This window comes from Apis laboriosa, unplaced genomic scaffold, assembly GCF_014066325.1.
Source record: "Apis laboriosa isolate Shangri-la unplaced genomic scaffold, ASM1406632v1 scaffold41_cov147, whole genome shotgun sequence".
Classification (NCBI taxonomy): Eukaryota; Metazoa; Arthropoda; class Insecta; order Hymenoptera; family Apidae; genus Apis; species Apis laboriosa.
In genome coordinates, this window is record NW_025223220.1 from 1,282,692 (window position 1) to 1,426,870 (window position 144,179).

Below are 144,179 nucleotides of genomic sequence, written 5' to 3' on the forward strand. Positions count from 1 at the left end.
GTACAAAAAAATATCATTGAATAAATAAAAAACAATAATATACAAGAAAAATGATAAATATCTAATATAAGATAGATAGAATCTAATAAAAATTTATGATCTGATATATAATAATAAGAAAATTAAGATTATATAATTGCATCTATGAAACAAAATAGGATACTTGATATTTATACTTATATATACTTATATATACTTATATATACTTTGATATTTAAAAAATATTATTTGTATTTATATACTAAAAATATTTCTTTTTATTTTTTTTTAAAGAAATTTTATTTTCTAATAGTTATATAAACAGAAAGATTTATTCAAGACATTCAATGAATTTTTTTTTTTTAGTAGAATAAATATTCTTATTGTTAATATTCTATTTCACTTTACTTTTCTTTATTTATATTTTGATTCATTTTAAATGAAATTATATAACTTTAAACATATAAAAAATTGATAATTAATTTTTAGATAATTTTCTAAGGAGACTCATAATTGGAATTATGGAATGTCATAATGGAACTATTATTTTCAATTAAAAAAATTTAAACATAATTAAAATTTTATTGAAATCAATGCTTGTCGTTGTAACATTTCACGAAATGCAAAAGATCATATCATCAAGATCAGAGATTGCATTTGCAGGTAGATTGTGTAAGTATTCCACTAAATCCGCTAATTATCCGTTATTATTGTCTATCAACAATGAAAGCACGTTCTTAATTAAATTCCTCGTGGTAATACAAGGTCTTATTCCGTCGTCATATCGGGAAGGTTTTCAATTAATGATCTTGCTCGAAACGAAAGCTGTAATGATATCGACATCAGCATACTTTGACAAAACAGCGTAACGGAGAAAATATCGGAGAGTCATAGTGAAAGAGAAAGAAGTTTCAATACCCCACCAAGTCTGGTGGCGTGAGCGATCCGCGCATGCGCACTTGGCATGCCTTCAAAGCTTTATGCCGCCAAAATGCATTTCCATGAGTTAGTCGTGCACAGCCGGTTGCGAAGTACGGATCGTATGTATTGTATGATAATCTTCGTGAGTTAAGAATAACGTTTACGTGTTAGAGAAATTAAACGTGCATGTGGCGCGTTCTTTTCAAAAAAATAAAGTTCCAAAGCGACGTATGTTAAAGCTTTGATAAGATTTGTCGGTGTGCGAAAGAGTCTTTTAAATTTTTCTATACATCACAAATTTCACTAGTGAATCTAAAAGATTAAATTTGTGAAACCATTGTCATCAAGATAGTTTAGAAATGAGAAAAGTTATGGAGAAACAACTATCCTGGTTAGCCCTGATTGTTACTACATTTTATTCATGTGAGTAATTATTATATGTGTATATCTTTTATTTATTTTTCATCTCGTGAATTTTTCGAGTGGTCTCGAAGATGTCAAGGTTATTTGATTTTCAGTCAACAAAGTTTGAATCAGACAATCAAACTCGATTTGTTGAATGTGATATTTCAAGGAAAGGTGTATGTATTTGTATTTGAAAAATTTTGTTTTCTAACGGCTAACGTAGTGTAGCACGTTAAAAGTGATGTTGATGCAATTTTCGTTGTATCAAAGAGAATATCGTGGAAGTTACAATTTAATTTTCAAATATGTTAATTTGAAGAAATGAAATACTAGAAGAATGCATTAAAGGTCGCGTGAATGTTCTATCTTTAGATATTTTCATTCTACTCGATGTGTTTCGTAATTGTAATTTTAATAGTTGCCTATGATATATCATGAAAATTCTTATTTTTTTATGAATTCTTACATAAATTCTAAATTTGTTTACATGTTTCACAGCGTCTCGATATCTAAATGATTAACTGACCTACGCAATATTCGCTGTATCCATTTCATTCATCAGTCAAATTTATCTGACGTACAATTTATTAACCGCATAAATAGTTCAATTTACAGTTTTAATTTTAAATTTTTATTATATCAATTATAGCAATATATTTCATTCATCAATGTTTTCGTCATATTAATATCGAATTTCTTAAAAATCATTAAAAATATCATAATTAATGAAAAATATAAACAGAGAAAAATATTGTTGGAAGTAAGATATAATTTTGTTTTTTTAAATAATGTTTAATTGATCAATTAAATGAAATGCTAGATTCAATTGCAACATGTTAAAAACTAACCTCGCCATACATTGCGCAGTTGTAATAGCTTTGTTATTCATTAGCATTAATTTTGAATGAAATATTATTAAAATTGATGTGGAAAAAAAAATGTCATTTCTAATAAGGTGAAAAAATCATCACGATTGTGTCACGATTGTAAAAAGATTAGTCATGAGATTCTAGAATGATCGTTTGAGAACAAGAACGTAATCGGTAGATTTTCTCGCGATGCGATACTAAAATAACACGATGCTTACCACGTGGGTGAGTCTCTCCGTTACATCGTACGAGATGACGTCGCGGTTAGTGATTGGACGTTTAGATGGGCGTGCGCCTGGCCTTACCTTAACAGTGTAGCGATGGGACTAATCCGATACTTGAAATTCTTGAACAAACTAATTTTATTTTTTTTTCTCATGTAATTTAATCAAGAAAATTTGCCATTTTTTAATATTTTTTTTTTAAAACACATCATCAAAAATAATTTCATAAACAGATGTTTGACAATTTGTTTTTTTCTTGAAATAGTAATTTAAAAATCAATTAAAAATTATTTTTCTCCGTCATTAAATATTTTATTCATTCCTTTAAATAATAAATATAATTTTAAATCTACAATTAAAAATTAAAAATTTCATTGAGCAATGAAAATTAAATTTTAGTAAAAAAAAAAAGCAGAATATTTTATTCTTATTATTTTTTATTGAATAAATTTCATAATTAGAGTTATAATACGAATTAATTAATTGATTTTTATAATCATAATTACAAACATTCATAAATCATTTAAAAATTTAAACTATTTATATTGTATAAAATAGAAATATATGGATAAGAAATATTAAATTATATTATTATATATATATATTTTTTAATTAATATTAAAATTATTATTATAACTATAATATTAAAATTATAATTATATTCATAATAATAGATTGCAAATATTTATATTTTTATAAAAAATAATTTAAAAAATGAAAAATGAAATAAAAATTGTTTTTTCATTTGAGGATTCTAAAGAAATATATTTAATTTTGTATATTTTTTGCATGCTGCATATTATTTACGTTGTACATATCTCGTATATATTTTCTGCATATGTTAGATATAATATATTAAATATAATGAATATATTATTATATTTAGAATTAGATTATAAAATTTTTATATAACGAATATTTATTAGTAATATTTTTTAATATATTTCAATTCATAATATTCATTCATTATATATAGATATGCTATAGATACTACTATATAGAATGTAAAACGTAAAAAATTCTCATTTAAGCATAATTTTTTTTAACTAATATATATCAAATGATTAAAATCATCTCATATGGACATTTTTACTTTATAATTTTTAATGATTTAAGATTCTATAGTTTTATTTGCTAGCAATAAAATTCATTTTATATAAAAAATATATAAAATAAAAAAAAATAGACATTTTTTATTAATTTCTCATTCTTTATTATTTATATACAAATTAATTTTATTTATTTATAATTTAATTTAATATTAAAATCATATTATATCATAAAATCTTGTTTTTTAATTTATTTATATCTAATTTATAATATATAATAAAGAAATAGATAAATAGAATCTTAAAAAATTAATTTAATACTATGACTAATATATGTCAATAATTTCAATGATCTTAAAGGCCTATTTTCTATCTTAATGTAAGAGGTCAACTTAATGTAAGAAGGCAATTGTTTCGATCGATTCTATCGCTATCCTGGAGTACATACTGAAGAACGCGTCAAGGTTTTTTTCAAATTCACACACAGAACTATTATTTAAGTTTTAAAATTATCCTCGATTTATTTTTATCTCCGCTATTTTTTCTCGCAAGATCTGGTTTTTCAATGTGCATAAGTATTTATACACATTCCATATATTTCTCTTTTCGAAACCAACCATATGGTTATGTTTTTAGGCAAGATAAGCGAATGTCCGATCATCTTAGTATTATTTTTTGTTCTGTCAATGTTGAAATGAATTCTCATTCAGTGTTTTCATTCACTATTAATCAAATATTATTATTTATATTATATGCTTATAAATAATTATATAATATTTATTTCTGTATTATAATAATTATATAACTTGTGAAAATGTTTTCAAAATTTTAATTGATTTTATTTTATTTTATTTATTTATTTTTTTTTATTTTTTTTTCGAAATAATTTTAGATGTATTACTCGTAGAATAAATTTTTTAAAAAAATGTTTTTGAGTTTTATAGCTTTTGAGATATAAATTCCATAGTATATACGAATGTAAAATCCATGGAAATGTTAAATCGATTTTATATAATAAAATAAAATAAAAATATAATAAAATAAAATACAAAAAGAAAAATTTAAACTTTTATTTATTATGAAAAGAAATAGTAAAAAAATAAAATAATAATTGGAATTCTAAAAAAAAAAAATCGTTACTGAATTCGTTATGAATTCATAAAAGAATAAACATTATTTTTTTAAATATCTAATTAAGTATCGAATCGTAGAAAATATAGGTCAATATAGCATATACACATACAAAAAAATAAGGATTCGGTAAACATTATATTGATCACAATGGGAAATTAAAAATTATGTTAACTATATTAATATTATATTAATATATTAATATATATAATTATATATATATTATATAATATATAATAATATATAATAATAATATATAATAATAATAATATATAATATATAATAATATATAATATATAATAATATATAATATATATTAATATATAATATATATTAATATATATTGATATATGTTAGTATATATATATTAACTATATTAATATATATATATATACTTTTCATTCTCAGCTTTAGTATAAAAATTTTAAGAAATTTTAGAAACATAATTTACATTCGCCGTAAATTACATTTTTGTGAATAAAATCATATTATAAATATATTTATAAATATATTCTTGTAAATGAATGCTATTCGCAATTATGCTGTTCGCAATTAACAAAAAGTTTCACAGTAGAGAGACAGGAAGAGCATTTCTCTTCTTTTGTTCAATGATATGGTGTCATGATTTTATTTGTACTGTATGTGTTTTTGGTCAATATGTCTATTTTCAAACCTGTATTTTTTTCAAAGGATTTTTAGGATTTTATTAATTGCAAATAATAAATATATATACTTTGAATATAATAGAAAGTATTAATAGAAGATTGAAATATTTATCGTTTTTAAGGTAACAATATGCAAAATATGCAAAATATGTAATGGTTTAATTCTTAAAATTATTTTAATAATATATAATAATTATTTTAATTCTTAAAATTTTGTTCAGTAGATCAAGTAATATCATAGATAGTCCTAGAAATGATTCTAATATTGACAATGACATTCTAAATATTTCAGATTAATTGCAGATATCTTTTGAATTGTTAATGAATATCTTCTAGATTTTCATGCGTTTGGCAATTCTAATAGTTTTTTTTGAAAAAAAAAATATTCATACAGTAAAAAATATTAAATTTATCTATTAAATTTAAAAAATATTATATATTTTAAAAATCATAATTCATATCGATATATGTAGTATCTATTAATATGGTGAAATAAATTTATATTGTAACAAAATTAAAAATCTAAAAATCAAGAAAAGTAATTTTATCCATTAGGAAGGTAATACAAATTATGTTCTTTTTTCTAATAAAAAAGATAAAAAAAATTAATAAAAAAATTAGGGATAGATCTGAATTATTTTCATCACTAAATATTTATATTGATAATTTATGTTTATTAATTCTATAATTTATTAGCTTTTTATAATTTATTAGTTTCATAAGCTAATAAAATATAGATAGACATTCTTGAATCTAATTTGCCTCGTTTGTACTTTCTATTACCATGTATCTTACGTTCAAATATTTGAAATAATATATTGAATTAAATTTAAATGTCATTAAAAACCAAATATGAAATTAAAAATAGAAATATTTATTTGATAAGATTAACATCAATAATTTATATTAATGTTAATTTCAAGTACTAATTTATCTTGTTTAAAAATCGATCATTATAAGTTTATATTCGAAAACATTCATATATACATAAGTTACACAAAAATAAAAGCTTTTATTTAAGATACGGTAAATAACTTAATGCTTATTATTAACAATATTAATTAATCACATTATTAATAGATTCTTGATTTTCAGAATATAATGATGTTATATTCTCATTTGGGAATAGTAGAAGGAGAAAAAGTTAATAGGAAAGGGAATTAAATGTCATGAGTTTCGTATGATATATTGTATGACAGTACATGACAGCGTGATATCTTATTAATACCAAAGTCAATGCCATGACAATTCGACGACGATAAAATTCATGATATTTAATATGACCATAAAAACCACAATTTACTATTGAAATCGTTCTTAATACGTACAATAAATAGTAGCAATCGTGTTAATTTCTTTCCAGTTAACTTTCTCTCTCTTTAATACGTAAATGAAAATATGATGTTAAATTTTGATAATGTAGATTCTTGTCTGACAATCATGAATGATAGTATTATACAAAATCAAACAATGCATTTTTTTTTTTTACAAATAAAAACAATTTATTAGCAACTGACTGAAATTATCCGACTTTCCCTAATAAATATATTTTTAATGTATCTTTAAAAAATTTAAAAGAATCTTTATAAATAATATGTGATATTTTGAAGTATTTCATGTCATTGTATCTATTGTTATTGGTTTCAAAAGATTCTTAATATTCTTAATATATGGTGAGAAAATTATTTATTATTGAAAACAGAAATATTATTATTGAAGACTTCATTTTTGTTGTATGCTTTTTTTTTTACTCATTTTTTAAAGATGCATTATCATTTTTTTATTCATTAGTAGAAAATCTTGCATAATATACTTGTTTTTTGACCTCTAATATACAAATAACCCATCTTTGAATTAGAAATCCATTCTTTTGAATGAAGTAAAGTAGCCATTGTATATTCAAAGAATTCTTTCAAGAATATTGCATAATTATTCTTTAAGGGTCACAGGAAGTAAAAAGCGTTTCAAAAGCATGGTCACAAATGAATATGAACAATGGCCATTCAACTTATTCATTCTTGTTTAAATCGTCAACTGAAGTTCACACACCGTGCTTCGTAACAGACTTATCTTCCGCAAATTTTCATCTTCTTAAAAAAATTTTCATCCTTATGTTTCAATTCCTATCTGTTTGTTTCGAGAAACAAACCATTTCAGTTACAATCAATTATCGAATACCTCTCATTCTTCCAATTAGATTCATCAATAAATAGATTTCGCACGAAAAATGATAGATGCGTGTTTACGAAATTTAAAAGAATATTATAAAAAATTTATATATTTCTTTAGATCAAAATTACGATAAGAATAGGGATTAACATACAGAATACATGGAATTTAATTAAGATAGTTCTTTCTTTAGATAGAAGAGAGTAGAAGATCAACATCCTCCCGAGTCAATTACAATTTAACTACTGTTGGCCGACTTTGTACAATCAGAGTCTAAAAGTTACCCTCGAGATATCAAAACTTGGCCCCTTTAATTATAGCCACAAATAACGACGCAACAACCTAACCTCTATATACTGGGTCAGACGTCACCTCTATGCTTTTGACATTTCGTGTTTCGATTACTTTCGTTTCTTCTCCATTATTCTATCGTTCCACTTGTCAATCACTTTTACTTTTTGTACATATATATTTTACGATGCAATCAACGTGTGAAAATTTAAACATGTAGAGCGAATCTGCGCATGGAAAAAATTCGATCTGTTGATTTTAAGATTTTCTGTAAGCATCAGATGTTTGTCATCACAATATTGTTTCAAACCAAATAATAGTTCAAACAATAGTGGTTTATTGCGGATAATATTATTCGGCTTGCTCGAAGGAAGAACGAGGACAAGTCGTAGAGAGAATAAATCGAGTTTTATTCTTTGGAAAAGAATAGAATAGTGTCTCATTCTGTCTCATACTGTTGATTTTGAACGGATGTAAAGATCTACGGTTTCTCGTTTTTATGGATTTTTCACTTGTTTTCGGATTTCTCAGTTTCTGACTGATTTCGAATAATATAGCGATAGCGATTTGTTTATTTTGAGATAAAAGACTGTTGCTTATTTTGGAACAATGTAATATCGTATTATATCACTTTCATTTCTTCTCCATTCTACCATTCCGTTTGTCCAACGATTTTTATTTTTTGCACATATACTTTTTATAGTGCAATCAACGTGTGAAAATTCTTCGATGAATATGGGAAACAATGTAGAACGAATCTGCGCGTGGAAAAAATTCGATCTGTTGATTTTAAGATTTCCTATAAATATCAGACATTATATAATATTATTTCAAAATAAGTAATAATAAAATAAATAATTGTTTATCACGGATTATATTATTCTAATGTGCATAATATTTCAAATGCGAGAATATATATATGCATTTAAAATGAATATATTATATATTATATAATGAATATATATTATATATTATATATTATATATAATATATTATTTTATTTAATATATTATTTAATATATTATTTATAATATATATAATATATATTATAAATGAATATATTATTATATATATTATATATATTATAATAATATGAATGAAATGAAATCAAATGAAATATTTTAATATATACGTAATCTTTTAAGAATTATACGTAAAAAATCTTGCCTTTAAATGATTGTATCATTAATTTCGATCATATTTCTTCTTAATATTTTAATTGATAATTGACCGAAAATTTGAGTTATGGTATTATTGCAATCCAGTTTTTACTTATCGAATGTTACTCGAATTTAGAATTTCTTTTTTTTTTTTCTTTTAATTTGCATGTTTCAACGTGTATGTTTGGTCAATATTAAAATTATAATTCAATCAATCAATATTAATTTTTGATTTTTTATTCTTGAAATTACTAAAAATCTGTAGATGGAAAAATTATTATTAAGTATTTATTATGTATGTATACTTAATAATTAATTTTTATAATTGTTAATATTTTTTAATTGTATAATACTTTATATCTATTATATATTTAAATATATATTATAAATTATTAATTTTAATTTTTAAAATTTCAAAACTAATTTATTAATATTTTATAAATAGTTACATAAGTAATATATATATATATATATTTGATAAAATTTATTTGTGAATAAATATATTTAACTTTTGTTATAATTTATTATAAGAATTTTTTAATTTAATTTGATGAAATACTTAATGAATACAAATTTCATATAATTTAGGTTAGAAGTTTATTTGCTATTTAAATCCTGTTTAGTAGAATTCACTATATTATATCTGTATATAAATATATATGTATATCTGTATATAAATATTTTCATTATTAATTTTGATGGAAGTGATAATTGATTGAATAATTAAATTCGCTGAAGTAAAACAAAATATTCTTTCGATTGCAAATTCAAAATTCAATTACAGTACCATGAAATTGTTTTAAATTTGTATCTTTATTAATTTTAATTGATATTTGTTGGTAGAAATAATGACAATTTAAAGTAATTTATGAATATAATTAAAGTTTTGCCATATTCAATGATACTTCATTTTTACATATGTTATTCAAATGACAATTAATTCGATTTATATATTAAAATTTTCAAAATTAAAACACAAGTTATAAATTGAAGAATAATATATTTGTAATAAAATATTTTTCTAATTAATATATTCATATTTTTTTTACAATAACGATGATCAATATGGATCATTCATAAATCGTTTTCTGTACTCTTATATGCATTGTTTTTACGAACTAATATATTTAATTATTATTATTATGATTCAATGAAAAATACATATAATTCTCAATGTAATTTTTCTTCGAAACAAATAAAATTTTAAAATTGTAAATATAGTTTATTCATAAATTATATTTCAATTAATATTTGAATTAATTTTATTTGAGTTTGTAATTATTTATAATTATCGTGAACTTGTGTGAAATTGCATATCGTGAACGCATACAATATCGGTATATCCAAGAAAAAAGTCTCGTGACCAAGAAATTTTTTGGCACGTGAAAAGCAGGGTTGTTTTGGCAGGGTCATTCATCTGTCGCCATATTAAACAGAGCCAAGACTCATTTAGACATCGGTCATTTTGCTTTAGTATAGCAAACAATGAAATTGATTTTTGTGAATTATGTTATGCAATAATTTTTTTAATAATTTTATAAATTTGCGATAAAACGTATTTATGCATTTGTAGGAAATTTGAAGATATAAAGATATAATATTGAAAAATATTAAAAATGTATAAAATAAAACACTTTTTGCTATGATATTTTGATGAAAGAAATTTCTGTTTAGATTTCATTTTTTTATTTATGTTAAAAAAATATAAATTTGCATAAACTTTTCGACTTGACAAGATACTTAAAATTAAAGGAGATAAGAGATTCTCTCTTTTTTTCTTTTTAATCAATAATATATAAGGTAGAAAAAAGATAAGGAAAAAATTTATATTTCTAAAAATAGTCAGAATATTAAATTTCCATATTTTATGATTCATGATAATATTTTTGTAATGAATTTTTCAGAAAATTCATTAGAATGTTTTTTTAGAAAATTTTTTAGAATTTTTCAAATAAAAAATAATTGATTTAATTATATAATCAAATGAACTTCGAGTATTGTAAAAATATTAATATTTTTTTATAAGTTTTAAAATCAATGAATAAAATGATCATTTTGTTCATTTGTATATTCATTTAACAATTTATTTTATTCATATATTCTATACATATTCTATTATACGAAAAATTATTATATCTTTATGTTTTATTAATATCTTTTATTTTAATGAAATATTAATGAAATATTATAAATATGTTAATATTGTATCTATATTTGATTTTTGAATTTATGATTGTTTGAAAAAAATATGCTTTATTATAAAATATAGTTTTTTTTTAAAGCTTTGTGTATATAATATTTTTTTAGTTATTGAAATTTAAAATTGAAATTCAACAATCTGATAATCATAATACAAATACGCTATAATATTAGATATATAATAACTAATTCTTCTAATTAATCTTATAATATTTTTCCAGAAAGCTGTTAAATGTAACAAATGCTCTTGATTTTAATCAAAAGTAGTTAGCAGAGAATTTGTCCATTTCAGAATCGTATTTTGAAAGCTTAATTTAATGTCAGTGATATGCGTATCCGGCGTGAAATCTGTTTTTTTCGCCTCTATTTTTGCTTTAATTCGTATATGTAGACCATTATCTTTCATAGATTACTTGTATGTAATTCGTGTGAGCAAAGATTATCATATTGGATTTGTCTAAACGTATACATATTATCTTACTATTATCTGCTGTTATTGCTGCCATTAAATTCAAGTAATGCAGAATCATAGTATCGAGTTCTCACTGAGTAATGACGGCAATATGATGGCAATATTATTGTCGTCGTGTTGTCTACCATAGTGAAGATAATAAACATTAAGTCAAACATTATCACATTCAGATTATTAAAATATATTACAGTATTTAATTTATCGGTCAACAAATTTAATTATCATATGATTTTATTTTGAGTATAAATTCATTTTTTTAGATGATTATTGAAATTTAAAGTTAACATTTAGATTTAATAATGAAAAGTAAATTTTTGAAAATTATTTTGTTACAAATTTTGTTACAGTATTAGTTCATGATTTTATTAAAAAAAAAAAATTATCGATAATTTTGTTTATTTGATTATTAATTTTTTTCTTTAAAATTTAATTTATTTAAAAATAAGTTCTCATGCGTAACATAAGAAATAATTTTTGGATTAAATATTTTTATATATATATTACATGTACATAATAATACATAATAGTACATATATATCTATATATATGTACTATTATAACAAAATAAAAATAGCATATCCATTGCATCTTTTTTTCCGAGTAAAAAATACATCAAACTTAATTATATAAATTGAATTTGTTAAATGATTTTTCATTTTTTTTCTATCAATTTTTCTCAAGTATATAGCTTAAAACGATATAAATTTAAACAAACTTTCATTCTATTATTTTATTCTAATATTCAAAATTTTACTTTTCATTGTAAATAAGAAACTTTAGATTTATTATAAATTCAATCAAAAAAATTTTTAATGTTTCTATTACTGATTGAATTTTTCAGAAATTTTTGAGAAGAAATTTTTTTTATTTTTTTTATTTTTTATATGATATACCATTTTGATAGAACCATTTTTGAAAAAAAAGAATTCATTGTAAAAATAGAGATTTCACGTTTTAAAATATTTTTATAAAATTATTATTTATAATTAATTATATTTTTATAAAATAATTTATTATATCAATAATTTTTTATCGAATATTCACTTGTGCTATTTATTATATTATATACTTAATGTTATAATAAACATATTCATTGCTTCTTTTTTTCTGATACATATATATATATATATATATATTGGTTCGAAAATGTATGAATGTTATAACATTTTGGAACCGAATGAAAACGATTGAACAAATTCACGGATCAGCCCATTCTGATTTCTACTTTAAAATTGTATCTGTTGAACCAATTTTCTCGAGCGAATGTCAACAGTTTTGTTTGCAATTCGTTACGAATCTTCTACAAATAAATTACTTTCTATCATTGATCGTTCAATAAAAATAATTATGTAAAGAGGACATTAAAATTATTCATGGTGTATCAATGGAGCGCATTTTCATGAAAAACAATTTCATAATCGAGTAATAACATTTGCACGTTTGCATTTTTATTCTATATTCTAATTTATTATTTTAAATTGATAATCATATTTATTATTCTCTGATCGAATAGAATATTTTGGTAAATATTTTGATTGATCAAATAGAATATATTGAAAAAATATTTCGGCATAAATACTCAAGTTGTCAATTATATAAAAAGAATGTCATATTTCTTTTCAATAATTTTTAAATATATATATAAATTAACATTTTGAATATTTTTTTTCATATCTTTTTTTATACACGTAATCACCATTTAATATTAGTTTTCGAGATATTTGCAAAAAAAACATTACTATTATTTATGTAGAATTTTATCTGTACATATGTATTCATGATGTTTTTGTAAGCATGAAACCGTCATTTATCTTTGTTAATATAAACATATTACATATTAATATAAACACATTTGTTAATACAAAGATACAACAAGATTAATATAAAAATGCAACAGGCAATGTATACAAGAAGTAAAAATTATTATAAAAATCGGTCAAAAAATTATTTTCTTACGAATTGTAATAGTATGAATTACGAATTATAATACTTGAGATATCTCAATTCCAATCGAGTATAATCGAGCAGAAATCATTATATCGTTATTATCTATCCGTGAAATGTGAAAATAAAATATAAAATAATGTGCGAGCAATTGAAATTATAATAAGTAAAGTTATGATGATATCATACTTTGTATCTATATTATTGTAATATGGATCATTGTTATTTCTGTCATTCAAGTTGTTTTATATTTTATTCTTACATTTCATGGATTAAACTGTCTACAACAAGAAGATAATTTTTGCGAAATATCCAAGTTCGATATGGACTCAGATTAAATATATTTCAGCCTGTCACAATTTTGCGATTAAGTGAGGAAAATTAACCGATTCAATCTTTATTGTATTAATTATGTATCATTGTATGTATATGTATAAAAAAAAAGTTATTCGAAATATTGATTTCGACAACATTCAAAAATCATTGAAAGCGGTGATTTTTTCTATATAATTAATTCTATATAATAATATATAAGATTATTTTTAATTTACAATTACATATTAAATTATATTTTTAAATCGAATATTATATATTTGTTTATTTAATATGAAAGTATGCGTCAATGACTTTATTTACGTTCATAATAACCTTCAAGATCTATAAAATGACAAAGTCCTATAATGACATACGTCTTGATTAATATTTACAAACATTTCTTATTGATACTACTTAGCTTAAACAATATATTTTTTGCTGTTGTTTATTATCAAAAGTGTTTTACGTACTATAAGATAATTTCTTAACAAAAGATAAAGCAAATGTATACTATCAAAAATATTTATTATTTATATCCAATCTAAATCAATTAGGTATATTTATAGATATTAATTTTGAATATTAGAAATAAAAATTTAAACATATTGTTAGCAAAAGAATATTAATATTAATTAATGAATATTGTTTGAATGCCAGAAAAACATTATTGCAAAAAAATTATTGCAAAAATTTTAATAAGATAATATGATTATATAATATAATATTGTTATTTAAACAGTTTTAAATATTTTTTACGAAATAAAGAAAATATTATCTACATTTGAAAACTACGTCATTCTTATGACGTCATGTCTGTTTCATTAATTATAATATTATATTCATTAATTATAATTATAATTATCTTGTTGATAAATAATAATTCATATTTGTGAAAATAAATGAATGTTTTATTTAGAATTTGTTTTATCTTCAACCGATTTTTTTCTATTAAATTATATATAATTTTTATTTTTCTAAATTATAAAATTTTTGTAATTATAAAATATTATCAAAAAGTATAGAAATCGATTAAAAATTTTTATTATCTTAAAACAAACTTTAGTATTTTTTCAATCATTTTTTTCAATAAAAATATTCCTTTTTTTCTAAAATATCCAAGATTCAGATTTCTAATTTCAAAGAAATCATTGTGATTTTTTTCTCGTTGAAAATCATATTTATGGAAAATTTAATTTCGTTTCAATACGAATATAATATAATATTAAGAAATACTATTGTGTAATCAATTATTTCATAAAAAATTCATTCATTTTCGTTCGATGCAGTCTCATTGATTATGTACCAATTTTTATCTAATGTAAAAAAAGTTTAAAGAGAATATATTCGAGATACAGTGACAAGAATATAGATAACGCCTTATACGTAACGGATTACGTATCTCTGGTCGTCTGTGTTTAGTCTGCAGAAACGAGGTTCAAGTGATAAAGCATTCATTGTCACGTAAATGATTTCATTGCTCTGATGCGTTTTTACATAGTGATATTATTCGATGTTTGTTGTTTGCGAATTAACCGGATATTTTATTTTATTATCATTATTCCATTCTTTACCCTATTCTCTATTGAATATTTATTATCCAATAAATAATTTAAAATTTTTTATAATATAACTGTACAATATGTTATTGATGATATAATCGAGTAAAGGACGATTCTTTCTTGAAAAAATAAAAAAAAAAATAAAATTTGTTTATTTCATTTAACTTCTTCGTTTTCGAAGAATTTTAGAAATTAATTCTTTTTTTTTTTTTTTTTTTTTTAATACGTAAAAATATAATATATTAATTCATATAATGTTATATTCATTTTATTAAAAAGGAAAGTATTATAATGAAAGATGAAAACCAGTATTGATCGATACGATTCTTCCCTATTCACATAAGAAAATAAGTAAAAAATATAAGTAAAATTATAATGTAAAATTATAATAAATGTAAACGTATAAAATTTTATTGCTTAAATCTTTTTGAGAAAATTATCGTAAAATTGAAAATGTACAATCAAGAAATTTTTAAATTCAATTTCTCGAAAACTAATTTTTAAATAAAAACATTTTTTTGCTTATTTTTATTTCTAGAATTGTCTCCTATTAATAGTTTATTCCTATCCAATCGAAAATTAGTTAGTTTTAATTGTATTTGAAAAAATTTCAAATTTGATTTAATCGACAAGTTTTTGATTTTCGATTTATATTTTTATGAAAAATTATTCTGTGCTCAATTGTATGAATAATGAGACACTGTATAAAATATATTAGATATATACTAAATAGATTTAATATAATAAATAGATATGTATTGCGTCTAAATATCCTATTTGTAAAAGTACTGTTTCAAAACAGTAGATTAGACAAAAAAAGATTTATTTATTGACTTTTATCATATAATGTATTCAATTGAAGATAATTGTTATAAGATAATTGTTATAAGATAACAGTTCAATTAAAGATAATTGGAATAAAATTATAAATAATAACTTTTAAATTTTAAATATTCTTCAATTATCTTATCAAAAATTAATTTAAAAAATTTGTTAATATTGATAATGAATATTTGAATGATAATACATTATATAGATTACAAATAATCGCTTTTATGAAAAAGAATTATAAATCAATAAATTATTATTGAAATAAATTATAAAATAATAAATCTTTGAGTATACATATTTGCTTTTAATGTAATATGTAATAAATGTAATAAAATATATGTATATGATAATATATTTAAAGTATGTTTAAAACAAATGTCATGTTTATATCAAAGAAAGATATAAGAAAATTTATTGTCAATGCATTTTTTCAATTGAATTTTATACTATAGTTTTTCTCGATACATTAAAGTTCTTTTTGTTTTTGAATAAAAATCGAGATTGATAAAAATTTGAAACAAGACCAAGTTAATCAAACTTTTTGATTGCAAAAAATGCAAAAATATTGAGCTGTTGTTAATTTGTTTAAAATTTTATATTGATATAAAATTTTTATCATCGAATATATAAAATTATAATCAATATAATTGATATAAATCAATATAATCAATATAAAATTTATATTGATATAAAATTTTATATTGATTATATATAATTATTTATAAATTATGTATAAATATAATTTATATATAAAATTTTATATATTTTATATAAATAGGATAATAAAAACTGAATAAAATAAAAATTTATAAATTTTTAATAATAATAATAAATTTATAAATTTTAATAATGTTCAAATCATTTATTTTAAATCAGAATTATATTTTTTATATTTTAAATTAGAATTATATTTTTAAAAAAATATATAGAATATTCATATTTATTTTATAATTATAAAAAATATTTACATTTATTTTCAATAATATTTTAAGAGATACATATTTCACAAATATTGAAATTTTATTAATTAATATTTTCTTACTTATAAATAAATACATCATATTCATTAATAAATTTTTTTTTCAATAATACTGTTGCAATTAAAAAACATAAAAATACAATATATAGAATAAAATAATACATATAGAATGAAACAATACAAGTTTAGATTAACTAAATGTAAGCAAGCTTTTATTATAAAATTTTATATTATTATTAAAATTTTTATATTAAAATTTTAATCATTGATTTTTAAAAAAATTAAATCACAATATTAATTACAAAATGTAAGTTTTTATAATTAAATTCATTAGAATATTATACTTTTAGTGTAATAATATAAATTCAAATATAAATTTAATACTTAATGATAAAAATAATATTTAAATTTTTTTTTATTTTTTATAAAAATTAAATTTTGTAGAAAATTTTTCAACTTTTAGTTTAAATTATTTAATTATTATTTTTCTATATTTATATTATTTTGATATTTATCACATAATTATTATATAATTTTTTGATATTTCTGGGAATAAAATAAAATATACATTAAAAAAAGAAAATAAAATATATATTAGAATGTCAATGAAAATACAGAAGATACCTATATATCAGATATTAAATGTCATATGTACAAAATTTAAATTTTATTGATTCATCATAGAATAAATTTTATGAATTTCATAATTATCATGATATTTTGCATTCTATATTAATAAATTACTATCATTATTTTATCAAATCTCAAATCGTAATCTGTGTAAAATGTATTCTCATAGAAAGTTACAATTAGGAAAGTTTAACAAACATTACATTACAGAACAACTCACGATTCCAAGTATAATAGCTTCTCACTAACTTAAAACAACTAAGTTGTTTTAATTACATACATACATATCAAATTATTGCAAGCATTGTATTTTGCATAATATATTATAACCAAAAAAATATGACAAATATCATTTTATGAAAAAAAAAATTAGAATTAACTTTAAAAAATTAAAATAACTTAAGATAATTTAAATTTTGTTTAATTTATATTTCATTTATTTTCTATAATTATTTATTATTTTGATAATACAATCTTTTGAATTATCCAATCATGTTTTTCTATCGTTAAAACATTCTTTAATTTTGAAAAAAAAAAAGATATTCGCTAATATATATTAATAATTTTTATCGAAACAAAAATAATTCAGGATATAAAAAATTAAAATGAAATAAAAATCATATTTTTTATACTAAATCATAATTATAGTAAAAAAAAAAAATCTTAGATCTAATCATTACTCGAAATATTCTATAGCATATTATCTCGCATTTTTATTAATATTTCTTCATGGCATCGTCGATAATACATTGCTTCTTTTCGCTTCACGTCGATATACATCGATATGTTTAATCACTCACGTAAGCGGAAATCGTTATTAAAGAATCCGCCGCGGCGGAGGGCTATCGCGCCGGCTAGAAAGTTTCATTAACCCGATACACTTTCCTGTTGTGTTACCGTCTGAGCTGTATCTTGGTAGCGCGCTTGTGGCGTACGCATGTCTCACTTCGTTGTTCACCTCGTCTTTCCATTTCTGTGTAGAGAGGGTCGACTCATGTGTGCACACGATATTGTCAACGTGCATGTGTATCTAGTTAAACGTATATATGTGCTGACGTAGCGATACCGGGCCACCTCGGGTGATTGTTGTGGGGAGTGAGGGAACGGATCTTATTTATAACGAGACGGGACCATCGTACGATGCCGGTACGACCAATCAAGAGGCTTCTCGTGGTCTGGCCTTGCGGGCTGCTTCGCGTGCACACGCATACGCGTCTAACCGCAATTCAGCGACACCACGAAAGTGTTCCTCGTCCCTCTATTACCGATTCACATGTATATAAATGTATGTGTATATGTACGCTGTTGTATGTGATTATTGTCTATGCTTTTTCTTCGATCCTTTTTTTTTTGGATTTCAAATTTTCGAATTAAACGTTTTAGCAGGATCTCTTATTGGTTAAATAGGAAACGATGCTTGTTATATTTAGATATTAGATTTGAGTTTAGAATTAAATAGTTATGATTTGAGAAAGTAATATGAATGATGGAATATACGGAGGATTTGAAATAAGATAATTGTTGGATAAATCATTGGCAATCAAAATGTATTCATAAGAAAAAATATCTTATAATTTTTTTACATGCATTCTTGTTTTATGCATTCTGAATATGTATGTATGATAAATTGTCTAATTGATTTCCTTACTATATCCTGAAAATAACATGACGTGCTATTTTGATATTAAATATCTAACGTGAAAAATGCAACGTCACATTCCCATTTTATTGCATTTTTCTACGTATTTATCGCTGTGCAATAATTCTATAGATATAGATTTTTCCTCGTTAACTCATCAGATTCGATTTTGACCAATGAACAATAAGCATTTCTGTTCCTATATCACGCCATTTAATAGAATCATTTTTTAAAAAGAATTATTTTTTTGAACGTAATTCATATAATTTATTGCAAGAATGCAATACAATATATATTTTAAGAAATAAAGAATATTAAAAATTTTTCTGTTTCTATAAATATTTCGTTTTATTAGTTTCGAAAAAATTTATGATTTAGTTGCGAAATAGTAATGAAATTCACAAATATATCTATATAATATAAAAATTATCGAAATTGCTTAAAAAAATATTTTTTCTTCGATATATTTTTTAAATCAAGGCCAATGATGAAATTCTTGATTATCTTTTACTGACCATTCACAAAGAATTTGTGCATTCACAATGCGTTAGTGAGTGACTAAATGTAGAAGTTCCACTATTACGTGACCAAATCAAGATCTCTTCTGTCACCCACGTTGCATGACTAACCCATATTTGTATGGTTAGAAAGTTCTTGATTGATATTGTATTATAACTTTCATTTAACAAATTATATTTGTTTATTGTATATGATACATAAAAAACTTTTTTTTTATTCTATTATTAATATCCATTATAATTTTATAAATAAAAATATAATATTTTAAAAGTAAAAACTATTTGCTATTAATTCTCATCATTCAATATTTCTGAACACTCATAATATGATAGATTTAAAAGTTATATCTATATCTATAGAGTAATCTATTTAAAATAAAATATTGTTTGACACAAAACAAGCAATAGGATAGATATTAATGATTTTTAAATGAAATATTATTTGTTTTTTTTATTTTTTTTACTTTTTTTATTCACTATATAATAATGCTTATAAGATGTATCACATGATAACATTCTTTACAGTAAAGAATCTTTTTTACAGTATAGAATGCTATATGATCGTGCTATCTACAATGTGTCAATATGTTTCGATTCGTTAATTATTGGATAAGAATGATAGTGATCCAATTCTTGTAAACATTTTAATTACAAAATATTTTTTTTTAAATTTTATATATCTACAATTACATATATTTTGAATATATATATATATTTGAGTATATATATTAAGTTGTACTGCAGTTTTATTTGCGAAAATCGCGATTCTTATTGCAATCATTCTGTATATATATTGTTAAACAATTTTTGAGTTTTTATCGGTATGTCGATATGTACGTTGATTAATTGTTGTCAACAATAATTTTTACTTACAACATTTTGTATATAGTTTAGTATATATTCCTTGATATAAGAAAATATCTGAATTATATTTGGTTTTTCCGAAAGATCAAGACAATTCCTTCAAATAAATATTCAGTATTATTCATACATATTTTAATATATGTTCTTCATTCATCAAAAATACTTTATAGCATATCTTCGATTATTGAGTATAGAAAAGCTAAAAATTAATTATATAAGTTATCACTAACAATTTGAAATTTCAATAATTTTAAAAAAAACATTACAGACGTCATCTATGTATTGCTACGCGTTCTAGATAAAACAATGTTAATGAGATTCATAGGAGTTAGATTAATGCTAATCATTAACTAAATTCTACATTGTTGTTTCGGTTTATCGTATCAAATGACGTTAATTTATGTGCATTATGCTAAAATTATATTTTTTGGAATGATATATGATATGATAGATTATTTTATTTATCTTGAAAAAATGCTATTATATTATAAGTAAAAAATAGATTTTCATTAAAAAAAATTAACTCGATGTCTTTCTATCACTGCACTTGCAAAAAAATTATTTACTATCTCAATATCACCCTTTATATCGAACAATTTATATAAGAAAATTGTTTTGATAAAATAATTTTTTATATTATTTTCAATTATTTCCTATGTATGTATATGAATACAAAAATGTATACCTATATATACATAAAATCTATTCATTACAAAGAAATAGAAGAGAGATTTTTCGTTAAATTTTAAAAATTCAAGTTCTGAAAATCTACATAAAGAATTAAATAAAAGATCAATATTGAATATCTATAATAATATTTAAATGGTTCAATATAAAAAGGAGATTTTACAATAAATAGTTAATATTATATATTGAAATATATAATTATGTGAAACTGAAATTATATTAATAATAATATATAAATTTATATTATATTAGAAATAAGTTTCAAGCTCTAAGAATTAAATATAAAATTAAAAATTATAATTAATATTAGGAATATTTAACAATTTTTTCTCTCAAATGATCAAAATTTAAATTAAAAAAGGATAAAATATTATTTTTATTGTGCAATTATATATTTTATTATATATTTATTCATCTGTTTTTTTAAACTATTTTAGTTCTCCACTTTCCATATTTATATCCTTAACCTTCAATTAATATAGAAACGACATTGCTTGAAACTTCGTTTCTCATCTCCGCACGTTAACTTCTCAATCAAATGTATTTCATTTAAACTCATTCCGTATTATATATTGTGTCGTTAATAGTTTGAATGCATATGATATTCTACACATAGTAATGTTATACATATATCTAATATCATCAACGATTACGTACGCGTCAATACCGCATCTGTCTTGATTAATCATCTCGAAGCACATCTTTCGCTGTGTTTGTGTTTTCATTGACACAAGCTGTTACATAAGTGTATAAAAATTTAAAATTCTGCAGTGAATTTTAAATTGTGGAATAATTTTCACGCGGACACAGGTGCAAACTTTAAAATATGCTCTGAAGGATGTGGAAGTTTCGAGATACATAAATCTTCTATGGAACATAACGCATCTGCACGTGTAATGTGTTACCTGAAATATTGCTTGTATATTATGCACATGTTTATTTTATTTCTTTATTTTTGGATCAATCTCAACTTCGAAACGATTTAAAGAACATGGAGATTCGAATTACTACAATTCCAAAACTCTTAGAAGTTTTGATTACTCTTGCAAAACTTACAAGTCTTGTTAACTTTAGAAGTTTCAATAGTATTTCTCGTAAATTCTCAGTAACATTTCTCACATAATAGAATCAAATCTAACTACAAATCTAGAATTTAAAATTGATAAAAGAAATGGATTGATGATTAATATGTGCATGCCTGTTTTTTTTTTATTGTTTTAACTTCATTATTTACTTATTAAAATTTTCTTATGTTTAACTTGATTCTGTCATATGAAAAATATCTAAAATCGAATTAAAACTTTTGAGAGAATTATATTCAACATGATTCGAATTTTTTATCATCTATGTATACGTAAAAGAATATATATTGTTTTATGAAAATTTTATTAGTAGAAATTGAATATCGAATATATTGAAATATATATTGAAATTTAACTTAATTTAATTTCATTTAATTGTAATTTTAATGACATTGTATATATTATATATATACATTATATATATAATAGCATTTTTTGTAAAGGATTAATTATCTCCAATAAGAGATAATTTTCTATTTTGTCATAACATCATCATCGCAACGATTTTAAAATCGCAAAAAAACACATATAAAATTACACTCGTATTTCAAGGAATTGTTATACTCAGAAAAAGTGAGTCAAGTTTTCGTTTTGAATAACTGAGTGAAGTAATTGAGTGAAGTATTTTAAAAAAAAAAAAAGAGTAATGTTTTAATCAAGTAATCGAATTATTTCAAATGATTTTTATTTAAAAGAATTTCTGTCTATTTTTATTATTCATATTCGTATTTATTATGTTTAAATATTTAAATATTTTTTAAGAAACTTTCTTATGTATTTTTTATCACTTTGCTTAAATTTTAATTTATTTAAATATAAATAAAAATTACAGTTAAATTTGTATTATAATATAGATTTAATGTTAAAATAAATTTTCGTCATGATAATTGGGACAAATGAAAATTAATTAAATTTATAATTATTGATAATTTTAATAATTACGAAATAGTTAAAATATAAAATATTCAAACTGATACATTTATTAACAAATATAATCGTACATATTCGTTGGAATAATAGAATAATAATTGGTCGATGTTTGTTGAATAATTTTATGATTCAACTTTTTAGAGAACGATATTGTTTCGTAGAAATAATTGAATTAATCGTATTTCTCATTATTCTTTATTCTTTCATGGCAATTTATGCTTGTTTGTTTATTTATATATTTCATTTATTTTGTTATTAATATTTCTGTTTTTTTCTTTATATTTAATTTTGTGCTTAATTCATATGAAGTTATTGATCGAGCTGATTTAAAACTGCTTTAAATAATTAAGATGTTTTGATTATATTCACTTAAATAGATTTAAATTCTAATTAAGATATATAAATTATAGAAATTTCGTTATAAAGATAATTTTTGGAATTTAAAAATTAATAATTGCAGTGGAACATAATTATTAGTTTAGTCATTTAAATGATCGATTATCCGAACATAATATGTAACAATAATATAACAATATTTAATAATATTTATTAAAATACTTATGTAACAATGGTACTTAATAATGATTAATTTTTACGTAATAAATATTTATATTTGAAAAAAATTGTTTAATTTTTAGTTGTTTCATAAGTTTTCTGATGTAAATCTTCATTTAAAGAATAATATTCAATATTTTTTAAATTTAATTTTTTCTTAGTTTAATATAAACATTTAAATATTAAGTTCTTTAATTTGCACAAGTTAATTTCAAGTTGCATATTACTTTCAATCTTGTTCTTGTTCTTAAACGATAGGTAAGATTTAATCAAGTTTTCAAACTTTCTTCGTTCAAACAATCTATTATTTCTTAATAAATCAGTTTTCTCAAAGTTAATCCAATGTTTTGTTGGCTTTCCAAACTTTCATTACCATTTTATATTTTTCTTTTTTTTTGACATTTATTGTATATATACACGAAATCTATGTATATTGTATATATTATAAAAGTAAATATTTTTTTAATTTTTAAAAAATGTCCAGAATTTAGTATTCTATTACTATAAAAAAATTCCTAGATGAATTTATATCAAAAATGTTGATAATTTAAAAAATTGATTTCATCATCTGAAAAAAATTCCTCATCGATAAAAAGATTGTAGATTTATTTGTAATCTATTATATTCTAAAAAGTTTTATTAAAATTAGAATTTTCGACTTAAGTGAATTTTCTTGTTAAATAACTTTCGAAAATATTTTCATTAGCAATTGTATACTATTCTGTTCTGCGATGTATCATGCGTTTAACTATAAATATCAAAACAATTTGTGTTATACATAATATATATCGATTGATTTTTTTCAGAGTTTTAAAAGTAGAAAATTTTTTTTATTAATAAAATTTACATTATTACGTACATATAGTGACTGATAAAATTTATTCATACATTCTTTAAAACTTTGAAATAATTTTTTTAAATTTAAATCAAACGATTTGAATCTTTGAAGAATATATTAGAAGAATTAATTTATTAGAAATATGTAAAAAAAATTTTTTTTAAATTATTATTGATCAGAATTATTCAGAGAAAGTGAAATTGAATCCTTCTAATATTTTAAAAAAAATTCAAATCGTTTGATCCTATTTTGAAAAAGTCCTTCATTGTAAATAAGTCTAACATCGAAATCGTAATATTTCGGATAAAAATTACTTAATGCAATGAAAACTAATTTCTAAAATCAATTAATTCATTTTGATATCATTGAAAAATATTTTTATATAAACAGTTTTGACTATTAACTGCACAAAAAATTACGAAACAAGTTACAAGTTTAACAATTAGCATTGAATGTTTGCTTATAATTAGTCTTGACCTTCTCTTTCCTCTTTTTCGTGGAAAATTTTGTCAATTAACGACACTTTAAACTTATACAGAAATATTAATCGATATTGTTTAAACGTAGGACCAATTAGAGAAATTTTCACGTAAAGAAATCTCGATGGAATTCTGCTGGTGGAATCTCGAACAGGGAAGAAAGTTAGGCTCGTTAAGCTCGTCCTGTCTCGAATTTGTAGACTCGATGAGTCCAGAACGTCGGAGAGAAGGAATCATCATCTCTCCATTGACACCAATTCGCGAATCCCCTGGCGAAGAACACCGACTAATTATATTCCACTGTGCGAAGAAAATTTTCGAAGAGTCAGTCTTGTTTGAGGTTTTCGTTGGTTGACTTAATACTTGAAAAGCTGACGCTGCCATTTTCCCAGATTCCAAACGAACAGAAAAATTTGCATTTGAAGCTTGTATTCATCAATTATTCCACTTATTTTATTCGATGGAAGGATGTAATTGGGGTGGAAGATTCGCTTCGTAGTTATTGTGCGATTGCATTTATGGAAAAATGGAATTTGGAAAATCGGGATGAATTAAAGTATTTGTAGCAGTAAGTTTTATTTTTTATTATATATTATTTGTTATATATTCTATTTTATTAAGAAAAGGAAATGATTAATATTAATAAAGTGAATTTAAGTAAAAAATTAAGTTAATTCTTCTACAATGATTAATTCGTTTCGTGTTGTTTCGTTGGTTTGTTTGAAACCAATTGAGAGGAATGTTACAAAAATAGTGTGATAGAATCATTTGCATTATGTAACTTGTCTAAGTTTATTAAGCTATGTTATATGGAAGGAGTGATGCAATTTTTGTACTGTGTTCTATAAGAATTGTATTTTCAAAATATATTGTAAAAAGATTAGCTTATACTAATAAAAATTGTAACTGATTAATCTTCAATTAGTTTATCAGTTATTAATCACATGGTCATAAATTGCAAAATTTAAAAACATATTAGATTTTGAAGAGAAAGATACATAAATATTTATAATAAATTCAAATCAGATATGATACGAGATAATTTACGAATATATGAATGTGATTTCAATTTATAATATATTCTATTGTTATTGTTATTATATATTATATAATTATTAGAATATTATTTGTATTATTTAAAATTTTATTAATTATTATATTTTTCTCTGTTTTAACACAAAGAAATGATAATTCTAACTATATATGTGTGTATATATATATATATATATATATATATATAGTGTAGAAATTTTTTATAATAAATATGAATATGAATTTAATTATTTAATATACTTTAATATAATTTAATATACTTCAAACAATTCTTGATTTCTTTTTAGTTTAAATTATTTAATTAAAAATTTATTTTAATAATTTTTTTTCATTTATCTTTCTATTATAGTTATGCAACGACCATTTCTGAGAATCGTTATGTGAAGATATAGTTTATAACCAATATGACGTAATTTTTTTGATGGCATATGGAATTTAAATGCACGTGGGATGTTGCAAAGGTGAAGAATAAAGTTATAATATTTCTACTAACACAAAGTTTAAAATTGGAACTTCAAAAAGATAGATCAAAGGCATGCAGTGTGATTTTATAATTCGATTTTATAACTAATGTTGCAATAATGTGTGCACCCCATAATCTCCAAAGTTATTTTATTATTTGTAACAATTTTTTTAGTAAATTTTTTATATTTAAAATTTTTATAGCATATACCAAGTTTTGTATAATGTTTTCATTTTAAAAGAAAATTCACTCGTCTTAACTATATTATTTCGTCATAAATAATGATAAATATATGCAGTTTTATTTAAAAAAAAATTCAATCACTTTAACATCTTGAAAAATATTTTCCAAGAAATTTTTTCCTTATTATAATATTTATTCCATTCAATCAAATATCTAATATTTTTTAATAATTATATAAGATAATTGATGATGCAAATAGACAGAGAATGATTTTAAAAAATAATATAATATATAAAAATATAAAAATGTAGAATATAATTTTTTTGAGATTTCGTTTTCGAATAAAACAAAGTTGAAAAATTTTCAAATATAAAATTAATTATTGTTTGATCAGATTCGAATAAATATCGATTAGTTATTTTATATTTATTTTATTTTATAATTTTTTTATTTAAAAATTAATTTTTAAGGAAATTTAAGAAAATTAGGTGAAATTTAATTGTATATACAGATTTTCTAAAAAAAAATTTTATTCTATATTTTTTGCTTTTCATACATAGAATAACTATCGATATTTATCCGTATCTGATCGAAAAATAACTAATTTTACTTATACTTGAAAATTTTTCAAATTTGTTTTACTTAAAAATTAAAAATCTCAAAAAAATTTTATTTTGTATTTTCGACTTATTTTTTTACATAAAATTATCCTTTCGTAGAATACTTCTAATCCAATTATATTACCAATTACAAAACATTTTGTGTTTTTTGTAAAAAAAAAAGCACATCATTTTTTGATTTTAAAATATGTTACAGAGGATAATTTTTAAAATTTTTCTTATATTTATAACCATACTTTAGTTTTTTAAGCGAAAGATAGTTGTTACTATTATATGAATTTCATCTATATGTATATAATTATGTGCATCATTATCAACTATTAATTTTTTTTATATAATTACAATGTTTTTCTTTTGACATTCCTTTCTGTTTTTCACTATTTCCATTATTTTTTTTTTCATCTTTTCATTTAATGCGAATAGCTTAATATTCTTATTATTTTTCATCATGTTTGTTCTATTGTTAAATTTTATTGTTTAATTTCATTGTTTAATTTTACATTTAATCTGAATAAAAATCTATTTGAAATTTATGTACAACAATACAATTATAAATTTTTATTTTTTTTTGCAAATTGAGATTAATATAATTTAGCTTTAATTTAAATATAAATCAAATAAATTGAATTTAAAATTGAAATTAGTAGAAAATTAAAATTCTTTTAAGTAATTGTTCAATTATTTCAATTTTTGTTTAATGTAAATTTTCTAATTCTATTTTATTTTATTCTACTAAATGATAATATGATCTATTCCGCAATTTTAAGTAACGTAAAGTTACACCACGATGTATGTGGTATACATACTTACAATACATGTTACTTTTGAATAATAATTCAAATATTTTTCTCGTAAGCGATATTAATAGAAAAATATACTTATCATATATCAAATTCAATCGATATATGATAGATTTAACAAAGAGAATAGATCGAGCACAAATATTTTTGGTTAAATTGAAAGATTTCTAATTTTTATCTATTTTTATAGATGATTTTATAGAGATTTATAGATGAACGTATATTACTTATACATTCATAGATACATATGGGATTACAATAAAGCATTGCGTTAACTTAAAGAACAATTGTAATAAGGAAAATTACGAGTTTGTAAAATATAATATAAATTTGTAAAATAGAGAAATAAATAATTTATTATGCTAATTATAAATATATCTAAATTGTTCAAATAAGCGATGATTTGAATCTTTTATTAATTCAATTTTCTAACAAATGCAAAACGTTTATAAATATTTTTATTTTCTCTGATTTTAAACATATTAAAATTATATTCAGTTGATTGTAATTGTATCGATTAATTAATATAACGGATGATTTTTTTATTTATAAATATTTATAAATAAATTTTCAAGTATAATTGATATCAATGTTAATGATCGATTTTAATAATCTAAATAAACAGACATTTATACAAAAATAAGAATTTATGGCAAAACAATATTAATAAAATAAAATAAAATAAAAATAATTAATATAAATTTAATAATATAATAAATAATAGATAAATTAAATAAATTTAAAAATGTACAATAAAGAAAACTAGTTCGCAAGAATAACGTTTCTAATTCGGATTCAGGATTTTTACGTACCAATAGTCGTTGCTTTTTGCAAATGTTTATTTTTTTTCGCAGTAATACTGAAAAGAACAAAAAGATATTTTACATTCTACCGGATAAAATAAAAATGTCCCAATTCTTTGCATTTTTATGTTTTCCGAATTGTAAAATTCAGTATGTATATATTCACTGTGCATTTCGGATTAAACGGCAACTCTAGCCTTAATTTAATTCTGTAAGTTGCATCTAAAGAATTAAATGAGGTTGCATATATTAATACAGCATGATCAATAATATTAATTAATCATTATCTGATTGATATAATTATTTTAATTATTTTGATTATTATATTATCGTTATTATATATTACATTAATATATAATTATTTTAATATTAAATAGAATTAAAAAGAAAATCGATTAAAAAAATATATATAGAGTTTTAATTCCGATTTGTTGAAACAAATTTGAACGAATTTATGAATTTTACCAGAATTATGGAAAATTGAAATTCGATTAAATTATATGATATGTATTACTAATAACTGTAAAGTGAATGTGACTCCTATACGAAAAATATGAAAAGTAGTATCAGAGTATCATAATATCATAATATCAAGAATACTCATAACTAATAAAAATTTAAATATAATAACGCGTTTTATATCATCAGATTTTCCCCAAATATATATCTTTTTTTTTAATTTAAATTCTTCTAAAATGAGATTTTTTCTCCATTTTATGTGAAAACATATCGATATGCGTGTATTTTTGGGACAGCAATGTTTAATTTGCCTTCGAGCAAATAAAACATTCGATCATTTCGAAACGCTTCGGTTCCCTGCCTATTTTTGGAACAGACATTTGAAACAAGCTTTTTAAAACACAAAAAGTGTTTAACAATATCCGCGACCAATGAACAAACTATGGACGAAGAAATAACAATGATAATATCGACTTTATCGTGGTGAGTTTCGCACTGTGGAAAATGGAAATTGAACGAGGAGATAATAGAAAACAGACAACTGTTTTGATGCCTAGAACGAATTTCACAGAATTTCACAGACGAAGAGTTAATGGAAATTCAACAAATAGAATTGTTGTTAAAACTTGATTAAAGACGAAATTGAAATAAAAAAAACGTAATAGAGAACGAAGACTTGTTTGTTTCACTACAATATGCATAGAAATTGAGTTAATATGTGGAATTTATACCTGATCACATGGATTTTAAAAGTTCGATTAAATATATATCTTTCAGTATCGAAGTGATTTTTAAATTCAAAAATTATATAAAATTGTTCGTAATAATCATAGATATATTATACATAAGAAGACCGATTGATACAGAGAAATTATCTTGACAGTGTATTTTAATATTTTTTTATTAATAATTAAATCGAAAAAAAATGAAAATCACATTAACATATCTTTGTATTAATTCATCTTGATAAATTTAGATATTCATATCGTACAAATAGAGCTTAATCTCATTATAAAATTCTATTAGAATAAATCATCAAATCAAAATTGGTAGCTCGGTATTTCTAAACTAACCATTTTAAAAAATAATATATTCAATATACATTTTTTTTTTATCATCTTCACATTTACAAGTTTACGATGCAATCGTAAATTTTCTATTTTCCATTTGCTATTTGCTTTATTTCTTAATATTTTTACTTAATAGTCAATAGGAACATAGAAATCCTTCAATACCAACAAACGTAACCTTGTCGTAATCTTATCTTTAGAATTAAGGATTTTATGGAGTGGAGACAATAACAGTAAAACAAAATATAAAAAGTGTCTTAACTGACCCACGAAGAGAAGAGAATTTTCACTTATCTTAGCAAGTTATCTTAATAACTGAGTATAGATAACTGGGGAAAATAGATATATTCCCAGACTCTTCTATTGAACTTTCCCTAGAAGAAGAATTTAACTGGATGGAAATGTGGTACCTAGAGATATAAAATAACCAGAGTTTCTCATAGTTTTACACAGTTTGACATAGTTCATTACAAAGCGAAGTACAGGACGAACGGGATAAACGGACACTCGAACTCAGAATATCGAACATCACGAACTCTCGATACGAATTTTGAACTTTATGCGACTTCATATGGATATTTGAACTTCGTACAACTTCACTGTAGGCAACGTTATTTCGAATTATTTAAGTAAATATCATTTTGCGTTGGTAAATAATTGTTTCTCTATTGTTTGAATAATCGAACTCTATGGAAGCTTGACAATGTATGTTTGCGAAAAATGATTATTAAGATATCATTTACATATTTTTTTTTAATCTAATTATGTTTAATTTAAAATTTCTTTGTATTATTAATTGTATTGTAAATATTATATTCATATAATATTTATGTTAATTAATATTTTATATACAGAAGTACAGTTAGAATATTCTATATTCTTGAACAATAAATTGTAATATCATTTTCACAAATCATTTTATCAAAGACATTTTTTCGCGAAATTTAAAATTATAATTTCAAGAAAGAATGATAATTTGTTAAATAAATATACATTTTGTATTTGAAATTAGATAAGATACATTAATCGTATATAAATCATTAATGTTCTGATTATGTTCAAATCATTAATGAACTGTTCAAAGTTCAGAATTATTAATTATTATTTTATTTATTATTTTACAATGAAAATAACAAATTTATTTTAAAATAATAAAAATGACTTTTAAAATTTGTAAAAATATTCAAATTATTCAGCAACTTTTTTTTTTATTTTAAATTAGAATCTTTATTATTCGAATTAATAGAGAGATAAGATCGTTTCAAAAAAAAAAAATAATAATTTTCGATATTGAAATATAAAATTTTTTTAGTTAAAATATTCTATTTTTTGAGAAAAATAATTCTACGTTTAAGTATTTACAATTTTCAAAATTGAAATAATAAAAAGCAGATTTTATAAAATTGGGAAATCCATACTTTTTTAATTGCTAAATTATATGAATTTTTTAATATAGAAAACTATATATATAGAATTACATTTCTGAATTTCGAAATTTTTTTTTTTATTCTCAAAAAAGTCTGAAGAAAAAAGACATTTTTTTCATTGTTATTTTTAATATATTCCTTTAATCATTTTTTTTTAACACTTTTTTCTTATATTTTTTATCATATTGAAGTAATTCTGAGAGTTAATATAAATAATTATTAAATAAACATTAATTTATAATAATTAAATATTAAAATATTAATTTTTCACACTTATTCTATGCAGTAACATAACAGATTCTTCTAATCTTAAGAAATATTTTATTTATTAATTTATTTAATTTTATGGAATAAAAATTTTAATCCTCTTTTCAACGTCACTTTTACAATATTAGATTAACAACTTTACACTAATATATAGCATAACATGTTTCGCAATTCAATCATTATATTTCTCTTCAATTTGTTAAAATCTTTTCTAAAGGTTTTCTGTCAAATATTACATATTACAATTCATTTAATTCCCAAATACGCATGATTTAAATTTTATCCAATTTTATCAATATTTTATCAATATTTACTTTAAAATTTGAATCGTTTTAATTGTAAATTTAATAAATATTTTTTTTTTTTGCAAAACAACAGTTGTTTTGGAAATTGTTGAATATCGGTATTGCTTTATTTCTTGCATGAACTGTATTGATACGTAGCAATATCTACATTTTTATTTTTTAACATTTTTAAAGTTTTTCTACTAAGAAATACATATCTTGCAAATAATTTTGAATATCATTTTTCATTTTTTAATATAATTATGAATTATGATGATAGATATGATTATGAATTTCTTATATATTTCTTATATATTAATTCATCGTTAACAGTTTCATCGTTTTCAAATTCTAAAATATTTCAGATTTCGTTTCAATTTAATTTGTATTACGTGTTTATATTTCACTATTATTATATACAGATGAATATTATTATATTCGTATTTATTTATATTCAACTTTGGGAAATCTAATTTTAAAAGTCAAAATACGAATACAAAATTAGTTGAGATTTACCTATTAAATTAAAAGCAATTTAAGTTTGCAAAAGAGAGAGAGAAAGTAAGTTGTTTTGTTTCCATTACACATTTTTGCATTTTATTTCTATCTTATTCGTCTAAAACGAATTTAAATTGCTAAAGTTAATAAATAAAGCATTAACAAACCATATTTTTATGTTTGTTTTGAGAATCTCTAGAAACAATCCTCCAAAGATCTTCCATATATGAACATATTAATCACTATGTGAACAATATTCAAATTTCAAATTAAATTTTATTTTTAAGAAAACAGATCTTTAAATCGTTGTGAGTGAAAATAATGTATATAATAATAAAATGTTCAATAATTATGAAATTATATTTACAGTACTCGAATATTGTACTGTTTTAATAACAATTCAAAAGTAAAATTTAAAATTTTTTATATTTTTATTTCGTCGAATATAATTTTTATCAACCATATCTTGTTCGAGATTTTAATATTAGAAATTCAATACTTCAATGCAATACTTTAATCGAATAAAACGGTTCATTCATTTTATTTAGTTCAGCAAGTACGAGTCCATTTACAATCATCTCTAAAGGACAAGATATTGCATTGTCGCTGGTAAATCGTGCCAATTCAAAGTTCTGCATGCGTATGCATGCAACCACGTGTATAGTGGGCGTGCGTGTACAGTTAGTAATGTGCATTGCACGAGATTACTCTCGCCGATTTATCCATTTTGTCTTTGACAAGTAATACATATTAAGTAATACGTACTAATATATACAAACTTGAGAAATACAGATTAGACGATTCCGTGTGATCGATGCCAACATGTTTAGAACAACAATATGAATATTATATGCGAGTCCAAATTATTTCTCTTTAAGGTAGTAATTATCTTTTGCACGGAAATTAATCAGAGAACTGATAGGAATAATGATGGAATTTCGTTTGGAATTTATAATAAGCATCTCATAGATTCTAGGTTTTCATTAATGAACATTTTCTCGAGGAAGCGATTCGCACGCGTTCTTGAGAATCTGTAATATTTTGTAATTTTTATTTAGAAATAGTTGAGACGATATCTATGAATAGTTATGGAGATTTTAATGGAAAAAAGAAAATTTATTATGTATTTTAGGAATCTGTTGGAAGAAAGATTATATATTTTTTTGACAATCTTTTTTTATTTTTTTGACAATCTTTTTTTAAACGAATTACTTTTCATATAATTGTCATACATTATAATATACATTATAATTTTTATGATTATCGTTATATTATTTATCTTATTTTTCATTACTTTGTATTTTTGTGAATTTATTTTTACAAATTATATAAAAATTAGCAAGATATACAAATATTTCAAATATTCATAACTTGAGTTAGATGTTACTTCTGGAATATTTATTTAATAAATTATAAATTTATATATTAAAATGATGCATTAACATATAACATAATAAATTTTTTTTTTACGAATGGCATTCAGTATGAGGTAATTTTTCCAATATTACGTTTAATGAGCTCAAGATATTTCATTTCACAGTCGACACATTTAATTAACTTAATGCTCTAATTATTAAATAGTATAATTCCGTACGTATACATCGCATATGTATCTCACTATGTCTCTGTTGATTTATTATAAGTATAAACATATAATTTATAATTAAAATATTTTATTTTATCACATCTTACATAATTACATATCTGTTTTTAAATATCAATAATTTTTAATTTTAATTTATATTAGAATAAATTTTATTTTAAATGGAGATAAGAAATAAGAGTTCAAGAATTTGAAACAATGATTTATTTAATTAATTTATTGTTTATATTTTATAAGTAAAATAGATAAAATAGACTAATAAATAATTTTTTTATCTGAATTAATTTGATCAAAGAACTAAAAATACGATTTTATTGCAAGTTTTCGCAATTGCTATATAAGAAATTTTTTATTATATATTTTGCTAAAATTTCATGATTTTTTTCATAATATATTTTAAAAAGACAATTCGGGCAAGCTAACGATAATTCTATAAATTTTATATCAAAAATTCTGAAAATATTCTCTCCTCGAATTCTTTCACGTAATCTTATTACATCGATCATAATAATAAAATAATAAAATAATTAAAAAAAAAGTACTATATCAAATAGTTATTTGAAAGTATATTTGAAAGTATATTGACATCTAATCCAAATAAGACGATCCATTATTCAAACACTTTAAATACATCATTAAAAATAAATGCTTAAATCTATCTTCATCCATTCTTATAAATAACACAGAAATTTTAACATCCCTTCCACATCGAAATAATCAACACTTTGTTCGCATAATGTTATATAGCGCAGAAGGGTTGAAATGCTAGCCAGAGGGATGAGAGCCGTCCTGTGTCACGTAATTAACTAATGCCCGGTTGCATAATGCGCTCGTAATTTTAGCTTCTCTGCAAACGTTATAACGGGTTGCTCGGTTTAAAACGGGGCTTGCCACTTTATGGGGGGGTTGTCGGCCGATATGCATATACATGTAGAGGGCATGAGAAAAGCAATAAGAATGGTTTGCGACGAAACCAGGGAGCGTGGAAATATATCTCAGTCGATCGAATGAACGATGACGTGTCTCGATTCTCCACGCTTTCCTCTATTTCGTTTTTATCATCCCCTCTTCTGTTTTCGCTCTTTTTCACGAGAGGAGATTTTACTCCATCATGTAAAATATTTTTGATCGGAATAAACGGCTCTTAGTATAGTATGTTTATATAATGTGCTCGCATATTAAGTCGTATTTATTGTGTAGTTGCCTCTTCGATTGAGAGTTTGTTTTAAGAACAGATAAAAAAAGTTGTAGCTTTGTAAAAATCTTGATCGAGGCTTATTCATTACGTTATAAATATAATTTAAGTTTGCGTTGGAAGCGAGGGGGTAAAAGAGGTGACAGTGACGGTGTCTACTCTGTTTCCTCGTTTTGTTTAATGCAAATTTTACAATTGTTTATAATTTAATAAATAAATCTTAATCGATAAACATTTTTGTATATCGATTTTTGTTTTTATTTTGAACTATATAGAATCGATTCTCCAAAGATGTTCTTGAATATTATTAAATTTTATAAAATTATGATAAATATACATAAATTTGATCGAAAGATTTTTTATTTTGTAAATAGTTTTATAGTTTGTTTTTTTTAAGGAAATAAAAGTAGGAACTTTATTTTTTTATAATGTATAGTTGAGGAAAAATTTATGAAGAGAAAAAAATATAATAATAAAATAAATAATAAAAATAATAAAAAAACTTTAATTTTTATTAATTTTCTTTCTTATAAATTTTGTTACAGGAAAAACTTAAAGATATCGTATACATATAAACTGTAATTAATGAAATAGTCCTTGCTATTTCTATTATTATGTAACAAGTGTAATATTTACAGTATATTATAATTACATATAAAATAATATACGTAATGATAATTCAAAATTTATAAATAATAAAAAATTCATTTTAAAGATTCATTTTAAAGATAAATATATATGCATAAAAACGATTTAGTTATTAATATTATTTCCATGCTTTTTGTCAGAAAAATTTAACAATAACTTCTTTAATTTAAGAAAGAAAAATATCGATTTACCTATATCATTTAATGCCCTAATTTAGTCAAGATGAAAAATAAACATTAAAGATTGAAAGAAACCCAGAGGGAAATAATTGCTTGTACTTGGAGGAAAATCTGTTTCTAAATGCAGAATGTAAGTACATTTCATACATTCAATATTTCGTGGTTCTCTTCCGTTCCCTTCTTGTGAATATGTATAGTTCATTTTCCCCAATTATAAGTTTCACTATTCTATTTCCCTTGTGCACATTGGTCAGAATCAACCTTGATACAACAGAGAGTCGAATTAAGGAATGGCACGATTTCATTCGTTAGGTTTAATTTCTATCCAACTCGCGATCGAAATGAAATATGAATGAAATATATGGTAATTAAATGTCGCCGTTGGATATTTTTTTTCACCTGAAGTCGAGCGTGCATGTTCTTGCATACATTAATACTGTTTGCAGAGATATAAATAATATATTCACGATAGAATTAAGATTTGGATTTAATATTTTTCATGATTTTATATCGAATATAAGAATATCTTTATTATATTCTGATATTTTTCTTTTTTTTTTTTTTCGTGAATATTAGTGTCATCGTTGAATATTATTCCACGTGAAGTCACTATTTTGCATGTTTTTGCATGCATTTATACTTTTTATAGGAATATAAATAATGGATTTATAACGAAATTAAAATTTAGATTTAATATTTTTCACGATTTTATGAAATATTTCATCTTATTATATTCTGATGTTTTCTCATCATGGATATTTTAATGTAAATACTTATTTGATTGGTGATAATTTTATATATACCTAAGTTTCTTTTTTAACATTTTTTTCTTTCTTTTTTCTATTTAGAGTTATTTCTCTGCATTTATCTTTTCCTTTTTCCGTGAAGAATTTCTTCATTTTTTATTATTTCAGATTTTTTATTATTAAGAATTTTTAAATTTGTAATTGTGTGTGATTTGTTTATAGAAATATAAAAATATCCGATATGTAGATGATTCAGAAAAATGTTTCAGAAAGATATTATGGAAAGGGTGAATATATTTGCTTGTATTTATTTGACTTCAAAAAGTATTATACACGTTTAAGTAAAAATCTATATTTTTCATTATATATTTTTGTATTTGATGCTGAAACATTTTCAAAACATTTCATCGAAATATCGAAATATCGAAATTTTAAATTTGATGTGCTGTATTATTAAGTTATATTACAGAACACTGTTTGATTGGATTTTCTATATACAGATTTTATAAAGAATTACGTATACGTGCTTGTATATGTGTATGCGTGTGAAAATATTGTTAATAAATTTTAAATCGTAAATTGATTTTTCTTGAATATGTTTTCCATTAATCGAATATGTTTTCCATTAAATAATATTTATTCTATTTTAAAATTACTATTTATTTAAAACTTATTCTATTAAATTATTTTAAAAATTATTCTATTTTAAAATCTTTTTTTAATCCTTTCGTTACCATGTGTCACATATGTGCACAGAATTGCTAGACCAACACATATATACATAACATATACTTAACATGTATTGTGTTTTAATTTTCTCTAGAATAAACGCATGATATCTTATTTATTTTATTTATTAGAGTTATTTCTATATATTATAGACAATAACAAGTTATCATTTGTTTGTCAATGTATAACACATTGTATTTGGTTATTTTAAAATTTTCTTCTCGATTGATCTCAAATCAAATGACTTATCATTGGATGGATTTCACAACGATTTTTTTTTTAATTCTTGATTTAATAATTCTTGATTAATTCGATGATTTCTTAGAATTTTTTGATACAATTATATTGAAATGTATTTTATGAAAATACATGATTCATAAAATAAATCTTGAGAGATCTGTAAAAATTACTTTCGAAAGAATTAATTTGCTTTAATAAATCAATTTTCAAGATATTTTAAAATAAAAGATAAAACGTAAACAAATACCGTTTAAAAAATATTCATAATAAAATCAATTTTAAGGATCATCAATCATCTCTCCCGCCATATTTTAACTTCATCGCCGAAGATAATTACTCTCTCGTGCCGAGTCGACGTTCCCATACGGGGAACTCGTGTAGAACCCAACGGTTCGTCCTACTCGACCGATAATCGAGAATCAATTTCACCCCCCTCCAATCACCAGTTCTTCCACCGCGTCTCTCGTCGACACGAGGCAGCCGAAAAGGATAGGTGGATTAATGACATCGACAGACGTCGGAAATTATCGCAGCACCCGGGGAAAAAAGGGAGATGGAAAGAGTGTTACCGAACTTTCCATTCGTGTCACTCGTTCCCCGACAAATACCACCCTCCTGCTCGATTTTCCCTTGGATCGTCCTCTCCCTCCCTCCCTTCCTTCCGTTCCCGTTTTATACCGACCATTTTCTTTTTCCTTCGAACAGAGACAGTCAATCGTCTCCCTGGCAAACATTAATTCCGCGAAAGATGAAGCTGCCGCTGCCCGGCCACGATCATTAAAATAACGAGAGAAAGGATTCTCGGGAGAGATCTAACCTCTCTAACGTTACTATCCTTTTTTTTTTTTTTTTTCCTAGAGTTAGTTGGGTTCAAAGTTAAAAAAGAGGGAAAGAGGAAAACTTAGGTTGTGTCATTGAAACCGGTGGTTCTAAGAGCGGAGGATATTAAAGGGAGTGTAATAAAGGGTGATTTGGCTAATCTGGGCGGAGGATCAAGTCTGAGGGATGAAAAGTTCGTCTTTGGTGTATCGGGTTATTTTATTCCGGAGGGTTTCGTGCTTCGTTATTTTCTTACTTTTCGAACTTTGGTAATAATGATTTTGGTAATCTTTGTTATAAATGTGAAGTTGTTGTTTCGATCGAATTATGGGTTTCATGATCCGCTTCGCGAGAGTTTGATTTTGTAATTGGAACGGCTTTAAATATTAAGTCATTCTACGAGTTCGTGCTTCTCGGTTTGTTATTTAAAATCATAATCATTTAAATATGTTTTGTACTGTTGTGATAAAATTTTTATTTTTATTCTATATGTGAATTTTCGAAATCACATACCATTAGATCATCCAATAAATTTTTTGTTTTATTTAGAATAATATATTTTTAAATATTATAAAAAAATACACTTTCTTTCTATTTTTTCGGCAAGAAGAATATCATCTTTATAAAATTAGAAAAATAAAATTTCTATTCGTTTTATATTTTTTTCATTACAGTATCTTTCATTAGATAAAAAGTTCGATGATATCAATTTTATAAAAAATGATTTCGAAAGATATTTTAAACCATAGAAATGTCCTTATGTCAAATAATAAAAAGAGATCGTGGAATGATTGATTATATTTTTTTCATAATATTTAAAAATGTGTTTAATATATGATTTTAAATAATAAAATAGAAAACGTACGAATTTATTAGATTTCGTATAATAGAAGTTTTATTATAAAAATATTGATTACTCATGCTTTTAAAAATACAATTTATTTATATTATTATTTAAATAATATCAAAAAAACAATTCGTCATTCAATGTAGAATCGATGCAATAATTATTTCGTATTATTTGCCACAACACAATAATTTATAATTTATAATTTTTGAATTATTGACACGAAAATATCATTATTGCTTTTTTATTGATTATAATTTGATATAATGTTTTTATAGCAATTTAAAATATTCAAAATCGTTTTTTCTAAAATATTAAGTTTTTAGTTATATTATAGCAAGTATCGAATTTATCTAATATTTTATTTTTTATTAACATCTTTTTCATTATATTTTAATTTTAATTTATATTTAATTTAAGATTAATATATATATATATATATATATGTAAATTATATATTATTGTAGTCGATATTAAGTTTATTATATGATACATAAAATAGAAAAACTAATTTACAGTGTAGAAAAAAAAAAAAGAAAATCGAATGAAATTGATTGGAATCACACGTTTCGTGCAAAATTGACGAGAAAAGTAATCCCGCTAACAGCTTGATGAACTATCTTTCAAGTTACGTGAATGTCCAGATCTATACGTATACGTGCATATATACGCGTGGATATCGATATAATCGGTATCTCGTTCCATGCTGAAAACACGATACGACCTCGATACGTTGCGAACAAAAAATATCGGAATCCTTTATTTTGTTTTAGTTCTGTGATCCGTAAACGCGATAGAAAGGTAGGAACGACGAATTGAGAGGAAAAACACTCGATAATGCGTGCTCGACGCGGTGAAAAGTGTGAAAAATGTTCAAATAACAGGTTGTCAATGGCTAAGTTGTTTAATATGCCGTTTGTCCAAGTTTCCTGTGATAAACGTGGATTTGAATTTAGTGAATATTGATCTTTTACGGTTTTATTACAAAAATAATGGAATAGTAGAATATCAATTCCGAACAGAAATTTTATATTAATGAAATTGATTTCTATTCAAATGTGGATTAATCTTTTTTACATTTTCATTATATTATTTTGCTTTGCTAAAAGTGATTACACTAGAAGAAGTTATAGCTTCAAAATATAATTAAAACAAATATAAACTCATAAGAAATATATAAAAAAATACATAAAAATATTTAATTATTTTAATGACATTTTAAAATTTCTGATTGTTATTTTAAAGTTACAATTATCTATAATCGTTAAAATATTGGATAAGTTGGATGATTAGGATTCTTATTTTTATTTATTAAATATTATTATCAAGGCAACTCAAAATATTATTTGTAATAAATTTTAATAAAAATAAAATTATTGAAAAATTATTTATATTGTATTTAAGAAAATCTATTCGCGTTATTAATATCTTAACGATATTTTTAATGTGTCAAAAAATCAATAAAATATAATTAATTCATAAATAATCGTTAACAATATCTTTAACGATAATTGCGAATAAGAAAAAGAAATAGCAGTTTTAATTATTTTCATTTGACATCCATATCTTAACGATACAATTTTATGATTGACATCGTAACTTTTTTTAATTTTTTTTTTTTCTAATACTTTTAATTTCCGTTATTATTCATGATCAATTATTAAAAAAAAAAAAAAAAACTTGCATTAAACATCAATCACAGTGAACATATTATGGTGGTTGAATTCGAATTGTATTCGAAATTTCGCGCGGCTGGTTAAATCAATACTCGTTGGTAAGTGCTTACGCTTGTAATCTCGTTTGAGATTAAATGATAGAGGACCGATGCCCCATATGGTTAACCGTTTAACCATTCAAATTGGTTAAGCGAGCATTGATTAATCGATTAAGTTTTTTCCTCCATTATTATTGACTAATTAAACGGTTTACTATCGTCCCATACAAATGATTGTTTCAAATAAAACCGTCGATTTTTCCCTGATTGAATTTGTTACTTGTCCGATAAATTGAAAAAACGTCTTCGAATTTGTCGTTGTAACAATTTGTCGGACGACGTTTGAATCGATGTCGTTTAATCTGGTGTCGGGATATCGATTTCTATTCAACCTGGCAACTTCGAATTCCCTCCTGTTAGCTAGAAAACTCTGATATCGAGTAAATTGCAGTGTATTTTCTCTATGTAATTGTGAATTAATGCGGCGATTTTTAATTTATTCGAAAAGATTTAGAAAATCTACGAAGTCGGCGCAAATACGAATAATTGAAAGTAAACACGTAATGTTTATCACTTTATTGAATTTGTAATTTTTGAATTGTTGAAAGATCATTGTCGAAAAATTATCGAAATTTTTACAATGTTTACATTGTCATGAATAATCGTTGTTTTTCACGAATTTCGATATAAACTATAAAATCTAAAGTTTTTTTTTTTTAATATATTTTGGTGTTTATTGTTTATTTCATTTAATCGATTTCAATGAAATTTTCAGCATATATAATTAATATAAATTAATCTATTTCTTAAACTTTCATTAAAAGTTTAGATAAAACTATTTTGATTGATTTTTTCACTTTTTTTTCACGTTTTCGACGAAATTGTAATTTTTTCAAAAATTCTTTTATATGTCATCTAATAAACTAATCTTTTTAACTTTTACTTTTTTTTACACCTACATATTGATCAATCCATCTAATTAATCGATTCATCTAATTTTTGAAAAAGTTATCGTGTATTAAAGAATATTTTTTTTTTTTTTTTTGGAAATACTTGTATTTGATACAAATTTTAATTTTTAATAAAGTTTTGGATATTTACGATAACGATACGAAAAATTATTTAAAAGGGACGCGTGATAAGGATTAAGAATTGAATTAATATATTAAAAAAATATTGACGATATTTATTGGTAATAATTAATCGCGTGTTAACTAATTTTCTTGTTAAAGTATGAAAATGATAGAAATTCTCGAATAAAAATGCACCAATTTTCATTTCACATTGCTTGATGAAGAACGGTCGAAAGTACTTGAATACAATCGAGAAATCCATTAGGGGCAATTAAGTGTATCCCAAACGATGCGAATAAATGAACGACGGACCGTTTTTCTGCAAACTTTTTTAAGTCGAATTTTCGCTTAATTGACACCAGGTGCCACTCGAATTTCCAACCTAATGAAGATCAGACGAAAAGTTTTCGACATGTTGAATGGAAATATGAATCATGATACGTAAAATATGTTGATTGATTTTGAAAATTTATTTGTGTAAACGATTAATTTGTGTAATGAAATTATACGGAAAATTTGGAAAATAATTATCCTTTATCATTAGAATTTATAGAATTTCTATAGATAACAGACATGGAAAATATCTACATATGTTTTTCTCATTTTTCGTAATCAATAAATTATAATAATTATATTAAATCTAATAACATATAAAAATATATAATTTATGGTATTATATTTGACAATTTATCCGACTGTTTTTTCGAACAAACTATCAAAAAATTATTGTATAATTAAATTAAATTCTCATAAAATGAATTCATGTATTATTCATAAACAGTCACTTAAAATTGTTCTTAGGATCTAAAACAGATATAACTTTCTCACCAATTCAATATATTTACGAAAAAAATATTTAAAATGTTCTGTCTAAAGTTATATATTCATTTGAAAGTCTTTTTCAACGCTTATTTTCGAGAATGCTCTCAAATTATGTGTTTACTTGAGAACAACTTTCGAAATTTTTCCTCCCAGATAGACGATAAAAAAACTCATCCAGAGTTTCTGAATTCTCAGAATCTTATTCACAGGTGTGCTTATTTTATGCTGTTTCTTTTATTCCCATTTCAAGCTCTCACGTCACTCTCGCGATAGCTAGCTTCCAGATATATTTCTCAAAATACAAAATTGTTTTAAATCAGATGAATCATTGTGTAGCTATCGACAGTCATATTGAGACCAATCTAGAAAATTTTCGCTCTCAATATTCTCAATTCACTTTTCAACGCAGTGTTTAGAGAACAACTCGCGATTTTACTCTCAAATAGATAAATCACGTACCTCTATCAAGTCAACAACATATGTAGATTGAATACGAGCCACTACAAAAAATTAATCTTTCACGAAACTATAACTATCGTCAAATACATTCAAATTTAATTTTCACGGAGTTTCACTTGCTATTTCGCATTCGAGACAAAAACTCGACCAATTTCCATATTTGTTGGAGTAGAATTATAAAAAAACAAAGAAGCATTCGTATATCGTGCAGAAGGTAAAAGACTTATCCAATCCGTTCCTGGAGCTAATATAATAAAAATAAAAATAATTATTACAAAGTTTGTTGTTGACAAGTTCAATTTAATTCAAAGGCAAAGCCAATAACATTCCTCACTAAAGTTCGAGGTTCAAAGATTTCTGAAGATGTTTTGATAATTCTCACTATTTTTGTAATTCTCGCACTATTTAATTTTTAAGTTGTCTCTCAGAAGAAGGTGCCCTCTGAAGCCCCCGCCATGTTCCACTCCTGAGCTTGCGAGTCTTCAGTGGGGGTACAATAAGTGTCCAATAACTGCAGACCAATCCCCCTGATTGAATATCCCAAAGAAAGCGCTCTTGAATGAATGAAGAATGAAGGGGCTACTCACAAGTTTATTGTTTTCCCAAAAAGCAGTTTTAATTCGTTTCAAGTAGAATGATGCCGTTGAGACTGGCATGGCTAGAAGTATTGTCTCAGGTACCAAGATCATATCCAGCCATGTCGAATTGTTTCTAAATGTGCAAAGCAAATTGTTAGCAAATTTTTCTCTGAAAAATAGTGCTCGCAATAGCATCTGTTTAAGTCCATCAGTTCAGTGAGACAAGGACAATTGCAGCCGAGAAAAACCACGATCGGAAGATATAGAATTTCATCGATGGTAAATTTCGTTTTATCGTGTCTACGCGATATTCGAAAATTTCTTCTCTCTCTCGGTTCTTCTCTCCACCTTCCTTGGGGGGAAGGTCATACCATAAAAATAGTGCATCGAGGTATAATTTTCGATCACCTCGGGAAACAAAGTCGAATTTGAATGGAAATTTTCACGTCGCCTCTATTTTGCGCGAAATTGACTATTATCAAATAACGCGTTATATCATCGTCGAAAACAGAGCGCGGACGATGCACCACTACCTAACCTAACCTGCGCGAGCAAGGGGAGAAATGTATCGAGCGCGATCACCAAGTCTGCATGTGAATTTCTGCACAATTTCCCTGGCTTAGCTAGAAACCTGCATTGTGATTTTGCATCGATTTCCATCCAACCGTTTGAATCCTCGTTCGTTCTTTTTTTTTCGCTTTGAAACCATGGAATATTATGACGTGTGGTTTTCGTAAGATGTATAAAAAGATTTTTATACAATATTTAGAAATATAGCGCGAAAAAGATTAAAAGTAAATATTACGAGAAGAAAATAAGTTAATTGTTTAATATGAATTTTTGAATCGATAAAATCTTTTTATACATTAAATATATTGACTTGAAATAATATATATTACGTAATAACGGGAAAAAGTAATTTTTAGGATAAATGTTACTATTTATGAAAAAAAAATTCTAATGAACATAAGTTGATTGAAAATCAATATTTCTGAAATTAAAAGCAATTTTTTATCGTTATGGAAGCGATTGGTTATAAAAAATTATATATCTTAGAAAAAACGTTTTTCTTTTTATTCTCTTATCATAGCAAATTGAAAGAATAAATATATACATATTTGCAATATTTCAAATGCTAAAGCAGTAAACAACTAATATTGCTGTATATTTATTCAAATATTCATAAATCTTAGCATAAATAGATGAGTTGTAATAAAATGTTTTTTATCAATATTATTTAAAATTCCTGGAAAATAGAAAAAAGGGATTTTTATTATATCACATTTCCAAATCTTTTTTTTTTATAGTTAATATTATATAAATTTCTCATATTGCATTCTATATTTAATCCAATCTTTTTAATATTAATCACTCTTTATAAATAAATTTGACAATCAAAATTGGTATTTCAATGACAAACGTCTAGAAACGTCTTTTACGTTAAAATCATCAATCTTTAACCATGGATCAAAATCATTCCGGTAAACGTTTGTAACCTAATTGTTTGTAACAGGAATGATTGAGAAACAAAATTCAGATTCTGTATACGAAACACAGGAAATGCATTTCTGGAATGCTTAATGATGATGAACGAGCATAGTTATTATCATGGGCTAGTTCGTGGCTTAACGACGGGCAAAAAACCATTCGTTCAAATTAAGAAGTTGATTCGGATTTAATGATGTTTTGTTTAGCTAGTCGGATGCGTTTCTCCCTCCTCCCCAACCTTTCTCAATTTCCTCTTCTCTTTTGAAACCATTTTTTTTTTTTTTTCATGTTTCATACCATAACTTGAACGAAATTATATCGTTCACACTTTGATATTTAGTCTTTATTAAAAGCTTCAATTAAAAACAGCTTTTAAATCCGTATATATTTAATTAAAAAAAAAGACAGAAAAATCTTATAAAAGATTTCTTCAAACATTTCCAATTTGAAAATAAAAAGATTTATTACTTACACGTTCTCGTTCAATTTTGTTAAAACTGACGTTGAAATAATTTTTTTATATTATATAAAAGTCATTTTACGAATTTTTGTCGTTCCTTCGAAATATATGGCCAATGTACGATAACGAATGATTTCCTTTGTTCTCGATATCAACGATAAGTCAGAGGATCCCTCGTCAAATGCGTTGCATGTTCTCACGAGTATGTTACACACATGTAAGCAGTTGGATAGGTGTGTATGGGACCGGTCTGTGCAATGTTAGCTAAACTCTCGTTACCCTGGGCGCCCGTGTTGGCCACGCGCAATCCGCTTTAATCCTTGCAAAAAGACAAGCCAAGGCTCAAGTGGATCAACCTAGCATTGCTCGGACATTGCGCAGTGGTACATCCATACCAATGCCGTTAGTCGACGACTCGGTGTACAGATTAACGTGGATTTATTATCGTCCTAGTTTTCTAACGTGACGTCATGTTTCACGTTTCATTGAATCAATATTTTTCGTGTTTTTTTTTTTTTTTTTTGGTTAATCGATAAATTAATAATTAATTTTTATGATTAGAATTTCTATTTATAATTATAATTCTTAGACTTAGATATATTAGATTTGTTAGATATGTAAAAACGACTTCTTGTATAAAGTTTTAGTGGATACATCAATTATATATTATGCGAAGAATATTGACTTTTAATTTCTTTATAAAAAAAATTTGAAAATCAATTTTTTCAAATTGATGATTATTTTTGAATTTATGTAAGAATTAATATTAGATATCATTTTTAAAGTAAAGTAACATTATTATTAGAGTCTATAAAAAATTATTTTATGTCACATCAAATTTATTTTACATAGGAAAATATTTATAGTTATACTTTATAAAACAGAAAATTTTTATATCTTGTCATCAATTTTATACGAAATATTTTATAGAAAAAAAATTTATTTAGTTTTTATTCAAAAGAAAAAATTTTAATTTATCAGAATATTATATAATACAACTTATAAAATATTATAAATAAAATGTGAACAAATATGTTTAAATTCTTTGTATATATTATGTATGTAAATTCATATTTTAAATTTAATTCTTTTCTTTTATGTCAAATATTTTGTTTTATTTTATATGAAAATATTATTATTTTCTTAATAAGATTATTATTCCTTTTATAAATAGAATATTATAAAATTAAAATAATTGATAAAATGGAACCTGTAAATAATTAAAGTGACTGACAAAATGAAGTCTATTATATATTATCTAGTCACGTTTTATCTTATCTTAAGACGTAGCAATTACTTCTATTATTAACGTTGGATGAGTTTTAAGTGAAAAATTAATTTGTTTAAATTGGCAATCGTGGCACGTAGTTAGCTCGATAAAAGACAACATGATTAACTTGTGTCTAGGAGGATTTGAATGAGGTCAAGATCATTTTTCTTTTGTAACTTTGTCTTTCAACAAATAACTTTTCAAGTATACGATAATTGAAGAAATCAAGTGACTCGAGACCAAATTGAAATTATTCCAAGAATTCTTTGCATTCTTTATTTCGTCTGTTACAATTTTATTAATTCATTTCTCGTTATGCTTATTACTCTTTGTCAACACAAAAATTATTCAACGTGGATAATTATATTCTTGATAAAGAGAAGATTCTCTTTGTGGAAATTCGGTGTATTGTTATATAATATTTATTTGTGAATAAAGAAACAAAAATTGTTTACTTTATTTGAAATATATTATAAAACAGGAAATTTAAAATATATTAGAGTTAACTTTAGTACAAATATTTAATCAAAATGTTATGGAATATACTGAAGTAAATTTAATAAATTGTGTATAATATTGAAAAAAATTTTTTGATACAATTGCAGAAAAATGAGAAAAGAAGATGGAAATAGTGATTGATTTTGGATTTTTTAAAATTTATAAGTGTCATACAATTTTTCAGTGAAGTTTTCTTCTACAATATTTCTAAATTTTACAAATAAGTTACCAATAAAAATTTCCAATAAATACATTTTCTTGTATAATTTTTTTTAACGATGCAAATTTTGACAATAAATATTCGACGAAAAATTTTAAAATTTCAAAAGAGAAATTTAAAAATAACAATTTTCAATTTTTTTAATCTTTTATCTTGTAAACAAGATAATAATGATATAATGATAAGATATTTCTAAAACATAATATTGAAAAATATTAAAAGATTACTTATTATGAATTTGATTATAAAATATTTTTTAAAATATTTCTTTAGAATAATCTCAATATTTAGAATTTTATTTTTGACTGATTCATATATGAACTTTTAAATGAAATTAAATATTAATTCAGTAATTTTCCATTGAATTAAAGAATTAAAATTAATATATCAATAATTGCTTATATATACTAATTAAAAATTAGTCTTTCTACTTTTCAATCTATATATTGATAATGTCAATTTTCTCAAATGTTAAATTCATGTTAACCATAAAATATTTTCTTTTGGTTTGCACAGCTTCTTCAGCTGTGAAAAGGTTAAACGGAAGTTAATGTAGCGAACAAATGTGCCACTTTTCTATTCGCTTGACAATCGATAAATCTTAAAATGAAATAGTATCCGAAGTGTAAACTCGTTGGAGGATATTTTAAAATGACATCCAGATTGCTTCAGGCTATTAATTGTTCAATGTTGGAAACATCTTATCGTTAGTTTGTCCGATTTCTTCTTTACTTTACGTTATCACTGTTTCCGTTTCAGTGCTTGGCAGTTGTCGGAGCCAAGAGTGCGGACACGAAAGGTTGGTGAGATGCGGAAGGCCTTTCGAGAGAATCAACACCAACGACTTGAGCTTCGTGACGAAGAAGGAGGAACTTCAACAGTTATGCCCGTAAGTTTTTCAATTATCTTCTTTCGTATTATGTAAATAATAATTATAAGTTTACAAAAGAGCTTCGATTTTTAAATATCCTTTAGAAATTTTTCGATAATATTATAATATCATATTTTGAATTTTTCCTCATATTGACTGGTATATCTGGTATTTAAATAATTCCTTCAAAAGTGAAATATAAAACAATCTCTGAAATCAAAAATTACAACGATAATGATATCAGCTTTATATTTATTTAATTAGTATCTATTTTTGTAATATCGATTATTATGATTTCGATCGTTCAGGGATTATTTTATATTATCATAGATCTGTGGAATTTCCAAACTCTCTATGAATAGATAAAAAGATATATGATGGATAGATATTCATATGATATCAACTCATTATATTTGAAGTGTCAACCATCGTGATATATATTTGTATTAACAGAAGATAAATGGCGGTCACGTGCTTACATACATGTATGATGCTTACATCATGAAGTATAAATGAAATTATAATATATTAATAGCATTTTTTGAAAATTATGGAGCAAATTTTATACATATAGAAAAAAGTTGTTCAAAATCTTAATTTTTATAAGGTTTATAAAAATCACCGAAAATCTTTTTCCATATAATTATTAAAATAATTACTAGAAACAAAAAATGAAAAATAAAAAAACAATTTTTATAAATATATATTGGATATACATATTGTCGTGTATTTTTTATTTAATAATCATATAATAGAAAATTAAATGAAAATATTTTTGTTAAAATTCCTTATACGAAAGAAAGATTGAAATTTTCTCTTTGAGTAAGAAAACATAAAAATGAATGTTTTTTATATATTTTTTTTTATAATATTATATATAAAATGATTTTTTATATTCCGAATTTTAGATAACAAGGATAAAATGATACTTTATGTTTTATAGTAAAATTAAATTTACTATATTGTTAAATTAAAAAAACTAAAATAAATATTAATATCTTGAAAAATGATCTTTATTATATTTTATTTTATGTAAACTACAAATTTCCATAAGATATTGAATTATATATTCATGATATAAAGAAAATATTATCTACTTTGTATTTCAGTTAATTATTATTTAATAATCTAATCTTTCGTGAACAAACACATTTTTTGCACTTTCCGTGGATAATTTATGTCCATAATTATTTTTCTTATTGTTCTAGACTTTTAAAAACCGTTAAAAAATGGCGTATTCATTGAAATCTCTGTTTCATTATATAATATTTCATTCAATTAAATATGTAGAACTTTTATCAATAAAGTAAGGAATTCAAAAATGAAATTTTTCTCTGGGCACGAATGATAGAAATTGTTTACAGAGTTTAATTTTAATATTATTTTACGCGTATTTTTTATTTATTCCATTTAAAAAAAATTATTTCATAAAATAATATTCCAAAATTTTCTCTGTTTTATGAAATAATTTAAAACATTAATATATATTCATATAAATATTATTTATTCTGAATTGCAACGAGAAATATAAAATCTATCGTGGAAAATGTTCGTTAAAATTGAAATAATTATCATGCGTAAAAAATCCATGTATCCATGACGATTGAATATTTCGATCGAATTTATATTTTTCTGTTCATCTCCATATCTAAATTTTTTTCTTTCGATTGTATTGAGGGCAACTTTTTATTTAAAAAAAACTCACTAATCAAAAATTCAAATTTAATCATACAATAATTTTATTTATCCATTTCTTAAAATTTGTTCGATTGAAGAATGGCGGCCACTTCAGTCCTCGATCGCACTAATAATTAGATAAATCGAAGGAAATTTAATGCGATCTGAACTTTCAAACACCTATTCAAATTTATTGGTCTTGTTTGTTTATTTTTCCCGAATCGAATCAATCGAGAAACGAGTTTCAAAGATTGAAAGAGAATTCTAATAAACTAGTTTACTAATTTACTGAAAAGTTCGAGGGAACAGCCAACTCGAGATTTCTTTTGAGTTTTAAATAGCCTCTTAAGAGTTTCCAGTTAATCTTTTTTAAGTTTGATGATTAATCCTTTGCTGGAATAATTTTTAATTCCAGTATTGTGAGGAGGCTTCGTTAAATTAATTCTAGATAGATATTTGAAATTTGAAATATTTTATTATTAGAAGATATCAAATATCTTCTATTTATAAAAATGTAAATATTATTAGTAATTATCATGTATTATTAAAGATAAAATTATCGTTCATTAAAATAAAATATATAGCTCTGTGATAAATGGACATATTTCGTTGTTTTTTTTTTTTTGAGATATCTAGATTTTCATAAATAATAAAGTTCAAATATTGAATTTTATACAGAGTATGTTTCGATTTAATTTTTTACAAAAATAAACAAAATTCATGATACTTGGATTCAAATAATTATTTATCGGTTTTTTTTGACGATCGTTTAATTGAAAAACATTCATCGATAGATGGTAAATATTTTGATAAAAATTCAATAACAGTGCAATGCCTGGAGATATTTTTTGAAAATTTTGATCAGTGTTTAACTTTACAAAAAGCAAATTTTTTTTTTATTTCTTTTTTAATTTGTATTTACTATTTATATAAACTACACATATTAATATTACTTTTTATATTCATTATATTAATAACTTTTTATATTCACAAAAAATATTTTTATTTATTTATTTGATAATTTTAGAAATATATAATCTATTTATTTATAGAAGTTATAAAGTTATGGCATTGTATATCAAGTGATAAAAATTAAAAAGAAAATAAATTAATATGAATTTTTTAATAAATAAGTTTTCCTTCGTCGATTTCAAGTCATCAAAATTTTGTTATATCTTGAATATTGGTTTGCAAATAATTCTCTTTACTTTTAATTATTTTATTTATCGATCGTGTAAATTTCTCGTGAAATTGATTAACTTTAGTTAATAGACATTCGATTTCTTTCATCAAAAGGAAGTTATTAATTTTTTCTTAATAATTTGAAAGTTTCAATCGTTTGATATTTAAACAATTCAAATAATATTTTTAAAATTTATCGTGTTCTTCTACAATTTAAATTCAATAATTTTATGTTATAAATTGTGAATTTTAAAATTGGATTTTAATTTGGAAACATATAAAATTCTTTTGATTACTATTAAAAATAATTTTCATTTTTTTAACATAAAATTTATAATTATTATATATATATATATATATATATATATATATAATATTAACTATATTAACAAATTGTTCTTTCAATGATCTCAATTAAAAATTTTATTTCAATTATTTTATTATTATTTTTTTAAACGTTTAAAAATGGAATCGAAATTTGTAAAAGATAATTTACAAAACATAATATATTTCATCCATTTTGTCTATTGTGTAACTATTTTTCACTTATAAAAGATCTGAATACGTTTCAAATTTTTTTTGCCTAGTAAAAAGAGCAGTTAATTCGGATGGATAAAATTATATGGTTTTGTTCGTTAGAAGGTTCGTGCAGGTGCAGTTTCCACTAATATACGCGGAGAGTAAGTACAGGTACAAAAGGTTAGAGCTCGTTAAACCATTTGGCTTTTCTACTTTTATTTTATTTACTTATTTTTTTTTTTTTTCTACTTTTTGTCCAAAAACGAAAGGGATATGTATGTTTCTATGTTACGTGACTCATCCTCCGTAAAAGAATGGCTAACAAGTTAGTGGGAAACCATAATTCTCGAGAATGAGATACCTATCCACTTCGTGTGGACTTTAAAACTTTTCTAAAGAAGCATATTTTTTGCGAACACATGCGACAGACATGAAACTTTCTAGCGTTATATTTATTCATTAAAAGAGAAGCAGCAGCAGCAGCAGAAAGAAAGAGAGCAAGAGAGAGAGAGAGAGAGAGAGAGAGAGAGAGAGAGAGAGAAAGAGAGAGAAATTTATAGTTCTTTTTCTCTTGTAACTTTTGCTCGATCGTACAACTATGAAATTTGAAGAATCACATAAAAAAAGTTTGAACTTAAAGAAATATAATACGCTAGAATATTTTAGAACTTTTACAACTTTTTATACAATATTATATATAATATTATATATTATATAATATATATATATATTATACAATTCAATATAAAATTACTTTTTTTTTTTAGTAATATTAATCCTTAAAAGTTATTATCGTTGAAGAAAATTATATAAAAAATAATATTTCGTTTGAAATGGAATTTTACTAATGATATATATCAAATTCGATTAAATTGTTTCTCTTTTTTTTCCACTTTCCTTTCATCATAGATAGTTTTATAGATTACGTATATTTTATGCAAAAATTTAAAGCAATTTAAGTTATGAATCATATATATACATATCTTTCACAATCAAAAATTAAAAACTTATCAATTCCATCACTTGTTAATAAAATATATTTTGACGATAAAGAAAAAGAAATTGAATTTTCTTTTCTGAGCGATTTATATATAAGAATAAAATAGATACATATATATAAATGTTTTTAATTAATCAATAGATTATCATTCTTTACTTTTACTTTATTTAAATATAATTCAACGATGAAATTCATATAGAAAAACCAATCATTTTCATTTTTATATGTAAGTAAAACATTTCATTTATAAACAAATATTTCAAGATAGAAAGATAAAAAGAAATAATATCACTCACTGAATATCTTTTTCAAAATTAAATAATGCAAAATAATCCAACAAGTGATACGAAACCAAACCGTAACACGTTTTTTCTTCGTAAAATTAAAAGATTAACAATAAAAACGAGAAATAATAATAACTCGTAAATGGGAACAAGAACAAATATTATCATTTGCCCGTATACCACTTAACAAAACTTTTCGCCAATTTTCATGATGTTCATTCTGAATAGAATCATTTGAGCGTGCTATCGAAAATGCGACATACAGCGTTTACAGATTGATGCTAAGGCAGCGAAAACGAGATTCGAAAAGCGAATGGGTCAGGTTTTTACTCGGATAAATCGAGTTCACATCGATGAGAGAAATATCGGTACGAATTTTCGGTAACCGACCAAATCAACCGGCGGAACGATAACGCGTGAACGTGTACATAAAACGACTGAGCGTACGAGCACGCGTTTCCCAAATTTTGGGATATTATATCGAGATTTTTTTCGTTAATGATCGATTCCAATATGTACAATAAATAAATCTGTAAAAATTCGTATCTAATAAACAAGAAATTGAGCATCTTTATAGCAAGAATATATATATAGTATATTATATATAATTATATAATATATATATTTCATAGTTTTATTGCACAGAGTATATTTACAAATTTAAATTCGATGCTTAAGATTCATTTTATAAATTAATAATAATTTCATGGCCAATATTGAATATTAAGATGGAAATACTTTAATTTGGATTTCGTTTTTTTTAATTATTAATATTATTATAATTTATTATTATATTATTATTATATAATAAGGCCATTATTTTTTATTGTCAGCTTGAATTTTTCTCGGAATGGAATCGTACGGAACTGAATGATATTTAATGAGATATTATACTATTCTCTTATATAATAGTTTTTCAAGTTCCTTTAGCGAAGCCGGAGGAGGATATCTGCCCCTAACTTTATTCTCCAAAATAGACCATAATGACTCGATGATATTATGGTCTGGCGATTGTGCTAGCTATGGAAGATGTTTTACTTCGTTTTCATGCTTCTTAAACCAAGATTGCACAATTTCAGTTGTATGAATAGAAGCATTATTATCCTGAAAAATTCCATTACATTCAGGAAATATATTGTTTGCATCATTCGGGTGAATTTGATTGTCTAAAATATCCTACATAGTCCTTGTCAGTCAGATGATCTTTCACGGTGATAGATAAACAACGCCTGCAGAAAATCACAGATATAAATAATTTCATGGCCAAAAATCTCGATTACATAATGTAGAATACATGATATAATATTATATATGTGTATAAGAGCTATTTCTATTATTTTATTCATTTTCAATCTATGTAATAATTCATTGTGGCGATTAAAAATATTTATTAAAATAAAAGTATTTTATTTTATTTGAATATATAACTTTTTTATAGATTCTTTTTATTTTTGTTAATTTTTGGAGAAATAAATTCAGATTCGTTTCTTTTGATCAAAAAAAAAAAAAAATTTTAAAATATAAAATAAATACAAATTATTAACAAGAAAATAATTTTAAAATAGGATCAATAAGATATTAAAATCAACTATTTATTTTTCTAAAAAAATTATAGCACATACATTATTGTTTAAATATTTTTGACAATCATATATATATACATATATGTTACTTATTAAGTCATGTTAAATCATAAGTTGATTTGGATACATATTTTTATGGCGATCTTATTACTTATTATTTTTTCAGAAAATTATTTTTCATACTTTAAATAAAAGCAAAACTGAAATAATTTATAACAAAGAAAAAAAAAGTAATAAAAATTATAGAATTATACTATTTTTATGAAAAGTTAAATAAATGTTCTTTTCAAAAATAAAAATCATCATTTGTCAATTATTTAATCAACAGTGAAACGTATTATTATTGATCTTAAATATTACATGATCATCAGCATTTGATAATGATCAAAGAAGTCAAGTACTACTACTTTTCGATTCTGCTTTTCAATCATTGCCTGATTTAATATTGTAATTTAAATTTGTAAAATATTTTTATTAGAGATCTCTATTTTATAAATACAAAAAACAATTGTAAAATAACGAAATAAAGAATTATGCATATTGATGACAATATTTGTATGTTGAACATAAACAGAAAAAAAGATAGATACGTAAAAAACTTTTTCTTTCACATTACTTAAAAAAATTCATGATATAATACACGTCAACAATCATCATAGAACAGAGAATCCTTATATGTTTATTATATTCGAAATTGAAATCATTTTAAAAATAAAGAAAATATTAAATTGAAATTGATAACGAATCTAGAAAGAATTTCGCAAATTATTTTAAAAAGCACTTTGAAATGTTGAATATTTTACGGACAGATCTCGTATATTTTCTGAAATTAGGTTAAAATATCGCGAACTCATTGTTCAACTCTTTGATCGTACAGAATTTTGTTGAATTTTATTTTAAAATATATTTAAACTAGAAAAAAAAAAATATTTCGATCATTCTCACCTTACAATTTCAGTATAACGAAACGAATTTCCATTAGAAAAATGCACGAAAAAAAAAAAAAAAAGAAAATTAATTGGTTTTCATTTCGTTTGGAATCGCGATGGTGATTCTTGAATTTCGCGTACGCGTGCCAGTAATTTCGCGGTGGCGTGAGCGAGACGAATTCAGCCGATTCCCTGTACCTCGAGTTGCGATTGAAATTTGAAATTTTAATGCGGAAGTCGGGCCACTACCGTTCGAACCGCCTGTTATCCGGCTGCTCGTAAACTAGTTACGTGGATCTAACACGCGAAATAATGCATCGTAATTGATCCGATAACAATGAATTGAAAGACATCGCGGCTAGATAATTTATCGTTTTTTCCATCAATTAATTAATTTTTTTTTTATTTTTGTAACTTTCTTTTTTTTTTTTTTTTTTTTCTCTTCAAAATGTGATCCTATTTAATGGATCCATTAAATGTGATCCATTTCTAATAGATGTTTGTTGGATATTCAAATGTATGTGCAAAAGCATTTTCAATTTTACACAAATTTCATTGTTAATCATTTTTTCAATGCTCGTTAAATGTACAGTCAATGTACAGAGCGGTCTATATATTTATAGTATTTTTATGGTATTGTTTCTAATATTTCAACAAAAAAATGATTATTATATAGGAATTATTTAAATCAATTTTTAAATATGTAGAAATATTTTGAATAATTTCTTTCGCTGCAAGCGTTGCTTGGTCTTAATTTTCGAGATATTATATCAAAAAAAGATTGTTATTGTTACATAGAATTTCATTAATATATACGTCTGTACACAACTTATTTTTTATATTTATTAATAAATATCAACTTAATAAAGTGATTCTCATATAAAAAAATATGAATTTAATATTAATAATCAAAGAAAATAGCTAACTTGAAAATAAATATGATATAAATTTAATTTAAAAATATTCATATTTTTTTTATTGATTTAAATTATTGAATCAATTTTATTAATTTTGTTATCAATTTTAATTTTAAAATTAAATATTCCATTATATTAATATTCATAATCTTAACAAAAAATAAAATGTTTCTATAAAAGTCAAAATAAATAAACTTTCTGAGAAATTGCGATTTCAAAGAAAATTTTTATATGAAAGTACTTTTTAAAAGATCTTAAGAGTTTTCGAATGTTTTTTATCAACATCAGCGATTTCAAATTCTTTTTGGTTCAAAGAATGCCATACGTTTGAAAAGTATTCCAGAAAAGTATTCCAATTTAGAATACTTACTGAGTAAAGTATCATTAAATATGCCGCTCAAAGTGAATAAAATATTCGAGAATGAAGTAATTTATAATGACTGAAAAATTAATAAGAGAGAATAAAATAATTTTTTCTTTTAATTTATTCAATTTAATGTTATGATAAGAGCACAATAAATCATAGAAAATATTACATATAAAATATATTGCAAAAAATATGAACAGACAAAACTTGCATAATAAACATTTCAAATCATACTCATTCTCTACAAATATAATTTATAGTACATTTGTCGAATTAATAGAAAATAATTCGGAAAGAACGCGAAGTAATATTTGGCTGTTCATTCTTTCTTCGTTTGTTATAAATTTAATAAGTTTTTTACGAAATTCAAATTAAAATTCTTCTAATCAAACAATTTCATGAATTAAATTAATACCAATTAATATATATTGAGTTATACTACTTTGTTTCAAAAGTTTCAGAATAATCTTATTTATATATCAAAAAGATTCAAATGATATTTTCATTGTACTCAGTTTTCTAATAACGATGCATTGCCATAGGTGCAATAGTGTATATATAGTTTATATACTTTATATACTATATACTATTTTATTATTTTATTATATTTTATTTTATTATTTTACTTATTTATATACTATATATACTTTAACATTATTTTTGTCACTCGAGGTTCGAGTGAGCCGTTTTCAATAACATCTGGATTTTGCATCGTGATAATGCTCCAGTTTACACTTCAATACTTGTTCGCAACTTTTTGTTTGAAAATTCAATAAATCTCATTTCATAAATATTCATTCGATTATTGCGAACGTCGATTTGAATTTATGATAAAACAAAATTCGCCAACGGAATTGTAAACGCCATCGCAAAAATTGAGTTTTCAAAGTTTTCAAACATTGGCGAAGAAATGTAGTATTGTAAATAATAAGAAGAGACTAGATTAAACTAAATTAGATTTAAGGGAGATAAAATAGAAATTATATTTCATTTGTTTTAAAACTTTTTGAATAAGAATAAGATTTCTTTGAAAAAAAGATTTAAAATTAATAATATAAAATTCATGAAGAAAATAAAGTATATACATAGCTCATTCGTATTCATAATTTATTCATTTTAATATCATTAATATCATTAATATCATTAATATCATTAATATCATTTTAATATCATTAATATACGAAAAAAAGATTTTAACGATTTTTTTATTTTTTACGTATACAAGTTTGAATGCTCATTCTGTTTGAGTTAAAAGAACATCACGTGATTTAGATTTCAGTCTCATAGGGACTCAATTTAGCGACCGTTTCCCAAGTTTATTGAACGATAATTTTAAATTCGGCAACTATCGACTCGTGTACTCGTAACCTGACTACGTTTTCTTCTAATTTCCCCTGACCCGTGAAATTGAAATTGAAATCTGAAATTTAAATGTGCCATCCCAATAAAACCAGAAGGCGATATTCGACGAGTGTCGAGAAAGGTTAAAGGAAATAAAAGGGAAACTGTCGGGATCGCTCCAATAAGCAACAGCAAGATAATTGCTCCGCTGACGGAGTAAAGACGTTCCGATTTCCCTTATTGAAATTCTTTCTTTCTTTTTTTTTTTTTCCTCTTCTTCTTTTCTCTTTCTTCATTGTTCCTAGTGCCGTTAATAATGAAATTGTCACGTTGTGATTTCTTCAAGTAAGTCGTTTTGAATTATCTCTCGTAATTATTCGTAATACTTTATAATTATCAATTCACGAAATGTTTGAAAAATTTCATCATATTATTTATTGAAATTGATCTTTTGAAAATAGATCATGCCGTAGATACATGCCGTATGTGTTAATTTCGTTTCTCAATTTTTTCATTATTTCATTTGTTAATTTTACAATATTCTATAATATATATTTTATATATACATATAAAATTATTTCTTGATTAAATATAACTGATTTATTAACAAATGATTATTCTATATTTTTTTGTTTTATTTAAAAATTAATTTTGGAGATTAAATTTGAAGATTCGTCTATGCTTCTAATTTCCTTCTATTGTATAATTTTTTCGATTGAAAATTTTTCTTCCATTTTTCTCATAAAAAAAGATAAAATAGAAATTTATTTTTTATTTTTTGCTTATTCACATTATTTCACATTCAGAATAATTATTCCTATCGAGAAAATCAATTTGAACTTCTAATTTTTAGTTAAATTTAAGCTTTTTAGCATTTATTTAATTAGATAATTAGTTAATCATTAATTAATAATTAGATAATTAGTTAATAAATAATTAGTAATTTAGATAATTAGTTTTTACTACTTGAAAATTTTACTCGAGAACGAAGTCTTGAATTAAAAAATATTTTATTCTATATTTATTTATTTTTTCATAGCATCATTCTCTATAATTATATCATTTAATTTAAATATATTATATATATATGAATATATATAGAATCATACATATTACTACATAAAAGGATTAAATTATTAGTTTACAAAATATTTAATGATTTTATTATTTATTGCAATTCATTTTTTGAGAATAAATGCACGACAATGTATATCAATCTCGTTTTTTTCTATTTTTTTTTTAAAAAAAATGATTCCGTATCCCATTTCTTATGAAGAATATAAAGTTTCCTTCAATTTACTTTTATTTTAACTTAGCTGGCTCTTTTCCATTATCTTAGATTCTTTTACTATCTCGGTAAATTGTTATTTGCAATATACTTTATAAATATACTTTATTGTTTGAATAAATTGTTTAAAAACATCAACTTTAAATATAATAATCTCTTATATTATTTTTAAAATGTATTTGAAATGTTGTGTTTTTAAAATGTATTTTGTTTCGAATTGTTTTCTTATTTAAATAAGTTACAAGATATTAAGTTTATCTTAATCTATGTTTGAAATTTCCGTTCTATGAAAAGACACGAATATGCAATTTAAACTTTACAACAAGTTGATGTACAACATTCTGTTTCAATGAGAAGTAAAGCCGATAATGTTGATCGTTATAACATTATTAAAGAATCTTTCTTTTTTTTTTTTGCTTTTCCTTTAAGATTTTTCTTTAATTAAGAATAAGAAAAAGTACTTTTCGTATTAAGAAAATCCTCTTAGAATCTTACGCCCTCATCTTATTAAATAAGTTTTATTTTTGCACCGCATCTTAAATTTATGAAAAGCGACCTTTGAAACATAATTAATTTAATTGTATTCAATTTTTCCGAAACTTTATATAGTTTAAGAAAATTTAAGAAAAAAAAAGATCTATTATTGTAAAGATAATTAAAATTATAATGATCATTTTTTAATATAATCATTTAACCATTCATTCAAATGAATGAATTTCAATAAAAATGAAATATTCCTATATAATAAATAAAATAAAATAAAATAGTTTAATAATAATTTATAATAATATAAAATAATATATTTTTAATACTTTTAAATATATCTAATTGTCAATACAATTAATCACATTTACTGTTAAATTGTTAATTTATAAAATCAACTAATAAATCCATAAATTCCTCCACAAGTAGTTCATAAAATTTTTCGAATTATCTCCTTAAATCGAATATTAATTCAAAACTCGATTATTCCTTGTAGTAACAATTATTTATAATCAATCCTCGTTGAAACTTTGAAAATGAACGAAACACTCTTTCTTCTATAGATCTGTTTCGCTAGAAAATTGTGATATTCAAATTAAAATATTCTTATTGATTATTCATAATTTATGATAATATATTAGACATTTGTTATTGCAAAATTTTTTCGATATCACATATATTTTAAATTCATTTTAAAATATCTATATTATTCTATACATATCTATTATATTTTTTATTTTATTTATATTGATACATCAAAGATTTTTTTTTTGTTTGTTACAGAGATTTCGAGGCTGGCATGAAGTGCATTCAGACGTATACGTTCGACTGCATGGAAGAGAAACAAAGGGAGCACTTCAACTCGTTATACGTGGGCACCAACAAGGTAGTCATGGAGCTGTGTCAAGATGGCCCTTATCAAGACGGTAAGTTGGATAACTACGTTATACTTGTCGTTATCCCATACCGATGCAATTATGATTTCGTGTCTAGACGATTTTGGAGAGCGAATCGGATGTGATTTTATATGATGTTTGCAAATTATAAGATTTCAATTTTTTTTTTTAGTAAAAAATGTAATAATTGTATCTTGTTTAACTCTATAACGAATCTATTTCGACCAAGTAATGTGATTCGAATCAAAGTGAATTTTCATCTATAAAATATAAGATGATATAAATCATATCTAATTTCAACCACGTGTATATCTACAAAAGTTGATTGTTTTTCAAGTAAATCATACGATTAGGTTTATATGTTTATGTAATAAGTAATTTATATTCAAAAATTATTTTTTTTTTTAAATTTTAGCTTTTATTTATTATAACAATTATTTTCTTATATCGTTATAATTTGAAAATTTTTTTAATTTTTATTTAAAGTTTTTTGTATTTTGAATTTTCATTCGTTTAGAAACCTCTTTTTTACTTTGAAAACTTTGATAAACTTTGGTAAGTTTTATATTTCAAGGAATTTATCTTTTCCCTTGAGATTCAAATTATCCAAGTTCGATTTTATTTAAATAAACTGGAATTATAACTAAATAGAAATTTATAATTAATATGTTGATTATTCAGATTAGTGAAAATATATGCATGAAATTTAAATTGAAATTTCAAGTTTTATACGTATTTCCAATATTTAAGTATTGAATATTTTTATCATCTTGATATACAAAGTATTTCGTTGGAGGAATTGCTTCGATGAATGAAAATAAAATTCATAATAAATAAATTAAAATATAAAAAAAAATCATATAAATTCATATAATTGACTTTTATTTGAATTTTATTTATTAATACATTTTCTTGTGCATTTAATAAGCAAGCTTGAAGAAATTTCACCAATATTTCTATTCATTAATATTTTTATAAAAAAATTCCAACTTCAATGGGCATTCTGTGAATGAATGAATATAATGAATATCTGATGCAGCAGAATTTCATTTATACTTGTCGGAAAACAAATATGTTCATATAATAAAAAATATCAAGTTGTTCATATAATAAAAAAGTTCACCAATTATGATTTTTCGTCCAATTAATAGAAGTTCACGTTTACATAAAAAGATTTTACGAAATATTTTCTCTAAAATACACATCAAATGTTATAAATTTAAAAACATAATAATTTTTTTTGCTAAATGAATGAATTTTATATTTATTTTGTATATTTCTAATTATATTGTAAAAAATATATATAAAGATATTCATAAGTGGAATGATTCTCAGTTCAAATAACAGAAGTTTCATATAATTCGAATAATTGTGTAAGGTTCATATAAACCTTTAAGTTCCATTTTATTGAATTCCATTCCACAAATAATAGAATTAATTCAACTATTTTTATCTTTTGACATAATTATTTTATTAATTGTTCTATTATTTCTAAAATTATTCTGCTATCTATATAAAATTCACTATATTGAAAATAAAGTAGATTAAACAAGGCATAGATTCATTTACAGAAGTAATTCTTTGATGTGATAAGATGTTTAATGTAAAATTTGTAATATATGATTAATACGTAGTAAAGTTTTAGTAGTGAAGAATTATATTGAAAAATTTTCAAAATTTTATATTTATTTTGATTTCGATGTTTGATATTTGATATTATTCTAAAAAAATATTAAATTTAAATTTATTTTTTATTGCATGTATATATGTGTATCCTGTTTCTTGTTTTATATTATGTTTTTTGTTTCCCAGGTAACACGTGTAATCTTATAATATCGTACGCATAATTTTATTTTATTTTTTTTATTTATCTAAATTTATTAAATAAATTTGATAAAATCCAAAAAACGAACTTTTAAAGTTTTTTTAATAAAAAAATTTGATATAAAAAATTTTATCTTATCGAATGAAATTTATGAAAATTTTATGTAAATTTCATTGACAGAACATTCTGTAATACAGAATGAAAAGCCAAGAAATTAGAAAAAAAGAAAAGATTGCCGTAATTTATGAAATTCATAAAACCAGTTCTTAATGCTCCGTCCACGTATTACAAAAAGGATTAGAGAACTAAATTAATTAGGTTTTTAACTACATTTCTAGAAAGTAATTTTTCTCTTCTTTCAAAAGAGAGAATTTATGTTCTCAAAATTAATTCTAAAAATTGATATTTATAAAAGATCAGTTTATTAAAAAAAGAAAAGAAAAGGAAGGAAAATAGATATTTTTTAATTTATTATTAAAAATTATATAATATATAATTATATATTTCTAATAAAATAGTTTCGATCAAACGATAATATGAAATTCGTTAAAAATATTTTTAATTTTTGAGAATTAATTTTATAAAAAGAATGCCATGTCATTAATTTCAATGGTTTTTTGAATATGTTTTTGAAGATGTAAAAATCGATATTTTGAATAATTTTGTTCCATATATGTATATAATGTACCATACATGCTTAACTTTTTCTAAATATTTCCAAAAAAAGAAAAAAAAAATTGCTATATATACATAGAACTTCATCTATACATGTGCATCAATATATAATTATCACTTATCAATTGTTTATAAACAGATAAACTAGTCGGCTATCACTTAAAATGTATAACAAATGAGCTAATATCATTATACTTAAATTTATCTTTAAAGAACTTGGGAAAATTTTTCGAAAATAAAATATAAAACAAAATATATAGACAATTGAAATGCTTAGATAAAATTTTCGGTAATTATATAAAAAGAATAGTACTTTATTGATTTCAATGATTTGTATATTATATAAATAAATATTTTAAATGATTTTTTTTATACATAATCGTTACATGTATTTAGATAATAGATACTGTACAGCTAAATATAAGAAGCTGAATATATAATAGATTACATACAATTATTTTAAAATATATTTAAAACAAAACTTTTTTGTTGACGAACATTTCAAAATAATTAAAACTCGTGAGATTTTTTTAAATTAATCATGAAAATAGTATATAGTATTATAATATTAATAATTGGTAATTGGTAATTTTTTTATTTAATAGGAAAAATTTTGGAAAAAATTTTGATTATTGTGAATTCATGAAGAGAAATAAATTATTATTTAAAATATATTTTCTTTCTAATATTTCTTATCATATTCAAATATTTTCATGTGTATTAAAATTATTATAATTATACGTCCATTTAAAGTTACTTTCTCATTGTTTTTTTCTTCTAAAAAAAAATTTAAGTTATTTTTCTGTACATATTTATTTTATATTATACCGATTTTTCAACACGTTTGACATTTATACCACATTATTTTACATTTCAAAAATTACAATTATTTTTAATGAATTTCTATATTATTACATTTGATCGAAGACTTTTTTCTATCGATACCATGTTATAAATCTATGACATTTACAATGCGCGTAATCGGACAAAATAGATATACCCTTATCCAAACATCGAATCTTCTATTAATCCTATAATCGTAGATTTCGTGAAAGTGTATATGCGTGCAATTCGATTCCTGGAGCCGAAAGCAAAGGAAACGGATTCACCGGTCACTAGCGAATATACGAATTGAAACACGCTAAACACTGTTCCAGTCCCCAGGGCATAGAGAACATGTTATTGAGTTGAATGGTCATTGAGCTGCGCTCGCTGTTCGATCTATACTGCTATCTCGAAATCGGTTACGCGATTAGCGCCTCGTTAAGAGCAATACCGGCTACGCGACTCGTAACGAGCCCGATTATCGATATTGAACGATCGAGTTGTGTCTGATCAACTTGTGCCTTCACGCAATTACAATTCCTACGTATAGTTTTGATACGTTTCGTGTTATTTTAAAATTTTTATTTGGAAAACATCATTTCTTGTTATGATTAACTTACGAAGTTTTATAAATTCCTAATATTTTTAAGCTATTAATTTCTAGATTTTATCCTTGTCAGTTTTTAATGTGTTATCTAGAAAAATAAGAGATAAAAGCGATAAACATATTTATTAATATAGCATTATAATAAATTGTTAATCGAATTTAATTATTGAATTTAAATTATTATATATTTTATAAAATTCTTTATTTTTTAAATACTAATAAAATATAATCTTGTCCATTTGAAGAGGTGATTTTTAATAATGATATTTAATAATAAAATTGTTATATTATAAGTACAAAATTTAAATATAAAATTCAGATGTATATAAAATTTGATATGAAGTTTACATGGATTCTTAGTTTAAATAATTCAAAAAATTCTGAATTCATATTATGATGATTATTTAAGAATATTAAAGTTCAATATAGTTCAATTAATTAGAAAAATTTAAATGATTCTTTGTTTAAAATAGTTTTAATTTAACATTTCTGTACGTTATAAAAGTAGTAATAGTTTGAAAAATTTTGACTTTTTCTTGATTCGAAAAAAACTCATGCTTTTGAAGATCTTCTCCATGTCCATTTTATAGATTTTCGATATAATTGCATAAACAACTAATAATATTGCGGATCAGTCTTTTGATTATGTTTCAAACAGAATTGTTGAATAGAAACAGTTCAATTCTCCTCTGGTAAATTTTCTCAAGAGACGTGACGTCATATTATTCCCATTGCTACTGCACTAGGTAAAGGTAAATCACGTGATCAGGCTTTTGCCAAAGTCAAACGTGTCACGTGACATTGCTATGCCTAATCTAACAATGGTAGTGGGGATAATGTAACGTCATATATTCGTATAGAAATTCGTAAGAGGAAGAATTGAATTACTTTTAATAAAGGGGTAACATAATGTTCCATTCTGATAATTTTAGTCTCAAATCTAAGAAAAATTCCTTATTTTGAGAAAAAGTTGCAAGATAAGTGTTTCTTGTTCTAAAAAAAAAAAAAAAAATCAATCTGTGGATATTTTTTATAAAGTTTTCTAAAATTTTCTATAGTTTAGGATTATGTTGATTGCAGTTGAAATGGCGTGATTGAAGAATATTATCTCAAATCTCAGGATTACGTTTCTTCAGCCAAGCTAAAATTTTAAGAAATATCCAATTCAAAGATATCTCTAGATATTTCTCTCAAAAACGATTTTATCCTATCCAACATTATTCTCTATCATTTTTGTTATTTATACATAATTGTCATTTAGCTATTATCATTTCTTTTTTTTTTATAAAAAATTTAATTTACAGATAAAAGACAAAGAATGATAATACAGAACTTTTATGTTTATGTTTTCATTTTTTGTATGTTTATTTATTATTATTATTATTATTATTATTATTATTATTATTATTATTATTATTATCATCATCATCATCATCATATTTAATTATAATCATTTACTTATAATATAATATGAACAAATAAAATTGTTATAAAATTAATTAAGAATACACGTATATGAAATAAATGATATGATGTTTCCGGTTATTATTATTAATAATCTGAAAAATTAATTTTACATTCAAAACAGACATTCAAAAAAGATAACAAGTCAAACGATTAAAACTGATACAACTATACGAGAAAAACGTATGCATGTAATTTTTCCTATTCGTCTATAAGTAAATATTGATAATCGACAGAAACAGCTTGTTCGATTTACAACTGCTGAGTTGCATGCAGTTCTGTTATTAATATTTATTCAAGTTTTTGTTCGATGTGCCACGGGAAAAGAACGAAAATATGTGCTATCATTTTAAAATTAACATCCATTAATATAGTTGTTTGTCAAAACAGTATTGAAAACTTGATATTATGCATTTAACTATTATTTTGGTATTTAATATCGATTTTATTGAAATTTATAATAATGTTGATTATCACTGATAATGATTGAAATTCGTTGCTTCGATTCTCATGATCATATTCGTATTTCAATAAATTGAAATATTCTTAATCCTTACCTAAATAGATATCTAAATAGATATTCTTTTATTCAAGTTTGAATTTCAAATTTATTATTTTTCCATCAAAATATTTTCAAATTCAACTGGGTCATCTTTATTTAATCTTATATCTAATATTGGTTTAAATTCCAAGATTACAATTTCATAAAGAAATTAAAATAAAGATATTAAATATCAAAATCAAAAATTGAGTAATATTTTTTGACAAAAATTTTGTGATAATTTTTTATATTTATGCAAAAATTCAATAACGATAATTTCATTCATTTAGTTTTTCTTTTCTGTTTACAGAATTTCTTCAACATGCGCCATGCATGCAAAAAGTGCAACCTGAATACGAGCTCTGCTACAAGAAATACCAGAAAACCACTCAGGAAATCGAAAGGAGAAATCACACGAATGGATCTCTCAAATCTCTGTGCTGGTAAGTAAATATTATAGATAATCTTTATTAATTCATAAGCCGATCACATTTCCTTGTAAGGATACATTAATAACACAATATAACAAAGCATATTTTTTCAGAATATGTAAATTATGTAAATGTAAATTATTTTTACATAATTTTCAAAATATTAATAATTGTTAAAAATTTAATTAATATTGCAATAATATCTGGCAATGTAAATCGGTTCATGAATTGTTGTTGTAGCAATAATTGTTCTTTTGTTCTCTTTTTGATTCGGAGCATCGCGACGTGAATATGAAAGCCATATGCAAAATACTGATTTATAAAATGTTTCTTTTTTTTATAACGATATTAGATTATCGCAAAATTTCTTTTCATTTTTTTTATACAGATCTATTTTCGAAAATATTTATTTCATTTTTTTTATACGAATCTATTTTCGAAAACATTTATTTCATTTTCTTAAAATAGTAGTGAGTTACATATTAATAATATTTTATTATTTATAAAATTTTATATATTTTATATTATTTTACTTTATATACTTATATAAATTTACTTTATATATAATGTGTTTATTTCTTTGGAATATTTATTATTCTTACAGAAATGATTTTGATTTTGATTTAAATAAAATATTAAAGATATTATAATATTATAATAATGCTTAATATAATAATAAAGAATCATTTGATGATTTAATTGTTCTATTTGATATGTAATTATAAAAGAATAATTTAATCAATATATAATTTATATTAATTTTCTAATATTATTAATTGATTTATTTTGAAAAAGATTTTAAGATTTTTGATAATTAATGAACAATATCATTAAAAAATAAATTAGATTATATATTTTTCAAGTTATAACCGTACAATATGCGTGCAAATAATATTTGAGAGAATCTAATATATCAAAGACATTCATTCATTTATTTTTTTTATACCATTATTATTTCATATTTATTCTATCATTATTATTAAACATGTGTATATATATATATATATATATATATGCATTTTCGTAATGAAAAATTATTTTAAATAATAATGGATAAAATTTTTTTATATTTTCTTTTTCTAAAAAAAAATTTATCTAAAGATTGAAGATAGATAGATAGTAGTTGAATAGAGAATTGGAAAGTTTAAATTGTTGAAATTTTTTTCCATAACACTTGTTACTTTTCTCATATTTTTTTTGAAGTTGAAAGAACGAGTTTTGAATAATAAATTGTGCGCACTATTCGCTTTTCCACTGGAATTTCTGTGACGCATAAAATTCACACATTTTTATTTCTCCATTTTTATTGTATACATTATCATATGCATCCAACCAAGAAAATCGAACTTATAAATTTTTTTCGCTTTTTACCACTGATATGACTGACAATATTTTTTTTTTTTTTTGAAATTTTAATTCAGCAATATTTTTTATTCGTTTATTATTTTCTTTATTAAAACAATTTTATATTATTTTTCATTAATAATGTTTTAATATAAAAAACGCGAAACGATACACACAATTAAATATAAAGATTTTAAGATAATAATTTTTATTGTATTTTTAAAAACCTAAATCTGAAAACTGAAATAAAAATTAATAAATAAACTTTGAAATATATTTTGTATTATTAAAATTGTTTGAATGAACTTTTAATATGTATTTTTATATTATAATATATGAATGTACATTCGAGTCGCATGAATATCGTTAAATATATAATAAAATAATTTTGCAAGTTAACTCTGGATTTTGTTAATGTCTCGATGATATCCGGTGTATTTTCATATGAAATCCAATATAAATAACTAGATCAATAAATAGGTAAATAAATAGGTCATTGTTGTAAAGATCAAAACTGTATTATTTTTGTCATATTATTTTTAAAAACTTTTAATTAATTTTAAATAGAAAAAAAGAAAAAAATGAAAACAAAAAACAATTTAAAAATACATTAAAAGTTTAAAATTAATTAATTAATTTTTCCTTCATAATTTGTCAATTTTCAATTTTCAATTTAAACATAATATATAATTTTCATAAACAATTAAAAATTCATTATATTTTTAATTAATTCATTAGATTTCAAAACAACTATATAATCTATCATTCAATGAAATGCCAAATTCTTTATATTACGTTATTATTAAAACTATTACGAATTTTAATATATTCAAAATATTAATGTAATTTTCATGTTTGATAACATCGATAATTTGTCAAATCTGATTAAAAGTTTCATTGATATAAGAATTATTCAGAAAAAAACACAATATCCTTGTCTATATATTTTTGTGATTTTATTATTCAGAGAATAGATTGTTTTTTCAATTTATATTTTATATTATCTTTTTTTAAATAACGAATTGATTGAATATATCTTAGTTATTATTATACATATAGTGTATGATATGATAGTTACGTGAATATTTTTCTATATAAAAAATTTAATTAAATTTTCTCTCTCTCTCTCTCTCTCTCTGCCCCCCCTCCCCCTCTCGTTCACTTTGGCGCCCATTTTTCACGTTATCGTAAAGTATTTGATTAATTATTCTTTGGAAACATTTTGTAAGAATTAAAAAATATTTAATAGAAGAAATTTTAGAAATAATTATGTAAGAATTTTTAAAGATTTCATTTAAGAAAAGAAAAAAATTAGAAAATGTTACAAAGAATGTTTTGAAAAATTTTTATAAAATTTGTTGTTTATAGATATTTTCCTCTGACACAGTTTCAACGACTTCGTTGCTTTTGAACAAATTATGAATTAAGCATAGAAGACATAGGACAGAGATGGGTTGAAAGCATTCCCTTTGAACGAGTTATAACATTAAGCACATTAAACGCAATAGGACGTGCATAAAAAGATTTAATGTAAAAAGAGCATGCACGTTGGAGGGTGCAATTCAATTTACGCGATAAGAGTGTTAAGAGAACGCCGTGTTCATACGGGATGTGTTTCAAATCCTTTTTTCCTCTTGTCCGCTCAGTCCTTAACATTCTCGCTCTACCCGCTTTTTATCCCCTCCATCATTCTCTTACTCTTTACGCTGACTATTTTTCGCATTTGTTTCTTTTCCTTCTATTTTTGTTCGTCTCTCCTGTTTTATCTATTTCATCTTTTCTTCTCTGTTTCACTTCGTCCCCACTTCTCTTTTTTTTTCATCTTTTACATTCAATTTCCGTATTTTACTTTTCCTGTGGTTGGTTTCCCTCTTTTCGCATATATCGTTCTTTTTTTATCTAACTTTTTCTAATTCACTATTTTATATTCTTCTATTTCCTTTTTTTGAATTTTTCGTTGTTTTCTTCTCTTTTTTTTTTACTTAAATTTACTTAAATTTTTCTATAAGATTAGAAAAGATTGGAATATTTACTCTACTGGTAAATTGGAACTTTTTAAAAAAATTGATATAAGAGTGATTTTACAATAGAATATATTTGAAGTAGAAAAATAAAAATGAGCTTAAAGATAAAGTACAAGTTCCATATATATTCAATCTTAATATAAATAACAATTTTTGATTTTTGATTAAAATTTTTGATTATTTTCACGAAATCAGTTATTTTTTTAATTCTTTATATATCCTATTTTTTTTTATTTCTTTAATTATAGACGATTATTTTTAAAATAGTTTGATAATATATTTACTTGTTATAATTAAGTGTTTTATGAAATATTTCGCTTATTTGTGAATAGGAAAAAAATAATTTATTATTGTTAATATAAAATAATAATATTATATGTTAGACTGGAAGGAAATCCAATTTCTAGTTCATATTAATTGAAATAAATTTTTTTTATTTTTTTAGATCTATTTAAATATATCATTTTATATACTATGAGTAAAAATGATTATTTATAATTTTTATATATAGTTTATATATAGTTAATTTATACATAATAAGATAAATATAAATATATATTAAAAATAAAAAAATAATATTTATTAAATATTATAATCAGTATATTCATATTAATAAAAATTTCTGTTTAAGAAAATCAAGATTTTTTATTATTTGCATAAAAATTTTTGAATGAAAAAATATACTTTTTCAAATAATTAAGATAAAGTTTCTTAAATATTTTCTTTTTTGTTTGAAATTTTTATCTATAAAGAGAAATATATGAGAATTAAGTTAAAGCTAAATTTAAATCATTCAATGGATTAATTTTCCAAAAAACGAATGATTTCTTTTCTATACGTTTTTTTTTTACTTTATTCAACCTTTAACAGTTAATATATTCTTATAAGTATATATTGCTTATATCTATTTGACAAATTTTTCTTTTCAAATTTTTTTTTATTTTTATATTTTATTTTTTCCTAATATCTTTTCCCTTATATTTTTATTTCAAAATTTTGTTATGCTTTTATGATTATTATTTTATATTATTTGTAATTATGAAATTTTTTGAAAAAAAGAAACAATAAGCGAATCAAGTCAATCAATATTTCACTTTTACATTTTAAATAATAGTTATAAATTTTATAGTTCTATTTTAAAAAGTTCCTTAATTTTTCATCTTCTCGTATAATATCCTTTCTTCTATTTTATTCTCTATATCTCATTATTAAATGATATCATTCTCATCCTATTATTTTTTTGTTTCCACTTACAATTCTTATGCTTTGTTACGATATTAATTTATCATTCCTTATCACGCAGTTTAAAGTTGTAAATTAATTTGCTTACAACTTTGATCATCTCATTTTCCATTTCATTTCTCTTCTCTTCCTTATCCATCTTTTGTTTCCTCTCTTTCCCTTTTCTCCCTCCTTTTCTTCGCTTGTCCTTAACCCCCTTGTCCGTTTGTCTTTTTGTCAGCCCCCTCCTCTTTCGACTTCTTCCAGTGGGTGATGCACAATTTCAAAAGCTGCAACAGACCGTGACGGAGATAAGCTAATGACATTACATTCTATGTACAGGCATCAGCGTGAAAAGCTTCCTCTCTCGTGTTTACATGGCTTCGAAAAAAGAAATAAAAGAACAAAAAAAAAAAAAAAAGGGAACGCGAAACGGCTACGATGTGAACGAACGTATCGAACATTGCGTTTCATTCGCTTCTTCTCCCTCTCTCTTTCCGAATTCCAATATTCTTCATCAAGGATATCAAACGAAGAATTATTTTAATCTCTATCCAATCTATAAATCGCTAAAATTCTTCGTTTTATTTATTTTTGTTACTTTTTTATTCGTTATATTTTTTTCATTGTTATTAAGTTGAACGAAGTTAAGTTGAATAATAAAATTCCATCTGCAATGTTGGACTAGAAGATTTTTAAATTTTCGTTATTAAAGCGGAATAAAAAGAGATGGGATTTTTAATATTTTGCATTTTTGCTGGATTCGTAAACGAGCTTCATTCAGTTGAAACTTTAATCTCGTCGATCTGGAAATGTACAGATGCGCAAGTCTCTTTTTTTTTCTTTCTTTAATTTTTTTTTTTTTCGAATGAATATTTTTTTTGAATGAATAATATAAGGTTTGTCACGACTTATTATAATTTGAATAAGTTTAAATATTTTTTTATAGAAAATTAATGAAGAGATTAATATAGATATTTCAATAAAAATAATTTGAAAATGAAAATTATTTCGATTAAATTGTTATTATTTTTATTTAAATTATGAAAAAAATTTGTTTTCGAATATAAGATATGAAATTGAACTTAAAAGAAATTGTATGTTGATATAAATAACATTAAAAGAATAATGAATAATGAATAATAATTAAAATATATAATAATTAAAATAACATGATATAATGTATATTTATAATCATAAATAGAAATATTTATTATTTTATAAAAATTATTACAAAATTAAAATCTTAAAAATTATTTCTAAGTATATAATTTTAAGAATTATTTATATAAAAAATTTTATTTATATATCAATAATACTTTTAAGCAATGGAATTTAACGTTCAATCTGTTACGTTTTGATAAATGATAACCGTCTAGTATTCTGGAATTCTGATAGGAAGTTTTATACCAAAAGAATTACCCATGTCTCATTTTGACGTCGATTTATAGCACTGCAGTCACCTGATGTATTGTACTAACCTTGCGTAAGTCCGTTTTCAAATCAGTGTATTCCTTGTCATTCAAATTTTTTCCTTTGAGTTTTGAATTTTTTAAATAAAATGTTAAATCTTGAAATTATAATACAAACAATCACCAGTGAATTTTTTCGATAATTATTTACGAAAGGATACTGATTTTAATGATTTTGAAATATATTATCAAGCTTAACATTTTGAATCACATTCTCTATATTATCGATGCTTGCGAAATATTTTACAAAAAACTATAATAATAATATAATTTATAATTTTTATAATTATTATAATTATATATAATTTTATAATTTTATAATATATATTTTATAATTTTTATAATTATAACAACGTATGCCTTGTATATTAGTCGGATATAATAAACTAATCTAACTTTATTTTTTGTTTATAAAATGAGAATCGATGTAAATCCCTCGAATGAAAATTTCATATACAATATAATAATCTGTATTAGATTTAGTATTATAAATTTAACATTATTAATATAATTATATAAATTTAACTTAATTTTAATTTTATATAAATGTATCATAACTTGGAAACTAAAATCGAACAGCGGATTAACATGTATAGGGAAAAATCATGTCTTTGGTAATATATTTCGTTATCGTTGAAATCGATAAGGAATATTTTTTTTTATAAATAATTAAACACATATATTATATGTATTATTTTTATAATTAATATTTTGTTGGGAAAATGCAGGATTTTACGTATTGATCGATTTTCTTCGAGAAAGGGAATAAAATTTGAAAATTCGTGGCAAAGTGATAAAAGATTTAACGACTTTTCAGTTAAAATCGTATAAATACATTTAATTAAAATTGAAATACGCTTCCGTGCAATTTTTCTGTTGATGTTATTTTCGCATGAGATACTTTTCACCACATTTTACGCGAAAATGTTTCTTTCTTTTTGCAGGCGAAAATTGCAAAAATGTTATATGTTATATGGCGGATACGATGGATTTGTAATATCGTAATAAATGCTCTTAATTTAAAATACATGTATTTATAAAAATATACATAATATATTTATGACAAAATAATTCTATATTATATTATATTATTTATTTCTTTTATATTTTTTTTATTTATTATTTTAAAATTATTAGTTATTATGTTTTATGAGAGAATTTTATTTATCATTATGTTGTTATAATAAGAAAATCATGCAAAATATCCTTGTTTTATATCAAATAAAAAAAATTCTCAGTTTTAAAGAATAATTAACTAATAATATACAATTGATTTTATATTCCATTTAAAATAAAAAGAAACTCTTGTATTTCTTTTTATTTTTCATATAATGTTTTTTAGAATTATTTTAAATCTCAATAATTATTCATTTAATTGATCTGGTATAAATAATTACATCAGTCATCAGTTTTATTGTGAATTCCATTGATTCGTTCATATTCAATATTGAAAAAAATTAATTAATTCAACATTAATAAATATTAATTTTATATTAAAAAAATACAATAAGTTTAATAATTGATCAAAAATTTTAAAGATATATCTAATGAAATAAATCACATTTTGTTAGTTAATATACATATGAATATCATATAGATCTTTGAAAAAAATTATGTTTGTTTTAATTATATTAGTCCAAAATTAAATGAATGCATGGTTTAGCTTATTATAAATTAAAACTAACAAAATAAATTATTTTATCGCTTAATATTTATTAATATTTTTAATAATATATTTAACTAATAATTTAATAATAATATATTTAACTATATTAAAAATTAAATGAATACAAATTGTTTCGTTTTCGATTAAATATTTTCGACAACAATATTTTAAATTTTTTAATTCTATAATTTTTGAAATTTTTGAGATCTAATGATGTAAATATAAAATACATAGATTTATCAATACATTATAAAATAATTAAAAATTAAATAATTTTAAAATATTTATTACAGAAATATTTAATAAGAAAAATTCAAATTTATAGAAAATAAATTAATTGTTTTTAAATATTATTTCAAGATAAGTACATGTTCCAAAATTAAGATCTATTAAATAGTTTAAATACTAAATGTTCTGTGTTCAGATTATTTGAATAAAAATTTTAAATAATCGATATAATTTTATTATATTATAATCTAAATGTATGTAAATTTAATATTTTAATTTTGTGAAAATTTAATATTTAAAAAATATATATTACTTTTTACCAGTTTACGTTATAAATTTTGCCAAATGTAATTTTATCAATAATTTCAAAAATGTCCTTTCAAAAAGTAATGCAAAATGAATTAAACATTGATTCAATAATGGAAATAGATTAAACGCATCTACCGATTTGTTTTACAATCACGACCATGATGCGTTTCACTCGAGATGCACTCGTTGCAGAACGTAATATCATTTCGCGCGTTGCATTTCGTTCTGCCGGAAAATTGAAAGAAAAACAAGATTCGTTCATAAAAAAGAGACGAGTGTCAAAGAAATTCCGAGGACGAGAGATCTCTCGATTCGCTTTTGGAGTTTTAATATTCACGTGTATGCTTATCTCTGAATTATATCTATCATTTAGACATGAAGATATAATTTATGAAAATGCATGCACCATAAAATTACTCTAATTATTAATATCTTAGTAGTTTGTAGATAATTTAAAAGTATCACAAATTAGTATTAATACTTTAATATTTTTTTACGAATTAATTTTAAACATTGAAAAATTATAATTTAATTCTTTTATCGATATTGTAATTTTTTTTGATTTAATTCTTTCTTGATAAACTTTTTGGATGATAAAGTTTTTATTTTGTTATTTGCTATTTTAATATTTTATTACATGAAACTTATATTTCTCATGTAATGTTAACATAATAAATATTAATATTACATAATAAATTTTAACATAATAAATTTTAATATTAAATGAAAACTAACATCAACAACAAATTACTTTTTCTGTAGAAATTTTGCTATTTTGGTTTTTGATTTTAAGACTTATTGATTTATTTTTCTATATTTAATTTAAATATTATGTAAATATTTTGGACACATCTGTTATTTTTAAAAAATCCTATTATAAAATTCTCAGTGACTTTATAAATTCTCTAAAAACTCTATATAAATTTTCGAATCATTTTACGAGAATCAGATTTAATTTTCAATTATCGGTTATCAGTTTTTGATAAAAATAAAATCCTATTGTACATTGATCTTAATGATGATAAGCAAACAAAAATAATAAAAATATGATATAATGATGACAATCTGCCAAAAATAAAAATTAAAAAAAAAAAAAATACATTATCATTCTTATCGAAAAAACTTTCGAGAGATTTTTCAATGAAAAATGGTTTCTATGATAGTATATATATATCCAGATTTTGTTAATCGAGTTTGTAATGCGAAGTTTGTAATACAAATAACCAATTTAAGAATTGAATATGTCTGTTGCAGTGGCTTCAAGGAATTTTTGGAATGCTCACACCATACGGTCCGCCGACAATGTGGCGATGACACAGCTCGATTTGCAAAGGATTTCCTTGACAGAATGTCAAGTTCGCTTCTCAGGGTAAATATTTACCACTTTTGCTTCGGCAGAATCTGTTGTCACCGTAACGAGCTATACGTACGTTCCATCGTGTAGTCCTTCAGCTATGTCGAAATTGCTTAAAATATATATTTATCGATTTAAATCAGTGAGTAATACACGGACATACTGCATACCGTTGGAAGAAAATGTTCCTCCATTTCTTTATAAAAATAAAATTGATAAAAACTGCAAGTTTTTTAATTTTTTTTTTTTTATGCTTCGAATTTCCTATTCTTTTTTTTTATGCTTGGAATTGCCTGTTCTTTTTTTTTTATGTTCTTGCATGTTTATTACGTATAAAATAAATGTTTTTTCAAATTCATATTTGTGCAATCAAATTAAAGATATCTTTTGCGGTAAGATATTAATGTAATAAGTTTTCTTTATTTTTGAATGTCAGCAACTTTTGCACTTTTAAATTTTTTTAAAAACAGCAGAAATTCACATGATTATTATTCTTCGTTAAAAAATAAAAAATTTGATATCTTTGTAAAGTCAATTCTAAAAATCAAAACAAATACAAAAGTTAATATACAAAAATATCGATTAAAGTATAGTTTAGAAATAATAAAAAAAAATATGATATCTAATTGATTTTAATAATTTTTAGATATATCGTAGAGGACATAATTTTAAATAAGATTTTTTTTTATACATACGAATTGCCATCCGTTTTTAACTTTCGAAATATTTGCAAAAAAAAGAAGAGGTTAACAGAAAAATTTTTTCACGAATATTCAGCACATAATAATTTATATATATATATGTACAGAATAACATTTTTTTTAACAAAATATCGCTTTATAGAGATGAAATTAACGCTCAAAGTTTTGATGTGTTTTTTTTAAATATATCATCTTTGATATAGGGAGCAAAATTTTTTGAAAAATATTTTAATTTTTAGTGTTCTATCATCTTGTTGAAAAAAAAATTCTCACACAAAATTATATCGAAACGCGAAAAAAAAAATGCTGAAACTTTGGAGATTGATTTCATTGCCTCAAAGAGATTTTCCATCAAAAATATTCCATACTGTATTATAATTTTAAAAATATAAATTCATTGTACTTTACATGTATTCAAACTTTAATTAAAATCAGAATTATCGGATTAAATGCATTTCGTTATAAAGTAATACATGATAAATTTTATGAATGATTATATTTATAATATAAATAGAACTTTATAAATAGAACTTTAAAAGAAAGGAAATAATTTTGTATATTTAACAATTTAATAATAAAAATGATCTAAAAATTTGCAAAATCATTGATTTAATACTGATTAATTATTTAATTAATAAATTTTTAAGACTAAGATTAACAATGTTTATATTTAAACATATTTATTAGAATAGAAAATTTATTATTATAAACATCATGAAATAATTTTTAAATAATATAAAATATTTTTTTGATGTATGCATTTGACATGTGCCCAATTCTTTATAGATATTGTTGTATTCAATTCTTTTTCGAAATTTCAGACATTTTTCTGCGAAAAAATACAAAAGAAAAACTAGATGAACTGAAAAAATTGTCAAAAGATTCAACTTATAGATAAAACAAAAATTGTTCCGTATTGATTGACAGATTTTTAGTATTGGACAACAGTTGTATAGTCGATATTGTACGAAAAATACGAAAACATTTTGGTCACGGTGTGTTATATATATAAAATTTTCATTATATTGAATAAACTAAAGATAGCTTATATAATAGAATAAAATTATTTACTTAAGACTTTAACTGTTTTTTCCCAAGCTAAAAATTAAAAAAATTATGAAACTTTGAGGATATTTATTTTTTTTTGCTTATATAAATATATATGATACAATTTTCTTTTTTGTTGCTAAAAATCACTTTAAGGGGATGAAATCAAAATTGAAAGTTGATTATTTTTTGATTTTACGTTATATATAATTATATATAATTCGCAAACTATAGAAAATACAGAAAAAGTTGTTTCTTTTCATAAGGAATATCGCCTGATAAAATTATTAATTATTTATATATAATTAAAAATAAATTACAAATAAAAAGATTAATAATTCTTTTTTTAAATTTGTTTTTCAACGTGAAGTTTTTCATCAACATCCTAAATAATTATAATATATAAAAAAAATAGAATAAATATTTTTTGTTATTAATAAATACAGCTTTATTATGTTGCTGATTTTCGTTGCTAAATATTCAAGAGTAGAAAAAAAGAAAATAAAGAAAAAAAACTTATATATAATTATTTTATAAGATTTTTTTATTTTTAATGTAGTCGTAAAATTTCTTAATTTCTTTACATATCAGATAATAAACGGATTGAATAAAGAGTGGATGAAAGCATACAAGTAAGTGAATAATATTATAAATTATTCTTTATGATGATAAAATCCTTCAAAAAAATATTGTAAACATGTAATAAAAATTTGTTGCAACATGCACATCGTATAATAGCATGATGGCCGTGTTCTTGTTGTAAAAAAGCAAATTTTATTTTCAGAATTATTTTTAATTCTCATAAATATATTCATCCTCATATCATGCGTAAGCAAATACGTCGTAATATTTTGGTGACAAAAGTTGATTATGAATGGCAGATTGTAATTTAATGATATTATTCTATGCATATAGATTAATGTCATAATTATATAATACAACAAAATCGGAAAATTTTCTTCTATATGTGAAAATCATATACATCAAAAGATTACATCATTCTTGTGATTTTCTTCGATATTTTAAATATTTCTACATGATAATTAGACGGTATTACCATATAATACCTATCCAAGGATCCAATAATATAATATTCTGAGATCCTGCATTTGTTAGATAAACATTTGTTAATTATTTATTAAACAGTTAATTTTTCAGATATGGAGGCCATATCATGATAAAAATAAAGATTGTTCTATATATAGATCGAAATTAACACTTTATTCTTTTAAAATAAAAAGCGGAGAAACAAATTTGTCGAAAGCCAATATTATTAAAAATATAAGTATAATAATTAGTAGCGGCTATATATATTAATTATAACGGCTATATACTATTGCTTTTTGTTCTTTGATGTATAAAAATATAAAAAAGTTTGATGTATTATTATATTAAAAATGAAAAGATCTTTTAAAATAGTTATATATATAAATTCCTTTTTTTTTATTCCATATTATCCAATGTTTAATAAAAGACAGAAATATATGATATAAATTTTTGAAAATTTAGCAACGAAAATAATATAACAAAGCTTTATTTATTAAAAATAAAAAGTATTTATTCTGTTTTTTTATATCATCGCACAATTAAAAAACTTCAAACATTTTTTTATTTCTTTTTTTTAATTATATAAACAATTAATAAATGTTTTATCAGACGATAGTTCCTATGAAAAAAAAGCAATTTTTGTTCAAAAAAATTTCTTGCATTTCTTATAGTTTGCGAATTATAAAAAATTATAAAAATCGAATAATAATCGAATCTTTCAGGATTAATTTCACTCTTTAAAACGATTTTGAACAGAAAAAAAAATTACGTAATATATACTTACATATTTTCAAAATTTTACAATTTTTTTAATTTCCAAGATTTTTCCTTGTAAGAAATAAAATATACTATCAATATACCGAGAAATATACGATATGCATATACGAAACACTATGGAATGACAATACATTTCGAAAACATATTGTACAATCATCGACGTATACACAATGTCAATATAACAAAAATGTGAATTTCCAACGAGAGAAAATTGAAAATTTAACTTTTATCGATACTGCACGAATTCTTGTGTACGAATATCGAGAATAAAAGAGATCCTTCTCGAAATCGATTAACCTTTACGTAATTTTCAAATGATTGCAGGTACACTGCGCTCCGTATACCGACGAGGTGTGCACGATCGGAAATAGCGGGAACGTGTACAGGATTCAGGCTATAGTGATCGTGGTGGTGGCGGTGCTCGCGACATACTTCACGTAAGCGATTAAATGGCACTCGTAGCCGGAAAAAGGGGACGATTTCCGTGCATCACGAGCGTCACGATGCTGAAACCGGGGGCCCTCCGTTCGTTCTCCGCTTCAGATTCGCCAGAGTATTTTTTTATTTTCCAACGAGCAACCAAGGAGAAAGAAAGGAGATAGAAGATAGAGAGAGAGGAAAGAGAAAAAGGAGAGAGAGAGAGAGAGAGAGAGAGAGAGAGAGAGAAAAGGAAGGGGGAGAGAAGAAAGAAAGAGGATGGAAAGAGGCACGTGCATGCGAACTCTGAGTGGGTCGAGAGTATTATAACTGGAATGCGGGGAACGAGGGATAAAAGATGAAAGAGGGAGATGAAGAGGAAAAGGAAAAACGAAGGAGACCGGTGGAAAAAGTTAAGGAAAGCGAATAAACTGGTTGGACGCGATCAAAGAGACGGCGAGAGGAAAGTTCGCCACGTTTCTCCGCACGCGAACTTCCCCGTTGCGTTCGTGCGGCAACTGTTCTCTTTGACACAGAACGCCCGGGGAAAACAAAGAGGAGAGAGAGAGAGAGAGAGAGAGAGAGAAGACGTGCTTTCGGACACAGTGACGAGCTTAATCAAGCAATCAGAAGGCACGTGCGCCTAGAATTGAACGTGTTCGTTCGATACTCATCGCTGGTTTCTACCCACTAGGGTTCTCTATGCTTGAAAATCGATGGAACCACACAAGTTGGATCAATGGCCGAGTTGGAAGGGGAGGAAAAAGTCAACCGGCTGGATCTAGTCGTGCCGTACCTTGGTTACGTTAGCTTTTATTTATCGAATAGTTGCTTTATTTGAGTATTCGTCATCCGTAGCAAGAAAGGAGAAAAAAAAGAAAAATTAAAAAAAAAAATTCAGCTTGGAAAAAATGTGTCTCGTGTGACAGGGAGAGAAAGAGAGGGAGAATGAGTGTGTGTATGAGAGAGAAAGAGAGAGAGAGAGAGAGAAGAAAGCGTGGATACATTTTTATCAGAGGGAAGCGTCGAATGAACGAATTCGAGAATGTTGAATTCTATTTTGAATTTCGTTATCGGAACAATAGTGGCACTAGGAAGGAAACAAAAAATATAAATCGTGATGGAACGTAAAAATGGAATTTTTTAAAGTGTCGCCAAGTGTTCAATTGTCAATAGCACGAAAAAGTGTTTTGCTTTCTTGAAACGGGTTTAACCTCAAAGTTAAAGATTAAATTCTTTTCTTTCGATAATAATCCACCAGAAAAAGGAAATGAAGAAATACAAAGGAGAAAGAAATGCGAATTTATCGACAAAAAGTGTATCCTCGACTAGTCGACTAGTTGCCATTTCTGTTTTCAAAGCAAATACGATGAAACGAGCTGTTGGGATATTGTGGAGATAACACACAATTTTTCTAACTAATATTAGGTGTTTCTGAGGATCGGACACGTCAAGGAACCCAATTAGCACGAAATAGCGACGAAGCTGTGGGGAATCAAAAAGAAATCGCACATCACACGATAATTCGAAAATTTATTCGAATTATTTCTCTAATTTCGATTTTCTGTGTTTCAAAGATCTGATCTTTGAAAATGAACATCGAAACAATGAAACGGAAAATCGTGCTTCCACCTATATATACTTAAATGACTATTATTAATAAACAAGAAGACTCGATCAAACTTTTTTACTAAACTACTAAATGTCTACTACTAGTCTACTAAATGTTCGCAATAAAATCAACAATCATACAGAAGAGTAGACTTGAAAAGAATCGAATCGATTCGTATATTCTAAAGATTACGAACTGCGCGATACTTTAGTCGCGGATAATGATACAACACACAGTATTCTCGTTTAAGGAAATCACCGACAATGGAACGAAACGACGTACTCGAAATAAATCGTGAGATACTGGGATATCAAAGAAAATCGACAAACGAAGCCCTGGCATTTCGTTATAGAACGAGTACTTCATTTTGTCTCGTTAGAAGAGAGAAGCTTTATTGGAACGAGCATCTCGTGTACAGTGCTGTGCAAATGTTCAAGAAAGAAGGTGAATTAATCGTTGGAGAAGAAAGAAGAAGAAGAAGAAGAAGAAGAAGAAGAATCTTTGGGAAGATATAGAAATGGCAAGGGCTTGGTGAAAGATTTTCCTGGAAGAGGGAACAAATTGTAAGCCGGTGAAAACGCGAAGAGAATTTGTTCTGGTCTCGAAACGCGATTTCTACTAGTTAGAAACGGCTTTGAATGATCGAACATTGATCAACGAAGGCTCGATCAACGAAGAACCGTTTCGTCGATATTTTTCATCGACCTCGAAGAAACGCCAATAAAATTATACTGCTTCAGATGCGGAACATACTCTAGATACGCGATTGCTTATGCAATCGATACACCGCATAATCGAGAGGCGGAAAGTGACAAGCTACTGATGATAGTCTGCAATCGCGTACGGAACTATTTCTATGAAGATATTCCATCGAGATATGCTGTTCTTCTTAAGAAATTTCTATGCCGCAGAAATATCAGCAATTGTGCTGTTACTATCTTTCTGTTGAATACTTTCAGATAATTTTATTAGATTACAATATCTTTAGAGATATTGATTCTTCTCTGTGAAAATCTTATAATGATTCATAAAGACTTCTTTCGAGATTACCACTGAATCACAAGAAGAATATCAATGGAAATTTCGACCGATATTAAGATAACTCTATCGTTGAAGAGTTGTCTCCAACACTTGATTTTATCATTGGCTTAGAAAATATCGAGAAAGAGGTGTTGCGTAAAATCATAGTCATTACCTGTGCACCCGATTGTAGAGTATATCGTGGCTCGGAGGTGAACTGGAAGAGAAAAAGAAGAAAGAGGGGATGACGCCTTTTCAATAGGATGGAAGAGGACGCTATTCTTTCCGTGTTTCGGCTATCGCCTGTAAACAGAGGGAAGAGTGGTGGCGTGAATCTTCAAGAGGTCGATTCTTCTGTTGAAAAAGAATTAGTTCCAGTTTAGTGGCTCGGCACAAGTTCCATCAGACAATGGTAGAGATATCTCGACGGCCTTTTGAAAGCCTAGGAAATAACTATCTAAAGTATTTTTTGAAGTATAAGTTTATAAAAAAAAATCCTTAATCTTGTTTCTTAATCTGTTATAATTTATAATGCAAATATTTCATCAAAGAAATCGATAAATGTCGATAAATTTCAAAAAAATATATAATATGAGTTCTTTTATGCACTAATTTTGTGATTATTGAAAGTGAAAGAAAAATATTGTTTTTAAATTAATACTATGATGACTAATTTCTATCTAAAAATATTGAAATAATAGTATTGCAAATAAATAAAAAAGGTGTTTTATAAAAATCGTTAAAGAATTTATTAAAAACAATATTATAGATACAGCTTTAAAAGTTTCTAAAAGCTTTCTGAAAGCTTCGACAGTTTATAAATGTTAATTCATACAGAAAAATATAAAGAACAATATATACATATATATACTATAAGTATTTAAAAATGAACATTTAAATAAAAAAAGTATATAGTGAGACAATATTTAAAGAAATAAAAAAACAATATCAGTAACCACAATTAATTCTCAGACATAGTTTATCAAATTTGCACTGAATTATTGACTTTAACAAAATTATACATCATCCAAACAAATATATCATCGTTCACATTGTTAAAATAAAAAAAAAACGTACGAATTTTAAAATAAACAAGTAACATCAAAAAACGAAATAACATACAAATATCTCAAAATGAATTGTTGTTACTCCTTACCAAGTTTGCTTATGTAACCAACAAGAGAGATGAGTTGAATAAAAAAGAAGAAGAAGTGAAAGAAGAAGAAGAAACGAAAGAAGAAGAAAGAGAGAAAAGAAACTCTAGAACATCTTCCACTTCATAGTAGAATTGTTGGTCAGTTGCTTTAAAAGCATTCTGTTACATTGCCATATTTTAGACGGGAAAATAGAAGAATGGAATAGGAGATAGGAGAGAAATGGAGAAGCAATAAGTTATAGGATCGATTTCGTTGAAGCGATATTATATTGCCTCGATGAGAAATGGAAGTTGTGGAAGCGCAGGTGTATCGAACAATTGTGTAACATTGTCTTTTCACATTAAAGGAACGTTCGTTCTGTTTTTAAATGATTCTCGCGCGAAAATAATACGAGCCATCGTAAAACACGGAGAACACGTTTCTCGGAGAAGTTCTCTAACTTAGTTTCGAATAGTGTGTCTTCCATTCCTCGAAATTTCAATTTCGGGGATTAACACCTAACTTGTTTGAAAACTTAGTTTTTGCATATTATTATATATAAAAAGAAAAAAAATTTGAATGAAAGATCGATGGGATTGTACGAAATCGTTCAAATTATTCAAACAATTTAGACAGAAAAGAAGCAAGAAAATTGATCGCTTCTCGAAATTTTTTTCATCAATGATGAAGGAATAGCGAGTTTAATAATCTGGACAAAGCGAAAAGCGAAATTGAAGATGCGCATGGNAAAAAAAAAAAAAAGACAAAATGAATCGATGTTAGCTGCCGAAGAAGTCTGATTTTCGTGCACGTGGAGTCTCTAATTCGACTTGGAACGTTCTACATGGCAAACACATGGAATTCGAGAAAAATTATTTTCATTGTCGCGCGATTACACGTGTGACGTGTTGATGAAAAATTAAAATTAAAAGAAAATTTTGTTCCTTTTCTACATAAATTGTTTAAAATGTGATTTTAAATTATAAATGTGATTATACACGGTTTAAGAAACATCGTTCACGATAGCGTATGTACCATAATTTCTCATTATTAATTATTATTTCGTTTTTGATCCAATTTAAATTAATGATATCATTGCCATTTTTACACTGATCTAATATTTTTAATAATGGAATGATAATCGTATGTAATGTATTGGAAATTATATATAATTGGAAAATATAAAATGTGCTGAATTGCACATCACTGTGAAATTGCAATGAAATCTCGTTGCTCATTTGAATTGGATTTTAAATCAATTTGTCACGAAAATTATTAGTAGTTAATGTATAATGAGAATATTTGATATATTTTATTTTTTAAATGATTCTCTATTTATTATTTTAACGAAATAGCATTTTTGCTTGCCAGTAAGTTTCCATATGGAATTGGAATAATTTTTAGTGATCGATGTTCATTAATTTGTCAGATACATTTTGCAGATAGTTTTATATACACGTAGATAGAAATAGATACATATATATAATATATAACATATGTCGTGACGCAAATAATTGGTATTAATTAAGCCAAATTTCAAATTAACATTCGAGATAAATATACGATTTTAGAATTCTTTAACAAATCCTTTCCATAGTTGAAAATTAAACATCAATTTAATAAAAATTTTCCTCAATTGGATTATAGAGAAACTAAAATGATTAACGTATTGTTCGAAAAATTTTTAATTTTAGGATTAAAATATATGATTAGTATGATTAGTATTTATCCTTCAAAAGATTAAATAATTAGCTTAGGTTTACGATTTAATTTTCCAATATAAAAATCATTATTAAAAACAAAAAAAAAATATTCAGAAAGAATACTGTAAAAATATAGATATAGATACTATAAATATAGATAAATGGCGATATCTAATTTTCAAGAACACTTGCTATTATAAATTGAATTCGATAGAAACCGTATAGTATCTCACTGGTACAAGAGACGAAATCTGGAATTTGGTTACATCTCACATATAGGTGATATGTGTAATTTATGCGTGTTTCCATCATGCGATAAGCCTTGTGACATATCTTGCACATGACAAATAGTTGCCAACATCATTAATTCGATGACTCAACATGAATCTTCGATAGAACGTTAGATTTTTCAATAATGAGAAAACTTGGTCTTATAACTTTGTTAAAAGCTGCAAGAAATAATACAAGTAATATTCTTTAATAGCTGTGCTTTATTATTTCTTATGTGTATTGATTGGAGAGAAATGCATAATTCAATCAGTAATTTTTTTCATCAATCACAATCGTAAAACAATCTTATTAAAACTTGCTATTTTTTTGGCAATTACATTTGGTTACATAATTTGTGTAATTTTTCATTTATCGCTCATACGAATATTTTGCTATTCTTATATTATGTGCGATTTATTCTTATATACGAAATTATTATATATATTATTATAACGAGTATATTTATATATCTTATTTAATTAACTATTTTGTTATTACACAATTATTTTTTGATATTATTTCTGTAACAATTTGGAAATAGTGTAATGGAAAATATGAACATAATACATTTCTTTAATTTCTTTATTTAATTTAATTTAAATGTCTGATTGGAAAATATTACTCTTGTATTATAATTTTTTTCATTGGATTCCTGAATTATTATCATAAATAAAAAAAACATGTTTTTTATTCTAACAATCTTTATTGTGTATCTAAAAATGATATGAATAATATTTGTCAGATATAAAAGGATAATTTATAAAAGCAAGGTTTTAAATTATTTTCTGTAGAATATTTGTGTTTAAATTATTTGTGTCTAAATTAACTTTCAATAATACGCACTTCCGTGACAAAGTTATGACCAAATTCTCTTCAGCAAAAAAAAAAAAAAAAAAAATGAAGTTCAATATTTGTTGTTTATGTCAACAGAAAGATAGAGATCGACTCTTAAACTAGAATTAAGGAGAAACATTTCGAATAGATGATATCCATCTCTACATATGCAAATAATATTATAAAGCTTTGATACTTGAAATATTATAAGCACACGATTTATTTTAATTCTCAGAAAATGAATATCGAATGAAAATTTAAATAATTAAAAACTTCATATTTATGGTCAGATTTATAAAAGAATAAGTTCTAAGATATCTTTTAAATTGTTTTTAATTTAACTTTCATTAGAATTCAAATTGTACAAAGAAATATATAATTTTAAAACTCCCATTATTCAAATATTAATATTTGAACGTTTAAAATTAATCGAATCCGAATTCTGTTATTCAAACTATGCAGTATCTATAGTTATAATATAAATAGATTATCTTACCTTTTCTCATCATGCAATGGAAATAGAATTTAATTTTAAAATCACATTCGCAAGTATATATCTAGAATACATTGAAACGTAAACATTTATTCAGTATTAATCGTTGAAACGAAATTGAAGATATTTAAAAAATTTAAGAAAACGACGGAGTGCTATAAAATTGGCAAAAGTATTTATTTAATATTGGAAATTCATATTGGCATTAAGAAGAATAAAATTGAATATTATTTACAAGATGTACATTATTTGAATATTAAAAAATTTGATAGCTAAAAAAATAGAATGTCTAATTTTCGTAATGAAAACATTTCTTTTTCTTACTATTATCTTAATTTTATTGTAAATAAACATTATTTTCCTCAAAATATAGAAATATATTTGTCTAAGAAAAGTCTGTGTTCCATTATCAGAAAATTCTCGTATCCGAACGATCTTCTATCTCTTATTATTATTTTGGATAATGAAAATTCTGTATTAAAGGAAAACAAGTTTTTATATTAAAAAGGAGGAGGGGGGAAGAAATAAATTAAAATACATTTCACTTTATTATTATTATGACATTATTTTCATTCAATGGTCTCTGCATTCGAATTTCGAGACAAAAAAGTAAAGCTTAGCTAGTAGAGGATAGAGAGAAAGAAAAACAGGTCAGCTGGCCTTTCATCAAATCATCAGCGTTGTAATTTAGTATTCACATTCGTGGACATAGCAGTGTAATTACCACGGAGATTAATTGACGTGGACAATGCGCGGTCTGCGTGTCGCATGAGTGCTCCCATAACATTGAAACTCGGAGATTTCATCGAGACTCGTTTCTGCGGCCACTCTCTTCCCTTATTAAACCCTTTCAAGTTTTTCTTTCCTACAAATCAATAACGTATCGATCCATAGAAATGTATTTTTTTTTTAACGTATCTACGTAACAAATGTTTAATTGGAAGCAAAAATTGGCTTTTATTTTGTTTTGTTTCATTTATTTTTCTTTTTTTTTTTTAAGATTTTTTTATTTTTGCCTTTGATATTGTTCAATAAAATCAAATACAACTTTGAAGAGGATTTGTTAAAGCTAAATTATTATTCTAGTCACGATATTGTGAAAGCTTAATTGGCTATTATTTTTTTTTTTTTTTTTTTAGAGTATAGTATTACATGTTTAATCGATTTTACGGATTTCTTTTTTAAAGAAATTGATTATGATATGGAAACTAAACTGCGATACTTTTAAATATTCTTTTTGTGAATGAAAAAGATTATTGAAAATGAAATTGTTTATGTTTAAAATTATTTAAAATTATTTATTATGGTTATGTGTAAAATTATTTCTTGATGGTACTCAGTTTTCATAAAAAAATAGAATGTTTTTCTATTTTTTACAATATGTTAATATCTAACATTTATTCAATGAAATTATCGATTTTGTTTATTAATTTTGTAAGATCTGCTAAATGTCATTATTTATTTATTGGCTTAAATTATTCTTTTACATCTACTAGTCAGACATTTGTTAGACTTTAAATTATATTTCATCAAGTATTTTATTATTAGATCGTAATATGTGAAACCATTAAAATATGTCTTTGAACATCCTGTAAGTTTATTTCACATAATTTTATTTATCTTTTCTAACATTTCGTTTATAGAATTTTTAAAAAATTATTAAAAAACATATGACAAAACTCAAATGTTTCACATGTACGAATTAAATAATATATAAATTTTCAAAAAGAGAAAAACTTTATTGAGAAGACATATGTAATTATTATTGTTGCTTTAAATATTTATTATTATTTTATATTGTAATAATTTATACGAATGAAATAATATACAAACATAGACATTGTAATAGTTTCACGATTCCAATAATAAACTTAATATTTATATTTATATTATATTTCCCACCGAATTCTCGTACTCGTTGAAAAATGGTTCACGATACCTAGTCGTATCGATATTACAATTGTATTTGTTTTGTTAAAAACAACTTTTTAATAAATTAAAGAGATATTAATTAATAGATTGCGATTTTGTTCCTTTAAAGAAAAAAAAAAACATTCATTTATGATTAACTTGTTAATCGAAAAATTAGCTCGTCATTTGAAATGTTATTCTAAAATCATCAAATTAATTGGTTTGAAACGTCTCATGATTACATTTTTGTTTTTGAAATAAAATGAGTTTGAAAAAAAATGGTATAAACAATTAATGATACTTAGTAGACTTAAAAATATTGAAATCTGTTATTAAAATATGTTATATATATATAGTTTAAAAAAAAACTTGATAGCTCATAAAAGATACTTAAAATTCAATGAAACAATCGAATTTCTATAATTCGAATCTTAAAAAAAGTATTAAAACGTTGTATTGAATAATCGTTTTGGGTATAACAAATTTTAATAAACGAAATAAATTTTATAATTAATTATGTTTAAGTATCAACAATTACATATGAATCATATCTTATTACTTTGGAAATATCTATTGTACATTCAAAATATGAGATTCTTATGAAAAGAAAAAGTATGAAATAAATATTTTTAACCTTAGAAAAAATAAAGATTCGATTATATTTATTATCTCGTTTAAAAAAAAATGTACTTGTATTTTTTCATTAAACTTTTCATTTTTATTTTTTTCATATTTTTATCATAAAAATATGCCCTTTATTTCTGGCCATTTCAAAATATATTCATGATTCGTTTCAATAATAAATTTAAACGATTGAGATGATAATCGTTCACAGTTGTTTTTCAGATAATTCAACGATTAACAGATTAATACGTTTGATGTAATCGATTTTCGATAAGACACGATGCAGACAAGCGAGTTTTTATCGTTGGATTCTATTTTACTGTTTTCAATTGGAAAAAAACAAGGAAAGACATACTATCATAATAGCATTACATTCGTGTATCAAATTTAAAGATAATCGAACGTACACGAATATGTAAAGATAAACATTTGTAAAAAAAAAAAATAAATAAATAAAAAAGACATATATTTCGAGAAACATTTTAATTAATCGAGCTTGTTGATCACTGTTGATATCTGATTCCACATGGAAATATTAAATAATTTAAACGATTTATTCACTGTTCGCGAATTTAAAGATCGAATTATATTATTCGATAGAGATCCACGCATATCGAATAATATAAAAATCATCCTCCACTTGACAGAACAGCACGTGATTGGTAATTTATCGGTAACTGATCGACATTGACATATTTACAACTATTATCTTGCTTATTTTCCAGTTTTTATCATCTGATTTTCATTATTCGATTGAAAATATCTTATTAATTTCTTTTTTTTTTTATCACATTTGATGCAATATTTATTATACGTATTTATTATAATATGACGATATGAAAAATGAGCATTATATCGATCGATAATCGGTCGCTATTCATTTTACATCAATAAAAATCGGATAATGAAAAAAGGTTTTAATAATAATAATACTAATGTAACAACTTTTTTTTAGTTGTCTATAGATGAGTAACATAGCATATATATTTCATAACGAAAGATGAAATGAGATAAAATGAATAAATGCGTTATTATCGTGCGAGTAACAGGCAATCGTGCCTTGATCGACAAAAAAATATTCAAATTATTAATAAAATTATTAATAAAAAGTGCAATATCGATATTAAATCATTAAATAGGATTGCACTTTTATTCAGATACATGCGATTAACGACCTTGATATGACCTTAAAAATCTAAATAGATTTCCATAAGATGGAATCTAAAGTTTTAACGATTGGATTATGCGTTATTATGATTCTCGTTTAAGAGGTATACACTCGATCATTTCATGTTACATACGAATAATTTCTTTATTTAATTTATTTTCGTCGTCTGTATTTATTATAATTTAGTAAACCATGCCACTGAATTTGAAAGAATAAGAAAAATTAGAATTTTTCATTAAATATTTCAGTAATATTTATTATAATATCATATATATCTTTGAAATAATTATCGTATATATTTTTTGAAAAAGAGAAATATATAAAAAATCATATTGATGGGCCAATTTTTAGATTTTTAACTTTGACATAATTCGAAGTTTTCAAGACTACGAAGATTCGAATTATTTTGAATATAATTTTAATTCTGGAATTCTTGATAAGTTTTGCGAAAAAAAAATAAATATACGTTATGTTAATTTATGATATAGATCTGTTTTTTTATCGCTTTTAAAAAATTAGAATCTTTTTTTTTTTTCATTCACTATTCTTATTTATATTCAATTAGATTTTATTATACGAGAAATGTTATCAAAATTTTCAATACTTCTAAAATAATCTATTGAGATTTTGAAGTCTTGCAAGATGCATCTCAAAACTTTCAAGAATTCTAAATTTTAAATTGTATTTGAAAATATTTGAATTTTTCATCATATAAATACATATAGATTGAAAGTCTTTGAAATCTAATTATAAAGAGGATGTGTTAAAGAATTTGTTTCTTTAAACTTTTTCCTTTTTTTAAAATTTATATTTTACTAATGCAAAAATATTAGCATGACTAGAGGTAATCATACAGGTATTATACATTCACGGAAAGCGTAAGTCACAGATAAAAGTGACAGAATGTGGATCTCTATTACGCATACATGTCACGTATAACATGCGAAATTCGTGATTTTTGCATATCTGAAAATTCATAGGTATTGACTAATGTATACATGGTAAACCATGTGTCGATTAGCTATTCTTTTAAATCGATATAACTGTCGAGTTGAATTCGCATTAATTCTGAAAAAATCTATATTTTATTATTTTTTTATCAAGAGAAAATAGCCAGATGTTAAGTTAATTTGAAAAATTTCATTCAATTGAAATAAAAATTTTTACTGTTTCAATTATTTATATTTATTCAAGAAAAAATTATAAAATAAAATAAAATTTATGAAACAATTTTATTCATAAATCAGTATCAAATTTCCGAACGAATGATATTCATTTCAATTATTAATAACTTACAATCATTATTATTCATAAAAATTAATTTAACATTTAACCTCTTTTATAAGAAATACAATTCCAAGTCATCTCATTACGTTTACATATTTATATATAATATTTCGAATTATTATATTATAAAAAAATCTTCGTGTTATCAAATGCAAAAAGTAATTTTATCTTTACAGAATGATATGATAGATGATAGATAAGATAGATATGATAATTATTACGAATATAGCCGAAGTGTAGTCGAACTAGTCGAAGATTTTCAATGGCAAAATAATAACTAAAAGTCAAGCGTGACACTAAAAAAATAGGGAATATTCCTCGAGTCAAGAACGATTGCAGCTATTTTGATTATTTTTATACCGTGTATATAGATAAAGATGATTAATTAATCGAAGCCATGACGAAGCTTGGAAGCTTTTTTATATGGCTCATGGGTACTTTGTACTCTTATCGATTTTTTAACTTAATGTTCCTTTCCATGGTCAACGTGGTCTTTGTATAAATGAAAAAAAAAAAAAAAAGAAAATTAAAAAGAAAAAAATATAAACGAGATCACGAACTAAACGATCAATACTCGTCTCATGAAACGAGTCATGGTCGCAATTACGCAATTATTACATTTAATAGAAAAGAATCTCCAACTCAGAAATTCAAAAAAATTATAAAATTTTAAAAATGTAATGCAAGCTTATATGTAAGCTTATATGTAGAAGCTTATATGTAAATATGTAATTCGCTATTTTTCTTTTATTAGACTAAATTAATTCTAAAAGGATAAAATATTCCAGAAATTTTGGCTTTTTAATTTTATGTTACAATTTGCAAATAAGATATAAAAAAAAAGTTTTCAGATAAAAAAGTTTCTAACGAGAATTATTGTCTGCTGAAAGATTTATTATTTATTTAAATAATAAGAAAATTATAAGCAAATGTTATAAAAAATTTTAATCTATAGTTTAAATAATTATGAAATAATGAAAATGTAATATATAATACATAAAAAATCAAATACTTTTTTCTCAAAAAACTTCTATCTTTTGAGAATAAAAATTTTTCTAATGTTTTAAATGTTTTCAAATGTTTTGTACTTAAATATTTAAGTACAAAAGTAAGATAATTTATATTATATACTTTTCAGTCTTCTATTTTAGTGAATAAAAGTATAAAATGAAAATAAAAGAAAGAAGGAGAATTATTATATATCTTATTTTTAAAAATTTTTATTTTTAATATAATTATGAAACTTCTCTTTTATTTTCTTACGTAGCAGATAATACAAACAATGCAGAGGTTTAATAATCAATTAAAAAATAGCTGAATAATATTGAAAACATATTTTAGGATAAATAGTATTATGAATTATTTTTTATGGTGATGAAATTTTTCAAAAAAATGGAAATATATAAATTTGTTACATTGCATATCATATAATAACATAATTGCCACATATAAAACAATGAACTATATGAAATCTTATTGCAAAATTCATTGGATTTTCAAAATTATTTTGTTTCTTATCGATATATGTACATGTAAAAAAAAATATAATAAATATATAATATATTGTTGTTAACTTTATATTGTTAACTATTTATATAAGCTTATGCATGTAAATTAATATTATAATTATATAATGCAACAAGATCGACAAATTTTTATATAAAATTATTCCATATACGGAAACATTATATTTACATTAAGCTATCATTTCTATAATTTTCTTCGCTATTGTGAATATTTTAACATATTGATTAGATAATATACTATTTTGTAATGTAAATGGACAATGTCGAATTCATGAATCCAATAACAGAATATCTTGAAATTTTGTTTTGATAAATATACTTTTGTTAATTATTTATTAAATTATTTATTAAACAATTCGTTAATTTTTCAGATATGGAAGCTTATATAAATATTCCATTGTCGAAATAAAGATTCTTTCACTTACGTATAAATTAAAATCATTACTTTTTTCTGTAGAATAATAAAAAAAAAGAGAAAAAAGACTTTCTGAAACTGATACAAATGTAATATAGCTATGTATAGTAATGGTAATAGTTATGTATAGTATATATAAATTATACTATTTATTGCTATAACACCTTTTGTTCCTTGTATAGCTAAAATGCGATCGGAATGTAATTTTAGAAAATTTAAATCCGCCTTCTTCAATATTGAATGTATTTTTGATCTGAGCTGTATATTTCTAATACGACTGTTTACATTTTATATTATCTAACAAAAATCGAAACAATTTCATTATTTATTACATAGTATTCATATCATATGAATTGATAATAAATTTTGTTTATTATTATATTAGAGAAACTATTCTATATATTTTGAAATTTGTATAAATTTGTATAAATTTTTTTAAAATTGGAAATCCAATGTCGGAATTTTTAAAAAATTTTCAAATCTATCTTTTCATTAATTTTTAAGATCCCCTTTAAAAATTCAACTTTAATGAATAATGTCAATTGTATTCATAAACTTGTTATAAAAATTTGAAAATTTGTAACAATTTTTCCTCACACGTTTCTCTCTCTGTTAATAAAAAGCAATTATACATAGGTACAAAACAAACATAATATATAGTTAACATAATATAAAAATGATTACTCACTTATATAATAAGATATTGTACAAAAATTTTTTAAAATTTATGTTTTTGATAGTGTTTAAAGAAAATCATTTCCTCTTTTCATTTTTTTTTGAATGCAATAGCAACTTTATATTTCAGAATTGCATTCATTTAGCTTTTTGTTTCAAAATTATAATATCTCGTTTTTTGGGCACACACTGATCTTTCTTAATTTCTAAAAATTTGTATAAATAAAAAATTTTACAAATTCTACAAACTATTATTTAAATAGTTTTAAAAATTTTCATACAATATCAATTTTCATTGGAAATGAAATGTTTTCTTGCGATTTAATAAGCATATTTTTTATTTCAAAGTAACCCCATTTTTTCTTTATTAATAAGTATCTCATTCTTACTGTTATTATTCACAATTTTAAAAATAGTCATAAATACGAATTATATTTGCACGATTTATGTGAATCATTTTTATATATTTATCGTAAAATTAAGATGTATTTATTGTTGACATCTATAGTAGACTACAAACTAGTATTTCTTGTTGTTAATGAGTTTTCACTAGTCAAATGCCTTTAACACTGCTGACAATAACAAGAAATGGAACTATTTATCATTAGATATAGCAAAAATGTAATTCATTTATTATATTAATATATATGCATGTTTTTTCTCGATTTGCATGACACATTCGCATCTGATAATTCATACATATGCACCGTGATAATTTTCTATTGTATATGCAGCATATCATATCATATATACTATAATAAGATTCGAAATATTTATTTATAGTAAAAAAAAGTATTTGTTTTTTTTTATACTATTTCATAATTATTTAAACTGATTAAAATTTTACGTGAAAAAATGAATTTATAAAAAAATTTTAATTTTTCTTTATCGAATTATTGACATAAACAATTGATAAATCTTTTACTAGATAATAGTTTTCATTAAGAAAAATAATTTTTGTCTGAAAACTTTTTTTCTATCTCTATTTTGTGAATCATAACACAGAAGAATAGCCGAATTTTCAAGGATTAATTTTATATCTTTAGATTGAATTTGGATAGCAAAAAAAAAAAAAAATTCATAATATTTATGTATTTTTATGTATTTCATATTCTTTATGTATTTCATATTCTTAAAATTTCATAATTTTTTGAATTTCAGATCGGGAATCTTAGTCGTGATAATTGTGTTTGACCAAACATTATTATTATCATTAATTATTATTATTATACATGTTTGTAAGTAGAAGATATTGTGCGTTGATTTTTTTTATAATTTAAGATCAATAAAGAATAAAGTTATATAATAAAGTTATATGAATATAATTTTAAAATTTAATAACGTCTGCGATGATGACGTTATTGGCGAGACTAGTATGAGTGAAAACGAGAGAAACATTATCATAATTGTATAAATGATCTGATAATTTAAAAAAAAAAATAAGTATTACATGTAAATGAGCGTTGAGTAGATTGATTGTGATCTAATTGATATCGATTGATCGATAAATGGAATATTGAAATTTTAAAATTTAGAAAAATGCTAAATACTATTATTTAAGTGATATGCTGTTCAGTTCAAATTATATTTTTGGTACGGAATATATTTATTGATTTCTATCACTTGGTATTATGAAATTTTATTTTCTCTGTCTTAACCTTGATTTATATAGTGCTATCTGTTCATTTTAATTTACAAAATTATCATTAAATAGATTTATTATATTCGTAACAATGATCATTATGTAAATATATATATATATGTAATTGTTTTAAAATTCATTAATTGAAGAAGTACATTCCTGCATCTATCTATTCCATATCCAAATACAATCACTTAAAAATATTAGTATCCTTACATTGCAAAAATTTAATTTTTTTTATTTTTAATAAAATTATATATATTGTAATAAGATTATGTACATATAAAGAAATGAAATCAATGTTTGAAATTTCAATATATAATTTTTTAAATATATAGTTAATATAGTTTTTTAAATGTAACTTTATAATGTACGAGATAGAACAAAAATTTAAATTATAAGATATTTAGTTTTTTAATACTCTATCATCTTATAAAAAATATCTTTGGATAAAATTGTTTCCAAAATACTAAAGTGCTTGATTTCATTTCTTCAAATAGATGATTTTCTGTCGACAAAAAAATTGCTTATGCATTATGTTCTATATATATATATATATTCAATAAAATTAGAATTTTCAAATAAAATGAATTTTCTTGTATCATAAAATATTTATAAGTGATTGTATATATTTATATATGTTCAAATTATTAATTTTTTCTTTAATTTTAATTTTAAATTTTTTAAATTTTCAAATATAAATTTTATTTTGTAACATATTCATTTTCATAATAAAAAATTTTTAACAAATATTTATTTGTTGCGAATAAATTCTTTCATTTATAATAAATTATTTACGAATTTTTGTAAATACCTTTAAAGTCCTTAATCCTTTTATTATATTTGCAATATGTTTATAAGTGTGCTTATGTAAATTTCAATCGCAATCTGATATATACATTAAAAGGTTAATAGATTACTTCATTCAAATGATTAAATAAATTATCGAATAATAATTTATTTGATTTTGATACAAATACAAAGTTCTCTATTATATATTTTATTTTATTTTTAAAATTATATTAATCATTTTTTAAATTGTTATATATCATTTGTATTTCAAATAAAATATCCAACAATACGAAAAAATAATAAAATGATTCAGATAAAATATATTTATTGGAAGTCAAATTTTTGTGTTATTTTTTTATATAAAGCCTTAAGATATAAATATAAAATATAAAAATATTTAAAATTTTACAACTTTTATTCTTTTGAAAGACTAAATTCGTTTTTAAATTAAAAAACAGATATATAGATTCTGAAACGATGTGACTCGATATAGAAAATAATGGGGGTGCATTCCTTGAATGATTGCGTGATGTTGAGAGTCTATAATTTATGAATTCATGCATGTATTTTTGAAAGTTAAAATGGTTTTGAGCAAAAAATTCAATAATCTCGCCAATTTCTTCATATTTTATCGCAGATACATATATATTTTTGCCATTTCAATAATATCATAAATTTATCATTATTATTCGTTTAAATATCTAAGAATTCGTTTAGATGTCTAAGAACAAAAATATTTCATAAAAAGTAGTAAAACGGATTTAATTAATAATATGATATATTACTTATGATATATTATTAATATGATGTATATTATTATTTTTTTTCTATTGTCATAGTTTATCATTCAATGAATTAATTTTGCTGCTTATGTATAAACGAATTAATCGAACGTTCTCCTATAATAATTTTTAAAATAAAGAAAAAACTCAGGAAAAGATTCCGTGAAATTTTAAAGAAAAATGAATTGAAAAAATACTATTCTATTCAAGAAAGAATAAAAAGTTAATTGAAATATTGGAATCTAATTAAAAAATTGGAATTCAAATATTCAAAGATAACGATGTTAATATATATTCCTAATTAAAAGTTTTTGAATAATTATCATATTTGTTCCAAAATTATAAAAATTCAAAAAGTTATTATTATACTTAAACAAATAATTATTATACTTGAAATATTTAATTGATACTTATTATTTCATAATCTGTATAAATGTGTATATATACAATTTTTTTTTAAAATAGAAAACTAATTGCCTTATGAATTTTGTATACATGTGATGCAATAAATATATTTTGAAAGGAAATTGACATTTGTGATCGGTAATTTTCGAGATTCAAAAATTTCAAAATTTTAAAATTTTATATTCGAAAAAAGAACAAGAATTTTAAAAAATTTGTTTTTTTTGCAGTTCTGTATTATTAAGTAAATTGTTAAATATTAAATAGATTAAAAAAATTTCCATCAGATTATTATTTATTTCATATCACAAAATTTTGAGTTTAAAGAAAAAGAAATTTTGAAAAATTATATCTTAATATTTGGAATGAAAATCGAATAATTTTTATAAAGAAATTATTACAATAATAAAAGAAGGAAATAGAGAAGAATAGAATTGAAAATAATAAGTATTAAATTATTATTTTATAAGATATTTTAAATAATTTATGGTTTATAACAAAATCAATCGAAACTTTTGTATATATCAATATAACATTTCGTTCTGTTTATTTTATGCATGAAATACGTATAAAATATATGCTTTTACGTTAATTTAATAAAAATGAAATTCAATTAAAAATTAAAAAACTTTTAATAACAAAATGTCGTTCAATGAAAAAATATCAATGTAAATACATCGTTGATTACAAAAATATAAAAATACAAATTATAATAACTTTTGAAAGTTCATTAAATATAAATCAATTAATACAAAATATTATATATAAATAAATCAAATAGAATTTTTTATAATTTTTCGATTATTGGCGACATATTATTTAATCATGAATTAAAATAAATAAAAAAAATTCTTTTTTTCTTCAGAGCTATTGATAATTGGATAATTGATAATTGATTTGTCTGATCTTATTTTATCTAAGAAAAAATGCAATGTCTATTAATATCTATAATAGACATTTATGCAATGTCTATTATAAAATTAAAAATAAGTATTAGTTTAAAAAATTATTTTATATAAAGATATTTTACTCGATTTTTCTTTTCTTCTTCTATCATCGTTGTAAAGAAGAAGAATTCAGAAAGAAAATCAAATTTATTCTTTTCTCTCTTTACTTTAATTTTAAAATAGACGATAAAAAAGGAAAAGATAAATTATTCGCGAATAATCAATTTCAATGCGTAACTCATAAAAAAAAAGTTATATTCAATATTCGAAATACATATTTATAATGATAATTTTATAAAAGTAGTAATTACTAAATAATTTTCTAGTCAATCCTTGAAGTACAAAGTGCAAATACAATTTTTTAATTAAAAGTTAACCAAATTAACGGTAAATCTAAATTTATTTAATTTTTATTAATATTAATCGACGATTTCTAACAAAATTGACTCAATTTGGTATATTTAAACAAGATTGTATATTAAGCATTTAATTCAAGGTTTGATCATATTTAATAATATTAAGATATCGTTTTCTTTACTATAGTAAGTAACTATAGTAAGCTTACAAGGGACTTGAATCTATGTCATTTAGATTAAGTTAAGTTAGATTACCCACTTAAAAATATTATTGCTTCAGATTTTCGAATTATTAACAAATTCGAAATTATTTAATCAGATTCGAATTTGTATGTAATAATCCCATTATTATTCGCGAATAATATAAAAAAACCATTATTATGAGATGATCGAATAACTCAAAGAACATAGTAACATAGAATATAGTAAGAAATATAAATATTCGAGAATTATTAGTATCGATACTGAAGTACGAGAAATGTATATGAAAATATATATTTGTATATTTTGTATATACATTTGTATCTCGAATATACAAAGAACTTAATTCCATAATGCATAAATATTATTTATCGTACTATGCACCAATTATATTTATGATTATTGAACGTATACGTTCTTTCCGCCAATATTTAAGAGGAAATATATGAATGCAAACGAGTGTGTTTTTTGTATTTATAGAAAAACTATGATAATAACAAAGGAAGAGATATTATAAATTGTGTATATATGTGCATCGTTAAAATCGTTCGTATTTTTAACACTGAAAGATATTATCGTTCGCGAACTTGTTTATACGTTATTCGCGCTATCATATTTTAATGATAAATATATATATATATATATAATATAAAAAATATATAAAATATATATAATATAATATAAAAAATGTAATATAAAAAAGAATAATATGCAGAGAGAGAGAGAGAGAGAGAGAGAGAGAGAGAGAGAGAGAGAGAGAGAGAGAGATAATGAATGTCATTTCGTAAGCGTTTAAAGGAACGTTGAATTTGAGATAACAAATAGAATAAATCAAGAATTAATTGTAGTTTATACGAGCTCGAGAAACGATAGGAAAATAAAAAAGAATATTTATTTGTAATATAATTGAAAGATTGGTGTATATATATATATAAATAAATCATATTGTTTACGAAATGGAAAATTCTGGAGACGAATGTAAAATAATACATTCGAAATAAAAATTTATTATTTTTCTTTAATTGTGTGGTTTGTTATTTATCCCATTTTTCTTGATTTAATTATTACTTAAGAATATCTTTTATAATCATTAGTTATTTTTGAATAATTGATCAATTAACTAATCGTTATTAAATATAGATTAAAAAAATATCTAATAAAAATTAAATTAATTGATTATCTAGTAAAAAATCACTTAATATGTGATTATATTAAAATGTTTTTATAAATCTATTAATAATAATATGAACAGATAATAGAAATCATAGTCAAGATTATAATCGAAATATCAATAATTAATTTCCGGAATAAGATAATATTGAGTTATGTAATATTGTTAGACAAAACCGATATTTTATTAATAAATATTTACCAAATAATAACAAATATATAAAATTAACATATAAATATATTACATTAATATATAAAATATATAAAATATATAAAATTAACAAAATGGAATATGCAATCTCAAATAAATTGATCATAATAATTAATATATTCGTGAGACATTTTTGAAGAAGATAGATTCTATAAGCCAAAACACACTTTACTTTTATTAGAAAATTATTGATTAAGACTTTATTAAATCAACAACTTTATTAACTAAACAATTGAGGTTTATGTTAGATGAAGAATAAAACAAAAATAAAATGACACTATTCTATACTTTGTTTTATCTTATTCAAATAATATGATTTTTAAATCGATTAATATTCGATTTTATCGAATAATAAGTTATTTCATTCACAGGATATTTTCGTTGAAAACTCCATTTTCACGTATATACAATTCAATTTGGAAGTTACTTGGATTTTTTTGCACTATAAAAAAATAAAATCTATTACAATATAATAATAATAATATATCAATATATACTATTACAATATAATAATAGAGATATTTATATGTATATGTTTTCGAATTCATATATATAATTTTTGATAATTTCAAAAAATGAAGACAATCGATGATTTTATGAAACGTGTATAAAATAATATAAGGTAATATAAGGTCATTGATTCAATAAATTCGTCAAAATGTGAGTAAATTATTATCACATTTCATATCACAGTGACTCGATTAATTCATATGTTTAAGAATTGGTTATGTGACGAAAATATAAAAATATGTAAACACTGATATTGCTCTCTTCTATTGAACTGATTATTACTGATTCAATAAAATGATTTTAAATGATTATAACTTAATAAATAAGTTAATATTTTAGTCACTTTTATTTAGAATTATTCTTCCAAAAATATATATTATATATATTAAAACTTTATATATGTTTTTGAAATATATAATGTATTACATAATGATTCTCATTGAAAGTAATGCAAAAAAGAAAAAATTGTTAGGATCATTTGTTGATGTTGTTTCAGGATGTTATAAAATGGTAATATCTAAATTTTCTAATCATAATTCAAAAGAATACTTAACATTAAACGATTTAGAAATGTATTGAATAATTTCGATACACTCTATGATGCTACATGATTTATTTGCAAACTATCTGCAACTATTTATTGTACAATATTTTATTCATAATTATAAGCACTACAATTTTTGAATATAAACTTTGTCAAATTGGAAATAATCTCTAATAGGAATCTCTTTTTTCAGATTCTTTTCCATATGGATGGAAAAAGTAGAAATTTCTGCAGGTTAAGCAATTATTTTTGAAATTATATATACTAATATATCAATTGCTTGACACAATTTATTGCTGTTTACATCAGGAAAAACTTATCCATCAACGATATCCGTAAATTTATGACAATAATTTATTGAAAGTTAAAAAAACTTCCATTAATTTAAAAATTTCCCTGACTATAATAAAATAACAACGAAATTACAAATATATTAATCTCAAAAGCAGAAAAATTCGTATAATAAACCCTATAAATTATTCCTTAGCAAACACCAAGAAGAACAGAGAAGAAAAATATAATAATGCTATGATAGTACACAGATAGAACAAAGAATATTTTTCCAATCATCCCCCTGTTGCTGCAATAATTTCTCGAATGATTACATCGTTTAAATCCGATTCTTCGAAAAAGAAAAAAAAAAAAAGGAAGAGAAGAAAGAAATATAATAAAGATCTCTATCCATGCCGTTATTAAAAAACAATATCGATCAGAAAGAAAAACGAGCGAACAAAGGCGAGCGAGACAAAACGAGAAACCGTGAACGACCCAACCAATAAAATACATTTCAGACGCGTTAGAAATCCATTCATGAAATCGATTTTTATCCCTGCTCGCACTCTTTCTCTCTTTCCCCCTATATTTTTAGTTATCTATTTTTTTCTTTTTTTTTTTTTTTTTTATTTGGAATCACGTTTTGTTTGTAACATACAGGTTTATCCGGCGTTATGCCGTCGCGCGCGTGATACCGTTCGAAAGTCGAGACTGGGCCGTTAATTTACGAGTTTCCCGGAGGTATTACAACAAATCCGCGATCGAGGGACAAAGGCGAGCCAGCCGATTTTCATGCACGTGAATATATCGATTCGAAGTTTAGTTAATCGCCGGAAACTGTCATCCCCCTCGCGGGACACCGCAATTCCTCCTAGCTGGAGATTCCTGTAGAGGAAATGTATAGGGTGTATCAAATGTAACGTTATTGATAGTTGGATACGAGGTGAGAGATGCGGTGGATGTCATTAAGGGATTGAACGTGGGGATTTTGCTTCATTGAAAAAGAAAGAAAAACGTAGAGGGAAGATTTTGAAAATGAATTATATATTTTGTGTTATTCTAAAATGTGCTTCGTAGATTTTAGAAATATTTTTATCCTTTCTTCGTTGAATTTTTAAGGTTATATATATTCGTTTGCTTATCGTCAATGAGATTCACGCGATTAATTGCCATGAAATGAAATGTTTTGAAAAGACGATTGTTCTTATACGTAAATCTTTGTTATGAAGGATATTTGAAATAGTATTTGGAATAGAGAAATAGGATATATTGAATAGAGATTTGTGTCAGAGCTTTATTGTTAAGATAGATTTATGATAGAGTTAGCTACAGTGACTAGTTTTGACTTATTTTTTATTATTTTTGGGAATTAAATAAGAATTAATGTTTTGACATTACTTTTTTTATTATTATTGAATTGATCGTGCGACTTTTTCAATTTTTTAAATCTTTCTACTAGTCTTTTATTTTTCTTTTAAATTTCTATGATACGAATCTGGCCAATATCTGCACGTAAAATATTATTGTTATTTTATTTATATTTTTCAATATATTTCAAAATATAATTTAATATTTTTCTTGTTAATTAGAATTTTTCGTAAATGAAATATTTAAAAATTGTTTAAAAAAAAACAATGGAAATAAAAAAAGAATTTATTATTCACATCATGTAGGTTTAAAAAATTAATTATTATATTTCGATTAATATGCTTTTTTTTATCAAATATTATGCTATTATGTGCATAATTTGTTTATTACAAAATAATATTTTAAAAACATTATATAAAATATCAAATAATTTGCAAAGAATAAATAATGCATCAGTAAAAACTATTATATTATACAATAAATAATAGGCACAAAATTTAAAATTAATTTTAAATATTATGTTAAAGATACTGTAATATATAAGAGAATTTGCTCACAATGCAATATATCAGATACGTAGCATGAGACAAATTCAATGCACAATAATCAAATTCGAGAAAAAGTTGATCAAAATTCGAAATATACACTAGCTTTCTCATAGTACAACATATTTGTTATATATATTTACTATAAATCATTTATTTGCTAATAAATGCTGAAATTTTAAAATATAGTAATCGATTATTGAAATATAAATCTTCAAAATTGATATTTTGAAATTTCCCTCACTATTTGAGAAAGTTATTTGGGCAGTATAATATCTTTTTTTGAACTAAATAATTTTTGTGAAAACATTTTTTTGATTACTTTAATCCCTTGTGAAAATTCGATATACATCCAGTTAAACCAAACTCTTGTTTCATTTCTATGCATGCATAGAAATATTGTATACACACATAACGTCAAAATATGCGTCATGAGGAATGTAAATTGCGCCAATACGGCGACGATAATATTTCGTGAACATCCATTTAATGCTATATACTGAAGCGGATATTTTGTCGCATATCCTTTTATCTCATATGCGACATCATGAACGGAAAAGAACATAACTGTTATAATTTAATGTAGAGAAAGAAAGCCAAGGACACAATAATCGATATTTTATTTGACAACTAGAATCGTGTGAATTTTATAATTTCGTTCGAACTTTCTGTTGAATTATCATAAGTATGAAAAAAAAAATAGTTGTAAATCTGTTTAAATTTATAATTTTATTTCTCATTGAAAATCTGAAATGCCTTTTATTCAGTTCTGTTTCAATTTAACGATTACTGCATTATATTATATCTGCGCTTATTTAATCCAAAATAGTTGTCGATCATATTTCTCGTGTTCTCTAAAACGTTTTGCTATTTTTGTAATTTGATATTTTCTTTCGATTTTTTTAATGCTTTTTTTGTTTTTTAATTGTTTTGTTTTCTTTTGAAATTTGCTTGCGAGCATGATTTTTTTTTTTTGTATGTTTTCTATTTTTCTATTTTTCTCTCATCATTTCTCTTAAATTATTTTTTATTTCTAATTCTCATCTATTGTATTCATTTTGAAATATTTTTTAACAATTAAATGGAATATAATTCTTTCTTGAAATATATGTAAATAATAAGGAATAATTAGAATCAGAATATTAAAGTGAGAATAATATAATATCAAAATTGACTATATTCATTTTAAATAGAAATATTTAAGAATTTTAATTTTTGAATATTAGAAATAATATCTTAAATATATTATTAGTAATACAAAATATTAATATTATTTTCATTTGAAAAATATTTTTTTTATAATTTTTGAAATATTAGTGAGTATAAATTATTATATCACATAGAAACTTTTAATAATGATCTTTTGATGTAATTAGTTTTAATGATAAAGTACATGAATATAAATTTTACCATTAATCTAATTGCAACTTATTTAAATTGAAACATGAAAAAGAGTTTAAATAATAAATAAAATTATATTTAATTTATAATAATAAATAATTTAAAGATATAAAGAACGATCAATTTTTTTTCAATACTAAATATAAATTTGTATTAAACTTTAGAATAATTAAAGAATGAAATATATTTCTTTGATTTCTGTTCACATAATTGTTTAAAATCGTGAATCGAAAATTGTAATTTATATTTTTTAATTTTTATTATAATTAATTTTTATTATATTTTAATATAACAAATCATTAATATTTCGCTAATTATTACCATAATTTTTTTTTCAAAATCTTGGCAACATCAAGTAATTTTTCACGCTTAATTTTAACTCTTGATATATCAGTTTTATTGATTTGCATTATAACATTTTTTTCTCTCGCATATTTTCCGCATGCTTTCTTCATCAAATTAATATATATGGAAATGGAATACTTGATATAAATATGTTTTGACAAATTGAACTTCATATATCAAATAAATAATGGTTTAAATATTTTTGCTTTTCTTTAATTAATTGTATCAATATCAATTCCATGATAGATGTAATTTCATTTTGATTAATATTAAATATATTATATATTTTTATATATATTTTTATATATACTTTTTAGAATATAATAATAAACATGGAGATATTTAAGATGAAACAATTGTTGATGGTTTTTGATAATAATTCTGATTTTCAATTGGAATGTTTAAATCAGTTTTCATATTGGTCTTTGATGCAATAAAATCAAGAATGTCAGAAAAACAGATTGCAATAAATACCTCAATATTTTTCAAAAAAATAGATGTGGCGAATTTTGATAATATTTCAAATATTCATTCATTTCAAATATATTAAATATTTTTTAATTTTTGTGGAAAATATCGCGGCTTAATTGAATAATTTTTATCAAAGAAAACTTATAATTAATGATTTTTACGTACTATATTTCAAAATATGCATGGAAACTTTATTAAAATTATAATGAAACTTCATGAATGAAAATTAAATGAAATTTTTTAAACGAATTATAAATTTTATTATGCATAATATTGATCTCATATCCTTTGTTCAATAAATAAATTTTTCAATAAATAAATTCAAATTTGTTCTTTGATAAAATTATATAAATTATATAAACGATACGATATCAATCTTATGAATTCTTAAAGTTTCCGAAAATTGAATATTTTTGATAGAGCAATAATCTCAATTTCTGTTTAGGAAATTATATAATATGAATTCCTTCATATTATTTATTGAAATATAATAATGCCATTTCTCAATAATTGATAATTACTATATATATATTTAATAAAATTTGAGGTCATTATTTGTTTCGTGTTGGATCATGATGAGTTAAAATTGAATATATATCATATTAAATTCAATTGACAATATTCCAATTGCAATATTTGTGCGAATAAATAAATGCATGAAAGATTAATGTTCTTGCAATGTCAAATTATGTCAGAAATATTTAATATGAGAATCAGATTCCACAATCGCTTTTTAATTTTTTTTGCAATTTAGAATAAAATTAAACTCGATATTTTGTTTCATTTTTAATTTTTTTCATTTTTTTATTAAATAGGTAGAGAATGAATTTAAGAAATCTTAAGGACTTAAAAATTATTTTTATCCATTATTAATTAATTATTAATTATATTTTACGATTAATATAGTAAGAAAAGAGAATAATATACGTTAAAAGATTTTGAAAATATTTAATCTTATTTATTTTCTATAAGAAACACTAGAAAAGAGAATAATATATGTTAAAAGATTTTGAAAATACTCAATCCTACTTATTTCCTTTCAGCATTCAATCCTGGTTAAGTGCTAAGATATTATTCGATTATTTATAGAATTTTTCAATGAATAATTCTATTTTAGGAATTGGTCCGTAGTATTACTTCCCAAGTGTACAATAATACTTTCGAAAATATTCTATTTTCCGATTCTAAAATCGAATCCCAAGGAGACCTTACATCCACTTTTCCTATGCCAGTGAATAATGGTGAAATTTCCTCCAGGCTCTGAATACTTACATCTATGAATTTCTTAGAATTGTTGAAAAATCGTTTCTATTTTATATTGTAAAATCTATCGATGCATGATATTTTTAGATAATTATTATGAATATAAGAAAAGAAGTTTAAAAAAGTATTACACTTTATATCTTGAGAAATAATCAATTAAAAAATAATAGAATGAAATAATAAAATTTAGATTTATTTTGAAAATTCAGATTTATTTTTAAAAATATTCACTGTATTTTTGGTCAAAATTATATTAAATTATATTTTATTAGGATAGAAATATTATGTATAAAAAATGATTTTAATCAAATTTAGTTTTTATCGATTATATAGTATTTTAATCATCACAAATCATCAAAGAAATTACAATTATTTTAAAGAAATTACAATTCTCATAGTAAGGGATGTTTTATTAATTTTTTAATTTTATTTATGATATAATTACATTATTTATAATATAATATATTATATTTTGTATTTGAATAGAATAACAGGAAATTAATGATTCCTTAACACATAATAAAATATATTGAAACACAAAATAAAAAATAAACATAAATCGTTATAAACAAAAAAGATAGTTTTATTTTTTTGTTGGATTGATTTCTTATTCATGGATGAAAGTAGTTTTTCCAATAGCAATATCTCAGAATCAACAGAATGCTTAATATTTAACACATCCTTACAATATGATGCAGAGTTTTAAGTTATTAAAAAATGTTATTAAATATGTAAGCAGACATTATTAAATTATATTAATTTAGTAGAATCTATTTACTTATTCACACCATTAAAAAAACAAAATTATTCATAATTTTGTCATTCTCATCTTCAAATAAAATCAAAGCGTCAAATCATAATTATTTTGCAATATGCCATCATATAATTATTTTTTTAATAAGACTAATTCCGTCCTGTTTTGTTAATAATGTGTTATTTATAATTTAATTTCAAATGTATATATAAATAAAGTTAAAAATTAATACAATTTTAATACCATTTATCAAGATGATTGCATCGATGGATTCTTTAAGTTTAATCTTCGTAATGAGTAAAACAAACAAAAAAAGAAAATTGATTTTGAAAAATTTTTCAATATAGAAAAATAAATTTTTTTTCTTAGATTTATTTCTACCAAACTTCTAAAATTGATTCATAATTTGATGTATGCTTTCTATATTTTTTATATATACATATATAATTATATATATAAATCATATCATCTATCCAAATGTTTGCTCTCGCAACAGTAATATTGTTCTGATTTGGTGAATATAATCTAATGACTGTCGAAACCCTTCGACCAGTCGTTAATAAATATACTTCTTAGTGAACTATATATAAGTTACTCATGCGGAGCCCTTGCCCTATTAGAGAACAGGGTCTCTTACAATGTCGCTCACGTAATCTGACGGTCAGAGCACGATGTGTTCAGAAACTAATTGTCGTATTCGGACTACGACGTGATCACCATGAGATTCTATTTGGAAGTGACAATAGATAATCGTGTCTAATGCGGAAAAAACCTTCCTCTACCTTCCTGGTTCAATTGGGAGGGTCACAGTTTTTCAATGGGGAGCATGCCAATAACCAATAATATCGCGGACAGTGCTAAGTTCGATACTATTACCCAAGTTCGAGGAAATTCCTCTCTTGGGTGGTGATTTGATATACAAGATCTCAAGACAAGCAGGGGCAAGTCAGCACATTCCTTTTACAGGCTTCCTCGAATTAGAACAATGGCACGTGTCGTTAAGTCAGCCGTGTCTGGAACATGTAATGCTAAGATCGGCTCAGGCCAAAGTAGAAATATGCAATCATATGCCGACCAGACTCTCAAAAACAATCCTCCAGGAAACATTACTCTTTCTTCAGGTTGTTTAGAGGCTTGCTAGCCGTAAAAATAGGAAAGGATCTCTATGGGGAACAAATTTCTGTTATAAATCTCGTAAGCAAAGTGCACCAGATTTATAATAATTTTTTTAAAACATCCGAAAATATTCAAAGGAATTTTCTTTCAGATTTTTCAATTTTCAAATCCAAGATTTCTATAATTATGTTGATATATGTTAACTGATTTTATTAGAATTTTTATTTTTATTTATTTTCGTTGATTTTATTTTAATTGTAAGTTAAATTAATAATTGGAAAATATTTTAATGGAAATGATAATCGGAAATAATAGTAAATCATTATTTTTATAATATATATACATATTATTTTAAGTGATTATTTATGTAAATATCAAAAAATATGAAAAATCAAATAAAAATTATATAATATCGAACGAGATATATAATAATAATTGATCTTAAAATAATGTTGGAAAGTGTGATGATCGCAATTAAATTTTTATATAGAATTTTGTATGTTTTGTTATTTATTCTTCCTCTAATATTAAGACATATTCAAATATTTTAAGTTTTAAATTTTACTTTAATACATTTTTTAAATATTATTTACTATCCTTAACGTTATAATATATATATATATATAGAGTAGAAAAATCAACCATTTTGTTTATTATAACCAGATTTTGTTTATTATAATTTTTGATCAATATAGAATTATAAGAAAATGAATTGTTATATAATATGATGTATCTTTATTGTGCATCTGTATAACATATTAGCAATCAAAAATTGAATAAATGAAAAATTTCTAAATAAGTGGATTAAATAAGTGACAAATCAATATCATAGTCATCAAGATAGCTAGATTGTTTGTTAAATTTTTTCATATAAAAATATAAAAATTTCATATAAAAATTTTGTATAAAAAGAAATAATAGAAATATTGCAATCAATTAAATGTAATTGAATTACATTTAATAAATTGTCATAAAATTATGACAATATATAAAATAATACGTGAAATGCTAAAGAAAATGGAAAAACAATTTCAACACAGATTATAAAAATGCTTTTTTAATAAAGAAAGATATATTGAAAAATAGCTACTTTTAAATTATGCTACTTTAAACACGTACATATATAAAATCAATTCCTTTTTGAGTTACCATGTTGCACAAAGTCAACAGTATTTTTGTATAATACATTGAATAATGTTAGTGCCAAAACGTGTAAAATTTGAAAGATAATAAGCAACGACTTATGAAAAATATACATATAAATAGTGTTTTTCATACGACATTAACTTATAATATATAAAAATTCATAAATAAAATGTCTAATTTGTGTTTATAATTATATTTTATTTTTTTTAAATATAATTAGTTTATAATATGTAGAGATTATGTCTTTGACTTCGTGCTTAACCTAAGAAATAATTAAAAGTGTTCGAGTTTCAAATGAAAAAATTCGAATTTTTATATCTTATATTATCTGATCAAATATTTAAAATAAAATATTCATAAATTATTCAAAACTTTATTAAAAAAATTATGCTGGAAATAATAATGTGAATTATATAAAAATAAATTAATTTATAAAAATTAATTAAGCTTTTCTTCAAATGTATACACAAATTTCATGATTATTTTTTATTATACTGTTTTTTAAATTGATTATGTATATAGAATGTTAATATATTCATAGCTTTGGAGGATTGGTTCTATAGGTCAAAATAAATACAAAAACTAATCTATAAAAATATATTAAATTATAAACACATTTTATTTTCGTATTAAATAAAAGCGCGAAGGTGACAGACAGAGTGTAACGGAGACAGAATAACCTTATACAAATTTCAATTGGTTATAGCTTAATAAATAAATCTTAATCAATACTTTTATACATCAACTTTTTTTTGATCTCTAAAATTAATACTATTAAAACCAAATTATTATATTGTACGAATATATTATCCTATATAATTATATAGTGAATAAATAATAAATAAATAAAAAATAATATTTTAAAATAATATTTTAAAATAATTTATTATAAATTGGTTGGTTTTATTTTCTTATTTTCTTAAATAAAGCTTGATCAGATTCGTTTTCTTTTGAATACTTTTATAATATTCAATTATGTTATATCAATAATGACAAATTTAAAACTACATATATTCGTAACAAAGAACAATAATAATTTCAGACTTGCAAAATAAGCTGTTTAAAATTCAAAGTCCCAGTCCCTTGGATTATATTCGTTGATGACAAAAACTCATTGCCTTGTTTGCTCTCAATCCGTATATCTATTTAAAATAGAACTTTTTTTTTCCACAATTCGAGAATAAAGTTACACGTACGTATTTCGCGAAAGATAAATGCAATAAATGCAAAGTAATTCAAAATACAGTCATACATTTTTCATTATATGCATTTTTTTAGTTAAAAATTTAATCAGGTTGAGAATAATAAATTGAAAACGTACTCCTTTGAAGGTAAAAAATCTTTACCAGATTTTTACAGAATTGAAATAAATCAATTGTAAATATTATTATTTAATTATAAATTTATATAATTTCAAGAATATATAGATATATAGATATTCAGATTTTTAGTTTGATTAAAAATTTTAAATTTACGACGAATTATAAATATTTACTAATTAGATATTAATATTGTTTTCTACAAAATAATATATATTATATAAAAATATTTCTTTATACAACTATATTGTATTATATATTGTATATTTGCAAGATATATTATTAATAAAAATCAAATGATAATTCGATATAAAAATTTATCAAAAAAAAAAAAAAAGATTTTTTCGTTTGAGAATTTGTTTTCGAATGAATTCAATTTGAAAATTTTTCAAGTACAAATAAAATTGGCTATTTTTATAATTTTTGATTGAATAAAATTAATTATCATAGATTCAATAAATTATTTTACGTATGAAAATAATTGAAAAGTATAGAATAAAATTTAATTATATCGATCACATATCGACAAATTTTTTTAAATTTGATTTTCATAAAAATTAATTTTTAAATGAAAAAAATTTATTTTTTATTTTTTTCTTATTTTCAAATTAACCATTGTTAGAAGAATTCAATTGTATTCGATTGAGAATTAGATAATTTTAATTGTATTGAAAAATTTTATTTATTTTTGAATTATGTCAATTATAAAATATCAATATAAATAAATTTATAATTATTATAATTATTATAATATAATTATTATAATTTATTTAACATTAAAAAACGTGATTGCAGAATTAATATTCAATTTTAAATTATAAAAATTATTTGATTTGATTTCTATTCGATAGAATTATAATTGCGTCATTCCACGTTTAATAGGTTATTTTTGATCTCAGAAATTTTTTCATATATATTATATATATTTTTTATATATATATATTTTATATATATATATTTTTATATATATTTTTAAACTATGTAAAATTCGAAAAAATTTTAAGAAACATTTTATTTATTTTAAGTTTATTTAACAAATATAAAATTTTGAATTTTATAATATTTGGATATATTAATTTTCATAAAGTCAACTTGCATTTATGTATTATCTTAAATATTTATTGAGTTCAAATTACTTTTCTCTTAATCGTAATTTAGAAAATTTAATATATCCGAATATAATTTTTTTATTTTGAGAGAATAAAATTATAAAAAAAAAATTTATTTATAAATTTCTCTTAAATTTTATAATAGTCACTGTACATGATAAAGAAAAGATAAAGAAAAGGATTTTTTGTTTCACATTTTTTTGTTTATTATATAATAAGTTCTGTATGATTCGTTATATAACAAAAAAATATATAATTATATGATATTATGTTATAAAATATTTTCTCTTTATTTTTTTAATTTCATGCAATATATTTTGTTATATAAGCTATTAATATTCGATATCTTTGAAGAGATTGATTCTAAAAATTATAGCAAATAAAAAAGTTAATATTGTTGTAACAATTTGACAAAATATTTTTTTATAAAATTCTATTTGTAATAAAATATATTTTATCGTGACTTGATAAATCTTGAAAATACGCATTATTGATTTATAGAAAATTAGTGGATAAGATAGTGGATAAGATGATGGACAAGTAAATAAATAAAATCTGTGAATGAACAATGAATATTGGATATAGAATTTTAAATAATAAAATAATTAAATCTTATTTTATTACTAAAATTAATCAATATTAAATATGATATTTTTATATGACTATATAGTACCATAATCAATTCATTATTTGCGAATATTAAAGAAAAGATCAATCAAAAAAAATTATTTATTCAAGTATTAAATAAAAAATTTTCAAATTATTGGATATATAATGCATATAATAGCAAGCACTTTCACTAAATCTGACTCCATTTTTTTCTTTGAGAAAAACTGAAAGAAAAAGTGCACGAAGAATGATCTATCATTCCAGGAAACATGATGAATTATATAATTAGTACCTTATACTGTTGTTTCACGTAAAGAATCGAAAGAGCATCTGTAATTACTCACGTCGGAAAATGTATCATTACTAATAGATATCACATATCACTTATAACACAAGTAATAATTTTATATATCAATAAAATAATTTTATCGCATTATTGGTTTTGAAAATCATTTGAAAGGTATTTGAAGGTCATGATTAAGAAATACTCAAATATATTTTTTCACTCGTTAAAAAATATAATATAAAAAAAATATCAAATAAAAAATAATGATTTTGAAAAAATTAAGAAATAATGATAAAAAATTTATTTTCCAAGATATTTTTGATTTATTAAAATTTTTTAAATTAATTAAATAAATGGCACTATAATATTTTTTATATCATGAAAATATCATGAAAATATTTAGGCGAAATTCTTTTTATTGTGAAAGTTTGATAATTAAGAAGAAAGAAGAATATATCTATTATATAGTAAAAAAAATATTATTATTATCGAAATATAAAAGCAAGTTATGAAAAAATGTTTTGAATAATATTTCAATATCGCAAATAAAATATTTTAACTCACATTATTCTAATAAACATATTTAATCTAAAAATATCAATTAAAAATTATTCAATTTTTATCATTCAATTCAAAAATCGTTCTTTTCCTTTTTTAACTTATTCCTTTCCAAATTCTCATCAATGATTAAGACTATAACTGTAGTTTATCGTTGAAAAAATGGATTGGTTGAAAATTAATTGCAAATATTTATCAAAATTTTATTTCTGTCATAGGAATTATTCGAAGGAAAATATCGATCATTAGTCGCTAATACCGTTATTTCAACCAACCAAGTTTTTTTTTCTTTTTTTTTTCACTGGCGCTAGTGCATTACCCATATTGGTCGAAATAAAGCATCGTCATAACGTAATGTATTATACTTTCGAATGATTAAATTTCCGGCTACAGACATGCTTTCAAAAGAAAATCATAGTTGATTTCGTTATTCTTCGTTTATTCCGCTTGCGTATATTTTACAACGTGATTGGACGCTTTTCAACGCATGTACACGGTGTCTTTTATTCACAGCAAAATTCAATGGACTTGGCTAGTATTGTCGTGGAGTCAGGAATACAACAACCAGAGTATCATTTGCGGAACGAGTCGACGAGCCACGATTTACTGCGTGAATGCGGAAAGCGCGGAACGCGTTTGATTAAGCGTAATCTCCCGATGGGATCGGGAAAAAAAGTAAGATTAAATGCGGCAAGAGACTCGAGGTATTAATTCCTCTTTCCTTGCGATGGATCGTTTTATGCAGTACGTGATCAATTTATTGTTTATTTAAGTTTTTTCCTTGAATTAAATTAGTTTTGTTTAATTTTATCTTCTTTTTATTAATATTTTCGAATTTTTTTTTTATTACTGTATCAATTTGGATTTATTTTATCTCTTCCTTTATATCTATTTTTGTTTTCTCACTTTTGGTTATTTTTATATTTCTTCATTTTTTATTATATATTAATATTTATTATTATTATATATTAATACTGTTGTATTTTTTTTATCAAATTGTATTTATTTTTTTTTCTATGATTTTAGCTGTTTGCGTATTTCTATTTTACATTGGTTTTATTTAAATTGTTTTTTATTCTGTTATTATTTAATTTTGACTATTTCTGTTCTAATTAATTTTAATTTACTTTGATTATTTTTTTTTTCATTTTTTATTATTTTTTCTTTTTCTTGTTAATTTAAATTCACTTTAATTATTTCTTTTTTTAAATTATTTAAAATCGAGACTTTATTAACTTTGATATCTTTAAAAATATGTTGTCAAAATAATCATTCTAGACAATTTTTACTTATACAAAGTCTTAATATATTAGTAAGATAAAACTTTAGATGATCAATTTAAAAGTCGAAGCAAGTAAAAGATAATATACAAAAATATCGATTTGTTAAGATCTAAATAATTTACTTTTGCATTAAAATGAAGTAAATATAAATTAAGTCAATGGTTTGATAAAGATTATTTTTTTTAACTAAATGTAATTTTTATTTTAATTTTATTATTTGATGAATTTTTATATGAAACTTTTATATTTTTATGAAAATATTTTTCATATTATATATATATATATACAATTATACAAATGAAAAAAATTAATTTTTTAAATAAATATATGTATTTTTATAATGATATACAAACGAAAAAAAAATTAATTTCTTAATATATAATAAATAAACATATATATTTTTATAATACTATATATTCATTTAAATATTGAAATAATGAAATAAAAAATTTTATTGAAAATATTAATTATCGAAGATATATATTAAAGAAATTATAAACTACAAAAATTTTAAATTCTCTTTACAAATGATTCTGAATTATTAATTATCAATTTTATAATTGGTAAAAATATGTATTTTTTTTTTGACAAAAAAATAGGGACAAAATAATAAAATAAAACAAAAATGATAGTGGATATGTAAGATACATTTACTTTTATTTTAAAAACTTAAATCTGCGATTTTTTATGAGATATTTTTTTTATATGTTTTTTCAAACACGTTTTATTCATTTATATATGGTTGTTTATATGTTTTGTTCATATTTTCTATTTAAGCGATTTTTTTAACAGTTTTTATATGCACAGTTTTCTTTGCGTTTTATTTATATTTATAAAAGATTTTCACAGATTTTATTTTTTTTATTATAAATTATTTATTATATATTATAATTTTATTATAATTTTTTATTATATATTATATATTTTTATTATATATTATATACCGAAAATCAGCAAACATTCAAAGAATTGTTTCAAAAAATTTTACTTTGTTCATCACTCTAATATATAATATATATATAAAATATATGTATATATGTATATGTATATAAATATAAATATACATATATAAAATAGAATATATAAAATTCATGAAAGACAAAATAATTTATAGTTATCATAGCAATAAGAAAAACAAAATATTAATAAATAACTATTAATACTATTAATACTAATATTATTAATACTATTCTTAAAGTCTTATCTTCTTAAAGTCTATTCTTAAGTTAGTAAAAAATTACAAACTTCTATGAAAGTATTATGATGAAGAACTTAAACAAACATTTTTAAATAAATTAAGTAATAAAAAATTATGAAAATTTGAATTTTTATTAACCAGAATTATTGCCAAGCATATTATATCGAAAGCTTTTATAAAGCCTTAAAAGAATTTTGATTTTTATGATTTTTTGATTTTTATTCATTATTCGATGATATCTCGAGTTATATCTTAATAAGATATCTTTGATTAATTGTTAGTTGTAGGCTTATAAAATGTACAATATATAATAATAATAAGACGTAGTATTGAATTCGTTAAATCCAATATATAATATAATAATAATAATAAATTAATTATAGAAAAGAAAGTATGCGAAATTAATCTTACTTTTGATGCTTGAATCACATAGATTAAGTTCTTCCTTAAGATTGTAAATCTTGATAAATCACACTAATTTACAATTCTAATCGTTCGTCACATTAATCTAACAATATTTCAAATGGATTAATTTGAAAATGAATTATTAATAATGAAGTATTAAAATGATTAATGATGAATTATTAATCTTTTTAATAATGTAAATAAAATAATGTAGATTTCAATTAATAATTGAATAATGAAACAATTTTTACTATATGTGTTCACGGAGAATGATAAAATATGACATAAAAATAATTTTCAATAATTACACAGAAGATTAAGAGACATTTTTTTTTTGAAATTGCATATGTTGATTGATTTTTCAGTTAAAAAAAAAAACATAGATTTGGAAAGCATAGATAACAACAGTGAAAACAAATTATTATAAGAAATATTTTCTTTGATGTATGAGAAGAAATTCTTTATTTCAATGTAAGAATTAATGCTGGAAGAGCTATTCGGATTTTTCCATTGGACCAAATATTCAGTGAAATATCTGTTGTACTGTGTTACTAATATTTAAAAATACCATGTATAAGATACGTTTATCTAATGACATGCGATAAATTTATTTAATTAAAATTTAAAATACGATTCTGAATGTAATTACTTCAAACATTAATGTTTCGATTCAAATCAATAAACTCTTATGTACAAATATATGAATGTCATAAATTGCCACTTTAATATAATACATTTACTTACGTTTTTTTATTTCTTATTTCTTTTTTTATAATGTTATATCTAATAAAAATAAAATATTATAATTATATATATATATATATATATATATATTTTAACTTGGAATATATACTCATAACTTGATAAATGACGTCGAGTCTATTATTTAATAGAAATTTACAATGAAATTCGAAGATTGTTCAAAAAAATCTTGGAATTGATCTTATTAGTTATACATATATGCTGGAAAGGAATCATAACTCGATCTCGCTCCGACTGACAATAAATATTATCTTCAATATTATAATATCTTCAATATTCTTCAGTCAAGATTCTAATACTATATCTTTTTGTTGTATCAGAAATATTCTTTAGAAATATTCACATTAGAATTTGTGAACAACTGTGACAGAGGCAACATTAATATTAGAACAACCAAACCTGTCAAAATTTTATATTCTTTGTTTTATGATTATTGAGAATGTGAAAATGTTTTTGACAAAATTAATATTGTAATTTATTAAAATAGAAATTATATATCTATTTATTTTCATGACATCACTTTAATTATAATCATTTATATATAAAATAAATACTTAGATATTATAAATCAGTTGTTGTAGTAGTTGTTGTAGTAGTTGTTGTAGTATTGAATAGAATTGAATTGAATTGTAGTATTGTAGTGTTGAATCCATTACAACATATCTAAATTTACAAATAAATTTTTTGATTTATCATTTCTTGATTTGCAGACGAATTAACTGTAATCTGTTGACAATTGATTGAAGAGTCCACATTAATTGATCATATTTAACGAAATATTTGCAAACTATTTATAACTTGTATGCGAATAGCAAAAGTATAAACCAAAAAATCTCAGAAATTTTTTTATATTATAAATTTTTCGATTTTTAATAAAGAAAATTTACTATATGATTTCATATTTTCATAATTTAAGACTAATAGTTCATGTATTATTTATTACTTAAATTTGACTTAAATATTAATTCAAATCAATATAGCAATATTAAAAATATTTTTAACATGTATATATATTTAATAATATATATTTTTTAAGAATTTGACTTAGGTTTGGATTATGGATTATTAAATGTGAAATAAATTAAGTTTATAATGTTTGAGGAATAATTCTAATTCTTTTATCTATTTTTAAATTAATTTAGAATTATTTCATTTATTTTTTTTATATTTCTTTCTTTATTTTAAACTGTTTTTTGTTGTTTTCGTATTTTTATATTAATTTGAATTTATTTTCAGTATTTTCTTTTTTTTTTATCATTATTCTTGTATTTTTAATTAAAAAAAGTCTTTAATAATTGCATAGTTATTTGACTTAATCCGATCATTCATTTTTCTTTTTTTTTTTTAATTTTTGTTATTTTTATATTTGTCTATTAATATGAATTTATTTTGATTATTTTGTTCTTCTTTCTTTATTTATTTAGTTTATTTGTATCAATATAGAGATAAATATATTTAATTTATTTTTGATTGATTTGATTTTAGAGTGACAAAGTAAATGGCGATCGTAACATGAAAAATATTTAAAATTACTTTGATTTACATTGATTGCAAAAAATTCCAATTTTTCTTCAATATCGGATATTTTTAAGTTAAAATGGTACTTAATAAATTATTTTTAATAAATTAAGAATTTATTAAGATGTTTTACTCTTAATAAAATTTCAAATATCTCGAATCTAATTAAATATTTAGAATTAGTTAGTTCGAATTAATTAGTTTTAGAAGTAAATAGGCATCCAATAATCAGTTAAATGAATTGTTTAAGCTTCAATCAGATTAGTAAGCAATTAAATCCAAATTACTATTTCAAACAAGAAATAGTTTACTATTAATTGTAAATTATTAGTTGTTTTTTGGAAGAAATTCATTCGAATATTTTTGTAATTATGTTTTTTTAATTATTGAATTATGAAAAAAAATATATTTACATATATAATATATTTACATATTATTTTTAATTAAATTTCATAATATTTTGATAATTAAATTTAATAAAAAAATAGATTAAAAATATTATGTAACATTTTAAGAAATCTATAATATTAATTATACTAAAAAAAACAGAAATGAAATTTTTCATTATGATTTTTAGAAATAAAATATTCAACAATTTTCAGAATTATTTAAATTAATACCAGAAATTTAACATAAGATATATCAAATAAAATATTTGAATCGAATATAATACTATTTTCTTAAAAGCACTATTTATATACAAATTTATTCAACAAAAGCGTCACAGTCAATTTCACGAGAGTTTGTAATCTACCATTTATCAATTTTACCTTCGTGATAATATATGTAGATATAGCGATTCATAAAATCGATCATATTCTATGTTACAAGAAAATTCACCTAACTAGATAATTCTGATTTTAATAAAAGTTTGTGTGAATATAATGAGTTATACATAGAGCGTTTTGTTTTATCGATAGAAAATTTTTTTGAAGAGATAAAATCAAATTCATTTTACCATCTTTTCATGTTTTAAATGCAAATAATCTTTAATGCTTTTTTCGTTTCTTAAATATAATGATGATGTGAATATGATAAAATTTTCTTTTATAAAAATATTTATTTAACATTCTATCATCTTATTATAAAAAATTTCCATAAAATTGTATTTAAAATATTAAAAAATTGAAACTTTATGGATTGATCTCACAAGATACTTCAAATATACTTCCATTCAAAAAGATAGTATATGTATAATTTGCTTTAAATAGGCTCTAAAATTTTCATTAAAATTAATGAAATTATCTGAATTATAATTAAAATTATCTGAAAATTAAGTGAATTTTTTTGTAAATATAATATATGATCAATTTCATGAATCATTATATATGAAATAGAAATTAATATTGATTAATATTGATAATAATTACATTTTTAGAAAGTTCAAAAAGTAATCAATAAGTAGAATAAATAAGTAGAATAAATAAAAATATATATAATATAATAGTAATACGTACTAAATATTAATAAATAGGATATTATAATATTCCTAATTTCTTTGGAATCGATTCTAAAAGTCAACAGTAGTTGATATACGAAAATGTTAGTTGAACTTATTTATTAAGTTATAAGCTATTTAAGTTTGCGTTAAATGAAACGAGACAGTTGTGATTCAGTCTCAGTCACTTTACTTTGTCTCATTTCAGACAAAATTAAATTTACTTGAGCAAACTTAAATTGCTTATAATTTAATGAATAAACCTCAACTGATATTTTTATATACAAACTTATTATTACAATTATATTTGTTTTGATTTTCAGAATCAATATTTTAACTTTTCACGAGTATATTAATATGTATAATATCTATTAAATATACAATATATAATGAAATTAACAAATTAAATTTTATTGAAATGAATATGGAAAAATTAAATAGAAACAAAGATTTTTATCCTTTTTTTCTATATTTTTCTATATTTTTTTATATTTATATATTATATATCATAGTATATTTATATACTATGATATTTTATATATCATTTTTGATTTTATATATATTTTTTATTTTCATTCATAAATCATTATTATATTAATCACTTTTATTTTTTAATATTATTTTCCGCGTTTTTATTGCATTATAAGTATATTTGGAATTTATAAGTTTTAAGATCACATGGAATTATTGAAATCTTCTATTTCATGTTCTATTCTATCTATTGTAGTTATATGATGTTTATTAAAATATCTTAATGAAGAATCTCACGTATATAACTCGAGAACAGCGATGAATTTTAGGGTCAAAAATTTTGTAATTTATGTCGATATTCCTTTGTGTTGATTCGCGGTAATTAATCGACAGTGATTTCCATGGTTAATCGAGACTGGTGATGTGTAATGAGTTCGCATGGCCGTAGCGTGTATCGTATTGTTTGATTTTAATGGACAATTTATTGTGGCTTGCACGCGTGCCGCATTAAATCTTGATTTAACGTTTACACGCTAGTTGGTTTGAAATATGTTTTCGAGGGTTATGAGATTCTAACGATATACGTGATACGTATTGTGGACAGCTAAAGTAAAATTATTATCAGTAAATTGGAAATCTTTTCCTATCATTATTGGAGAGTTTTGGAAATATTTGTTAAAAGTGAAATATATCTGTGCATTTTAAAAATTGAAATTAACTGTCAATAATTTAATAAGATAGGATTGAATTGGTGTGAAAATCAATTTTGTGAATGTAGAAATAAATTAATTTACCATCATATATCCACATATCTAGTTTTATATGTGAATAACTTTATATAAATATTGCAAAATTTGTAATCAATAGTGAATATTTCTTTTTATCTTTTAAGATATTTGTTAATAATATTATCATTTATCCTTGTAATTTAATATTTAAAAAATATAAATATAAAAAATAAATTATTTATTGATATGTATTTACGTTTATTGATAACTTATTATTTCAAAAATAGACATTATTTTGACAGAATCGAAAATCAATATAAATATATATAATTCAAAATCAATATATATAATTTTCTCAATTCAATAAAACAATATAATATTTTATGAATATTTATGAAAATACATAAATTACTGTATAAGTAATGACTTTAATGTATAAATTTTCATATATGACTTGGATGATTTCAGAAAAATCATACAATAATTTTTTCTATTTTTTATTTAGAAAAAAAAATTGCATACAATTGTTTCTTTCAAAATTTTCGAAATATATTTTAATTTTATTTGAAATAATTTTCAGAAAAATCGATATCTACAGACTGACAGAAAAATATATATATTTCTGAATTACGATTTAATGATTAATTCATCGATTGAAAAAAAATTTGAAGAAAATTTTTGAAGAAAATAATAATTGTAATTCTCAATCATTGAATTGTTCAAAACTGGTAGTAGTATAAATGCGAGGCTATAAGGGAGATGAAAAGGTTAATTACGCAGAATCATTTATGTTTTATGAAACATTTGAGACGCACATTTAAACACGCCTCTGTTCGGGCGTATGGAAAATCTCTTATTTTTCCATATTAATCCCGAAGGAGAATCGTTATCGATTCGGAATACCCGCGACTGCTGTTTCGCTTTTTGTTTTGCCAGTATTAATATCGATATTACGATATTCGCCATGCACTTTAACAATTCGCTAACAATTCGTTTCGTACCAGTTTCTCATCGCGTGATATATTGAACATGGAACTCGTTTGCTCGTGAAAATTGTCCGTTAACTGAAAATCCAGAAGGATTCTCATTTTCTTTCTTTCTTTCTTTTTTTCCTTTTTTCTTTTTTTTTTTTTTCCTTTTTTCGATCGAGTTTCTCACGCAAAAACGGGCAAAAGAACGCGGAATATATTTCAATGTGAAAGAAAATCGGAACAATATCGTGTGAAAAGAATTGGAAAATAACTATTCCCGATCTTTTGTTCGATAGTACTTTTTCATTATGTAGGATAACGATGTTGTCGATGGCCAAAGGTAAATACTAGTTGTGAGATTTTCAATCTTCCCCGTGATAAGGTTTTCAAAAAAAGTATTGTATTATTTTCTATGTGTTAGATTGAAAATTCATTCTCTGGGAATTATTGTTTTTACATTTGTGAATTTCAGTTTATTTGAGTAAAAAATATAAAAAGAGTGTTTATTTTATTAAAAATTAATGGTAGATTTTCTTTCAAGAATAAGATAATGATAAATTCTCATTGAAAATGATTAGAAAGAATGTTAAGGAATATTTTCATTTTTATGATTAGTTTTATTCTTTTTTGTCTTTTTTTAAAATTAAATGTTAATAATTTTAAAAATATCGAATGATATTAAAAATAATTTTAATTTAAATTTATTTTTTCGAAGATATTAAATTAAACAAAATATTTAATCAAATCACATTCTTTGAAAATTACTTACGTAAAAGAAGAATCTTGTTTAAAAATCTCTTTATTATTTAAGTTTTTAGTTGTAAAAACAACTAGTAGTAAATCAAGTTGTTAAATCAAATGATTATTTCAATAATTTAGGAATAAATTAAAAATAGAACAGAAAATAGAAAATCGGCAGAAATCGCAAAATTTAAAGATTTGTAATTTTTAAATAAATATGAAATCAACAGAATGATGACTTAAACGCCTTAAAATTTCACGGTTTATATATCTCAATTTGAATAAAATCGAAATTTAAATATCGAAGTCTAAATATTTAAATTTGATCGATTTTACATGAAATTATCGATTGAAATAAATCAATATTTTAAATGTTATTCGTTTATGACAGATGATATATAAATAAAAAAATAATCAAAGACATATATAACTTTCAATATTCAAAAATTATATAACAAATTCTCTAAACAGAAAAATGTATGACATAACGAAATTAACTATCATATTATATCATCATACTAATACATATAATATCAAAATTTTTTTTTTTCATTATTCGTTTCAGTTAATTTATATTAACTGAATAAATTTTTATTAACTTAAATTTTTATTAACTTAAATTTATATTAACTGAATAAAATTTAATTTCAAATAATTTAAATTTGAATAATTTACAACGATCGCAAATATAGTTATTGAAATATTGAAGGATATCATAAATGTTTCGTATGACTATTTTTACCAACTTTATATCTAATCCTTTTCATTATTTTCTAAACCAATTTTGCAATTTTCTCGTTTTTCTGTTTTGACAATAGTATTCTTGAACTTATTTTCTAAGTTTTTAAATTGTTTTTATTTTGTTTATCTTCAATTATTAATATATGCGAATTTAAAATAAGAATTTTTAATCGAATTAATTTTTTATGAGATGACTGTACATGGTTTGATATCTTTTCATATATTTTTTCAGGAAGATATTCAAAATATCTCTATCATAAATATTTTATGTTAATTATATCTATTTCTTTTAAATAGAATGAACTAAATATTAAAAATAAATGAAGAATTTCAATGGATTTCATAAATTTTAAAAATATGATGACAATCTGTATACTATTGCAAATAGAAACACACAAGATTGAAATTAGATAGTATCATCCTATAAATAAAGAATAATGTTTAGTGCCGAATCAAAGAACAGTAAACCATTAAAAAAGTTTTTTTCCTATAAAAATTTATTTAACCAATATAGTATTCCATACCAAAATAATATCAATAATTATATATATATACAGTACATATATACTACTATATACATTACTGTATACATATATACTATATACATTATAATACTATATACAATACTATATACATATATAGTATTTATATACACATAATACAAAAGTGGTTTAAAAAAAATCCTTATGAAAAAATGTAATAATGACAAGACTATTATGTTTTTTGACCACGAAAAATTAGTAAACATAATAGTTTAAAATTTTTATATAAGTATTTTTTCATAAGTATTTTTTTAACTATTTTTGTATTTTGTGTACATGAGTACTGTATATGGTTTATGTATTGTTAGGTATTAGGTATAATTATTGATGTTATATTGGTATAGATTTTCCGACAAGCATAACAATTAATATCTTCTTAGTTATGCAAATGCAATTGAAATATATTAAAAGAGGATGGATATTTATTTTATTTTATTTACTTTTTACATTACATACTTAAATAAAGATTTAATAGCATTTTAATTTTCAAAGATATAGTTAATATTCATTATGCCCTCTCATATTAGAGAAACTTTTCTTATCTTTTTTTGTAATAATTTCACAAAACTTTATTTTTCGTCTATAAAGAAAATAAAAGATATTCATATTGAAATTATAGAAAATTATGGATAATAATGAATTATATTATATGCACATACATTTCCTATAGGAATTCATTTAAAATATTTTATATCTAATTCTCCATTACTTAAACAAAACCAAATTTATTTGAACTCTTATGTTAATGCATAGTCAAAATCGCATAATTTAATAATAATATAATAATATAATAACGATATAATAACATAATTTTAAAATATTATTATGAGAATTTACAGATTTAAAAGCATTAATATCTTATATTTCAATCTAAAATAAATAAATATTTAACTATATTTCTAATTTTATAAAATATACAATATGTCCAGGTATAATTGGATACGCTCAAATATTTGAAAAAATAAGAATGGTACGAAAAATGTTTCTTGCAAGAATTGTTGGAGCATCTAAAAATATTTAATTGAATATGCTGATAAAGGAATCATATTAAAGATATTCAACAATTATATTTATTTAGAAATAAAATTATAAAAAAAATACAGAAATATGATAAATACATTAAGTAATATTAAAAAAAAAATTAAGAAAGAAAAAAAATAAATAATAAAAAAAAAGCATTAGGATATAGTAACAAACCATTCGAATATTTGTTATAAGTAAATGATATCTATAGATGCACTCGAATAATTTTGTAAATTATAAATATGAATCGTAATATATAACTATAATATAAGTTTAGAAAGTTTAGAACAAAATATTAATGTATTAACATTATCTCTAATCGTTTGAAAGATATAGCTTGTTCCAATTTCATGGAATATTCTATATATGAGAAGAAGAAAGTTGTTCCGTTTAATCGACGATTCGAATCACTGTGTCATATTTCTCGACTATGTATGAAATATAAGATCGCATCTACTGTTCTTTGTTTAATAAATAGTAATATTTTGGCAAAATGAGGAGAATAAGGCAAAATAGAATATTTTAGATTATATTGAAAAAAGAACAGAAAATAAAAACAATATTTGTAATAGAAAAAGTAGAAACAAAGAGAATACAACAAAGTAATATTTAAAATTTACCGACAATACAAAAATATTTATTAATCAATTCATTTATCACTCAGAATTATATAAAATTTTGTGAATTAAATACTAATCGAATAATATATATCAATATAATACCTTTCTTAACAAAATGACATTTTATTCGAAAATTTGTTTCGAAAAAAAAAATAAAAAATTTTTGCAAAGATGTTGATCAATATTTATAAAAAAGGAATAAAAAAAACAAATATTATTATTGAAAAGTGTAATGTCGAATTATGCATAGACTGAATCACTATATTATTTATCATTATCATTTCTAAAATTAGCTATTTATGTCAGATTCTACAGTCTTCTCTCCATCATCTTCGCCAAATTAAGTAATAAATAATAAAATGAGACACTCCATATAGTACAAGATAATTACAAGATAATTAAAAATTAAAAATTATTTATAATTTACTTAACAAGATGCACTCCATGTTTCCAAGATTTTCTATATTAGTATTTGATTAATTAGTTTTTAATATATTTTAAATAAAATAAGTGAATAAATCTCATATTATATAAATCTCATTTCCCTACACTTTCCTTAATTTCACAAAAAAATCCATTCCTATTTTGAAATTACTTTTTTATTTCATATGATATGAATGTAAAAACGTACTTTTACTTTGTTTTATAATATATTATACAGAGTAGACCACCTAATGTAATTTAACATTAATTATTTTGTTATTAGTGGACCAATGAAAATTTTTTTATCATATGATTTCAAAAGAAGATTTTAAGTTTCAAACTGATGATATTCGATTTTTTTTTATGTTTTTCTATGTTTTAAATAATCGACTCTATGTATTTAATATATATATATATATATATATATATAATATTATATAATTATATATATAATATCATATTATATAATTATATATATAATATCATATTCTATGTATTTTTTAATATATAAATAATAAATAATATATAATATATATACAATATTAATTTGGTTTATTGTTAACTCGTTCAAATATTTCAAAAAAAAAAAAAATATAAATGACACGAAAAAATATTTAAAAAAAAAATTATTTGATATACATATTATAAAAATGTTATAAATAATGTATATACTATATTTCATAAATATATAATTTAATATTATATATATTACACTATATTTCATAAATATATAATTTAATATTATATATATTACATATTTTATCAATATTTTAAATTAGATATTTATAAATTATGATCTATTAGAACTAATTATGAAATTCAGAATTATAGCCATGACTTTCATGTAAAGCAGAAAAAGGGTCACAGGGGGTGAGACCAAATTGCGTGCACGTACCTTGTTCTCTGCTTCATTCGTGTTGTTCACGACCAAAAAGCCGAGAAAAGCCTTGCCTACGAATGGTTCCAGTTTCGTTGTCGGCTAATGAAAATTAATAGCGTCGCGTCCAACAGGATTTAAAAATCGCGCGAACAAGAGATGAAGGGTGGAATCGTGATTTACTAGTCAGATCCGAATAGCTTGTACTCAGTCGTAAATAAAAAAATCTGGATATCCTACGAATATTCGACAACATGTACACAGTACATCCTCTATCTTACGTGAAATTTTGGCATCCACCATTATTTCTGAAGGAAGATCACTTTTCCGAAGAGAACGACCGTAGTTATAATGCGCACAAGTATTCTATGGAACTTGGTAATCTTCGAAGAAAGTGCATCCTCTCTTTTCTTCTCTCTAAGTAATATAAAACGGTATGAAAAGTTAAAGTTTCAAGGGATAAAGTAAAGCGTGAAAGAATAATCTGCAAGGGCATCTGATTATACGTATTTCCTATCTTATTTTTCAAAGAAATTTTTTGTGGAGAATTTTAATGCCAAGAAGAAGAGTTAATATTTTGAGATTATGAAATAGTAACTTATTAATTTAATAAAATAATAAAATTAATAATATTTAATATAGGGAAAAGTTAAAAGAAATAATGGAAATATATGTATTTGTAATAGGATATATAATTATTTAAAAATAAAAGTAATTATTTATAAAAAGATCCTTCTTTTCAATTTCTGATGATTTTAAAGTATTTTGTCGACATTCTGAATAATTTATTCCTATATATCATTATTCGATTTTCGTTTCAAAAAGATATTTGGAAAAAGTTGTCTATAATTCTACAATGAATTCTATTTATAATTGCAGCAACCTAGTTAGTATCGCCTTAGTATTGATTACTGAAACCTCAAGATGGTTGGATACAATAAATTAACCCAAATCTAATCTCATTTTCTGTTTATAGTATATAAGTGAGTATTGATGCGGATCTTTTGGATGAAAGCTCCATGTGTAATAATTTGAATTAATTATTAGATTTGAATTAATATTATAAAATCTAATTAATTTAATTTAATAATTTCGTCCCTAATTTACAAATATAAAAAATATCATGTATAGTATCGATATGTATTTCTGTTTATAATTCAGAAAATTGTATGATGATAACATGAATAACATTGTTTAAAATGTTGATCTTGATAATATATTTTAATATCATCGAAATCGGTGAACAAGATTTTTCTAAATAATTACCAAAGTGTATCTTCCTATATGAAATTGTATTTATTTTATAATTACATTATTATAATCATTCCTATTCCATTTAATCATATTAATTCAAAATTGATATAATATATATATATTAATTTTTTTTACTTTATCGAACTAAAATTTTTCATACTTTTTTATTGGAGTAGAATATTATTTTTAATTTATTTTATTATTATTATATTGATTAAATTTTTTTATATATACCATATATATCATATATATATACGAATATCATATATAATTCTTTTTTTAACATAATAACTGAAAAAATTAACTTTTTAATATGTTATTATTTTTATGAATGAGATAATTCATGAAATATAGAAAATTTAGATACAGAAAAAATGATATGAAAGAAACATGTATTGTAAATTTCGATGATCATCTTTTTTTATTATTTTGTAAACATTCGTGTATGTGCATTTGCATCCTGTTAATCATTGTTGTATCAAGCATAATAAAAATATAAGATTAAATTTTTTCATCTAAAGTAAAATTTCTGATAGTTTCTCAAAATGTTTTGTGAAATATTATTATAAGTAACTAATTTCTCTCTTACTACATCTAAACAAGAATTTATTCAAGAATAATAATATGATATCTTGTCTGATATCTTTTATTTAATATTATACTTATTATTGATTACATTTTTCATTTATTTGTCAAATTTATGAAAAGATTACTTTCACATTATTTTCATAATTGTTCTTTCCAAAATTTTACTTTGAATATATATCTATTGTGTTAAAAAACTTTTATTTTGAATACTTTTCCTCTTTTTTCCAGTTTAAATATGCCACGTAAAAAAATGAGATTGCGTTAATGCATATGAAATACAACGATAAATCAAATAATAAAAAAAATTCAAAAAAATCAAATGCAAAAAAAATTTAATATAAATATATGTATATATAAATTATATTTTTTATGTATATAAATTATATTTGTAATGTTAGCTAGACTTGTTAGACATAATAATTTAAAAATTAATTCATTAATTTATGAATTAAATATTGATAATAAAAAAATATTTATCATAGATGAAGAATTTTATCTTTTAAATTATTTAAAAATTTCGACAAAAATATATTATGGATTAATTATTATTCAAGTTAGAGAATTGACATATGAACATGTTATATTTAATAAAAAAATAAAAAAAATTTAATCCGGATTGGCTCAAGAGTTTATTAAAAAAAAACAATATTATGTTGATAATATTTATGTTAATAAAATAAATTCACAACATTATTTTGATACCTGAAAAAAATAATAATTAATGTTATTCTCTTTTATTATATTATTTCTTTTATAAATGTCGCTATCACTTTCAATATAATCAATTTATAAAAGAGATAAAATATATATTTTTAGAAAACGAAAAAAAAAGATACGTAAATATAGAAGAAACTTAATTGTACTACGTATATTTAGTTTTTTGAGCTTTCCAATGTTATCAATTAAGAAATAGTTTTTTTATATCTTGTTCGAAACAAAAATGTTATTTTTGTGTTACTTTTCCTCTACTATTTCTGATATGAATAGTCATATGATAATTATTTAGATTTACAATTAAGTTTATATAGACTTATTTTTTTTTTTTTGCATTTTTGCATTAGATAATCCTAGAAAATTAAATCTTTAAATGTATTTTAAGATTCTATCAATTTGATAATTTTATTTAAAATTTCGAATTCAATTACTTATTTGTTATATTGTTTGTATAAGAAATGTTGGATTTTATTAATTATCAAATATCAATTCATTTACATTTTTAAATTTATTCAAGAAAATTCATCGCTTTCAATCAATAATGTAATGGAATATAGTAGAATGATTTTCATCATTATGATTATTATACATTTATCCTCAAGGCTGTTATATCAAAAATATTTCTTCAGAATTTACTGAAGATACTGAATGAATATTTAAATATATTTTTATTTGAAATTATCACTTATCTTAAATAATACCTTCATTTATATATAATTATTATAATTGTTTTTATCTAATTATTATTAAATCAAAACTACTTTCAAATTTAATATCTTATACTTTTACTTTTTACATACACTTACTTAAGTAAACACGACTTACTGAAGTCGTTTATGGCAGGTTTCAATGGCATTTTTATTCAATATACAATTTTCCAAACGAATAGCACTCATTTAAACTCTTACAGCAAGATTATTTTAAAATTAATTGATCCTATTTCTTCGGATAACTTCTCCTTTAAATTTAATGTAAAATCAATATTTTATATAGAAATATTATAATTAATTTAAATAATTTAAGAAAAAAATTAATAATATAATTGAAATTCTAGAAAAACAATAATTATAAAATTACGATTAATATTATTACACTATTTCATTTATAAATATATTCCGTTCAGTGTAATCAATTTATGAATAGACAAAATGTTAAAAATATACTAAAATTTGTTTGAATATTTTTTTTAGTCATTTAAATTATGGACATATTTGTGATTCTGATTGTACAATAAAATGTATTTAATTTTGAAATATAAAAAAAAAACATTTTATAAATTTTTTTCCATTTTTCAAAACAAATAAAAATGTTTTATTTGTATATAATAATAAAACACATATATTTTCGATTAATCTCTTACAATTTAAATTTTTATATTATCTAATTATAAGAATCAATTTTTGTCATTTCAAGCATCAATATTAATGTTTTATAAAAATTGTTACTCGACAATTTTTCAATTTGTTTTGCTAATTCATTAAAGGTATATATCGATGTCGTTACAATTTCGTCGCAAGAGGGCAGATATTTGAGTTTCAAATAGGGACGGAAGTGTGCCGATATCTGTTACGTAAACTTAGTTACAATCTAACTCTACTTTGATCACCAGCCAAATTAATATTGACCAGCTAGGTCAAATAAGATAGAATTCGCAAGATTGAAGATACACCTTGTCGAACGTAAATAAGAATGCTCAGTCTATTTATATTAATAATTAAGCTGAAGCAGTCGCAAAATATACCAATGAAAACTGTTTTTTTTAAAACGTACTTATTTTTCTTAAAGTTCAGAACCAGGAAATTTTTATTTAATTAAATTAAAATAAGAATTAATTAATTGAAATATTTTATTTCAAAAGGTTATTTTCAATATTGTTATTTAAGTAATAATGTGATATTGATTAATTTTAAATAATGTATAATCTTGTTTTGTTATTTTGAATTTGGCAAAAGGAATAATCATCAAAATAGTGCTAAATAGAAATTTTGACATTGTATTATAATTATGAAAAGAAAGTGCAAGTACAATAAAACAAGTTATTAGGTCCATTTATTATCATTTATTAAATGATATTTATGAAATGCTTCAAGAATTTTCTTGAATAAATTTAATCTATCATTTTGAAACAATATTTTAAGAAATGTCATTTCAAATATATTTAGATTTGATTTTTAATGATTTCAAAAGAATCTGCGGAATTTTATTTGAAAATAATAAGAAGATATAATTGAAGAAGATAATGAAAATAATTAATTTTATATTTTTATATATTTTTTATTAATTTTATATATAACCATTTTTTCCTAATTATTTTATATTGCATACGTATATAATATAAATAATATATAAACATATATATAATAAATAATAGAAAAACATAATTTTTGTATTATTATAATATAATTGTTAAAATAAATTAATATAATTTAATATAATTCAATATAATATAATTATAATTTTGTATTATATTAAAATTTAATTTCACCCATAATAAAGTAATTTTATCCCTTAAATTGAAGACACTTTAACTATATCATTTTTTGAGTTATATATTATTGACATAATTGTTTTATAAACACTTATAAAAGTAATGAAAAAAAAAAGAAGAAAGAAATAAAAGAAAGTAATTATTTATGTGTTAAATACAGAAAATATATCATATAGATAATCCCGTAGTTTTCCTCATTTTTCTTTCAGTTTATTTGGTTCTATTTAAAATCTATATTATAATATTAAAACGAAAAATTAATCGAAAAAGAAAATGAAATATTGTGAAATCGATAATGGCAGCTGCCGAAAACGATTTAGCGAAAGCAAAAGCAAATGGATTAATAAAGAGAGTTACACAAGTTTTAATACATGAGTTAATTGGATTACGTTTTAATTTCGATCTTCGTCAAGCATAATAAAATCAAAACTTTACTAAATATAAAAGTTTGTTAGGAATATAAACTTAACTCAAAAATCTTGTTACGCAGTATTATTATCCCTTACATTCAATCTAGTTGGAAACAATGTTTAATCATCGATTGTTTCTTGACTAATAAAATAATTTGTTATAACTTTTCTTCTTGATATTTAATTAAAAAAATTTATGGTTATATTTCATGAAAATAAATGTTAAAATTTGATATTTCTTTTTTAATAAAATATATTTTATTTTTTCAAATCAATTTCAAATTAATTTTGAAATGAAATAATAAAAAATTTTAGAAAGCTAAAAACAATAAAAACAAAAATTTTTCTAAATTTTTTTTAATTATAAATTTTTCTAAATTTTATAAATTCATCTACTACTTTTTTTTTAGAAATTATTTAAAAATCAATAAAATCTTTAATAATAATACTTAAAAATATTCTCGAAGATTTAATAAAATACCTATACAATTTTCGATAGAAATCTCTGAAAACCATTTTCAAAAGTACATAACAATCTTGATACCAATATTCCAAAAAATTTCTCCAGAAATTATTGAAAATGATATATAAATAACAATATTAAAAAGGAAATATACAATAAAATAAATGTTTAATAAATAAAAATTCCAATCGAAAACAATTCAATTTCTCTGCATTTCAATTCTCATTTCCTATCGAGCAATCAAAATTCTACCGAATATCTGGAACCATAATATTCGTTCAGTATCAAGGAGACGTTCAATAATCCGCAAATGATCCATGCCAAGAATATCCGAGGAGTCCTTCACTATTGACAACTTGTGACGCATTTTCTAGAGTTGATTTTCGAAGGAACGAACGAGGAAAAATAGGTCAAGGCGCCTCTTTTTAAAGGAATTTTGATGCTTGGTATCGAGAAATGTATGTCAGAGTTAGGAATAACTTCAATGGCGAACGACCCTTTATAATTCTCCTCTCAACGTTGGTAACCCACTTTATGTCAGTCATGCGAACAAGATCATTCGCCTAATCCGATGATATTCAATTGTTGCATTATTGCTAAGTGTCATAATTTCACATTGAATAGACATATGATATGAATGGTTGATTTTGATAATTAATTATTTCTCAAATTTTATTTTATATTATTTTTAAAATTATTGAAACAAGCATTTTTATTTTTATTAAATTTAAATAGTAATTAAGGAGAAATCGTTTGATGAAGTTTAGAATAAAGAAATTCTTATTGTTTATATCAATATATTTTACACTTTTTCTCTTTTCACATTAGTTTTTCTTGAAAAGATTAGAAACAAGCGTACAATATATATATATATATATATTTGTGCAAAAAGCAATAAATTATAAATATAATAAAGAAATAAATATGTAATTTAGTCATTATTCTTCTGGATTGGCAATATACATTTACATTATATCTGTATATATAATGGAATAATCTATTTGATAATTTAAAATAATGTATAATTTTTATAGAAATAATAATAATATAGAATAAAATTTTTAGAATAATCATTTGGTTTAATTTACGATACAAATAATTTTTTACATATCAATGCATCGCAAAAGAATTTTTTATAAGAATATTTCCTGTTCGATAACAAGAATTCATATTAAAGAAATGACACAGCATAAAACGCGCAGTTTATAAATCATCTTAGCTTATTAAGTTAACTCATACTTATATATACAATATATATATTGATTGAGTCTCACAGAGAAACAAACATACTATAAAGCAACGATCATACGCAAGAACCTAATTCCTCTATGATTTCAATGCCAAAAATTGGATCTAGAATGATGTTTATCATCAGTTTATATGGCTTTGTAGTGGATCTTGACTATCAAGATAATCCTCGAGATGGTTATATAACAGTTGCTCCAGTTGCAGTTTATATGGTCCAGTTGCAGTTTGAAATTTTCGAGTTGAATTACGCAATAGTTTTATTATGCGTTAATCGAATAGAATTTTAAAAGTAAGAATTTCTAAAAAGATTTTTCGAAAGGAATGAGATTATTTAGGTTACGCTATTTTTGGATTGTTTAATCAATCTACTAATCTCTATTCTTTTTCCCTTGATACATGAGGCAAAAGAATACAAAGGCAGAACAGAAGCTTTTAAAAGCTTAACATTTTCCTTTTTGGAAGTCAAAAAATACGAGTTGAAATTATAAATAAAATTCAAAGAAACATAAAATTCAAAGAAACATAAAATTCAAGTAATGTAACATAGACCGGTAAGGTATTGAAGAGAAATTAAACAAACATAATACAGTATAGATACAATCACTTTCTCAGTCAAGTCCACAATACAATTAAAAATACATTCATTCGACAATCATAAACATCACAGTTGAAATCATCAATAACATGAAAAATGCAGTATTTTTATATTATAATTTCAATATTATATAAAATACATAACAAAAATGCTAACAAACATTGTAATTTAAATAATTCTGCAAAAAATTCGTTAAAATTTTAGTATATTTATTATGTACAGTATAACCGAAGAAAAAGAAAATTAAGAAACTATTAAAATGAAATTAATAAAAATTTGGTTAGAAAGATTATGCTATTTTTTAATATCTGTTAGTTTTTAGTGATTTTAACTTATTTCTTTCATATGTTCGTAATATTTCTTCTTTTTTATAAAATAATATCTCTATACCAGTGCTTGTTAGTATGAAATTTTATGTAAATTTTCATATACATCGTTGATTAGTGATATATCATAACATAATAGAATTTGAAACTATTATAAGTATAATAAGATTAAAGTACTAAAACTGGATTCATATTTAGATTAAAAACATATATAATATATTTTTATTTTTTTATTTTCTTATATATTTGATTTATATTATAAATTTCTTGAAAGAATTTATATGAATTTTGAATATAAAAGAATTTATATAAATTAAAAAAATTTCTAAAATATTTTTTAATTATTTTATAAAAATTTAAATAAATATTGTAATATTGTGTATATTTTATTGTTTTAAATCAGGTCACGTTCAATAATTTGTAACAATTTAATATTATTTGATAAAAATTTAATATTTTATGAATTATAATATAGTATTATGTCGTTTTTTATGAAAAAAATTATTTCTTACATTTTATGTTTACGTGGAAAAGCAAGTTTTTAATGTATAATATTTTGAAATATATATAATATTCTTTCTCATTAACATATTTTATTATTAATTTTTCTGATTCAATTTGATTTTATAATTCTTAATTTTTCCAATTATACTTAATTTCATAAGCTACTTCTAGAAATTAAATAATTTTTCTTTTTTTTCACCTTGTTCATTAACCTAATAGCTTTTAATTCATAGCTATATAATCTAAATCTTTAAATGATTCCTAAATAAAAAAAAATTTTATATTTAAATTTTTCATTAATAAAACTTTTTTTAGAATATTAAATATGACATAAAAAATATTGATCATAAATTAAATTATCATTCATTTTATATTTTAAAATTTATTCTTCATTTCGTTGTAATTTCTGTTTTCTAAAAAAATTCTATAAAATAATATTCTTATATATGTTTTTTTGTTATTATGTGATGCTATTCATCAAAACGATCTTCTTTACATTTTTGAAAAAAGAAATACTATATTGTAAATCGCATGATTTATTATTTACAATTTTTCATGCTTAATTCCGATCGTTTATCTTAATCCTTTCATCTATCAACGATCTATCGTGATCTATCAACGTAGCTTAACACAATTTATTCGTTTTCGCTTCAGATTCATAACAAGATACACTCTATTTGTTATACCTATCTTTAATATACTCAAATTTCTCTGTCAGTATGATTCAGAAATTCATTTTTTTTTTGCTCAATGTGTTATATTATTAAGAACGTCGAATAATTTGTCCCGATTCTTTTCTTGATTCTTCAAGCGGAACATATAGTAATAAAAGAAAAACTGACAAATAAAACTTCAGTCTGGAATACAAATACATAGTTTTCAACAGAAAACAGTTGAACAGGAATACAATTTCTTTTAGCTTTCTATTACTTTACATCCTTCTCTCGTGTATTTATTCGTTTTTGTATCATTCAAAGTCTGACAGCAGAATAAAGCTATAGCTATTCATGTGCAAGATTCATATAACTTTACCATAAACTATATCTCTTGAAATCTAAGTTAAATGCGATATCTCGAATATCTGGAAAATATTTTTAAACAAATATCTAATTCTTACGTAGGATAATTACGTAAGGAAATAAATTTTTTTTTCGAATCAAATTATGTATGAATAACGAGATGAATGAAATGATATTTGTGTATAGTATTTAATGATAATATTCAATTGAACAAAAGCATAATATTTTTTTTATAAGATATAAAAAAATTGTAACGATGATTTTATCTATTTATCTCTAATAAAGACTTTAGATTAGATAAAGCACAGTAAGTAAATGATAAACGGATCTTTATAAAAAAAACCTTTTATATTCTTCTTATATTCTTCATATTATTCTTCATACTAATCGAAATTTTTGCAGCTTTTTAATTTATTGGACTAATATCTCTTCATTAACTTCTCTCAAAGAATTTAAAGATTTCAGATAGATCTAAAAATGAGAGTTTTTTTGAATTATTTAGGTAGTTTTTTTAAATTAATGCAGAATTTATATATGAAATTAAATTATGATAAAATATGAAATTATTTGCAGCTTTGCTAACATATTACAATACTTTTTCATTTTGAATAATATTACATTGCTGCTCTTAATTTGTTTTTCTATCTATTTATTTTTTATTTATAATTTCAAGAAGAGATAGGTGGATTCAAATGAAGATAATTACAATTAAAATATTATATATAAAATTATATATAAAATATATATAAAATATATATATAAAATTAAAATGGTATTTATAGATTAGAAGTTATTGAAAATGTTTTAAATTTTAATATTTTACAAATATAAAGTCGCAAAACAATAAACAAAAATTTTTTATTTATATTGTATTGTATTGAAATTAAAAATTCACAATAATTAAAATGAAAGCAATTATTTAAAAAATTATGCATAATAATCTATTTTACACACACAATATATATCTCTCTTGAAATTATTCTATTTGTAGCAACGATAAAAATTAAAAAATAATTCGAATTTTTTCATTGAAATCTGAATATATTTCACTAATCTTGATTGAATTTATTATGTTTATTCATATATAAGGCACTCAGCCAAATAATAATACTATCGAGCAGCTTTTGATTATTAATATAAGATATTAATATATTTGTAGGACATTTTTAGAAAGTCTAAAGATCAAAACAAATACAAAAATTGTTATACAAAAATAGTTTAATAACTCAATAACGCCGCAATCGATATTTTCGTACAATGATTTTTGTGTGTGATTTGATCTCTAGAATTAATTCTGAAAAAATATTTCACAATATAATAAAAATAAATCGAAGATAATGGATGAATTATTTTTAATCATTATTTATTTGAATATTCAATATTCTTGATTTTATTCAATTTTTGATTTCATTATTAATTTCATTAATTTCAAAATATTTTAATGGAAAGATGAAAAATGTCAAATTTTGTTTAAAATAAATAGATATTTATATCTCTGAAATTTGATTTAAAGTTAAATTCTTTAATTTTTTAATAAAAGATGATAAGAATTAATATTTTATTTATTTTTATTTTTATTTTTATATAGGGATTTTAATTGACATCAACTTTCCAAAAAAAATATAGAAAATCAATAAAATATTTTTCTTTTCTATTTTAGATATTTATTTTAGATATTCTATTTTAGATATTTATTTTTGTTTGTATTTCCATTTTGAAGAAAATCGTGAAAAGAAAAGAAAAAATTTTTGTTTCTTTACTTATTTATTTATATTTATTTATATTTATTCACGTTATTATTTATTTAAAGAAAATACTTTTCAAAATGTTTCTTATAACAATGCAGATATTACATCTATTCCTAATTAGAACAATCAATATTTAGAATAATTTTATATCTTCCTTTAATATCATAATATATAGAAAATCAATAAATTTTCTTTTAATTGAATTTTAAATGTATTCTGTACTAATATTTTAAAAAGTAAATATTATATTTATAGAAAAAAGTTATTTTTTCTTACTTATAAGTAAATCAATCAATCAATTGATTAATTAATTAATATAATTAAAATAATTAAATATAATAAATATAATCATAATTAAAATAAATATAGATTTATATTTATTTATTAATTTTATATATATATATATATATTAACAATTTTTTATATGCATAACATCAATTTATTTACAATATTTATATATTTATAAATAAATTCTCTTTCCTGAATCTTAAATAAATACATTTATATTGTATGAAAGAAAAAATAAAGAAAATGTATATAATTCTATAAAAAAAATAAATCAAGTTTCAAAATGGAAAACGATAAATAATGTTTTCAAATAAATCTGCTTCAAGGAAGAAACAACTCAATAACATTGATTCACAACGATTGAAAAAACAACTTTATCCAAAAATCCTGCCCGCAATGCAAGACAATATCTCTTCAGGAACACGATCATATTTCTTTCAAAACATTTCTGTTACACACAATTCGCGACGCACTGATATTCCCAAGAAACGTATTGCGAAATTGAAACGAAAGAAAATGTTGCGTAAAAATGCTGACAGCTGTCGATAAAGTTGTGAGAAAATGGTGAGAAAATAGGTATACACCATAAATTTCTTCGTTTGAATAGAAAAAGGGAGATAGAAAGAGAGAGAAAAAAGATTCGCATAAAGGATTCTCCGATTACAATACCGAATAGCTTCCAGTCTATTAACGTCGGGCAATAAATTAATAATTGTATTATTTCCAACCAGTTAAACCGATCCGACATTGCGAGGATACTGTTTCGACGTATTATAACTGGCATGGTGGAACAAGGAAAAAAGTGATATCGATTCTGGAGTACTTCTATAGATATACATATATATATGCGTGTGTAGATGGAAAGTGGCGCCTGTCTGAAACTCAATTTCTCTATCCTTGACTAGTGATATCTCGTTAATACGATATTCATCATGTTTATGTTCTTTTTTTTTTTTTTGAGTTAACTAGATTAAATCTATTTAAAGAGTAAATTTATCTCGACAAGGGAAGTTAATAAACTTAAAAACTTAAAAAATTATTATATGTTTTTTTTATATTTAAATAATGCAGATTATTTTTAATACAAAACTATTTTTTTATGTCAAAATTCATTTTAAGAAGATGAAATCAATATTTAAAGTTTTGGTAATTTTTAAAATTTTTTAAATATAATTTTGTAATAGTAGATAGAAAAAATTTGTAAATGAACAAATTGTTCAATTTTTTATATTCTATAATTCTATTACAAAAAATATTTTCCTTGTTTTTAAATAAATTTTTTAAATAAACAAATTTTTTATAATTTTGCACAAATAATATAAATATTCAAAAGAATTAAGAGATGAAAAAGATTATTATATACAAAAAATTTTTTTTGATCGATCTAAAATAAATTTTTTTATTATCGCATTTTTCATAAATAATTATATTGATACTGATACTGATGATTTTCAGCACAAAATAATTGTTTTCTTGTATTATAATATTAATATAAAGTATTCTATTTCATAAAGAAAAAATTTTTTAACAAAAATTTATTGCATACGTGTATAGAATATTCTATTTAAATTAAATTTTCTAATTTGAATATTTGTGAAATTATTCAAGATACAAAAAAATATCTCAAATAAATCTAATAGTTACATAATTTAATATAATTAATTTTTTCATGGGCGGACATATAGATAACATGCGAAAATATGTATATCATATATATCATATATATCATAATAATTTGGCAGATATTCGAATAAATTGATTTAATTGGTTAATTGATTTAAACGGGAT

The 144,179-nt window shown here is 22.4% G+C and overlaps 1 protein-coding gene across 1 annotated transcript; it reads left to right on the plus strand.

Moving 5' to 3' along the window:
• The first annotated feature begins 1,037 nt into the window (after positions 1-1,037).
• LOC122716003 lies at positions 1,038-87,044 on the plus strand. The gene is made up of 6 exons (XM_043938673.1): positions 1,038-1,323; positions 49,659-49,788; positions 62,124-62,266; positions 68,484-68,616; positions 78,123-78,237; positions 82,119-87,044. The coding sequence occupies exons 1-6, from the start codon at positions 1,260-1,262 to the stop codon at positions 82,233-82,235; spliced, it is 702 nt and encodes a 233-aa protein (XP_043794608.1). The 5' UTR covers positions 1,038-1,259; the 3' UTR covers positions 82,236-87,044.
• The last annotated feature ends 57,135 nt before the right edge of the window (positions 87,045-144,179 follow it).

What these genes read in the sequence shown, in the direction of transcription:
- LOC122716003 (XM_043938673.1), top strand. Translation starts at nt 1,260, where the DNA reads ATGAGAAAAGTTATGGAGAAACAACTATCCTGGTTAGCCCTGATTGTT. An exon ending in TGTTACTACATTTTATTCAT is followed by an intron (nt 1,324 to 49,658) that starts GTGAGTAATTAT and finishes TTTCCGTTTCAG; the next exon opens with TGCTTGGCAGTTGTCGGAGC. An exon ending in TCTCTCAAATCTCTGTGCTG is followed by an intron (nt 68,617 to 78,122) that starts GTAAGTAAATAT and finishes TGTCTGTTGCAG; the next exon opens with TGGCTTCAAGGAATTTTTGG.